Source organism: Pongo pygmaeus, chromosome 4 (genome assembly GCF_028885625.2).
Source record: "Pongo pygmaeus isolate AG05252 chromosome 4, NHGRI_mPonPyg2-v2.0_pri, whole genome shotgun sequence".
Lineage (NCBI taxonomy): Eukaryota > Metazoa > Chordata > Mammalia > Primates > Hominidae > Pongo > Pongo pygmaeus.
In genome coordinates this window covers 69,828,587-69,950,482 of record NC_072377.2, presented here as the reverse complement: position 1 = coordinate 69,950,482, position 121,896 = coordinate 69,828,587, and the positions used below count along the sequence as shown (strand labels likewise).

The 121,896-nt window shown below is 38.9% G+C and overlaps 1 protein-coding gene and 1 non-coding gene across 3 annotated transcripts; both read right to left on the bottom strand.

Annotated features, from left to right (window-relative positions):
- Positions 1 to 1,384: 1,384 nt before the first annotated feature.
- Positions 1,385 to 108,769, bottom strand: RGS7BP (regulator of G protein signaling 7 binding protein). Of its 2 annotated transcripts, XM_054489191.2 has the most exons (6): positions 107,874 to 108,769; positions 106,787 to 106,953; positions 40,029 to 40,159; positions 21,104 to 21,251; positions 17,530 to 17,600; positions 1,385 to 6,880 (listed from the first exon to the last, which is right to left on the bottom strand). In XM_054489191.2, exons 1-6 carry the CDS (start codon positions 108,036 to 108,038, stop codon positions 6,789 to 6,791), a joined length of 774 nt encoding a protein of 257 aa, XP_054345166.1. In that variant the 5' UTR covers positions 108,039 to 108,769; the 3' UTR covers positions 1,385 to 6,788. The 2 variants fall into 2 exon arrangements, with proteins under 2 accessions (XP_054345166.1, XP_054345167.1); XM_054489192.1 differs by lacking the exon at positions 1,385 to 6,880 and having other exon boundaries at positions 17,526 to 17,598.
- Positions 42,259 to 42,360, bottom strand: LOC129037630 (U6 spliceosomal RNA). The gene has a single exon (XR_008502872.1). It is a non-coding gene; the product is annotated as a U6 spliceosomal RNA (small nuclear RNA).
- Positions 108,770 to 121,896: the final 13,127 nt, after the last annotated feature.

Sequence of the window (121,896 nt, the reverse complement as noted above, 5' to 3'; positions counted from 1 at the left end):
GTTTATAGATTAACTCGCTTTCTTATTTTTCTAGTTCAGTTCAATGGCTAGAGAGAATTAAACATCAGGAACAAAACCTCCTGCCTTCTTAATTAATGACTCTTATAATAGATTAATTTCTCCTTTGTTGTCCTGCTTTGCCTAGACCAGATGACAGAAAACCCATTGTTATTACACCCTCTGTAAGAATGTGTTAAGTGTACCCTTCCCAGAAAGAAGCACTGCCTATAAGCAAATTGCTATGTGTGCCAACCTTGTATGAATAATGTAATTCTGCTAAAATCTTCTCTGTCTCTGCCTATAGAAATGAAATCTTAATTTCCTTACTTTCGAACACTGACTCTATTCCTTTGGAGATGGTGTTTCTGGGTGGTCCATCTTCCCACTTGGGCTTCAAGAAACTCTCTTTAAGTTAGATTTTGATTATTTTAGGTTGACATAGGGAACTTCTGCCATCTTCAGTTGGTGTCCATTTCTGCATCCAGCATGGTTGCTTCACTTCCCACGCTCATGTTCTCATTGCAGAGGGAAGAAAAGAAGATCACGAAAATGCATGCCCTTTATTTAATGAATGTTACCTGGAAATTGCGCACTTCTACTCATACACTTTTGGCCAAATTCAGTTATACAGCCACACTCACATGCAGAGGAGCCTGGGAAATGGGAGTCTTACTTTAGGTGACTAGTGATGTCTTTGGGTTCTCTATTACTAAAGAAGAAAAGGAGAGAATGGATACTGGAACTGCTAGCCACAGGCATGTACTTGGTTGCAGCACATCTGAGATTCACATGAAAGTCTGTGAACTCCAAGCTGTACTGTACAGCCCTTGGCACCCAGCTGGACCACAACAGTTTGCCCCTTGAAAACCTTCTTGGGATACATTCCTGTCAGAATTTCATTTCTAGATATCTCTCCAGGATATCTAGATATCATTTCTAGATATCTCTCCAGGAATGTAGGGGTGTGTGTGTGTGCGTGTGTGTGTGTGTCCTTTTATTGGAAAACAAAATTATTTAACTTAATGTATTTCTTTTTCTTGCTGTAGCTATCAGAAACCCCGAGTTAAATTTAAAGACATTGCTCTTGTTAGTGAAAAAATTGCTAAATCTGTTTTACTCCTTCCTCTACTGACTTCACTTACCAGTTTCTTTCTTTCTCTCTTGCCTTCTTTTCCAGGCCCTTCCTTCCTTTCTCTCTCTTTCCTTCTCACCCATCTTTGTGTCTCTCTGTCTCTTCTATTCTCAAAAGCTCTGGTGCCCTGTTGTTTCCTCTGCATATCCCCACTGCCCATATTTTGACAAAGAATAAGCCAAGGAGGGGATGGGAATGGGGTGGGGAAGAGGATGAAGACAAGTAGTGAGTCAAAAATGTCCCTCTCACATATTAAATTTTTAAAACTTTTATTATTAGTTTTTATTACACAAGTAATACATGTTCATTGTAGAAAAATTAGAAAACACAGAAAAGCAAAAAGAAAAAATAATCACCCATAATCCCACTACCCATAACTACTATTAACATTTTAGTGTTATGTCCTCCTAGCTTTCTTATGCATATATATACATACATAGATATATTTATATATAATTTTCTTTTTTACAAATATTGTGTCATACTATACATACTGTTTTATAACATATGTTTTTCATTTAATATATATTGTGAACATCATTGTTTATTCCCTGAAAAATTATACAGATACTACATGCTCATTGTGGAAAAATTAGAAGTTACAGATATGCAAAAAGAAAATATAATTGCTCCAAATCTCACCTCCCAGAGATAAATGCTGTTACACTTTGGCAAGTATCCTTTCAGACTCTTTAATGCACACATGCATACATATATTTTTAAAAAGGGATCATACTATAAATATTCCTTTATTACTTCCTTTTTCATCTAACAATATAGCTTGTACATTTCAATAAATACACATATGTTGCTTATTCTTAATTGGTATACAGTATTCCATTGAAAGGATGTACCATATTTAACCAACCCTATAAAGTAGGCTTATTTACATTTTCTGTTTATCCAAATAATGCTGCTATAAACATCCTTTCTTGCATATACTTTTTGAATAATGAATAAATGCATCTTAGCTCATTTTATTTTCTGACCCATTTAAAGGAGAATTTCCCTAAAGTGGAATTACTAGGCATGCAGGAAAAATATATTACCAAAATATTTTTTCAGAAAGGTGGAATGAATTTACATTCCTGTTGACTCTGTAAGATGTTTATTTCTATACTTCCTTTTTGTCCCTGGGAATTTTAATTCTTTATACCCTTTGCCTTTCTGACATATAAAAAGGAGTATATCATATTAACTTGCATTTTTATTACTAGTATATTAAAACACTTTCATATTTATTATTAATAGGTTATTTTAGTTTATTGTGCATTGCCAGTTTGTGTTCTTGGTCCAATTTTCTGTTGGAAAGTTTGATTCTCCTTGAATTATAAAATGTCATTTATTCATTCATTATTCACTCATTCAATAAGTATGTTTTCAGCATTTGCTTTGTGTAGCATTGTGTTAGGTGTTATGGATACAACAATAAGCAAAATAGACATGGTTGCTACCTTCTTATACTTCCAATTTAATAGGGATAAACAGGCAATTAAACAAGCAATAATGAGAACGTTCAATAAGGAAAGAATGAAATGGAAACACTTGGTTGAGAAGGGGGTTGTAGATCATGGAAATGTCCCAAAAGTAGTGATGTTTAAGCTCTTAATATGTATTCGAGATCTATACTTTTTGTTGCGTATATTGTTTTCTCAATTTGGTTTGTTATTTTTTACTGTATAGGAGGTTAGCATTTTTAATCAGTCAAATTCCATCCATGCTTTCTTTCTGTTTTTTCCTTTGGTGTCACTCAAAGAAAGGCTTCTTTCACACTAAAATTATATAAATATCCACTCACATTGCCTGCTAGTCTTGTTGTATGCTTATTTATGTGCTTGAATATGTAAATCTTTATTTCATCTGGAATTTATTTTGATAAAAATTATGAGGTATAGATCTAATATTTCTCTTAAGAAATAGCTAACCAGTTATCCCAAATTAATAATCCAAACTTTTCTGATCGCTCTGAAATGTCAGTTTTATAATATACTCAATTCTTTTATATTCTTAGGTCTATTATGGTCTGTATATTTAATTCTAATAATTTATCCTGAGGCCAATAGTATCACAGCTTTTTCTCATCCTACCTATGGTTACTGAAAGTTGAGCATTTTGTATTTGGTGACATTCCTAAGACAAAGAAATGATAGACGTTGCTTGGGTATGTGGGTAGGGTAGGAAGTTTGACCGGATGATATCCTTAATCCTTTCACTGATGACACTTTCAGAGTTTTGAATTCCAGATGAGATCATTGTTAATCTGGTCCATTTGCTTGCTGTTTAAACCAAAGTAGATGCTTTTACATTCTGTCTTTATTTCACCTCACTCTGAAGCTCAGCTTTCAGTAGGTGGCAGTATTGCCAAACACTCAGTATCCCGACTGGTTTCGTAGGAGCACAGAGAAACAAAATGGTCTGGCAATTTTAGAATTTCCCCCAAGAGCTTTAATTCATTAGAGGAGGCATCAGGACTATGCTACTTCTAAAGCTTTCTTTGTACCCCTGAATAATGGCATAACCAGAGGTTTGCAGTGAGTCTGCTCCTAGATGCGTGCAAAACATTAGTGGACAGATTTTTTTTTTTTTTTCTGGCTTGTTTTTTTTTGTTTGTTTTTTTAAGTGACACCTTGGCCTTGTGGGCATTTCTTCACTTATCTTACCCAAAAGTGCCTTTGGGCCCAGCCACTGACTGATTTAAAACCCAGAATTGTGGTTTTAAACAATGTGGTCATGGTAGAACTCAGGTGATTTTTATCTTCTATTTGGTAGTATTTTTCAGATTTCCCACAAAGAACATATATTGTCTTTGTAATCTGAAAAAAAATCAACACAGGATATTAAAGATATGGTGGGAAAATGGGTGAATGTATGCCACAGAAGTTTACATCTTTTTCTGTTTCAAGCCTGTGGGTACATGCGACAAAATGAGTTCAATGTTCTCTTCTTAACCCTAGAGATCAGCTCAGTGTTATTGCTAATCTGAAAGTGAATTACCAGCAGGAAGCCGAGACAGTAGAACTTTATCGCTTGGAACCACACCTGAGAAAATCCTTTGGTAGGTGAGAGGAGAGCGGGGCAGCTCCTAAGGGATGCATTGGCCTGTCTAATGTGAGACGGTGAATTACCTACTGTAACCATGGGCCAGTGTAGGTTACCAGGATTTTGAGCACTAAACTTAATTTTAGGATATGCTACTGAAAGAGGATCTTTAGATCTTGGAGTTTATCCACGGGAACTACAAAACTGATCAAAGGCTGGAAAACAGGCACTATGAATAAAAGATATGGTAGCTGAATATATTACCTTAAATATGCAAAGTCTGGCTAGGTAATTAGACAAATTCCCATCTCCATGAATAGGTACTACAGCCTTTTCAGACATGGAGGTGAGACCTGAATTTATTAACAGTCTTCAGCTGTACAAAGGACAATTGCACAGAAGGTAAGTGTTACTTTCACACTGAGGCTAAGGCAAGAATGAATACAAGTTAACCAAGCAGAAGTTATTTAGGTCAGGCATTTAGAAGAACGTGCTGAACAAGATTGGGCTTATCAGTTAATAACTTTGCATGGATTAGTAGGAAGTAGATTGAAGCTAGAGTTCAATATAGTTGAAGTATAGGAGAGGGCAGAGGCAGGTGCTGAGAGCTGCCAAACTGGGCTACTTCAAAATTTCAAAAACAATGGATCTTAAATGAAATGACCTTAGGGGGCGAAAATGAATTAGATTCAGGAAAGGATATTAAGCTTAAATCAAGGTTTGCAGACCAGGTAAGTCTGGATTGCTTGCTTTTCCAGGGAGTATTCACCCTAAGAGTCTTTAAATAGCCAAATTGTTTTACAAATATTTGATTCAGAAAATTGTGATTTTCTCATATAGCTTTCCATGGCTACTTCTTTTTTTTGAAGCCAGGTATAGCTATAACCATGCATTAATTACTGGTTCATTGGAACACAACTCTAGATTCAAAGAATAAAGCCAAAAACCAGCTGGTATGATCTAATTAGAGACCTGTATAACGTTCTCTTCCAACCCTTTAATTCTTTCACTTTCAATCAAAAGAGCTAGAAGACAGTTCCAAGTATAATTTCCACATCGGATATTAGGGTGAACTATATGAAATTGCCATTTTGTAGGTCAAAACAGTCAAATATAGGAAATTTCATATAATTCAACCTAATACAATAATTATTACAGTAGTTCATCTTCACTAAAGCAAAAGGCCTTAATATATTTAGTTTTTAGGTAAAAATGTTGGTATACACATAAATGCCTGTGCACATAAGTATTGGGAAAGAACAGGGTTGGGACTAAAGATGTGTCTTGGATAAACCACTTACTGGCGTCTAGCTCATCCTTCTATTGTACTAGACACTGGTGCCTCCTGTCTGACTTGAAGGTTTTTCAGACTATGGAAAACAAGAAAAAAAGTGCAAAGACTTGATCTCTCAACCCATGGGAAATTCTGTCTGGGAAATGGGCCAAAGGAAGAACAGGAGACGGTATAACAAAATTTGTACCATGTTACAAGTTTAGTAAAGGAAGATCACAACAAAGCTGTGAGCAGAAAAACAAAGCATGTGGCTTCCTCCTTTCTAAAATATAGTATTGCTTAATGTGTCCTGCTTTCAAGAGTCTAAGCGTAAGACAAGACACCAAGTACACATTGGAAAAGTCTTATCTGCATAGTCATCTAAAATGAGACAAGCTTAGCTTAACTAAAAAACTTTATTAACAATGTAAAATGTTAAATATTTTTATGATCTGAGCTAATTCCAGCATGCCCTATAAGATTTAACACTATGCTGATGTGCAGACACCATGCTTCAGATTTCAATTAGAACAAAATGTAATAATATTTGATTTTACATTTGAGGGTAATTGTATATGTTACTACACCATTTCCTAACTGGATTACTTCATTCTCCAAGAAGCTGAAAAAGACATCATTGGATCAAAAAGAAGTTAGTTGCCCATATGCATTTGTACGAAGGTATTAGGATTATTGTGTATTTACAAAATTTTAGTACTTTTCATATGTGGTTTTTGTTGCATTATCAATTAAGATACTTTTATGTTGAAGCTCTTAGATTCTGACAGAATGGAAGACTAAATGTAAATGAGTGCAGAGAAAGCAATAGGTGAGGTGGTATATGTTTGCTTATAATATTATTTCTAATGATATTGATAGATTGGATTTTTGAACACAGTTTTTTAGTTTTAAATAGATTTCTATGTTTAAAGACTTCTTTCATATACGATAAATTTTAACATGAGATCAGCAAGAGCTATAGATATACTATTTTATGTGAAATATTTTTCCTCTGTATAATACATTTAAAAAAACCTTTAAATAATTTAAAAATCATAATTCTTGCATCTGTCATGGCGTGGTTTGGAGCAGACATGCACAATGTCAGCTTTAAAATTTCCTTTTAAAAACAGCCTGGTTTTTGAATCTGTTCTTTTTTTTCTTGACGGCAGCTGCTTTCAAGTGTAAAATCATTTAAAAGGGCAGGGGGAGGCAGATAAAAGTAATAAGGAAGCATAGAAAACATAGTCAAAAACCAATAACTGTGTGGTTCAGCTGTCTGGAGGTCCTCGGGTTTTGTGATTTTTTTTCAGATGTTCTCAGTGGGTTTCCAGGAGGAGCCACCTAGCTTGAGACAAGACAACACAGCCCAAAGAACCTTCTCTTCCGTCTTCTCACCAGTGGGTAGGGAGTTAGATTCAGAAGGCTGCTGTCATCTGTGATGGGACATAATGTGCACATAAGTGAGGTATAGTCACAACAACCTGCTTTTTAGGAAGTGGCTTTAAAAATCCACCATCCTCCTAATCAGGATTTCTCAACCTCAGCACTGTTGGCATTTGGACCAGATGATTCTTGGTTGTGGGGTACTGTCCTGAGCACTGTGGAATGTTTAGCAGCATCCCTCAATTCATCAGATGCCAGTAGCACTCTATGACAATTTGTGACAATCAAAAATATCCCCAGCTATGACTAAGTGTTCCCTGGGGTGGGAGGCAAAATAGTTCGAGGCTGAGAACTACTGCTTAAAATTGAATTGAAACTGCTTAGAGGCAATCTTTCAGTTGGGAAACATATATACCTTATTTGAAAGAACTCATGCTTATGAGTAAGGTTGGCTTCTTTTCTAAACCTGCCTCTGCTATTTGCCAGTTCTGTGACTTTGAACATGTAACTGAAGTTTGCTAAGCTGTCTGTAAAATAGAGTTTAATAAAACTTAGCCCAGGTGAGGATTACATGAAATAATCTATGAAAAACATTTAGCTATGGTGAGTAGCTTACTGTCTAGCATAGAGGAAGCATTTAGTTAAAATAGCTATTATTAACTATTTTCCTTTACATTGGATCATTATCACGCCTTCATTCATCGACTTCATGTCTCTTCATTTCAACTATTTCCTATTGAGTCTTTCCCCAGCACTTTCTATAGATTTCTGTACACAAGGGCATTCAGAGAAGACTGCCAGCTGTTGAATTAATAAGTTTTGGTTTGAAATTTTTAGGATGATGACAAGTAGAGGAAGAAATAAACCAGTAAATCTAATCTGGTTTAAAGAGTTGTGTTTTTTAAAAAAGTGCAAACCAAAAGAGAAGGTGGGTAGAAATATCCTGTTGAAGCAGAACTCGTCAATGTGGGTCCCAGAGGCAAAGGACTATGAGGGGATAATCTAGAATTTTCCAACTGGGGCAGTGCTAGGACATGGTCAGACTGGAGCTAAGGGCAACAAAATGGTTGATTGGCATTGGTGACTGTTATGTACCTAAGCTCCGCCAAGACTAGTTGCACTTTCCTTCCAGAGTGGGGCTAAGGAGTTCCCTCCTTTCCCTGTCCTAACCTTAAAGGGGATGGAAGCTTGGCAAAGGGCACAGAAGCAGAAGTTAGATGAAGAGATAGCTAACGTGAAGAATGTGCCCCACCTCAATCGAACTGATTCGTGGAAGAGGGCTTGTTTTTCTTGATTACTGAGCCTAGATGCTGTAAACCAAAAATAAAATTGTAAGCCCCCCAACCACCTGAATGGCCCCCTCCTCTCAGCCAACTGCATTCCACAGTTAACTTGAAAAGCTAGTTCAGGCCATGTTGGGAAGAGGCGGTTGAACATTCTTCATTATATCCTCCTCCCTTTTGGAATTCAGACAAAGTTGACTGGAGTTAACATCAACACAGAGACCTTAAGACTGATAGAACAGAGTCCTTCAGTCCGATAAGAAACATTTATAATCTATTTTGGCTGAAGCCTGCTACCTGGAGGCTTCATCTACGTGATAAAACCTTGGTCTCCACAACCCCCTATCATAATAACCCAGACGTTTCTTTCTGTTGATTCCAGATCTTTAGATAATAACTCAAGCAACTGCCAATCAGAAAATGTTTGAATCTGCCTATGACTTAGAAGCCCTGCTTCCAGTTGTCCTGCTTTTCCAGACCAAACCGATATACATCTTATGTGTATCGATTAATGTCTTATGTCTTCCTAAACATATAAAACCAAGTTGTAGCCTGACCACCTTGGGCACATGTTCTCAGGACCTCCTGAGGCTGTGTCATGGGCATGTACTTAATCTTGGCAAAATAAATTTCTACATTGACTGAGATGTGTCTCAGATACTTTTTGGTTTACAATGCTCAGGAAACTGTTGAGAGCAAAAATAGACTCTGGCTTTCCAGTCCTCTTACATAAAGTGTCATCTAAGTGCCTGGGCTTCTCCTCCCCTTCCCAAAGGCTCTAATGTGTCATACTTATTTGTAAATTAGTATCACCCACCAAGGTTGACAGTGTTCCTTGGAATGTTGCACTATGTTATATATTTAGATAGAGCTAGAGTAGCAAGTCCAAGCCAGAGAAGAAAACAGGCGCCTCCGCTGGGCATATCAAATGAATCAAACACAGTCCACCCTCCCAGTCTCCAGAGATTAAAATCCTCTCTTAAAGCTCATATTCTGTTAACATGGAGAAAAACAGGACTATAATTGTCCTTTCCATAGTGAAAAATAATTTACTATAATCTGGATGTCAGCATTATGAGAGTTAAAAAGAGGATATCTTTCTTTTAAAGTTAACTTGCTCCCAAATAGTTAAGAAACTGAAAACAGTGTTAGATACTAAACATTAGCCTCAGTTTTCAGGAGAACATCTCAGACATAAACCATGAAATATTTGGAGCAGAAAGAAATAACTAATTTTCTTGTCATTTTTAGGACTCTTACTTCTTTAACCATGAATTGATCAATGTACTTAACCTAGTTGGATATGGCAAAGATATAGCAAATTCTGAGGGGTAAAGAATTTTACCTTTCAGTGTCTCTTTGGACTCTGAATACACTTTCTGAAACTCAAATTCACCTGGAATTCAATGCTTCCCTAAAACAGAGTCACCAAAACTATGAAGATATTTATGGGAAAGAAAGATCTTCATAGTGTTCTTTATTTAAGACTTGGAAGATCTATTTTCTAAATTCTGGTATCTCCTTCCCTTTCCCCAAAGACTTATCTAACTTGGGGAGGGACTGAAGTGGTCTTTATATGTTATAGAATGCAACTCTGATGTGTTTTGCTCCTCTTACATGAGGAAATATCTACCACAATGTTGTATTTACAAAGGAAAATGTGTATGTGTATGTTGTGGTCATATATTTAGTTCCACTGTCTTGTTTTTGTATATATTAAAAGCAAGTAGGTATTATACACAGATATTATGAAATTTGTATCAAGATTGACCCTTATATCTGTGATGCATTCACTACAGTGGATTAAAAAAAACCTAAAAACCTTTCAATAGCACAGCCTTTTGAGCTATTGAAATTCTTCTCGCTCAGCCTTCTCTCTCTCTCTCTCTCTATATATATATATGTATCCAGATATACATATATATAGCATATATATATACACATTATGTACACATAATACCCACATATACACATATATTTATATGTACTATATATCTCTCTCACAAGTGAATAAATTGTTAGGATTGATGAGAAAGTGCTCAGACATGAAGCAAAGGGCAGGCTGCCTATTAAGGACAACTGCTGGTTTGGGGTATCTTTGCTGCACATTTGTGAGACCTTTGCCTTGCTTAGAGCTTGTCTGACTATCACCTAAGGCTGAGGTAATAGAAAAGCTAAAAAATTATTGGCAGAAATTCAGAGCAGCTTTCTACACCATAGGGAGCTGACACCTGCAGTAAATGCTGAAATTTACCAAGCAGTAAGTATTCCTGGGATGGTTTGAAGTGAATTCAGCTCCAAGGAAATGTGTCTCTCCACATTGATTGAAATCCTGTCTCTGAAAGCCTATCTCAGCAGCTCTGGGGTGGGGCCAGAGAATCAGCATTTCTTACAAGTTCCCAGACATTGCTGCTAGTCCTAAAACCACCCTTTGAGAACCACTGAATAAACAGAAGGACTGCAAGAATGTAAGCAAAAGGGAATGTTTCCCCACTCATTCTAAATTTTCTGGAATAATCCACTTGAACTTATTGGAAAATCTTTGCTTTTTATTGCAAATTTTTGTTTAGATGTGGCTTCTAATTAAGACTTTTATAGCATCTTTTCTCCAAAGTACTCACTCTCAGAAAACTGTAACCTAAGACAGTTTTAAATGTGAAAATGAAAGGTGGAAAGGGAAGCAGAGTAAGTAAAGCATAGGAGAAAGTAAAAAAAAAGAGGGAGAGTAGGAAATTTGGCCACCAGTAAGTTCAAACCTCAGTCATTCAATGTTTAATTCTTTTAGATTTTTAAAAAAATTTTATTTATTTTTGGAGAGACAGGGTTTCATTATGTTGCCCAGACTGGTCTCGAACTCTTGGCCTCAAGCAATACTCCCACCTCAGCCTCCCAAAGTGCTGGGATTATAGGAATAAGCCACCATGCCTAGCCTCAACATTTAATTCTTGAATGCTACTAAAGCCAGGGACACTGCAATTCCCCCAAACCACTTCTCTATTGCTCAAATTTATTTTGCTAATAAAAGATTTCTTATATAGGTGATGAGAAATGCTTCTACTACAGTGCAGTTACAAATTTCTATTCCAGGGAAAAAAAGAGAGAGACCCTCAGCTAAGCCAGTGGTTCTCAAACATTAGCTGCATCAGCATCATCTCAGGTCTTGCTAAAGCACAAATTGCTGACCCCACCTCCAGAGTTTCTCTGTCAGTAGCTCTGGGGTGGGGCCAGAGGATCAGCATTTCTTACAAGTTCCCAGACATTGCTGCTGGTCCTAAGAGCACACTTTGAGAACCACTGGATTAACAGAAGGCCTGCTAAGTCCAAGGCTCTACATTGGGTACTGAGGATAATACCAAGATGGATCCTAATAGAAAGATAGTCCCTGGCCTCAAGGATCTTTCCATGAGTAACTATGAGGCTTCATGAAAAATGCCGTAAGAAAGATCTGAATACATGGAGAATGCCAGGAAGAAGGGGGGAGATTCCTCCCATTTGGAGGAGAAGGAAAAAGATGTTTATGGAAGATTCACGGAGGCCCTGGAGTTCATGCTGGGCCACGAGGAATGAGAACTTGGACATTTGGTGAAGGTGGCAGGGGATAGGCCTTCAGAATGGAGGGAACAGTGTGAATAAAGAGAAGTGATCAAAGGCAGCCTGAATTTGCGTCCAAGTGAATAGGCCAGTCTGGCTGGAATGAAGGGCTTATGAAGGAGGAGATAGTCCAAAACAGAGTTACTTAGAATTCTCTAACGATGCCTATACTTTCTTTTGCCTGCTGCCTTTGCACTTGCCACCTCTCTTTTCAGAAAAGTCCTCCCTCCTGAAACAAATGGCAAGCCCTCCTTCAAAGATTAGCTTAAACATTTTTTTTCCTGCAGTCTTTTCTGACTGCTCCATGCTTCTGCATTCCTTCACGTTCCCATTGCTTCTATAAACAATTGCTACAGCTCTTGGCACATCATCTGCATCCAATCCCACCTTCCCACCGCTCTGTAAGCAACTCTTTATAAAAGTCTTAATGAATTTACCCCGGCTGCCCCAGCTCATTATCTGCCATTCACTTCCCCTCCTCCTTAAACAAGCTTCCATGCCCAAAATTCCAAGAAACCTGCTTTTGCCAACACCACAAGAGACTACCTTGTTGTTAAATCCTGTGGACACTTCCAATTCATATTTAGCTTCACCACTGGCCATTCCTTCTTTGCAACCTTCTTTGATTTATTTAATAATGCTCTTGTGATTTTCATCTCAGTCTCCTTTGTAAACTGATCTTTTTTCCTCTCAAACCTTCCATTTTGGTATTCCAGGACTCTTGTCTGTGCACACTGTTGGTAGGGCTTCAATTCCCACTATGCTGATGATGCTCAGATCTGTGTTTCAGTCCTCTCAGATCACATGTCTCACTTCAGCACTATTAACCACTGAGCACTGCTCCAGAAGGTTTCCCCCATGTCCAAAAGTTGCTGTTCTCTGCCTTTACTACTGCTCCTCTGTTCTCTCTAACCTGGTGACCAACATCGTTATTTACTCCGTTTTCCAAGTCTGAACTTGGGTTTCTTCCTTGATTCTGCTTCTCCTTATGCACCACATCCAATTGTCCCTGCCCTCCTCTCCAATCCCCTGACTTTAGGTGAGATCTTAAGCATTTCTCACCTGGATGACTGCACCTGCCTCCTCATGGAATCCTTCCAGTGGCTCCCAAACCTCTTAACATGGCCTAAGGGGCCTTAATGATACAGCTCTTGTCTCTCTCTTGTCTCTCTCTTAAGCCTTTTGTCTAGAGACTTTCCCAACTACTTAAGTCCTTGTAGTTATCAAAATCCCCTCCTATTTCATCTCCCCATATGCCTTCACACATTCAGAACCTTCTGCCTAGACTATCTTTTTTCTATTTCTTTGGCTAAGTGCTATTCATCCTAAAAATTCTCAGCACAGATACCTTCTAAAAAGCAATCCCTAATAATCCCCCATTTTCAATTCAAGCCTGGGCTAGGTGAGAATCTAATATACCTTGTAGCAACCCATGTCTAACTGTTATGACATTATTATATTGTGAGCACTAATTTCTGTGTCTTTCCAATTGTGTGTGTATGTGTGTGTGTGTGTGTGTGTGTGTGTGTGTGTAGGTCTGCATATGTAATAGTTGTTTTCAGCCCAACCCTGAAGGCTCTACCAGAATCTGTGAGAGAGGAGGCATAAGGCACTTGGAAAAGTTTCCTAGGTGATTCCCATCCAATTTTTCCCTGTTGAAAGGGACAGGTTTTGGTGGAGGAGAGACCTCCTCAGCACCTGGCACAGAATTTGACACATCATTGGTGACCATTATATGTTGGATGAGGATGGGGACAAAGGCTGCTGGGGTTAGAGGTCTGTTCTTCCTTCAGTAGATAGTGAGTAGACATTTCACATTTGTGAGTGGAGCTCAACATAATAGAGTAATGCATTAAGAAATTAGATTGGTTTACATATGTCACACTGAATCTTGGACAAGAGATTGCAGAAATTGCAAAGGATATGGGGCTACTGGTAAAACTGCCCAGGATAATTTTCAGACAGCAGCTAGAAACATAGAAAGTCTTTATGAGGCCCTTGGGGGAAGGACCTAGAAGGTCATCTCTACACTAGATGGTAGCATAACTGCCCAGTGTTCTTCAGCCAGATATCTGAGAACTCTTCTGCCTCACACAGCCAGGTTCGGTTCTGGATGTGGGGGTCCTGATTGGAGCAGGATGCTATGAGTTTGGGAGAACTATCTCTAGGCCCACATTAGTCTGGAGTAGTATTGTTCACAGGAAGGGACTCATTCTAGCCCAGGTCAATTCCTGACTTACCTACTTCCAGACTGATTCTCGTGCATGGCATCAACGACCAAATTCTATGCAAGAATGAACATACCGACGCCTCCCACAGCATTCACTAAGTCAGAATTTTGGAAAAAGCGAAACTGTCTTTCAGGCTTAATTTATTTCTGATTTGTTTTGTTTGATAACAGCATGCATTTAGAAGATGCTTGTCCTTCACTTTCCAATCTCCTTTTAGCCTCTGTCAGTAACCTTGCAGGCTCCCCACAGGTGGTTCCATTTGTAATCCATTTGACACAGCGAGACTATCATAATTAATGAAGCTCCCTATAGCACTGCCAGTGTCCTAGAATGTAGGACAGGAGGGGTGCTGAAGCAGTGGAAAGAACAGCGGGCTGAGAGCCAGGAGACCTGGCCCTTGTCTGCAGCCCGTGGTGGAACTCAGCAGTGCAAGGGTGGCTTGCTGTTCTTTTGTGCATCTCTAGGCTTGCAGTCTTAAACTGGATGGACGGGAAAGAAAAGGCTGTCTGAAAATGAAGGCATAATCACTAACCATTAAAATTCCCGCCCTTGGCCACCTTCCTTTCTTCTCCACTGAAAGTTGATTTAAAGTAAACCATTGGTGGAGCCGAGTTTTGACTGTAGTAGAAAGGGGAGAAGATATGATTAAGTCTTTAAATGCTGAAATAAACGTGGAACGGTTTTGGAGTTGAGGGCCGAGTTAGAGCCTGGAGAATAGCGGACTCAGTCGGCAGCATTTTCACGTGGTCAGGGGTTGAGATAGGAAAAATGGGGACCAGGAGTGGTATCTTTTCCCTTTTTTTCTGATTTAAAGACCCATGAAATGGAATAAAAAGAGAAAGGAAATAAGAAGGCAGAAAGAAAACAGATGGCTTTCTATAATGGTTTTCATCCCGTTAGAATCATGTTTTGACAATAAGGTCCTACAGAAAAGAAATGGAATACTTTTTTCCACATTTTACCCTGTACCATTTCCTGTACATATTAGACCTGTATAATAAATAAACCACCTGAAAAGAATTCCGGAAAGGAATTGGGGAAGCCTCTATGGTCTATCTCAGTCTATGTAGCAAGAGGAATCTATATGAGTTGTTCATTAAAATGGTGCCATCTGCATCTGTCAAAATGTTCCCAGAGAGACTCTTCAGGTTCCCTCTGGATCGTCCAGTTCAGACACAGTCCCCTTCCCCACTGGTCAGCTCAGTAGGCTGTGAGGTCATGTTAAACACATAGAGAACAGAGATGTATTGTCACATGCTAAGGGTTCCCATTTCTCCCCTCAGTGAAGAAACTCAAATTCCTCACAATCCTTTACATTAGTTATTTTTGATTATTAAAATCCTACTGCACCAATTCCTTCTGAATAAGTCCTTATATCTCCTTTCTAGTTTTTTCCTTTTTGTTCCCCAGATAGATCCAAGGTTCAAGTCCTGAGTATAATTTATTTTGATGACTACTCCCTTTTCACTCACGTTTTCACTCACAGTATCAACCTTCGATTATTATTATTACATTTAAAAATGTAATTAAAATTCTAATTTTTTTTTCTGTGTATAAAGATGACACAAAGTCACATAAAATATTTATATTATATTCTTTATGATTATAAATGACCAAATAAAACAAAATTTCTGTCTTTCTATTAACACACAGTCAAAAACTGCTGGATGAATGATCACTAAATGGGGAGGGAATGTTTAGGATGATGTGACTTAAAATATAGGTGACATGGCACCCATGAAATTCAGACTGGGGGACCCTGGGCAGCCATCCTCTTGGAAAGCTGAATGTGAGGGAGGACGAGAGGCCAGGGTGCTACTGATGAAGAAGGCTTGCCAAACCTATTAAGACACTGAGGACAGTTTCAGATATGAGCTGTGGATCTAAAGTCCTGGGGCCAATGCTTTGAATTGCAGGCTCAAGACCAGCCTGACATATACACTACACATGGTCTTTTGCAGAGTGAGTGGTAGCAGGGATTCCTCTATTTGATGGTGATTTGAGCAAAGCTGGGTTGGCCAACTTGTAAATAATAATAATAACAGTGACAACAATAATAATAACAAAGTGTTTGTCAAGTGTTTCCTCTCTAAGTTTGGTGGTAGGCATATGATACATTGCTTCATTTAATCCCCACAACAGACTTCTAAAGTAGGTGATACTATTATCCCGTTTGCAGGATGAGGAAATACATTTGCAGAAGTTAAACAACTTGTTCCAGGGTGCAAAGCTGGTAGGTGGCAGAGCCAGCATTTGAACCCAAGGCTATCCTTAATTCAAAGCCCTTGTTCTAAACACTGTGCTTATTTCTGGCAACAATCTTCCACGTGGTGGTCAGAGCAGTCTCTCATCACTACAGCATGTTTTCTACTTTCTTAAAACACAACGCCTGTGGCTCAAGCCAGTTGGCCTTTGTGACCAGGCCCCTTCAGGGGATGTTCTGGGCTATCTGATGTGCTGTAGCCCCTGCTTCTTATTTTCTGACCTCCACCCCTGTGTAGCTCAGGCCACACCACTCCTCAGCCTCTTCATCTGGTGTTCTCACTTCCACCCCTCCACCTTCTGCTGAGCTGCTCCTGGAGCCAAGAGGAGCCTCCAGCTCCACTGCCAAATCCTCCTCCTCCTCTTCCTCCTCCTCACTTCAAGGCAAGTGGCACCCTGTCTTCCCTCCCATCAGGCTTTGCTCACTGAAAACAAGAAGAGTTTCTTTCTTGCCTCCTAGAAGCCTTTCTCCACCTCTATGTACCATCCTCTGAAGTTGGTACTTTACCTGTGGCTGCTCCAGCCATGTATACTTAATGTAAGCACTTATTATTGGTCCTTTGTACACATCGTCAGTCTCTGGGGCTGCAAAGGTAGGTGCAGATTTAACAAACATCGATTGTGACAGGTGTTATTCTACTATGTCCCAGGCTCCAGATACTGAGGATACGATAGTTTAAAAGGCGTGCAGAGGACTTTCCCTCATTCTAGTGAACATCTCCCTCTCATTTCTGCATTAGGGCATATACTCCCATAGGATAGACCTGGAGACACACTGCCTGATTTCACATCCCAGTTTTTCTACTTGCAGTCTGTGTGACCTTGGCCAAGTTAGCTAACCTCTCTGTGCGCCAGTTTCTAGTAAATTGGGAAACACTAATAGCGTTTCCCTCAAAGTTGTTTAGAATGAAATAAGTTAATACAGTTAATACATGCAAAGTATTTTGAATAGTGGCATGCTGTGAGTTCTCAATATATGTTAATTTTTTGGATTACTTTTTAAAGATAATTACACAAGTGGATGGCAGAGATCTTCCTTTGTAGGTGTTCTTAAGTCTCTTGCTGTGCCTGGCATAGTGCTTTCCACAGTGAGTAATAGGGCCAGTGGAGGAGGAGTTCGTTTTAAGGTCAGAATGTACCTTGGGCCCCCTCAGAGCATGCTGTGTTCACCAGAGAGTTTCTAGTCTCATTTTGATATCTTCTTGAAGACTAATGAATGCTCAATGCCTTCTGCTGTTTGTGTGAGACACATGCTTTAATTTCCAAGAAACAACTCCCAAGGTTATCCCATTAAAAACATCCTCTGCCTCAAAGAGAAGTGACAAGACTCACCTTGATTTTTCAATGGTAAAGGCATAGTTTCCCTGAGTTTGCTTAAAAGGTTTTTCATTTCTCTCATGTCTCTGTAAAATTGATAAAAACACAGAATAATCAGCTGTAAATTTTCAAAACGAAATCTCAAACAATCTGTTATATGAGACAACTGAAGGATGAGAGTCTGTGTCTAATTGCACTAGCTCTAGTTTCCAGTAGGCAAATATTGAATTTATTTTGTTTTTACAAGAAAAAAAATCTGAGACGGGTTGGCTCAGGAAAAAGTGAGAGCTATTCTGCCAAACATTTCTACAGGGCATTCTCCTGCAGGAGCCCTCATCTCTGCCTGCAGTCGAACCTGGCTGAGATCAGAGAAGAGCCATTGGTCATGAGGACAGTGCTTTAGATTTGCACAGAGACGCCAAGGAAGTACAACTGGAGCAACAGGGCTACCCAGGGCAAACTTGAGGCTGGGTGATGGTGCTGTCAAGGCTTTACGGTCAGAGGACTATAGTGGCTATGTACGTTCACTTGCTGTTATTTGCTCGTTTGTTAAAATTTGTATAAATTTAAGGAGTACAAGTGTAGTTTTGTTACTTTGATATATTGCATAGTGGTGAAGTCTGTGGTTTTAGGGCATCCATCACCCCAATAATGTACATTTTACCCACTGAGCATTTTCTCATCCCCCACACCTTCCCACCCTTCTGAGTCTCTGATGTCTATCATTCCACACCCCATGTCCATGTGTACCCACCATTTAGCTCCCACTTACAAGTGAGAACATGCGCTATTTTGTTTTCTAAGTTGTTTCACTGAAGACAATGGCCTCCAATTCCATCTTCTACTTGGTTTTAATAGTCTCTTGTTACCATGATTGGAATTCAGCATAACTCAGGTATTAAGCATTTACCAGGACCAACACTTATTACATTGACTTGGAATAATCAAAGAGTAACAAATTCTAAAACTTCCAGAGAAGAGCTCCTTACAATAGATGAAACAGAAAGGGGCGCAGTATGGGAACAAGCGGGAAAACAACCCCACCCGGGGACAGCTGGGCCTTCCTCTAGCATGGACCGTCCTTCCACACTTCCTGACTTCAGCACACAGCATGCAATGCCACTGCACACATCCAATATCTTCCCTCATCTCAGAACATGCATGGTCATGAAACCCCAGAATTGTAAAGCAGGAAGCCATTTCAGGAGGCTTCTAGTCTAAGGTAGGGGAGAACTCATCTTTTGAAACCCTTGGGCCAATGGTCCCTACACACGTCCAGGTGGTTGTGCATTGGAGAAAGTGCTCTTGAAACCCCAGGACATAGGGGCAGATTTCATTTAAAATAGCCAGGAACATAATCTGGTACAAAAAGCAGATGCATCTTTTAATTAACTGAGGATAGGCAAGCTTTGGCAGGCACCATGGGTTTAGGAAAGTTTTGTGAGGAAGATCACCTTAAAGTTGAAGAAATTCTATCCACTTATTTTTTCTTCTGTTATTTGAGGAAAGACCGTCACCATTTAATTTTAGGTATGAAACCTCTCAGTCCATTTCACAAAACACCACTGTTCTGTTGAGCACGGTTTGAGGACCGTTTTCTTAGGGTAATTCTGGAGACCTCATGGGAGCTCCTTTTCAAGTATTGACTGATATGTGAAGAGGAACTCAAGTCTCAGTAATAATTGATTGGAAAAGGAAGGGAAAGCAGCCTTGAGGATCTGCAGAAATATACCTGTAAAAACTTTCCAAATCCACTCCCATGGGTGCGAGGTATGAGGATGTATCTGTGGGCTGCATGCTGATCAAGTAAGAAAGGAGGGCAGGAGAAAGGAAGCAGGGCCCCACCTCCACAAGTGCAAGGCACGGTCTGTTTTCATGTAAGATCTCAAGGACAGATGGAATGGGTGATAAAGGGCTAGGAATGCAACATGGGGGATTGAGGCAAGGTCTCCTCTAATAAAGCACCGATTCTCAACCTTGGCTGCTGCACAGGAGAATCACCTTAAGCCCAGGTCTCACACCAAGAGAGCCTGATTTAGTTGGCTTATAGTGGGGTCCAGCCATCAGTGTTTTAAAAATTCCCTCCTGATGACTTAACTGTGCAGTCCAGTTTGAGACCCATGATCTCTCAAGGCAGACAGCCAGGGAGAACGGAGTTAGCCACATCCTGGACCAGGTCCACTGTGCCCACCTCCATCTCCTTTGACCAGAATCTGGGCTTTCAGGCTGAACCAAAACATTGCCAAAGTTGTGGGCCTTAACTATCCTACTCTTACTGCTAACCCTTCTTAAAAGCTTATAAGGCGTGAATATAGCTGCTGTCTAAGGTCTGCAAAGTAAAATGGCCTCACTGATGTTTATGCCCTGATATGGCATTTCAGCAGATATTTTTTTCCCTGGGAACAGAGCTAAGAATTTTCTATTTTATAAATTAAGATAAATCACTCCCTCATCATTTGTCTATAGTGCCATCAAACGGTGCCAAACAGCTTTATTGTTTGAATTGTTGCATTTCCAAGCTTATACAAAATCCAAGTTTTATTAATAGCACATAATTACCACATGCTCCAATTTTCTATAAACACAGAAATTCGGTAATTAGCTTTAGAATTATATCACAATCTGAAAGTAGAACCACAATGGCTATAAATGCCATTGTGTGTTACATTTCTAAAAATAAAAAAAAATAAAATGTTCATTATGTTGTCAGTGACTCAACCTCATACACACAGAACACTCAGTGGAATTGCCCAGTATTCATTCAGCTGCTTGGTGCCAGCTCTGGGGACATTAGTAGCAAAGGGCACAGATATCAGTGTAAAGGCAAATAAACAAGAGGCTTATCTTTCTGCTTCACAGAATGTCATTTTTAGCATCTAGATGGGACATAGTATTTATTATAATATTATTATTATTACTCCCTTTTCCTAAATAAAATAAAATCACTGTAGAGTCTCTTCAAGAAAGAACCTGCCTCTCTAGAAGTGAGCTACTGAAGTTAAGAAAATGCATTAACTTGCTTTGACCACTGAGGGGCCATCAGCCACCTTATGGACAGTAAGAGAAGGGGGCCCTGGGAGAAGCCCTCTGTGGACTGGACAGAATGCTCAGACCCCGAATGGCAGCTAAGCAGGCTGTTCCATATACCTGAAACCCGAGACTTTACTGGAGGCATCTTTGTGTAATTTTGGATTTTCTCCCTTAAACAAATGGGAATTTTGGGTACCAGCCCAGTAGGTGAACTGTGACAGCATGTAGACTTTCTCCCCTCCAAGGCAGCACACTGTTCTCATTTTCCATGGAGATGCAATGTGTTGGAGTGGGAGAAGCGGAGGACTGGGAGCCTGTGCCTACTGTGGGTGCTGCTAGTGTTCCTCTGCAGGATTTGGACTGCTTACCCTCTCTTGTCTCAGTTTTCTTATCCGCAGATTAGGCAGTCTCCAGGGTCCCTGACAACACTATGCTCCTCTGGCATACCAAAGAAAGCTTTGTTTCTGAATCTGAACTAGAAAACCTCGTCTCTCTGTGGCCCCTAAGAACATTAACGGGAGGAGGATTGGCAGTCTATTCAGGGTAACTTCCCACTTACCTTTCAGTGTTCTCAATGTCTGTGGAAACCTGCCAGGAATGTTGCTGACTATCTACGGGGGATGATGAGGAGTCTTCTAGGGCAGGTGTTTCAGCACTCTCCTCAATTTTGCAATCCAAACTCTTGGTTCCCCCGCCAGGTTCCTTTCCTAAGGGAGGGAGGGTGTTGGTAAAGAGAAGAGGAATAAGAAATCATAAAGGCAGTTTCCATATGCAGGATGTCAGTGCAAAGGTTGGCTCTGCTTTGAGTCAAATGTTGCATTAACCCTAATAGCTTTCTGAGTAATAAAATAATTAGATATATACATGTATGAGTGTGTGTGTTTGTGTGTATAGCATGTTTTCACAACATTCCGGAAAAGACAGCTTGAGGTCAATGCAACCTAAAGATCAAGATAATATTAAAGTCCCCATCTTTGATAGAGTATTGGTGTTTTATAACCCATTCTTAGTGAATTAGATTAAGTTAGCTCAGGAGGGGGGATTTAGCTTGTGACACCTACTGGCTTTTGGTGCTTAGATGCAGGAGCAGGTGAAAGGGCCAGGAGCAGGTGACACCCAGCAGAGAGAATGAGAGCTCCTGCTGTTTTCTCTGATTCTAGACACTGGCCCTCTCAGCATGCAGCAGGGATCATGCAGCTGCCTTCCAATTCCTTGGCTCTCCAACCTCCTTCAACACATCCTTCTATGAGGAGAGAGCCCAACCTTGATCCAGCCTTACACTGCTGAGACCATAAAACACCATCAACTCAAATGTGAATGCCACGTAGTAGGTAGCCGTCCACAGCAGTGCACAGCCTACCCACTAAGACTTGTATTCACCATGATTGATCTCAAGTGAATAAATCAGTACTTTCTGGAAACAAATCTCCAAACTGGTTCAGCCATAAATTTGTATGAAATGAAGTGGGAGGGTATGGTGTACGGCCTAGGCATAAGCTCTTAATGTCTTTTATTCTTTCTTGAAAATCTGTGCATCCGTAGGGGGGTATCCTAGTACCATGGAAATGGTCAATGAGGCCTGAGAACTGGGTTTTAAACCTGGCTTAGTCATTTGTTCATTCATTCACTCACTCATTCATTCATTCATTTACAAATATATCTTGAGTGTCAGCTACCAGCACTGGGATTGATGCTGGAGATATGGAGGTGAAAGAAAGTCTCTGTCTCATGGAGCTTACAGCGCTGGAGTTAAACAATAAAAACATTATACAAATAATTACAAAGCTGTTGTATAACATTATGTAGTCCGGAAAAAAGGGTAGCTATTTTATATAGTGTTTTTGCCTCCTTTTTCCAGTTTTATTTTTGTCATATAGATATAACTCCAGACTAGTTGTTAAGTAATTGTTACAGCCCATATCACTGAATATTCATGAGGTAGTGGCTATATCACCTTACCTTTTAGCTCAGTTTCCTTAATCCTGCTGTGATTGTTTTGCATTAACAAGAAAACTGGTAAAAAACAAAACCTACAAACTTGTGAAGACGATGGCTGCTCATGGTAAAATCTAACAGGAAGTTTTTTCATTGGATTCCTGCTGGAGGGAAGTAGCAAAAATCTCATCCCTGAAGTTTCTAACCCATGTGGTAACAACACAAGGAGAAAGAGCGAAGCAATTTAATTGGTTGTATGTCTTTCACCAACCTATAGTAGAAATCGACCTCAGAATATTCAGCCAGAGCACATGCACACATTTACTGATGAGAAACTTTGATCCTTTCCTGTGTACTTTATGCACATTGATCCTGGGTGACGGGACTTGCCTGAGGAATTGTTTTTCCAATTTTATGGTATGCTCTTGGGGGGAAATTAATTAAGCACATAATTTAGCACATTACCATTTCACAGTTGGAGGGCATTGACCTCTTAAAAGCATTTGCATTTTGCCCCTTGGCAGAGTGTGGCAAGTGCAGTCAGTCTACCAGCTATGTATCTCTAGGCAGGGTCAGCCTTAGGATGTGAGTCTGAGCAGGGGTAGCTGAGATGAGGGGAAGCGGCAAAATGAGGACTCCCCCAAAACAGTCCTCTGCTTTTCAAAACCTGAAGGCTTCTGTTACACTCCTGCCTTGGTGAATGGAGTGTGGTTTGGGCATCAAAGAGGATGAGGGGAAGAAGATTCACCAGAATTCTCTAGTTTATGGGCTTTGTCTAGCTTTGGGGCCATATTATTCCTTGTCCTGAGGTCCAGACTATAGAGCCTGAAGCTTTTATTCCAATGGGGACAAGGGGGGACAAGGGAGGACACCAGGAAATGTGATGTTCCTTGTTGGAGTCCTCTCTCCACCTCCCCCATATCACACCTTTTACATGCAAAGCCATAAATGGGATCTAGTTGACAACACCTTTGATTATACTTAATACCTGTGATTATTCTGCTACTTACAAGACAAATGCCCTTCCATAACTTTTGCAAAGTAAAACATCATTTTAAAGATTTCAAAGATCCTGAAACAGCCCTATGGGCTTGTAAAGGCAGGTAGTAAGCTACTTTTCCTATTTTTGGTGACTTTTAGATCTAACTCTGCTAATGTAGCTGAACCAGGATGGAAACCACGAATGTTGGCCCTCAGTTTAGGGCTTTCTGTCAGCTCAAAAAATCCCTGCAGAAGTTTGATATGGTATCTTCTTTAGCTAACATGTCTTAAAAGACAGAAAAGATCAATATGAATTTAAGGGGTTTTCAATTCCAGAATGTATGTGGTGTCAAGTTTACATATTAATTGTCAGATTTTAATTAATTGTTTGGATTGTAATTGCTCTCATTTACCGATAGTACTGACTTTATGCTAGGATTCTTCTCCACCACATTACATGTTTATGGCCTTCATAGAAAGGTCCACTATCAGAAATGATCTTGCTTATGTATTTGCTTACTAGTTTATTGTTTGCTGTTCCCGGCCCCACACTCATCTCTCATCTCCAAACTTCATAGGTAAACTCTGTAAGGCCAATAATTTTATTTGTTTTCTTCAATTCTATAAGCTTACTACCAAAGACCAAGGCTTACACACAGTAGTATCTCAATAGATATACAGCATTAAAAAATGTAATTATACTATATATGTTGTTATACAACTTACTTTGCTACTGTAGTCCAGCTTAGAGATATTTTCCTGTTAGTGCATTTTAATTTATGGAATGCTTTCTAATGGATGGGCAGTATTCCATAATAAAGAATTTAGGTTTTAATTGTTCTCTTTTTCCACAATATGCCAATATTTATGTAAAACAGATCCTTTGAGGCAGAATACTGAGACAAAGTATATGTATGCACATTTTAAATTTTAATATATATTGCCAAATTGGCTTCTGAAAAGGCTATGCTAATTTACACTGTACGTCCACCAGTGGTAAACCAGTGGGCCCATTTCCCCACCCCTTTCCCAGCACTTTATATTATCAACATTAATTTTTGCTAATCTAATGGGGAGAAATAGAATCTCATTGCACTTTTATTTTTATTTTTCATTTCCTTTATTACTACTGAGGTTAAACTTCTTTTCTTTTTTTGTTTTTTACTTTCTTTTTAAAAAAACTTTTAAGTTCTGGGTATAGGTGCAGGTTTGTTACATAGGTAAACATTTATTTTCCTGTTTAATTGACCACTTGTGTTTCTTCTTTACATTTTCTATTTGTATAATGTGCCCATTTAAACAATGGGTTGGGTTTCTTATTGATTTGTAGGGGTTCTCTCCATATAATGGATACTGATCATTTGCTATACATACTGCTTATATCTCTTACTCTATTATGTCTTTTAATTTTGTTTGTAATGTATTTTGTCAAAAGTTAAATTTGTATAGTCAAAGCTGTTCATCTTTTGTGTCTTTTGGTATTATGCCTTGCCTATATTTTCTTCTAATACTTGCACAGTTTTGAAATGTTCAGTTCTATAATTCATCTGTAATTTACTTTTGTATATGGTATGGTATAATAATCTAAATTTTTAGTTCAAATGAAGAGCCTATTGCCCTAACAGCATTTAATGACTTTTCTATTGACTTTGCTCTTTCTAATATATTAAGTTCCTACATAAATGTGGGTTTATTTCTGGATATACTGTTTTATTTTATATTTATTTGTTTATCTTTGTGGCAATTCCACGATATTTTAATTATTATGTTTTTAGTATTCAGTACAGAAAGGTCTCCTTCACTGTACTTTTTCCACTGACATTTTTGAATTTTGAAATTTCGAATCCACTGCGAATGAAACTATAAATTACTATCATGTAAGACTTTGACTTTTATTAAAGCATGAATCATTGATTATTTTTTAAGTATTGTCTAGGTTTAATGGTTTATTTAAAATGTTTTCTCTTCTTACATTAATTTTGATAATTCATTCGTTCTAGAAAACAATCCACCAAATACATTTTTAATAGTATAAAGTTGAATGCGGTTTTCTCTTGGAACTGTTTCATACCCTAATGCTGTTTATTTATGGCTCCTGATTTCTTTGTATACCACTTTTTCTTGGATTTCAAACATATCTTCTTCTTTTTTGAATTCAGTTTTCATTTTTGGGAGCATACCCTTGACTAATTATTTCAGAGGAGATCTGTGGAATGCAAAATTTGTTAGTTTTTACATGACCGAAAATAGATTTTCTTCTCTCTCTCTCCCTCTTGGTGCTCACACTTAGATTCTAATTGGCTGGATATACAAATTCATGTTCAAACTAAGTTTTTCTAATAACTGGTATGACACTGTTCTCTTTTATCTATACCTAGGGATGCACCATTTTTTTTTAACTTTGATTAAATATGATTCAATACAATTTGATTCTATACTATTATTTAATATATAGTCTATATTTAAATTTTCCCAATGGTTTCAATAAAATACTTTATCATTTCTTTTTAAATTGAGGGATCCATTTAAGGACTATGCACTGCATTTACTTGTTGTGGCTTTTTTTTTTTTTTGAGTCAGGGTCTCGCTCTGTTGCACAGGCTAGAGTGCAGTGATGATAATAGCTCACTGCAGCCTTGAACTCCTGGGCTTATGTGATCCTCTCTCCTTAGCCTCCCAATAGCTGGGACTATAGGAATACAAGACCATGCCTGGCTAATTTGTTTTTATTTTTTGTAGAGATGGGGTCTTACTATGTTGCCCAAACTGATCCTGGCCTCAGGCAGTTCTCCCATCTCAGCCTCCCAAAGTGCTGGAATTACAGGCATGAGCCACTGTGCATGGCCTGTCATGTTTCTTTATGTTCTTTTAATGTAGAACAGCATCTTTGCCTTTTTCACTTTTAATGTCATGAATATTTTTGAATGAAGAGTTCAGGTCAGTTGTTCTATATAATAATGTCCTTCCATTTGGATTTGTCTGATGGGTCCCACATGCCTAGATTCAGAATAAACATTTTTTTGGCAAGAATATTATAGGGGTGATACTGTGTCCTTAGTGCATCACACCAGAAAGAATGTGAGTCAGTTTGTCTTATTCATGATGCTAAGTATTATCAATCATTTGTTTAATGTGGTTTCTGCCAGCTTGTACCATTGTAGATGCACCCTTTTCCCCTCTGTAACTTTTTTTTTTTTTTTTTTGAGACAGAGTCTGTCTCTGTTGCCCAGTCTGGAGTGCAATGTTGTGATCTCAGCTCACTGCAACCTCTGTGTCCCAGGTTCAAGCAATTCTTGTGTCTCACCTACCTGAGTAGCTGGGATTACAGGTGTGTACCACCATGCCCGGAATTTTTTTTGTATTTTTAGTAGAAACATGATTTGGCCATATTGGCCATGCTGGTCTGAACTCCTGGCCCTAAGTGATCCACCCACCTTGGCCTCCCAAAGTGCTGGGATTACAGGCATGAGCCACCGTACCTACCCATCCCTCATAACTATTAAGTAATCTACAAAGTGATTCATTGAGATAGTCTAATATTTTAACTTTAGATATTTATTTGTTTTTTTAGGGTTGGGGAATTGTTTTCTATTTTTCTTGATTATCAGTTTCTCTCAATTCTCTCTGTTGTTTCCGAATTGCTATTTTATATTGGAGTCTCTGGCTCAATCTTTCACATTTTTAAAGTATTCTCCATACTCAAATGATCTTTTGGGCTGAATTCTGGGAGAATACCTTGACTTCATCTTTCAGTCCACCATTTTGGGCTCTCAGTATTTCCATTATGATAATGTTAAGAACTGTGAAAAGTTTGAGATTTTACCTTACTTGCAAATTAGCCTATTGTAGTTTCATGGATACTGGAAGAAGACATGAGAGTTCTCGGTCAGATACAAAGGTAGTTTATTACTCACAGAATAGCAGTAGCAAGAGGATTAGCATTTGTGCTAGTTTTTTTGAGTCCTAATTCCCACAGTGAGGAGCAAAAGGGCCAAACACTACCTGTACACACAGTGGGCTGCGTGACAGGAGGGGAGAACCCTGAGCTTAGGGATTCTGTGTCTTTTATAAGCATGTCTGCCCTTTGCTGAAGAGGGAAATATTTTCATTATACTGAATAGTAAGCATGTCTTGCTCTGGAAGAAACACTGTCTCTGTTTTCCAAGGCATTTCCTAAATAAACATCCTTGAGAAGATAGGGTAAAACAAAGGGCAGTCAGTGCCCCATTTTGCAAGATGTGCCGAATGTGAGAGTCCAGTGGAGAATTGTCTCCCAACACGAATTAACCCATCTATTTTTATTTGATTGGTAACATTTTTACTTCCAACAAATCTGGCTGCTTCCTTTATGTTGCAGACAAAAATTGTTTTATGAATATGCAGACTCATAAATCTCTTTGCATATATTGATCACATATATTTTAAAATTTTTATCACTTTTAACATTTGTTCTTCAAGTATTAGTCATTTGTTATATTTGGTATCTCCTTTTTATAGTGTTTGTTTTTCTTAAAAATCTTGTCATTCCTGAATGTCTATTCAAATTTGTTTTTCAGGACCTCTGTCTATCCATTAATAACAGTGTCCTCCTTCTGGTGATGATGGAGAAGGGGGTGTGTCAAAAGGGGCTGGACAATATGTGTCAAAAGCATTTCTTCTAGGTGTGAGAGTTTGCCATCTCCAGTGGGTACCTGGGTACCCTGCCTGTTTTTGGCCCTGTGCCTGCTCTAAGTTTCCTGTTTACAACTCCTATTCCAGAGAGATATACTGAGCAATTTAGTCTAGAAAAAGCACTGTAGTCATGTGCTTACTTTCTTTTTCTTCTGCAGCTGTCCTTGTGGAGGCTCAGATTTATTTTATACTCTTTTCTGCTTTGCTGCTCAGTCCTGACACTTACACAAGGTGTCCTCCTGGGGCAAGCACTGATAGTCTCTGCTGCTCAGTGTGGGGTAGCCCAGCTTTTCCTTAATGCAATTTTGAACATTAATTTTCCTGACAGCAGTTCCAGCAGTCTTTCCCATGATTTATATTTGGGGACTCTGAGTTTGAAGAATCTCTGGAATTGACCTCATTTTCACAGAAAATTTCTCCTGCTTGAATTTCTTCTCGAGTTTCTTATCTGCTAGGGTTTCCTCTATTTTATTTTCACCAGTCTAATCCCAATTGCTTTTTAGCTTTGACAGATTTCTCAGAATTTCTAGTTTGTTGAAGTCATCATTCCTTGTTTTTCAAGGTTGTGGGAGACTGTTTTGTGTTTGTCATCCTCTATTTTCTTTTCCTCTTACTATTAGAAATGGCTGTGTGACAGAGCTATGGCCAACGGACTCTGATCAGGAGTGATGTACGCCTCTTCCAGACTGGCCCCTAAAAGTCCTCCTATATGATCCCTCAGGTTTTCCTTGTTTTCCCCCTGATGATTTGATGAATGCAGAGAATGGAAAGAGCAACACTGCCCACTCTACCCAGCTCTGGCATTGGACTATGCCATCGGTGAATAATGAACTTTTATTGTTCTAATCCACTGAGATTTGGCATTATCTCATACAGTAGTTACCCTACCCTGACAAATACAGGAACTAGTATGGATTTATTCCTTTCATTACATGTTTTTCCATTATTTCAGTGGATTTTCACCAGGAAGGAAAATATATGCGTAAGTTCAGTCCAACATCTCTGGATAAACTTTTCCTCTAATTATACTCTCTTTCTTTTGACAACAGATACAGAACTAAAGCAATTTATTCACTTATTCAATAACCATTAATTGAAACTTTACTCTGCCTGAGGCACTCTGCTAGGTGCTAGGAATACAACGGTGAACATACTCATGGTGATCAAAGTCTAGAGAGGACAATAGGTAAGAAACCAGGCAACCACCTCTCAATGTAACATGTGCCATTATTAGTGTCATGGAAATGCTTGAGGGACACATTGAGTGGGCATTGGCTCAGGCTTGGAGGGTCAGGAAAATCTTTCTGAAGAAAGTTATGACCTTCATAAGTTGTCTAAGTTATGACCCAAAGTAAGTATAGGGATGGGCCAAGTGAAAGGGACAGGGGTAGGGTGAGTTAGGATGGGTCATATGTCCAAGGCAGAGGAAAAAACTGGAAGGAACTTGCAAGCTAATGTTCCTCAAAGTAGTTCAAGATGATTCAAGTGGGGTAGGGCAGGGTATAAGGGCAGGCGAGGTGGGGATTACTGGTGAGATAGGAGACTGGAGAGGTTTTTAGAGTCAGTTCATAGATATTCTTCTGAGCCACATTAAGGAGTCAGCAGAGCCATCCAAACCTGGAAAGTGGCCAATTTGAGTTCTTCATCCCCAGCATCACCCCCTTTGACAGGTTATCCTCAGAATTCAGTACTTGTTTTCACATATCAGGTGGGCTCCTTGCCTTCTTCTTGGAAAAGAGGCCAACATGTGCTTCCAAATGGTGACTTCAAGTCAATGTTTTGCTTTGCCCAAGGGAGTTGCTGTACATTTAAAATCATTTCTTATTATGAAATGAAAAACTCTGTCCCCTGAAAAATCAATTTCAGGCATCAGTGAACAAATATTTGCTCAGGAGGGGATGGGGTAGGGGAGGAAGAGAACCCTTAGAGCACCTTAAAATCATACCATGCTGGTTGCATCACTGTTTAGAACTAGGACATCAAAAACTTGGCCACTTTCCTTAGAGTCTTGCAAAGCTTTTAGCCTTCAGCTCCTTGGGGATTTCTATGTATTTTTAGCTTGTTTATGGATAATATAATAGGCATGTTTGAGGAAAATTTAAGGGAAACCACCCATGAAGCACATAACAAATTGAAAGTCTGGTTATTCTTATATTCGTGAGAAATTGCTGGTCATTCACGAGAAATAAAAACACATCTGATTGTGGGGCAGTCTCAGGGGTGCAATAGAGCACTCTCAGCTTTAGGAGTCTTTGGCACAGGCACCAGAGGAGTGGGCTGGGAGTCCTTTATCACACCCACTCTAGAGACCTCTTTCCTTCTCATCTCTTATTTCTCCCATCCTTTTTCCTCCACTCGTGTTTTCCCCATTCCTCTTTTCTTTGCCCCTTCCATTCCTTCTTGCTTTCCTGCCTGTCTTCAGCTTGCCAGTGACAATGGGAGGCACTGCCATAGATAATATCTTTTTGGATGTCCTTAGTTTGGTCACTGTTGTCCAGTAAAGTCAATTTATCCATTTGAGTAAATTTCTCCAGGAATCAAAACAGAATAAACCAATCTTCTCTGGGATAATACTGTATCAGTGCCCTATCACTTCCTTGGTGGCAGGGGTAAATTTCCTACATCCTTTGTACTTCTGACACATTACCTGCTATGACACTATGCACTGAACAGGCTTGCAGGGCAGTTTGCATACTGACTGAATGCGAACACAAAATGAACTTGGCTTACATTAGATTCACGGATGCTTATGAATCCAAACAGTTATACTAACTCTCATGCATTTTCATAACTGCTAGGTGCTTTTTAACTCCATGCACTGTGAAAAGGACTGGGGAAATATAGGCTGTTTTTAAAAGTAATCCACTTTTACTCTCTTGTGTTTCTAAAAAGCATGTAACTTAAATAGAAATAAATTATATTAATTCAGTTAGTCATTTACCCATATTAAAAAGCAGTTTCAAAGGTTTGTCCACACTATGGTAAGAAGATATTCTTAGGGCCATAAAACACATGGCAAAACATAATAATTATGCCATACCCGGAGCTCCATTCTTCCCATGTACTGGGAGATAAACATTTTTCAATTCAGAAAAGATACAAAACCATCCCCTTCTCCTACTGCCCTTTGGCCTCCTCTGTGCTCCTTGTGGCACTGCCACAGCCCCCAGAGTAGCAGCCTTCGTGGTAGTGCCAAGTAGCTGTGTAAGAAGCACAGAGCCCCCTTGGAACACAGGAGAAGAGCAAACAATAGAAGATACATTCAAAGGATGTCCTTATGGGGCTCTGACTGCTCCCTTTCCAGCCCCTAACATAGAGCAGCACAGTGTCTAAGATGTATTCACTCTATAGTTAATTAATTCAGACTTTTCCATACTGGGTGTCAGGGCTAACTCCTATGCCTTTTGGATCACATGAATGTTTCATTTTATTTATTTACTTTTACTGTATATAATAGTTTCTTAGAATTAAACTTTTTCACCCATTTTATATGTTTTGTAAATAAGATGATATATGGAGTTAAAATTCTCTCCACCCTTGAAAGTACTTCTCCGAACTTAGTGTTATTTTGGTAAGAAACTAAATACACAAGGGATTTTAGCTATTAAGCATGGTTTTGAAATATGCTCACTAATCATTAAATAAGATAAAATTCAGCTAACTGTGCTACTATCCTTTATTTCTCCATTTGATATGTCCTCCTGCCCTTCTCCAATGTAGCTTAGTAAGAATGGTCTAGTGCAGTGGAACAACCACAAACTTTGTAGTGAGATAAATGTGCTATGTGACTTCGGGCAACTTACCTCATTGAGCTTTGAGTTCCTCATGTGTAAAATGGGGAAAATATACTTGAGGATAAAATGAGATAATGTGTATAATGCACCTGGCAAATAGAAGGTACACAGTAAGTGGAAGCTATTGTCATTGCTATTATCCTATTCTTCAGCCAACATCTACATTGACTAAAGGTGACAAATCGTGTCCTACTCACTGGTATATGAAGACATGGAGATAGAGTAGAAGAAGGCTTTAGATTATCTTTGGATTTCAGAAGTTAGTTATGTTTATATTCTTCAAACACTACATGCCTGTTCTGGTCATTGGTAAAATGAATGTTCATGAAATTGTTTCCTTCTTGTCATTCAAGTCTCAGGTTAAATTTTATCTCCTTAGAGAACTTTGACCGCCCCTTCCAAAGTAGCCACCCAGTCACTTTCTATTACATCATCATGCATTCTATTTCAATTATTTTCATTGCACTTATTAGTATTTGGAACTTTTAGAAAAGTTGTTTTTTTCTGTTCTTTCTTTCCCCCTCCTCTTTTTCTTCTCCCTCCCCCTACCTGTGCTCTGTCTGTCTCTCTTTTTCCTCTCTCCCTTTGCCTTAGAATATATATTTCACAAGAAACAGAAACCTCTTCAGTCTTTTTCATTTCTGGGGAGATGGAGTCTTTCTCTGTTGCCCAGGCTGGAGTGCAGTGGCGTCATCTCGGCTCACTGCAACCTCTGCCTCCTGGGCTCAAGCAATTCTCCTGCCACATTATCCTGAGTAGCTCGGATTACCTGGCTAATTTTCGTATTTTTACTAGAGATGGGGGTTTCACCATGTCGGCCAGGCTGGTCTGGAACTCCTGACCTCAAGCGATCTGCCTGCCTCGGCCTCCCAAAGTACTGGGATTACAGGAGTGAGTCACTGAGCCTGGCCTACCTCTTCAGTCTTAATCATTGCAGTCTCTCACCACCCAGAACAGTGCCTTACATATGATAGATAACAAATATTTCTTCAAAGAATGAATGTTTCCACTTAGAATTTGAATCATGTCTAAGATTTATTCTGCTTTATTTCTTCTAATCTATTGTTCTATTTTAGTATCAATTGCCTCATTCCATTAGGAAATAAGGCAGCTATATTCTATTTCTGTCTTTATTTTGCTGGCTTCTTTTATTGATGTGGATCACCTCCTTTACATTTCTTAATATGATGCTGAAGACACTGGAGTTTTTACTGCTCATATTTTATTCTTTGTCTTGAGTTCATCCTGTATTTTGCTGGAAGATGGTTCATTAATTTCTCATTAGTGCATCTTGAGCTCTTAGCTCCCAGCAGATTCTGAATTAAGATTTTTCAACTTTTAACATTTGTCTATTCTTTCCCTTTTGTGATTACATCTCCTCTGCATATTTTATCTCTGCATTTACCATGGTAGCACATTTTAGGGGAAAGAACCCATCTTATCTTTGGGAGAGGAAGGGAGGATGGTGTACCCTCAAAGGACCTGGGGACAATTTTGCTGTAAGCTATGGCAGAGAGGACAAGCAGAGTCAGAGGGGACCACTGACAGAGCAAGGTAAAATGAGAACAAAGATAGAAAGGGCAGGTTCACATGTGAAGGGGAGCTGGACTGGAGTGTTCTGTCATCTCTGCTCTTTTCAGAATGGGGCTGTTGCCACAACTAATTGAATGGGGAAAAGAAAGCAAGAGAGAGGAAAGCCATGGTCAAAATGGAAGGATCATTCAATTCCCTTAGAAACCTGGCCCCACTTTCTGCCAACGAAGTGAATGAAACCTGCAATCTCTTTTCATCTGGTGGCAGAAAACAGGCATTAATGATCAATGTGATACATGGACTCAGTAATGGGAAAAGATTTCCTACCTAACTAACTGTGAAGAAGTGAGAACAACTATTTTTCACCATAAACATAGAAATTAGACTTTGTCAAGTAATGCTTCAATCTACAACTTAAAGTGTTAGAATATGAAACTACAAGATAACTAAAATTATTCCCATCTGTCACCTTTTTAACACAAAGTTTTTCAGAGCCACTCTCTACCTGATATAACTCAGTAGCCCTTATTATATGTAGATTTTACCTCACATTACTGTACTGTACTTTCATTTTGTTGGCCATAAAAAAAGAAAATCACTTTAGTAATGTTTTTCTTCATTTCTTTGGCAATAGGATCATCTTGCAAAGTAAAAAAGATTTCCAAGTAGATTGTACCAATCAGACTTATGAGACAGCAAAAATTCAGAAGCATGGTGCGTGAAATAAACATGAAAATCCATTGACGATATTGTTAAGGACTAGAAAGATAGTTAGAAGTTGCTTAATTGGGAGAGAAGGAAAATCTTCATTACTAAATTCAAGTTCACTGCAGGAGATTTAAAGTTATTTGTGGCTTGTTTTTCCCAGAAAGAAACTATATTCTTAACCCCTGCAGTGGCCTTGTGTGCCCCTTCTCTCCAAAGAGTAGACTCATGTCATGACTACTCAATACAATAGTACAACTAAGTGAGGTACATAATTCTATCTGAACTTCTGGTGGCAGCCAGGGAGGTAGATAGACCAAAAAAAAAAAACCAAATTAAATGTATAGATAAATGTGAAACAGTTTGGTTTCAGTATCTCATCCTAATGAAAAATTGACTAGAGACTCTTGTATAGACCAAATCTAGTTACTCAGTTGCAATCCCTTTTTTTTTTCCTTGATGGAAAAGAAAAGCTGAAGAAGAGGGGGATGGCAAACCTTTAGCACTCACACAGAGGGAAAAGAGTTTGGCTTGCATAATGGATTAAAATAGCAGTTTTTATTTTATGTATATTTTGAGATGGGGTCTTGCTGTGTCACCCAGGCTGGTGTGCAGTGGTGTGATCTTGGCTCGCTACAGTCTGTGCATCCCACCTCAAGCAATCCTCCCACTTCAGCCTCCCAAGTAGCTGGGACTACAGGTACGCACCACCACAGCTGGCTAATTTTTGTGTTTTTTGTAGAGACAGGGTCTCACCATGTTGCCCAGGCTGGTCTCAAATTCCTGGGCTCAAGTGATCCTCCTGCCTTAGCCTCCCAAAGTGCTAGGATTGCAGGTATGATCCACCACACCTGGCCTCCAGTTTTTATTATAGCATTAAAAGAAACAAACCAGATAGAGATTCTATGCAGAAAGAGATTTCAAGTGTTACAGATTGGAATGTGAGCCAAAATTCCCCTAAACTCTGGGGACTGTTTTATTTCTCAAAGGAAGGCATTTAGTGAGTTCATCCAGACAGGCTCAATACTTAACCTGAGGCCACACCAGTGGTACCACTGTTTGGTTACGAGTATATTATCTTGTAAAAACTAGTCTGGCATCTTAAATCTCAGTAAACAGACTTCTTTCCATTGGGTAAATGGTCGTTTTTGCTAAGATATGACATATAAAATTAAATAAATATATTTATATACCTATATATTTATATGGATTTATATCAGTTCTGGGGGGAAGGAGACTAATTTCTTGATTCATGCTTTCTCCTGCTACCTCCACCACCTTGCCTGAAATTTGGAATCACCTACATTTCAATTCTTAATCCACTGCTCATTTTGCATCTATACATACTTTTCCTTAATCATGCATTTTGACTCAGGGCCTTAAGTCACATTAGCATAGCCTTCCCCCCCATTCCTTCCCCACTTCTTATTTTTATGAAGATGAAACATTTGTCTGCCTTTCTCTCCAATGGTAGTAAGGTTTCTCACTTCTTATAGGTAGTAAGGCTTCCTGACTCCTCTCTGTCTACTTTTATGAGTAGGTGCTCCAAGCTTCAAGGGTTCTAAGACACATGTTATGTCTCTTAATTTGTCTAACTCTTCTGTTATAGTTTAATACTCTTGGGTTGTGGTCTATGGACCTATCTCTTCCTCAACTCATTTCTGGCTATTCATGGTCACTGGAACCAAGTATTCTTATTCTTTTAACCACAGCCTCCCAAAGAGTCATATACTTGTGTATTAACTATAGGTTCCTGGGCAGACAGGTTGCTCTACAGTTTCCAATGGTATCAAAGAAAGAACAAAACCTAGTGGCACCAGCTGACATTTTCTATGCTATCTTGATGGTGGGAATATGAATTAGCACACAATACAAACAAGCCAGGATTCCAAAGTATTAATATAGTGTTAATCCCTTAGGTGTAATAAAGAAATTAATGGTGAGAATAAATAGAAAGGATGTATCATACAAATGTGTAACTAAAAAATTAAAAAATGATTTCTTTAATGTAATCACCCATCCCCAAAAGCTAATATTTTATTTGTCGTTCCACAAATTTTCAGGAAATTTGTCTAGTATATATTTTCATGCATATGTTTGCTAGTGCTTTATTTTCTCTGGTTTAATGATATCTTCTTTCATGCTTACCACTAGTGGCTTATCTCCACCTTCAATAATATATTTCTCTTCTTTTCTTTCCTTTTTTTTTTTTTTTTTTTTTTTTTTGAGGTGGAGTCTTGCTCTGTTGCCCAGGCTGGAGTGCAGTGCTGCGATCTCGGCTCACTGCAACCTCTGCCTCCTGGGTTCAAGTGATGCTCCTGCTTCAGCCTCCTGAGTAGCTGGGATTACAGGCACATGCCGCCACACCCAGCTAATTTTTGTATTTTTCGTAGAGATGGGGTTTCACCATGTTGGTCAGGCTGGTCTTGAACTCCTGACCTCGTGATCTGCCCACTTCAGCCTCCCATAGTGCTGGGATTACATACATGAGCCACTGCGCCCAGCCTTCAATATATTTCTTAAGCCTACATGTTACTATTTTCTTTACTCCTAAATTAATTGAGAATTTCTCACCGATAAAGCAGTCTCCTCCCCCTCATTGCCTTAACTCTACTGGTACCAAGAGAAAAGTAACGGTCTATAGGACAGCTAGTTCTTGGACTTGCATTCTGGAAACACAAGAGACTTGCCAGGAGTGTAGGGTACATGCATACTTCCAAAAAGAGTAAAGAATTATGGTTTGCTGGCTACAGATGGTGATCAGGGGTTATACATATATTCAGTTGAAGAAATATCTCAATGACTTGTTGTTTTATTTTTTTCCAGCAGTAAAAAAAGTAACTTTAGAGGCATTTCTGATTTGGTGTGTCTGGGGTGAGGACTAAGAATTTGCAATTCTAACAAATGATTTGGACATCAATGCTGTTAGTTCAGGGACTGCACTTTGAGAACCACTGCCTATTTCAGTGGTCACATCCCCAGTTCCTGGAGACAATGCACTGTATGAGCCATTACAGAGATCACACTCATCAGAGGCCCCTACTCCTTTTGTATTTGCTTTTCATCAGCATGGGGGAGAAAGAACGCATAAAGCCACATTGAAAGTGTACACTTAGGGGAGTAGACAGTAGCAAAGCACAATGGCATGGTAAGGGCTTGGAAGTTTTTCCTTTCATTCATACGGAGGGTGGGGTGTGATTTACATTTTTTTGGTCTCAAAGGGTAGAGGAGCAGTTCTTAATCCTCAATGTGTTTCAGAATCACCTGGAGTGCCCTCAGAGATTTGAATTCAGTAGGTCCTTGGATAGGATCCAGGCATCTGCATGTTTATCCAGCATCCTGGATAATTGTGAAGCAGGTTTTCTAAGGATTACACTTTAACTAATAATGATTTTAGAAGATAGAAATCCAAGTGGACACTTAATCCTACATGGGGGAGAAATCAAAGGTACTATCAGGTATTTTCTTTTTACGAGTTGTACACGGAAGTTTAGGTACCAGAGCAGGGGACAGCAGTTTTTTTGATTATTTTTTAAAAATAGGCAGAGAAGGAAGCAGAGCAGAAACTGACAGTGAAGACAGGAGGCAGTGAAGACCAAACGAGCTGCTCAGTTAAGAGGTGACTGCATTTCATTTGTATGAAATGACCAAATGCAACAAGAAAGCCGTCTGGATGGGGAAATCCCCTTTATTTATAAACAGAGAGCTAGCAGAGAAGAGTTGTTGTTGCCTTTTCAAAAATCAGTTCTGAAAAGACAAAAAGTAGGAGTGGATGGCAGAAGGAGACCAGGTGGCAAATCGAGGAGCTACAGCAGGAGTGGGAGTACAGATCACCAGGTGTTCAGGACATGCCATCAGCAAGGAAGATTCCAGTGGCAACAAGGCGTGAAATCCTGCAGGTGCAGCCATTGCAGACCTGGGAATAAAACTACCTATCCCTTGTCTACTCAGTCATTAAAAAGAATGAAAATACTACTCTGTATGTGTGTTTATGTGTGAGTGCATGTACATGTTTGTGTGTGTGTATGTGTCAGAGAGAGACAGAGAGAGAAAGACATCAGGCCAATGACATCAGTTTGGATGTCATAAGTATTCAATTTCCTGATCAGGCATTAGGACTATCAAGGAGCTAATCTCTCTTATATTAATAACAGAAGTAAAGATGGAAACCCTTGCAAAATCAGCCTTCAGAAGGCAAAAGGAGAAAGACATAATATTCACATACTGGGAAAAATGTTCTCCTGTCTCTGGAGCAATGTAGTAGGATCTTGTTTTTAGTTCACCTGTGTGCGTATGTATATGTGTACACGAGATTTGTTTGTTTGTTTGTTTTTTGAGATGGAGTCTCACTGTTGCCCAGGCTGGAGTGCAGTGGTCGGATCTCGGCTCACTGCAAGCTCCGCCTCCCAGGTTCATGCCATTCTCTTGCCTCAGCCTCCTGAGTAGCTGGGATTACAGGTGGCCGCCACCAAGCCCGGCTAATTTTGTTTTTGTATTTTTAGTAGAGACCGGGTTTCACCGTGTTAGCCAGGATGGTCTCAATCTCCTGACCTCGTGATCTGCCCGCCTCGGCCTCCCAAAGTGCTGGGATTACAGGCGTGAGCCACCGCGCCTGGCCAAGATTTGGTTTTTACAAGTACTTCATCATGTCCTTTAGTTTCCTCCAGATTGCAATGCTTATTCGATTTTAAATCTTTCCTTTAATTGCTTCTTCATATGAAATATCTTTCTTTTTCCTTCCCTAACTCAACCCTACCTTCAGAACCCTAAACTTTTCCCTGAGTATTTCTAAGTTCTCTGGCCTTTTCTATTTCTGAATTTAAATCACAGGCAAGGATTACCTTCTATGCACAGCCTATGCTCTACCATTCTTCTGAGCCCAAGCACAAAAACACTGTATTCTAGAAGTTCCCAATAAATTATTGTTCAATGAATTAATGAAGAAAATACAGGTTGAATCTTCTGGTGATGGATACTTTTGGCTTCCTCTGTGGCATCCTTCCCATTCCACCCTCTCCCATCACAGAATATCCACTGGTTGGGTGGGGCTGACTCCACCCCCTAGCTCCAGGAATGGGCCTTGATTGCCCTTAACCAGTCAATGGAATTCCTCCCTGCTATCTACAGTGATTGGTTTAGGCATAAACCTGGTCCAAACAGAATGAAGTTCACAACTTTTTCTCTGTAGCTGGGAGAAGTTCTCTATCTTAGAGGACAGTGCGGTGTGCAGATGTGATGACTGCAACTGCTGCAGTTTGCTAATGTGAGGGGAGCCAGCTCGAGGGTAAAGCCAACACCCAGAAGGCAGAGCATCATTCAGAATGGGAGCTGGAAGTCTGATGAAATCATGCTGAAGCCATGACTAACCTCTGGAGGGTACAGTCCTTTGAGTCAATTTATTCCCTTTATGGTTTAAGCCAGAAAATGAGGTTATCTATTACTAACCTCCCTGTTATTTATGGAGTTCCCTCTATTTTTAAATCTTTGGGACACTATGTAATTTGTCTTCTTGCAACTTAATTCATTTAGGAAAATGGCACTCTTGGATAGCATTTACTCCCCTAGTAAAATCACTACATACCTTGCTGTTTATGCTGAATCTAACAAAAGTCATATTCACAACAGCTAAAATAATACATTTGAGAACTGTTGCTGCCCTAATTTCTGTTCAAAACAATCAGTGTTAGTACACACTTAATAGTACTGATATAGACTTCTTATTAATTTATATAGCAAACATTTCCTGAAACTTTAAATTCATTGTAATTGCATATAGATAGGCGTATGGTACATATGGACACTTTGCCAAAGATTAGATTTTGTTCAACATTCCTCAGTGTTTCCGGCAATATTAAATGTAGATACCTTTTCGATGAAACTGAAGAGACCCCAGCAGACATATGGATTTTAGCATCTCTGTGGTATACATTTCTAAGCAGCACTGCAGCTGGATGTAAAGCCGACAGATTTCTGGATGGATCTCACCATCTTCCGGGCTGCAACAGAATGAAAGAGAAAAGCTGTGAACATTCTCAAGATTTCACTCATCAGCCATTTGTCTCAGCTTCGAGAGGGAAAAATGCTCAATAAAGATTCCTTAAAGCCTTGATCCTAAAATATAGGACTTCCTGCTTTTAAACCAATGACCAATGTGACAGTTCTTATGTAAGTCTCTTTCTGACTAACGGTTCTTAATTTTTTTCCCCTTCAGCAGCAGAGTTCTGCCGGGAGCTTAAAATCATAAATGCTTTACATAATTGAAAATATCAGACATCTTCAATTGAGCGGTTGGAACAAATTTCCAAAATATATTCAAACCATAAGAATCTCCTAGCCTGCAAGAAGAGATTAAAAACCCTTGTTTTTAGAGAAACTGACAAGAGTAATTCAATTACCAGTTGTAAGACAGCTTTTTAATATTAGGGCCCTAGTATAATGTGATTAGAGAGCAATTTACAAATTATTTTTATCAAGGTTTTTTTGTCTCAGTCTAAAGGTTCTTCCTTTATTGTTTGCTATGGCTAATTTATGAGAGACCAAATGTTTTTAATGAAAAAATTAAAATTTAATGGAAAAAAGTAATAAAATTCTAATAATTATGCTTAACAATCTAAAGCTAAATAAACACTGAACTTATGCTCTAAAATTTATTCTAAAGTCCTGTGTATTTCTCTATTAAATATGATAAAACATATATAAATGATAAAACATGGAGCGATCACTTGTTTTTGATTAAGGGGAGAAAAATTAGTTGATAAAATAATACTTTATTTTATATGCAACTAAAATAGTATGTGTTGAATAAAACAAATCAAATAAAAGGGATAAAGTTTAGAGATAGATTAGAAACAAAAGAAAGCCTAAAAGTGAACTCTATCAAATGTCTTAATGAGTTAACTTTACTTCCATCCCCATCAATTTAAAATGCAATGAAATCTGATTTTTAAATATAGCATTTGGATTTGGTTTCTTTGTAATGTGGGTCAGTGGCAATATATCAGGAGGTAATTATCAGATAAAAATAATGGCTTCAAGTTCTGGAATCACAGTAAAGAGAATTTGTGTGTACACAGCACATTACAATGATAATTAGTTTTCATTTTCAATACTTATTTAGTCGATGAGCAAGAGTTGATCTAACCATATGGCTTATGTAACACAAGAAAATGCAAAATTCTTAGCCTCAGCATCAGTGATGCCTGCACATGTTCTTAACTGTGTCAGACAGAATAAAGTACCTCAAAAGAGCCTGCACACAAAATTTGGCTCTATCTGAAAATTAAAAGGTGTTATTTTCTCATTTGTGTCTCGTGGGTGCCGCCTTAGGCCAACATAGGAAGCAAGTGTATCTCTGGGGAAAATATCGGGGTTTTTTTCAGAGCATCCTCCCATAGGTGCCTTCCACTCTCAAGCTGTTCTCCGTTTCTCCCATCCCACACCACTCAGACATACCCAGACATACACACACCCAGACACACACACCCAGACACACACACACACCCCTCTGATTATTTCATGTCATCTTCAGCCTTCACAGTCTCTGACTGTGTCCTATTCCGTCATGGACCTGCTAGATTCTGAACAGATAATGGGCATTAATGGTTCATGTAATAAAAATTGATCCTTGTATATTATCTACTAATACATTTATTTTCAGAGCAAAATCTGAAGATAATGTCTTAATCTAAAAGGAGGGTAAAGGGAAAATATTTTAAGGCAGACAGGTCTTTTCTATGCTGGTTCATCGTCTCAACATCAGCTGCCTATTTTCACCTATATACAACATTGGCCCTGGTGGCTCATAGGCAGATATTTTTTAAAATTTTATTTTATTTTTAATGGACACATAATAATTGTACATATTATGGTATTTAGTGTGATGTTTTGATACATGTATATATTGTATAATGATTAAATCAGAGTAGTTGGCAGATCTATTACCTCAAATATCTATCATTTCTTTGTGGTGAGAACGTTCAGAATACTCTGTTCTAGCTATTTTGAAATATAAAATACATTATGGTTAACTATAGTCATGCTACTTACTGTGCAATAGAACACCAGAACTTATTCCTTCTATCTAACTGTAACTTTGAACAATATAAAATGCTTCACAAATTTGCATGTCATCCTTGCTTAGGGGCCATGCTAATCTTTTCTGTATCATTTCAATGTTAGTGTATGTGATGCTGAACACTCATATGCAGATTTTTTTTAAAAAAACCTTTAAAACATTTTAAAAATCTGTTGTATGTATTGTACATTTTATGAGTGGGACAATTAGCCAGTACAGTAGCATCCAAGCCATGGAACATTCTTATTTTCAGAAGTACAAAATATGTGCCTAGTGGGGCTTAGCTCCAAAAATATGCAAACTTCATATATGGATGACATTTTATGTAATTTAAACAAATGACTACCATATTAACATATTTTAAGAACCAGTATATTTAGTTTATTATTTTACAGCTTGAAAAAGAGAGGTAAAGCAATGTATTAGATGCTTCTGAGAAAAGGCAAGTCAAAACAGATTAAAATGCCTAATTCAAAACATTGCTTTGGGTGCTATCTCCCAAATGCCTCTGTAACCTACAGAGATTCTCAAACTTGTTACAAGAAGAACTGAATAGGTCACCAGAAATCCCATCTGCCTAATAAAAATTAACTGATGCTAAGGTTGCATCATAAATTTTCTGGTTAACAAAGTCACATATACACTCATATATTGTCCTTTAATGTCTTGGGAAATTGAAATATAGAGAAAGAAAGGAACTATTTAAAGAAAAGTGGAAAAGCTAAGGTATCTTTTATGTTAGAGTTTCATGATGCCTAGACTAAGTTACATTAACTTCAGGCCTTGTACAATTTATTTCTCCCTCTTTAGAGCTTTAAGATTTATTACCGTTAGTGATTACTGAAAGTTCATTGAAATGCAAGTTGTCAAATGAGTTATAATATGTCTGATGTTATAAGCAGTGAACTGAAATACACTTTTGGGAAACATTAAGAGCATCTGCATTATTTTCATAACAAATGAGTAAGAGCTGAAACATGGAGAATGAAAGAAGAGCTAAGAAAACAGCAATTTAAAAGCTGGAAACTTCCTAGGGATAAATTACAAAACCTTAGGAAACATTGATATTAAAATGAAATTGGACCTGTGTAATTCCTACAGGAACTGGAAGTAACTTAACTTAGAGGTAACTTTACCACACGTTACTTATGTTTAGTCTAACATGTTTCACTCTAATTAATCAGAGTTTAGGTCTATGAGAGTCACCCCTAGGGGTGATTCATTTAATTCAGTCAAATATGTTTTATGAGTTAGTGACTAGATTGTGATTATTTATTTTTTCTATTGAGTGTAAGTCAAGAGCTTAACCATTTTGATTAATTTCAAAGGCTTAGTATTGATAGAAAAAACCCTAAGAATTAACTTCTACAAAATTTCAGTGCTTTAGAGTTCAAGTTGAATCCAAAAACATTTAAAATAATGACCAAATTATAAATCTGCTCTCAACTAACTCCTTACAGATCAGGATTTAATGACTAAATCATATAGCTTAGGAAAACTGAACTGCTGTAGGAGGAGGATGACATGAATACAGATTTTGCCTAAGTTGCCTCTTGATAATGGAAACTCACTCTATTGTGAATATTCTTATTTTGTGGTTCAAAAAGTAATATGACAAAGGCTTGCCAGAATGGCTAACTGTAAAAAGACTCATAATGCCCAATGTTGGTGGTGATGTGGAGCAATAGAAATGCTCATACATTGTTCGTGGGAATTAAGTCTACAACTTAATTCGTGGGAATTAAGTGGTCAAAAAAGTTCTGGAAGTTTCTTATAAAGCTAAACATATACCCATCCTATGACCTGGATTCCATTTCTAGGTATTTGGCCAAGAGAAATAAAAACATATGCACGAATAGAGTTCTACAAGAATATTCATGGTATTTTATTTAGATTAACCCCAAAGTGGGAACAGCCCAGGTGTCTGTCAAGAGAAAAATGGTTAAAGAAATTAGTACACTTCTACAATAGAATAATACTCAACAATTAAAAGAAGCTAACTCCTATCCTCAAAACAACATAGATAAATCACAAAAGCCTTATCTTGAATGAGAAAATCCTTACACAAAAGAATAAATACTGTATGATTTCATTCATATGAGGCTCTAGAACAGGTAAAACTGATGGTAAATATTAGAACAGAGGTGGGGAATTGACTGAGAAGGGGCATAAGTGAACTTTCTGGGGTGAGGATGATATTCTATATCTAGATGGAGGTTTAGTTACACGGGTGTATACATTTGGCAAAACGTATTGAATGGTGTATTTAAGATTTGCATTTGATTACATGCAAATTTTACTTAAAAAAAAACCCAAAAGCAAATATTGAACTAAGTTAATGCTGTGTATGCTGAATTGTTTACGAGTAAAGTTTACTGATGTCTGCAGGTTCAGAAAAATAATATGGATTGCTGGTTGGACAGAGGGATAAACAGACAGGTAGATATGTAATAAAGCAAATATTGTAAAATGTTAATTGTAGAGTCTAGGGAGTGGGTATTTATTTGATGACTGAGGATTTACATTTCCCTAAATAATTACATGGGATAAATTAATCAAAACCACTGGGAGGCTTTATAATTGGTAGGGTCAAGTTGAGGAGTTAACACACTGGGGATTTTAGTTACAAAATGTCTTGGCCCTGCATCTGTCTGCTCTTTTGCTGAGGTTGCCAGACTTTGGAGACCTGTGTAGCTGCTAATAGCTTTTTAAAAAAACAGCAAAATGTTTGTTATTTTAATGGTCTGTCCCTAATGTAATGATTTATGTATTTAGTTGAACGGAGTGAGACATAATGAAAGGAAAATTGAATCTTGGAGTCAGATAACTTAGATTTAAATATAGGTTTGCCCCTTAGAATTGCAATCTTAGGAAAACTAACTTCTCCGAGACTCAGTTTCCTCAGCTGTAAAATTGGAATAACACCTATATGAAGTATCTCAAGGTTGCTGCAAGGATCAAATGAAATCATGTGTGGGAAAACAAGTATAAAAGGCAAAGGATGGTAAGAAGTTGGCTGCAATCCCTTTTAGCACATCAAACTTGTGTTTACTTAGCCTTCTGCTTGAATATAGTCTTTACTTATAAAAATTATCTGCTATTCTATAAAAGTCTGTTATTTGCTTTACAGTTCCCTAATATGGACTTTGCTTAAATAAATATGCCATTAGGCTGAGGAAAAAAAAGTGTGACCTCATTGACAATCACTCAGCATTTTACATAATTTAGTGATGACAGATAAACACTCGGGGTTTGTCAGCTAGCAGAAATGGAAACAGAACTCCTGTGACAACAAATATATCTAAGTTTCTCTTTTTGGAATCAATTCTGTTGTTGGCTATTATGCCAAGTGGCAAGGAAAGACCCAGGAAGCCAAAACAGGATGAGGGAAGGGGATGGTATCACTTGCTTTATTTTTTAGAGCAAATAGGAAGGAAAGGGATTAAATGACTTCTCCAAGGAGAGTGAGCTCCAGGATCTCTCTTCAAATATCCCCACTGGTTCCTATCAAATGGATTCCATTTACAAGGATACACCCTAATTCAGTGCCAACTTCAGTGACAGCTTCAGAGCTTAGTCTTCATATGACTTCAGTAAGGGAGCTTTCTCAAGGTGGTCCCATACATCTAGGTAATCATTGGATAGTTGGGGGCAGGGAAGATACAAATGTGTGTGTAAACCCAGTTATTAATTTTGGTTTCAAATTCTTAAAGGTAATTACAGACTCTCATAAATACAGAACAGACGCCAGATACCTACTGAACAACTACACTATTTCATACCAAAATGAGTACTACAATGAAAAGAAAAAGAAGCCCAGTTAATCAGAAAAATAGAAATAAGACATTTTTCAAGGCACCTATACATATTATAGTTGAGTCTTGTCTCCATTTTTCTCATGGAGAAAAATGCTCCAGTGAGTTTTTATGAAACTTGCTCCAGTGAGTTTTATGAAACTTGTGCTTTAGGTGGAAACGTGTGTGTGTGTTTTTTTTGTTCACAGAGAGCCTTAGCAAGTGTGATTCCACCAGGAGCCTTTGAAGAATAATTGCAGTAATTCCCCTCTCTTCACAGCATGTTGTTTCATGGGAACATATGGCTGGCTCTGTGACTTCCTCACCATTGAACATGAGCTGAGATCAAACTCTGCCCTGGAGCTATTCAGGTTCAGTCAGAAATAAAACTTGACTTTTAAAAGTAAAGGGGAACCTGAAGTGCAATGGAATTTTCTTTTGGTGGCTACTTTGGGGACCTATATATAAAGCAACAGGCCTCAGAGGGGGCCAGCACCTTTTACAGTTTCTAGCGATATTCTGGTGACCATCTCCGTGTTGTCCCTTGCGTCCCTTGCTTGCCCTCGGCCAGCACCTTTGCGATTTCCCCATGACCCGGTTGGGAGAGTTGATAAATAATGGGTAGCATTACTAAGCACTTTATTCACTTTTTTTTTCATTTAAAAAGTAAAAACTATATTTAAACATTTAGACACTAAAAAAAAAAAAATCAATAACCATCAGTTCCCTGACCTTCGATGCTTATAATGAAATAAGACTAAAAATATTACTATTAAATTGTAAGTCATCTTTTATTCATCTTAAATGTAACTGTTTAATGCAATACTGGGGAAAGTTGGGAATAAGCGGTGACATTTGGGGCAATTCTGAAGGGGTGGTCTAAGCATTTCTCAGGGCATTGGTGGTTGAAGGAGTTAATGGCCGATAACATCATGACTTTGTGTTTTCATGACAGGAGTTATCACTCCAAAAACTCATGCTTATTGGCAAGGAGAAAACTAACATGTACAAGGCACCATTTCTTAAATCTTTAAAATAAAATGTCTTTATTATTCTGTCTTGGCCTCTTTTTCCACCTTCCGACGCTTTTTGGCTTGAGAGTCTCTTGGCCTCTCCATTTTTCCCTTTGATTCTCTTAACGTTGTCCTCTTTATGGTTTCCGGTTGGGGAAACAGCTCTTTAGGTCTTAGTCTTATAAGGTCTTGTGATTCTCAGAGCTAGCAGAGACAGGCCTGCGACTGATAGAGTCTGAGTGCTGAATTCTTCAATCTGCTGGAATGAAAATCAGTACCATGGATTACATGGCTAGAACACAGCCCTTTCCCACTGAATATAGCTAGGATTAGTTTATTTTTAAAGGTATTTATTTAAATATATTTGCATGTAAAGATACATATATATTTTAAAAATATTTGTATCTATATATTATTTTAAAAGAGAGCTACATATACTTGAATTAAAGAAACATACAGGTTTCCACATTTTAATCTGCAAACTATTTTTGCATCTAAAATCAAGATTTTCAACCTCTGATGCTTACTATTTTCACCTGATATCAATGCTCTTCAAAGGTCAATTATCATTCAATTATCATTCAATTATCATGTGTTATACTGGAAAGAAATCAACTTGTTAATTTTCTTTATATCCAAAGTATGGGTCATTCATTGCAGTATGCAGTTAATTCCTGCATTTACCCACTGGAATTTTAGGGGTCAATACATTAAACTGTTGGCTTATTTAAATAGTATTTAGCTTTTCATTCTTAATTATGTCATTAAGTTAGTGAGGCTGTATTTCTCTTCAGTAAAGCTACAGGTTTTATGGAATCAATATTGCCAAAAACAATGACACAGCTTTAAAACAACCTGAGGTAACTGGGCTGACTATGTTTAAATTATTCAATTAATCCCGATGTCTGAAACTTGAGAAAAATAATATGGATTGCTGGTTGGACAGAGGGATAAACAGACAGGTAGATATGTAATAAAGCAAGTATCGTAAAATGTTAATTGTAGAATCTAGGGAGTGGGTATTTGCTCGATGACTGAGGATTTACAAAAGAGAGATTTCAATTTAAAGAAGACATTATTCTATCATCTAATTTAACTGTAACAGCACAAAATGTTGATCAATACTTTAATAATTAATTATGACAAATAAGTTGTATAGTTATAGAATACCCGATTGTTGAATCCATGTGTTTTCCAGTTCCAAACGGACTCCTCTTCCATGTGAGAGGCTGTTTATCTAAAGTGATTGCCCACAGGGTGACAGAAAGACCATAAGGGCCCCCAAACATGGACCACATTAGTGGTCCACACTACATACTAGTAAGAATGTTCTGGGTGGTCTTCTGGGTGCACATGCGCAGTAGCTGTGCATGCTTGTTCATACGTTGCATGTCTCATTAGCATCTTAAATCTCCACCCAGGGGAGGTTTATTTTTACTATGAAAATGAGCAAAAGGTCCGTTTGAGGACAGGTAAAATTAAAGTGTATCTGTTCTCAGTAGGGGAAATTCCCTACTGAAGATAGCTTTGCTTGAGACTGTTTATCTAAAGCGATGGGCCACAGGGTGACAGAAAGACCATAAGGGCCCCCAAACATGGACCACACAGGCCTGAAATCCCAGTTTTTAGACTCACAAAGGGATTGGACTTGAAAGGCTCTGAAGCAGGATAGGTAGCAAAGGAAGTGACCATGTTCTCAGAAGCCAGCAACCGTGGTGACCATACAGTCTACACAATAAACCCCAGCATTTCCACTGTGATTGAGCTCATTCAAGCAAAGCTATCTTGAGTAGGGAATTTCCCCTACTGAGAGCATGTACACTTCAATTTTACTTGTGCTCAAACTGACCTTTTGCTCATTTTAATAGTAAAGAAAACCTCCGCTGAGTGGAGATTTAAGATGCTAATGAGACATGCAATGTATGAACAAGCATGTACAGCTGCTGCACATGTGCACCCAGAGGACCACCCAGAACATGCTTACTAGTAACATCTCATCCTATCTCCTAATGAATAATCATGTAAGACTCCTGTAAAGCAGTCTCCCTAGTGCCAGTCTTTGCTGTCTCGCTTTTACAAGCAGCCTGCCCTGAATTCTGTCTCTCTCAGGGTGTACTGTCTATTCTGCACCTAACTTACAAGATATTCTTTTTCTTTTGCAATAAATTACTCTATGCTGCATTTCCCTTGCTGTGTGCCCGTTGTTTAGATTATTTTAAACTAAGAAAACAAGAACCAGGGTATCACATCAGCTGTCAACAGCTCTTTGAGGAGGGTTTAGGAAGAGGGTAGGAAGTTGGCATCTGTTTATCATACTAATAATAATAATAGCAAAAACAGAGAGCTTCTACTATGTGCCAGAGACCCAGGGCTGCCAGCTTAGCTCTCTGTTTCATGCTTTAGTTGACATGGTGAATTTAGAGGATAGTTAGAGCTTTCTTCCCCAGCATTTTGCAGTCTTTTTCAGCTTCAGACTCCTACCCAACACTAGGGATTCTGTACACATTATATCTAATTGGATCCTGGAGTGTTATTGTCTTTTCATTGGCATGCAATGATAATTTCCATTTTTTTGCATAATTGTCAAAAATGACACTTCATACCAATATGAAATGTATATATCTAGACAGATGTAAAAGCTATTTTCTACAAAAAGTCACATGCTTTATGCAAACAGAAGAGGCCAGTATCTATATACGTGGAAAATATCATCTTCCACCATGAGTTTCTTCACTGGACTGTAAACTCTTTGAGTCAAAAAAAAGTTTATCTTATGTATCTCTGTAATCCCCAACCCTTAACATGTTGTCTGGTACATATGGAATAAAACAATTCCATGGTGGCTTAAAAAGTAGTGCCTATGTGGTGTGAGAAGTTGGAAGGCTGGGGTTACAGTGCTGGTTCTACCTCATCAGTTCCATTTCATCACTAGAGATTGGCTTCTTGAGGGTTTATTTTCCTGAAGCCTTGTTTTTTGTTTTTTTTTTAAAAAAAACTTTTATAAAAAATAATGCATATAAAGAGAACTTTTATGCAGATAAGTAGAAAGAGAAAAAGATGATTTATGCCAGAAGTAAACATCCTAACATTTTTGTATATTTCCTTGCAGATTAAAAAAATAAGTATATAAATATACATATACACAGGCAAATATATATGTGTATACAGAGAGAGAAAGAGAGAGAAAGAGAGAGCAAGTAAGCAGCATATAATATATATATTACACTGGAATTCACTTTTTTACCTAACAACATACCACCTATTAGCTTACCCTTTCTAAGTGAATTAGCCTCCTGAGTCTTAGTTTTCTTATCTATAAATTGAGGATAACAGTGCCTATCTGATAGTGTTGTTGTGATGAGTGAAGTTATTCATAATAAAGTCTCCAGTATGGTTATGCATGGAAAAAGATTAATGCATTCAGATGCTTGTCCAAGTTTCTTCTTTACTTGTAATAGTTTGATGCAGAGATTGCATACTGGTGGCATGTGGTCCAAATGTGGCCAGAAACTTGTTTCATTTGGCTTGCAGTGGTCAATCTTTTGTTCATGAATTCACACAACAATCTGGATTTCCTGTGTTTCTTAATGTCAGAAGATGATGGCAACAGGCCTGCTCTGGAATGGCAGCACTTAACTGCTTCTGAGGAATAGCCACCCTTTTAGACAAGCAGAAGCTCCCCAGTTCTCCAGAAACCCCTGCCCAGACTGCTTCACATATTGACTGTATCAGTGTGGCTTCTGCTGTATCTAGATTTGCTAGTGCTGGTTTGCAGCGCAAGGAATTAGGATATATAACAGTCTGCAAAGTGAGCTTACCAAACAACCACATTTTAGGAGGTAAGTCTGCAGGCAGCAAATGCTTGCATCAATTTCAGTGGAGTAGAATTTCCTCAATAAAAATGCTTTCTTTGATATGAAACATAAAATTGGAGATTAAGACTTGGTAATTACTTAAGGGTATATAAAAAGTTCATCACAATCTGTACCCTTCTCATAAATCGTGAATTATAACTGAAAATAATTATTAAAAAGCTTCAAAATTTCTTCAACAAACAAGAGCCCAAATCATGAAATAAGTCACATATTTGAAATATAGCAAAATAAGCCTTCTGATCTTATTCCAAGAAGCAAAAATTCAGTTTATCACTTAACCAAGAAGCATATTAAAGAAAACCAGCAAAGATCCTTGAAACTGTATAGTTGGCTTCAGTTGCTCTAAAAATAGAACTTTGGAAATACTTCCCCAATAGCAGTTACTGAATTACCTGCAGTGTTTGTGGGCAGAGTGAGGCAGAACATGACCAGTGGCAGGGTGGTATATGGAACTGTATTAAAAGAATGGTAGCATTGTAGACTAGATGACTGAAGTTTTTTCTAGGTCATTCGCTTTAAAATAACCACTTCAATCTTGGCTAACTTAATTCTCCTACTCAATGTTAAGAGATAGGGAGTTAACTCTTTTGACTAGAGAGTGATGCTAACACTAACACAATGGTGAAGTTGATGTTTAATACCCTTCAGGTGAAGTGCATTGATGGACTTCTCTGTGAAGGAAAAAATGGGAGAAAAACACACAATTACAAATAAAAGAAGTGCAGAAATGTTTAGACTAAAAAGACACAGGCTGTGAAGCCCTAAAATCCAAGTTAATATTATCTTGAAGGATGTCAAAGAAACACGACAGACTTATTTTTGAAACTCCAAGAATTCCTTTTAGGTTCAAAATAAACACACTTAGAAGAAAGTAAACGTATTGTGTATTAGCTTGCTAGGGCTGCCACAACAAATTACCGCAAACTAGGTGGCTTAATCAGAAATATACTGTCTCACAGCTCTGGAGGCTGGAAGTTCAAGATGAAGGTGTCAGCAGGGTTGGCTCCTATTGAGGGCTGTGAGGAAGAAACTGCTCTGTGCTTCTACCTAGCATCTGTTAGTTTTCTGGCAATCACTGAAGTTCTCTGGCTTATAAAAGCATCATCCTAACCTCTGCTTTCACCTACACAGAGCTTCCTCTGTGTATGCATGTCCACATTTCTCTTTTTGATAAGGATATCAGTCATGATGGATTAGAGGCCCACTCTACTCCAGTAAGATTTCATCTTAACAAATTATATCAGCAATGACCTTATTTCCAAATAAGGTCACATTCCAAATAAGGGTTAAGACTTCAACATATGAATTTGGGGGACATACAATTCAATTCATAACATTGCTATTTGAAAAAGCAGTTGATGAATTTAAGAAACCGTACCAGATTGTCCAGGCTCAAAGTATAAATGGGTTCAAGGATTAATTCATAAATGAGAGATCTTTATATATAATACACTAGGGTTTTGAGTAGTTAACCCTACTTTACCTTTCTACCCTTTAAAGTAATCAAGGAATGTATCATCCTAGATTTAAAATCACAGGTGTGCCAATGCTAGACTTCCAAAGTGACTTTTCATCAGGATCCAGGGAGAGGGTGCAAGCAGGAAAAAGGAGCAGCTGGGGAGACAGGAAGGGAGTGTGAGAGGGAGGGGCAACATTCTTAGAAAATGTGTTTTCTATCAGATACAGATCCTTAGATTACAATATCCCTAGGAACAGGAAGTTTTACTCATTATCTGGGTTTCCCTAGCACCTAGCTTACTGCCTGGCTCATTAAAGGCTCTCCATCCATGTTTGTTGAAATGGATCAAACTGAACTTTCAAGGCTGATGTTGTGGAAGATGCCCAGTCCTGCTCACCTACCAGCTCATCTGGTTTCACTGTTGGAAACGGTGTTGTTTCCATGGATGAACCATGGATTTGGGTCCGTGTGGTACAGGTACTGTTTTAAAAGGGACAAGGCTAGTAACTTCAGAGTGTTCACACTGGTGAAGGAAAGCAACAACAGTCCTGGGGGAGGAGAGTCCACTTGACTGTGTGAGTTCACACTTCCTCAAAAAGAGGAAAGAATATTGACATGAAGGCCACCTTCTAGCCTCCACATGAAGCATAAATGCTCCAGAGTCAGAAAGCCCTCCCTGGGTTTCTATCTTAATTTCATTACTTACAAGCGTGTGATTTTGGGCAAGTTTCTTAATCTCTCAGTGCCTCAAATCAGTATAATAACACTTCATAGCATTGTCAAAAAGGTTTAAGTGAAATAATATATGGAAAATATAAGGTCATAACAAGCAGAAATGAATGGAGGATGTGTTCCAGGGAGGCAATTCTGTACATTATGCCTAGAGAACCTTATATCTTTGTTACAGGCTTTCTTCTTACTGATTCAAATATTATTTATTGAGTCCCTGCTATTCAAAAAAGGATGAAATTGGGGAAAAAAAGAAAAGCATTACATTTTCTGGAGACCTTTCCTAAGAGTTCATGAAGACTCCCATTATTATCCTATGTTGTTTTTATTTGATGATAACCTATTGTAAACTCTCCTCTAACACAAATTGATTTTTCTGAATAGTGATAGAAAACTTGCAGTCCTTTATTTCCTTCCTTGATGTAGTATCATTTTATTGCCAACAAGTTTTCAACTAAATAGCTCCACTGTGGAGACCTACATATAATTTTTTCTTTCTTTCTTAATGATGAAGTATAATGCACCATTAGGTAAAACAGAATGAAAGGACTCTGCACCACTGCCAATGGTTAGCTCAAGAACAGAAATAGCTCTTCAGGCAGACAGACGTATGGGCAGGAGGAGATAGTGATTAGCAAACGTTTAGGTCAGTGTCTCCAATAGAGACATTACTTTTGATTTTCAAAGTGGCATAAATTATGTAAGATCATTTAGTGAGGGAAAAAAGCTTGGTGAACTTCACTGACAAAGAACTTGAGGTTAGGAACATGCTTTTATTATTTCTTGGCATTCAATTCAGCACTAGCAAAATATAATAATGTTTATTGGGAGTTTACTGTGTGCCAGACACCATGCTAAGCACTTACATCCCATTTAATTCTCACAATGAGTCTATGAGGTAGTTGCTATCCCTATCTTCAATTTACAGATTGAGGGAAATGAGGCTTGAGAGAGGTTGTGAAAGTTGCTGAAGGTCACCGAAAGAGTAAACACAGTATAGAACTCAAACCCACATTTATGATTTTAGCTGGTACATACCATTACCAGGACAGAGTGCTCAGGAATGGAACTATATTTATATGTTTGTTTATTCATCCCAGGCATAGTTATTGAGAGCATACATTTTATAAAATATTGTGCTAGGAATGAAATAATCATTTTATATTTTTTCTTTGTTGAGCCCCTAAATTATTGTGGCTTAAAAGTTGGCCCTACTCCTAGTTCTTCAACTTTTCCTATAATAAGTGTACAATGTTATTTTCTGCCTAGCTCAGAGGAACACATAACACAAAGGAGGCATACATGTCTAGCACAGGAGGACCATCAGGCTAGTGTAAGCTAGTGTATGTGGGGGTATGGGGAAAACTGCAAACAAGAACAGGGTGCTCCTGCCCCCCAGGGGTCCCAGCATCTAAGCAGAGCAATGAGAATGGGAAAAGGATATGGCAAGAACTGGGCATAGAACCCTCTCTAACTTTTTGTGCTTTTTTCTGCACACACAAAAATGAATGCATTAAGGGAAAAATGGGAAGGTGGCATCAGTGCTGTTCATGGACTGTCATTATTCTCTCTTTTTCCCAAGGAGAGACAAGAGTCAGGATGCAATGCAATGGCCTCTTCTTATCATTTTACTGGGAATGTGAGACTTCTCTGCATAAGGGTGGAAATGAGTACTGAAAATTATTTGCAAAGCATTTTAGAAGTGAGAAGATTATTAATGCAAATATATGACATTGTTAATGACTAATGGCTCAGTTGGATTTACAAAATAAGAGCTTTCAAATATTATGCTGAGATAAGTGGTCTTCAAACTTTGTATATCATGCATTTCTATAAATAAAAAATTAAGCATACACTTCTAGTGTACAATATGTACTTGTTGATAAATTATATATATATACAATGATATTAACTATTAGACATATTTTTAAATACAAAAAATAGAAATTAGGAAAGGAGTATGTAATAAGAAAGTTACGATATTTTCTTTCAGGTCATCTTGCACAACATCACTTTGAAGCCCACAGACTCAGCTTAGAGGTTCTCAAACTTTAATGTGCATCAGAATCACTTGGAGGGTTTAAACTACAGAATGCAGGGCTCTATCCCTAGAGTTTCCAATTCAGTGGGTCAGGGGTGGGGCCTGATCATTTGATTTGTATTAAGTTCCCAGCTGATCCAGGAACCATACCTTGAAAACCACTGGGTTAGTCTGTTACAACCATACCTCTGTAAACACATTAAAACAAAATTGTTTTAAAATGCTAGATATAGAGAAAGTACCGTAAGGTTAAAATTTGATGTTATAAGTAGGCATTTCATGGTTTGAGTTATTTGCATGAAACAGCCAGTGTGACATATGTAAGGCCTTATTAAATGATAAACATGCTATGTGATATGGCTTAATTTAGACAGATTAGAATTCAGGTATCCCAAATAATGATTTCTGAAACATGACAGTTACTTCCAGTAAACCTTTATCCATTCAGTGCTTCTCTAAAATGAGTGTTTTTCCAGGATTTTGACCAACTAGTTTGAGGAGGGCCTTTCATTACATTTTTAGTGGACAAGTTATTTTTTTTAAATCCCACTTGTATGTTTGATTTTGTAAATACCAAATAAATGCACATATATGTCAATGGAACAACACAGTATTAAAATAAAATGTAACTATTGGAAGGATGCTCAGCACCTGGCAAATGTACTGCATTAGTAAAGCTTGTTTTGCCTTTTTTCATTTCTTCCACTAGAACTTCCTCTTTCCCTTTTCTTCCTAATTTTCTTATAGTCCTCCTCCTTCCTCTCATCACTTCCATTATTCCTGGGTCCTGTTCTGCTTTTATTTTCTGTCTATAACATCAGCTAAGGTGTTAGTCTGAAATAATACAGCATGCCAGCAGAGATATTTACATTTAAGAAAATGCTGAAGATGAGAAGGCACCTAGCACCCCAACATCCAAAGGAAATAAGTAATAATGTTGACATGCCAGTGGTAAGGTTGATATTTAAAGCAGGCAACCCGATAGGGTTCCCCCAAATATAACATACAGCCATAGAGCTAATTTGATGAACCAAAAGAGTAGTGTCAGTAAACATCCAACCACTATCGGGGGAACCAGTTCCCAATATTTCAACATAGGTTCTTTTCTATTTTCCCTAAGTGTCGGCCAGTCTGAGAAATAAAGGGAAAGAGTACAAAAGAGAGAAATTTTAAAGCTGGGTGTCCGGGGGAGACATCATATGTCGGCAGGTTCCGTGATGCCCCCTGAGTCGTAAAACTGGCAAGTTTTTATCAGCAATTTTCAAACGGGAGGGAGTGTACGAATAGGGTGTGGCTCACAGAGATCACACGCTTCAAGGGCAACAAAAGATCCAAGGCAGAAGGTCAGGGCAAGATTACAAGGTCAGGGCAAAACTAGAATTACTAATGAAGTTCCATGTCCCGCTGTGCACGCATTGTCATTGATAAACATCTTAACAGGGTTCAAGAGCAGAGAACCGGTCTGACTAGAATTCTCCAGGCTGGAATTTCCTAATCCTAGCAAGCCTGGGGGCACTGCAGGAGGCCAGGGTGTGTTTCATCCCTTATCTGCAACTGCATAAGGCAGACACCCCCAGAGTGGCCATTTTAGAGGCCTCCCCTGGGAATGCATTCTTTTCCCAGGGCTGTTAATTATTAATATTCGTCACTGGGGAAAGAATTCAGTGATATTTCTCTTACCCATTTTCAGTAATACGGGAAATATGGCTGTGTCCTGCCTAGCTCCCAGGCAGTCAGACCTAATGGTTATCTCCCTTGTTCCCTGAACATTGCTGTTATCCTGTTCTTTTTTCAAGGTGCCCAGATTTCATATTGTTCAAACACACAGGCTTTACGAAAAGTTTGTGCAGGGTTTTGAGGTGACATACATCCTCAGCTTATGAAGATGATGGGATTAAGAGATTAAAGTAAAGACAGGCGTAGGAAATCATAAGGGTATTGATTGGGGAAATGATAAATATCCATGAAATCTTCATAATTTATGTTCAGAGATTGCAGTAAGGACAGGTGTAAGAAATTATAAAAGTATTAATTTGGAGAACTAACAAATGTCCACGAAATCTTCACAATTTATGTTCTTCTGTCACAGCTTCAGCAGGTCCCTCTGTTCAGGGTCCCTGACTTCCTGCAACAAACCACATTCCAAGACAACACATGGAGAGAAAAATGTTTTCAGATGCCATTCAGGATACACACGAGAAAAATCTGAGTAAGCAGATCCAAACACACACCTTAGCTCAAAGTTAAGCAGATGGAAGACCATGGGAGGCTCCAGGCCCACAGTGATGTGGCATCCCACATGACAGGCACCCCTGAGAAGCCAAGCATTGCTTGGCAGATTATTCCAGGAGGCCTCCTGGAGGGTGTGCATTCAGATTGCAAATCCTATTTGGTTTGCACTCCAGGTTTTACTGTGCAAGGTTTTATCCTAATTTTAAAAGTGTCTTGTTTAAAAAGTTTTGCTTCATTTTGGCCTTCTTTCATTTCTTGTCCTTGAACTCATGTCACAGCAGTCTTAATATGAACTGACATCTTATTACGAATCAAAGAAAAGGCAGCAACACCTACTTTACAAATTAGCATATGAGTTAACAAAGAGTCCCAAACGGTGAGATTACCAGAAAGGGGCAATGTTCTAGGCAAGGGCAAGGGCAAAGTCAAAAGTGATAAACTCAGAGGCTTTCTGCCTCCTGTCCTAAATACATCACTTACAGTGGTGTTCATTTAAAAGCAACTGGGAAAGGCAGGAGATACACAAAGTCACGTTCCTTCTCACACCACTAAAATTCCAGAGATCCATAACAGATATCCAATATGCCTACAGCTGATAAAAAGTGCTTGAAAGATGTCAGGCTGCAGCCTCCGCTGGGACCTGAAGTCTCAGCAAAAAAGTAGAAAGACAGCTCCTGTCTGTCTTGGTTATCCTGGCTGTGCTGTCTGAACCTGCTGCAAAGAGCACTTGTATCGGGATGGAAAACATCGTTCATTAGAGAGTAGGAGGGAAATTAGGGAAGTTGGTCCAGGAAGAAAATGAAAGAGTAATACCAGGAAAACTGGCTGACAATATGACAGAAGGAAAGGACCCATCAGGAGAAATCTGCTTGGGTATGTTGGGGAGCTTAACTACATTTCTCCAGTGGAAGTTTACACATGCTGGCTGCTAGCGCTGTAGTGAAACATCTTACAGAATACAGCCCATTCTTTCCCAAGAATTTAGGTGAGCAGGAAGTATTTTCTTTTTAGTTTTTACACTACAGTTTCTGTTTTGTTTGTTGTTTTAAGCAGTGCAGTTCCACTTTTTAAGAATGTCATTTATTTTCCAAGTTGACTGCTTAGAAATACAAGTACCAGTGTAGACTTAAGTTACATTTCCAAAATATGAATAAGTGAAGTCTCCAAGTGATGTGCACTAATTCATTTCCCTCTACTAAGAATTATGAAAAGCAGTCTCCTTTACAATTTAAACATGTTGTCTAATTAAAGATACAAATCTTGAAATGTCTTTCTTCTCTCAGCACTGTATTCTTTCTTTTACACACACAGAGGCACACACACATGGAGTTTTTTGTTTTTTTGTTTTTTTTTTTTTAGGTCAAGCACACAGTGTTCTACCAGAAAGGAATAATGTCAAATAAAAATAATAGCAGGGATAAAGAAAAATAATCACCCAGTCTACATGGAGCCAGGAGAAAGACTTAAAAAACAAAGACTAAGAAGTGGCAGGGCAATTTTCCCAAACCTCAAACAAAACTATATATTTTTTTGCTCTTTGAAGATGAGAAAACAGTATTATGGCAACATTAAAGTCATTTTTAGATAAAAAGTAAAATTCCCCAAATATCACTATCTTAATGTATCTAAGTTAACAATTGTAACAAATTTTCCAAACTAACCATCTGGACATTTTCTTTTACTCTGTTAAAATCATGGAAAGCCAATTTTGTGTGTCTGTGTGTGGGTGTGTGTGTGTGTGTGTGGCTGGGGAAGATTGTTTTTTGTTTTGTTGTTTTTTTTTTTACTTATCACTATATCATAAACATTTTCCACTTTAAATCATTTCCACTTTAAATCATTTCAACTACTGTGGAAAAACATAAATAGGAAACTCACAGAAAAGGAAATATGAAAGGTTAATAACGACATAAAAATACTCAGCCTCATTAGTAATCAGGAAAGTGCAAATTTAATTCAGTGAGATATATCATTTGATACCCATTAGATTAGAAAAATAAAAACACAAAAATAGCAAGTGTTTAAGAGGAGGTGAAGCAATGTACCAATTGATGGAAGAGTAAATTGATACAACCATTGAGGAACAATTTAAAGTATCAAGTAGAATGGAAGCTGTGCATATCAACAACCCATCAACTCTACTCCTACACCTATTCTCTAGAGCAGCACAAATCAACAGAATTTCCTGTGATGATGGAAATATTTTCCTCTGCTGAGCAGTATGGTAGCCACTAGCTTCATGTGCCTAAGGAATACTTAAAATGGGCTGGTGGACTAAGAAACTGAATTTCAAATTTAAATTATGTAAATTTAAACTTCAATGTTTCTAGCATTGTGTAGCATATGTGTACCAATTTTACCACAGAATTACCAGAACTGAATGTTTTTAAATTTTGACATTTTGTTAATTTACAATGTGTGAAATTCAATTTCTTGTTTTACCATGTGCTTTTTCAACTATTAACACAGTTGAATATTTTTCCTTGTGTTTGTTTATTTCAATTGTCTGTTCATACCCTTTGTCCATTTTCAGCTCAAGTCCTTGCTATAAATCCCAGGTAATCATTTTCTTTTTCTCTGGCAATAGTTCCTACTAATTTTATATACTCCTTAATTTCTTTCTAATTTATATCCCCTAGAATTTCAGTGCAGTTTTCCCCATTGTATTTTTCATAAGCATTAAAACATTTTTGCATTTTTACTGAAGGTTTCTTGTTTGAAGGTTAAAATAACTTTAGTTAAGATCAAAAGGTTCAACTATGTAAAAAATAAACTACTATTGAAACAAAACAAATATGCATTGAGTAAAACAGACAAATATGTTTGTCTAAAATGTGATGAGCTCCTTTAGTTCATAAGAAAACAGCCAATTGTGAAGTGTGGCAAGGTGTTCATTGCCTGTAATCTGCTAAACATTTTATTCTGTTGTCATCTGGCTTCTATTTTTGTTGTGGAGAGACTCACTTCAAGCTTAATTGTATTGTAGTTCCTCTGTAGGAAATGTCTTTTCTCTCCTGTTGCTTTTAAAAACTTCCTTTGTCCTTAGTATTTTGTGGTATCATTCCATTGTCTATTTTCCTGTTCTGAAACTCTTATTGGAAATATGTTGGATCTTCTCATTCTGGTCTTCATGTCTTCTTAATCCCTTTTTATATTTTCTTTATCTTTACATTTCTCTGTTGCATTTTCTTCAGATCCATCTTCCAGTTTACCTTTTTTAGCTGTATATAATATACCCATTAGGTTTTAATTTTAATAATCATATATTTTGTATATTATATATATTCATTTTTAGAATTTATTTATTTTCCAAGTATGCTTGGTCTTTTTACATACTCTTTTGTCTCATATTTTCAATTCTTCTCTTGTGTCTTTAATAATTTGACATATTTATTCTAAATCATTAATAGGTAATGGTATTAACTAAAGCACTTGAAGGATTAAATCCTGCTGTTGACTTTGCATGTTCACTTTCACCTTTGCTAGATTCTTTCCTTGTGTGTTTTACAATTTAACTTGTGATCTCATATTCAGCAGACTTTATCTGTAGATTCCTGAGATGTATTGCTTTCGGACTATAACAACAAGATAGTCATGATTCTTAGGATGCCAAGTCAAGCAAACATCCTAGTTATCTTCTTGGGCTGGTGGTACATTTTCCCTACCTCTTCACTAAGCATGTAGCCCTTTGAAAATCCTGGCTTGAATCAGAATTGTAACAGGAAACAAATGGATGATTTGAAGAGCATCTCTTTACACAGGGAGTAATTATAAAGGTATAGGTGGCAAACAGAAACCCCAAGGAATTTGAGGTTGGCTGTATGGTGCTGTCACCACTAAGGATGAGAGGAGGAAGAGGTTCCTGGCACCTGAAAGGAGAAACAGTTGTATAGTGCAGGCCTCCTTGTGTAGAACAGTGACCTGAAGTTATGGGAGACAGTTCAAAATAACCTTATAGAGAGGGAAACAGGAGAATAAATACCCTGGCTTAACTCTTCTCCTTCCTTCCAGTGTCCTGCCAGAGTTCCTGATTGACCAAGCCAAACTGAAATCCAGAGGATAAGGGAGTGGGATGATATAGGGTGGAGAAGGGCAAAGAGCAGATTTGGAGGGTCAAAGAGCAGACATCCAGCAAATGACTTTATGTGTATATCTCAATTCTAATTCCTGCTCCCAAATGATCTTCCAACTAAAAGCCCCTTTTTAATGGAGTCAACGAACTCCCTCAGGGAAGCCATAGTATCAGACCGTGCTGCCTTTCAACTCACTTTTTATTCCCTATTCATTTTTGACCCTGAAGATTTCTCTTACTTTCCTGTGAGCTTAGTTATACATTTAAAAGTGTGTTTGTATACATTGTACAACTTAACTATCTTGTTTGTTTTAGGGTTATCTAACCAGTGTCTTGCCAGAAATAGATACATTATCTCACTCAATCTTACACAGACCTTAGGACGTATAGATATTATTAATATTTTAAAGACGAGGAAACTGAGACTTGGTTAATTCTCAGGGGTCATAGAACTATGAAGCCTAGGATTGGTACTCTAACCCCAAAGCCTAGGCTCTTTCTACTACACTAAACATTGGGTGCAAGCATGCTATCAGAATGTTGGCTGACATTTTGAAAAAAAAAAAAATGTCATTTTGAAAGAAAAGAAAGAAAGAAGGTAGAAAAGAATAAAGGAAGAAAGGAAGCGGCTGGGCATGGTGTCTCACGCCTGTAATCCTAGCACTTTAGGAGGCCAAGGCAGGTGGATCACGTGAGATCAGGCGTTGAAGACCAGCCTGGCCAATGTTGTGAAATCCCATCTTTACAAAAATACAAAAATTAGCTGGGTGTAGTGGCACATGCCTGTAATCCCAGCTACTCGGGAGGCTGAGGCAGGAGAATTGTTTGAACTTGGGAGACAGAGGTTGCAGTGAGCCAAGATCATGCCACTGCACTCTAGCCTGGGTGACAGAGCGAGACTCCGTTTCAAAAAAAAAGAAAGAAAGGAAGGAAGTCCTACAGATTCAAGTTATACTAAGTCAACTGAAAGATTAACTATAAAGCTCCAAAAATAAAAGACAAACAGGCTAAAAAACAAGAATACTAGAGATTCATTAATAAGGACTGACATTTAAGTATTATAGGTTGTAGGTGCAAATCTGACATTGATTCTCCCACGGAAGCCATTATTAAGGGAGGAAGAAAAGAAGTAAGTCCTGATAATTTATTTTCTTTTGGACAGCACAAGACTGTGAAACAAAAACATCCTGATTTCAAATTATCTGGGCTTTTGCAACTGTCCCATGTTACTTCAAAACAGAATCAACTACTTGGGAGGCTGAGGCAGGAGGGTCACTTGAACCCAGGAGTTTGAGACCAGCCTGGGCAACATAGCAAGACCCTGTCTCAAACAAAACAAAACAGAATCAAAAGCCTCTAAATTGACAAAATAGTCAACAGACACCATGGAAAGAAAATAGCAACACTTACAAGTCCAGAAAGCCACAATCTAAATTCAGACCCAGGTGATAAAAGTTGATGATGCAGAGTGGAAATTCTCATTCCAGATTATGTCAAATCAGGACAAACACTTATTTCATGTACAGAGGTAATTCAAAATGAAGATATGTTAGGTATGTCGAGTCAGTTCTAATTCTCCTTTGTTGAGAAATTAGTACAAAGATGAAAGAAAACAAGAAAAAGAAAAGAGTATTCCCTTAAATTCAATAAGATAACATTCTACTTCATAAGTTAAATAATTAAGAAAATGTGAGAAGTAGTTAAGACAGTCTAAAAACTGACTAAGTTTTAGAAAGCTATTTAGAAAATATTACTGACTTTGGAAAAAATAATCAGATTTGGGAGAAGAAAAAAGAGTAACCATTTCTGAAAATAAGAACAAAAATTTTTTCTAATAGATACAGTTTAAAATACCATTTTAGGAAATGTTATTTAGGGGATAAATTTTTCTAGACTGTTTACACTAGACCACATTATCACCATTTGTGATCATCAAAAAGACATATTTTATTGAGTGTTGAATACACTTTAAAATATACCTTGAAAATAAGGAAAATTAGTTACGCAGATAAAAAGTGAAGAGATGCCTTATTTTTTCAAAAATTTTGATAAAGGCACGTATCCAGCTTCTAATACAAATTCTAATCCAATTTATAAGGTATCAAACATGCAGTTGTCAAGCTAACCTGGTTCTGTTTTTAGTATACTGATGAACTTACTGTAAGGATGTCAGCTGAACAAATATATTTTTAGAAGAAACTATATATGAACCAGATGATATGTAATTGGAACAATTGAAAAATGATCTTAAAATTTAAAAAGTAAAAGATTTTAGATTAGCTATAAAGAATAGAATACTAATATATAATGGACAAAGTAATTATTAATAACTGCTTAACATATAATAAAAGGAAAGAAAGAAATTTCAACAAAATGCAGAAAAACATACTGTATTTTCCGGACCTAAAAACGACCAGAAGCTCTTTAGAATAATCCCTGTGGTCTTAATAGTCAAGTGCTGATTTGAAATATTTTTTCTGAATACTTGATGTCTAAAGATGAATTGAAGCACACTCTATAGACTTAAAATAGGGTGACTCTCATAAAAATCCTTAAGACACAGAATTTGGGAGGCTAAGGCAGGCTGATGGCTTGAGGTTAGGAGTTTGAGACCAGCCTGGCCAACATGGTGAAACCCTGTCTCTACTAAAAATACAAAAATTAACCGGGCATCATGGCACACACCTGTAATCCCAGCCACTCGGGAGGCTGAGGCAGGAGAATTGCTTGAATTGGGGAGGCAGAGGTTGCAGTGAGCCAAGACTGTGCCACTGCACTCCAGGCTGGGAGACAGAGCAAGACTCCATCTCAAAAAAAAAAAAAAATCCTTAAGACACAGGATGCTTCTATAGACAGTAATCTTTGTCTGTTTTAATATTGTGTTGGCAGAAGGGGGAACACTCTTGAATATGGGTGACAAATATGCAGAAAACCCAATACAGAGAGTAGGTAGAAATGACTTGTGTTTCAAGGAAATGAAACCTTAGTTGAGCCAGCATTCAATATGTGTAATTGCTGCTATGACTGTATTCTGGTTTAAAAGCTTTAGAAAATAATATTTATATAATTTTGAACACTTCATTTTTAATATATTAAGAAAATGTGGCACATATACACCATGGAATACTATGCAGCCATAAAAATTGATGAGTTCATGTCCTTTGTAGGGACATGGATGAAACTGGAAACCATCATTCTTAGCAAACTATTGCAAGGACAAAAAACCAAACACTGCATGTTCTCACTCATAGGTGGGAATTGAACAATGAGAACACATGGACACAGGAAGGGGAACATCACACTCTGAGGACTGTTGTGGGGTAGGGGGAGGGGGGAGGGATAACATTAGGAGATATACCTAATGCTAAATGACGAGTTAATGGGTGCAGCACACCAACATGGCACATGTATACATATGTAACAAACCTGAACGTTGTGCACATGTACCCTAAAACTTAAAGTATAATAATAATAAAATTAAAAAAAATGCATTTGTTTTACAAAGTGAGAAATATTCTACATTATGGCCTGAATGTATCTCCCCTCACCAAATTCATATGTTAAAGCTGTAACCGTCAATGTGATGATGGTATTTGGAGATGGGGTATTTAGATGAGGGTTAGATGAGGTCATAAGGGTGGGGCGCTAGTCTGAGGGGTTAGTGCCTTTAGAAAAAGAGACACCAGAAAGCTTGTTCTCTCTTTTGCTCTGCCAAGTGAGAATACAGTGAGAAGGTGGCCATCTGCAAGCCAGGAAAAGAGCCCTGGCTCTCAACTATGCTGGCATCCTGATCTTGAATGTTCAGCTTTCATAACTGTGAGAAAATCAGTGTCTGTTGTTTAAGCCACCTGGTCTGTGGTATTTTGTTATGGCAGTCAGAGCAGACTGCTATAACAAATACCTAAACATGTGGAAGTGGCTTTGGAACTGGGTAATGGGTAGAGGCTGGAAGAGTTTCAACGTACATGCCAGAAATATGGAGGTTAAGGGTGATTCTGGTAAGGTATCAGACAGAAATGAGGAACATATTTTGGAAACTGCAGGAAAGATGATCCTTGTTATAAAGTAACAAAAAACTTGGCTGAACTGTTTTCTCGTGTTTTGTGGAAGGTAGAACTACCAAGCGATGACATTGGGTATTTAGCTGAGAAGATTTCTAAGTGTTGAAGGAGTGACTTGGCTCCTCTGAGTGCTTACAGTAAAATGTAAAAGAAGAGAGATGAATTGAAGAAGGAATTGTTTAGCAAAAAGAAACCAGAACTTGAGGATTCGGAAAATTCTCAGCCTACCTATATTATAAAAAATAATGAGAAAGCTTGTTCTGAAGAGAACACCAAGGGTGTGGCTGGACCATCACTTGATAAAGTAAAGAGCTTATGGGATTATATGAGCAGAAGCACTGCCAGTTTGAACAGAAGGGGATGGAGATAGGACAAAATGAAAGAAAGCTGTCAGACTTTTCAGACTTGACAGGAGGGAATGATAAAGCTATTCAGCCATGTGTGATATTCTTCAAGAAGAAGAAAAAATGACCCTGAAGGTGATTCAGAAATTTCAAGGCCACTGCCTCAGTATCAACAGGCCAGATGGCCTGTGCCTGAAGCCTTGAGGGCAGAACTGCTATGGGGGCAGGACCCCCACCTGGAGCCATGAGGCTGACTCTGCCACCCAGTTGACCTGGAGGACAGAGCATTGAACCAGAGAGGATTATTCCCAAGCCTTAACATCTAATGGAATTTGTTTTGCTAAAGTTTGGACTTGATTGGGACCTGTCACCCGTTCCTTTTTTCCTATCTATTTCTCCCTTTTGCAACGGGAATGTCTAGCCTGTGTCTGCCCCATCATTGTATTTTGGAAGTACATAACTTGTCTGTTTTCACAGACATATAGCTAGCGAGGAATTCTGCCTCAGAATGAATTATACCTCAACTCTCATTCATATCTGATTTAGGTGTTATTTAGATGAGACCTTGGACTTTAAAATTTAGAGGTGATGCTGGAATGAGTTAAGACTTTCAGAGCTATTGGGATGGAATGTATTTTGCGTGAGAGAAGCATACAAATTTTGGAAGGCCAAAAATGGAATGTGTGTGACTGAAAGCTTGGGTCCCCCGACAAATTTATATGTTGAAGTCCTAACCCACAATGTGATGGTATTTAGTGATGAGGTCTTTGGGAAGTAATTAGGGTACTTAGTGATAAAAAAAAAAAAAAAAGGAAAGGGCTTTCGACTTTGCCTTTTTTTAGAAAAACAAGAACAAGGCCAGGAGTGGTGGCTCACGCTTATAATCCCAGCACCTTGGGAGGCCGAGGTGGGCAGATCACTTGAGGTCAGAAGTTCGAGACCAGCCTGGCCAACATGATGAAACCCCGTCTCTACTAAAAATACAAAAATTAGCCACATGTAGTGGTGGGTGCCTGTAATCCCAGCTGCTCACGAGATTGAGGCAGAATTGCTTGAAACCCGGAGGCGGAGGTTGCAGTGAGCCAAGATCATGCCACTGCACTCCAGCCTAGGCGACAGAGCCAGACTCCATCTCAAAAACTAAAAAATAAAAAAGAGAACAGGTCGGTTGTCCAGTAAAATATTTCAAATCTTGAATTTATGTTTCTATGTGGTGTAATTTAACTTGCGTACAGAAATTTTAAATTATTATATAGGCAAATGTGTCAAACATTTTCGTTAAGTTCACTGGTTTCAGTGTCACTTTTATAAAGGCCTTTCTGACTCAATTGTATAAATATGTGTCTCTATTATTTTCTAGTACTTTTATTACTTCAGAATTTATACTTAAATCTGTAACCTATCTTATTTTGGTGAAATGTTTAAACAGATTTCTAAATATATTTACCATGATACTTGTGAGAATTGAATAAATTATTTGATGATATTGACAATATTGTATATAATATTAACACAAATATTTATTTACTGCAACAATAAGTTATATTGTTAGATAATAAGTTATATTGCTGTGGTAAATAATTATGGATAATGTTATCTGAATTGTCATATATTTATTTCCTATGTCAGGTTTTAGATATTGCATCAAACAGAAACTGCATCAAAGAGGAAAAGACCGTGATTCAAAATATAGAAGAATCAGTATTCAGTTTTATGTCAATAGTTGATTTTATTATTTTTCCCCAAAAGACCTATTAGCATTCTTCAAAATAAGTCTATACTTCTGATTATAGTGAATGATAACTTCAAATATAGCATTCAAATAAAAATGAGAAGAGGAAAGGGAACCATTACCTCTAAACTTACTACTTTATACAAAATGTAAATTGGAATAGATGCATCAATGAGAAACTTCCATCATCATAGAAGCTATTTGCTTCTTTCTAATATATTAGATGATAATATTTCCTACCTATTCAAATTACGGGTGAGACTATTTCTGACAGAATTTTTCTGATCATTATGTTATAGTTAGATAACTTTAATGGATAATTAAATTACTTATTTCTCATAAAACATCCTGAATTATGTTTGCATGTTTTTAATATTAGGTTTGTTTTACTGGAAAGGTGGTAGCCAATGATGGGAAATACTTAAGGTAGGAAACTTTGAAATTGTTATAAGTACCAGCTGAGAAGCTGTGGTTTATAATGTCAGAAAACCTGAATTTCAAAATGTCTGCCCACCAGAAAGCTAAAATTAAAAAGACAGACAACACCAAGCTTTGGTGAGAAGAATTTCCATACACTGCTTTAGGGAGTGCAATTGATTCTACCCCTTTAAAAACTGTTCAGCTTTATTTATTCGAGCTAAATATATATCAGCCCTATGCTCCAGAATTTTGTTTCTAGATATTTACCTAAGAGAACTGAAAATCTTTGTCCATCAAAAGATATATACAAGAATATTCATAGCAGTTTATTTCACAACAGCTCCAAACTGGAAACAACTCAAATGTCATTCAACAGAAAAATGGATAAATTGTAACACATATATACAATGAAATATAGTAATAAAGAAAAAAAACTACTGCTACTTGCAACACATGGATGAATCTCACAGATATGCTGAAAGATTTCCTTTACATGAAGTTTAAGAACTGGCAAAAGTATGGTGATGGAAATCAGAATTCTGATTGGGGTTGAGGTTGAATTCCTCTTGGGGTTGAGGTGGATGAGAAGGGGCATGAGGGAACCTTCTGGGGTGCTGGAAATGCCCTACATTTTGGTCTGAATGGTGGTTACACAGGTGTATACATATGTAGGAAATAAATGAACTATATACATAGATTAGTTCATTGACTTGCTTTACTGTACATATATCCTGCTAATTTCATAGGAGACAATAAATTCTACTGCTGATGATTTTAACTGCATGAAAGTTGGAATAAATATATTCAAGTTTCTCCCATGTTAAAAAAAAATTCTTAATCTGTGTCCCTTCTCAGTATCTGCCTATCTTTCCTTCCCTTTACAGACAAAGTTCTTTCAAAGATGTCTGAGTTCACCTTCTTTGATTCTCACCTCCACATCTTGTTTCAACCACTGTCCTCTTCCCTTCCCTGAAATGGTCATTTTCAGGGTCCCATATCCTTGCTATTAAATGTAAGGGACTATTTTCAGCTATTTTATCACCTGTTGGGAGCATTTCACACTGTTGACCTCTCTTGCTCCTCCTTGAAAGTCCCTAGTCCTTGCTTCTGTGACGCTGTCTTTTGTGGTTTTACTCCTACCTCTCAGGGTGCTGCTTCTTGGTCTCCAGGGTTTTATCTCTGTCTGTTCATTAATCTTGGTGGTCTTCAGGGTTCTGCCCTAGCACTCTTCATCTCACATTACACACTCTCCCTGACCACCTCATCCATTCCCAGCTAATTTGTGTATTTTTAGTAGAGACGGGGTTTCACCTTATTGGTCAGACTTTTGTTTTGTTTTGTTTTGTTTTTGAGAAGAGTCTTGTTCTGTCGCCCAGGCTGGAGTGCAGTGGCGTGATCTTGGCTCACCGCAACCTCGCCCTCCAGGGTTCAAGCAATTCTGTCTCAGCCTCCTGAGTAGCTGGGACTACAGGTGCACACCACCATGCCTGGCTAATTTTTGTGTTTTTAGTAGAGACGGGGTTTCGCCATATTAGTCAGGCTGGTCTCAAACCCCGTTACTTTCATTAATACTTGTAACATTTATTTCCGGCCCAGAGCACTTTACCAAGGTCCAGATCCATTTATCTAGCAGCCTATTAGGCATTTCCACTTTGATTTCTCACAAGTTCCCCAAATTCCATATTATTCCCTCACCCCCAAACCTCCTTTCATATGCCCTAGCTCAATGAATCGCATTCCCATTTACTCAGGTGACCAAGCTGGAATTTTATGAGTTATCCTGTTATCCTTAATTTATTCCCTTCTTTTCTTAGATGCAGTTAACCACTTTGAATCTACCAGTTGAATTATACTTAATTTCCTGCGCTTCTTTCTATTCTCACTAATGAAGTTCAGGTTCACATCACTGCCCACATAAATTATGCAGGCATCCTCCCAAGTTTTGCCCCCTTTCCACTTATTCTCTACAGTATAGCTAGAGTAAACTTTCTAAGATGCAAATTTAATTATATTATTGCTTTGCTTAAAACTCTTCAATGGTTCTCTATTGCCCTCAGGATAAAAGCCAACTCTTTTTTTTTTTCTGTTTTTTTTTTTAAATTATACTTTAAGTTTTAGGGTACATGTGCACAACGTGCAGGTTTGTTACATATGTATACATGTGCCATGTTGGTGTGCTGCACCCATTAACTCGTCATTTAACATCAGGTATACCTCCTAATGCTATCCCTCCCTCCTCCCCCCACCCCACAACAGGCCCCAGTGTGTGATGTTCCCCTTCCTGTGTCCATGTGTTCTCATTGTTCAATTCCCACCTATGAGTTTGTTTGTTTGTTTTTTTTTAAAGAAATTGTCTCGCTCTGTCACCCAGGCTGGAGTGCAGTGGCACGATTTCAGCTCACTGCGACCTCCTCTTCCTGGGTTCAAGCTATTCTCCTGCCTCAGCCTCCTGAGTAGCTGGGACTACAGGTGCACACCACCACACCCAGCTAACTTTTGTATTTTTAGTAGAGACGAGGTTTTCACCATGTTGGCCAGTACGGTCTCAATCTCCTGACCTTGTGATTTACCTGCCTTGGTCTCCCAAAGTGCTGGGATTACACGCATGAGCCACCACACCCGGCCAAAAGCCAACTCTTTAATGTGTTTTACAACATGGTTCCTGCTTACCCCTTCAGCCTAGTCATTTTCTTCTGCTCATTGATTACTACGGCCTTAGATTCAAACTACTTAAAGTTCTAGAATATACCATGATTTATTGCATCCCAGAGCCTTTGTATATGTTCTTCTTCTAGTCATCACACTTTTTTCAACTCCTTTTCCCTTACCAACTTGTATATGGTCTTTTTTTCTTCTTCTTCTTAAGAGACAGGGTCTCGCTTGGTTGCCCCGGCTGGAGTGCAGTTACATGATCAAAACTTACTGCAACCTTGAACTCCTGGGCTCAAGTGACCCTCCTGCCTCAGCTTCCCAGGTGGCTAGGACTATAGGCATGCACCACTACCCTTGGCTAATTTCTTTTGTTTTTTCAAAGACAGGGTCTCACTACGTTGCCCAGGCTGGTCTCAAACTCCTGGTCTCAAGCAATCCTCCTGCCTCAGCCTCCCAACATGCTGGGATTATAGACAGGAACCACAATGCCTGTCCTTCTATACATCTTCAAGTCTCATCTTAGATATCTATATCACTTTCTTTGGGAAATCCTCCCTAAAATCTCTAACCAGCATTAAGTACCATCCCTGGAGATCCCAGTACATCTTTTAGGATGATACTCATCAGACTGTATTTTCACCACCTGTTTGCTTCTTTTGCTCCCACTGCAGCGTAAGCTTTATGAAGGCAAGAACTGTGTCTTGCTCACTTTTGTGCCCCAGCGCTTAATACAATGCCTGACACATTGGCTCAGTATTTGTTGAATGAATGAAGAGTAAGTTAACCATTTCTAAAGTACTATATATCAAATATCATTAGTTCACTTACACATGTAACTCTGCTATTAACAGAGATCGGTAAATCCAAAGGTGTCTAAAGCATCATCTTTTTGGCATTTCTGGAAAGGGAACAATTCAAAAGTTTTAAAAAAATGCTGAAAGTCGACCTGTTGTATAGAGATGCCAGGGATTTTATTTTGGCCACAGAAACTAGACCTCAGGCTCTAAAGTTAGTGATTGAAGTCTACAGTTTAATGGCCTCTGCCTTTCCCTTTTCTTTTCATTATTTACAGGGAAGATAGAGTGGACACCCTTGCTCCTGCCCTACTCAACCTTCACTTTTGTTGGGGCACAGCAGCCCCTGGGAACATGACTCTCCCTGCTCCACTTATGTAGCTCCTGCAACCTGTCATTTTCTTGCATGACCCTGACACCCTATCCACAGGTGATTGGTTATACCAGGACACTGGACTTAAGCTGTGTTAATCATAATATCTGTCCCCTGCCCCTAACGGATTAGTCCAGAGATGAGCACAAAGCTGTTTCTTTTCTGGGATTTTGTTTTTAAACTTTTTTCTCCAGGTAGAGGGAGCTGTCTTGAGTGAGAGATAATGAACTGTCACAGAAATGAGAAACAGAGAATCCTCATGGTGTTTAAGTTCTGGATTCAGTTAGTTGTGAAAGTTACCCATATGCCTGTCCTTCCCACATTTAGTTTCAACACTTTCATGGAGTTTTTGCACGAATTAATTCTCTTTTTGGCCTAAGCCGGTTCAGCATTAGTTTCTGTCACTTGCAACTAAAAGAATCTTCTCTACTTTAGAGTGAAATGTTCTACTTTTGATTCTGTCTTTGCTGACATTGATAAAAGTAAGCTCCCAACATTCAACAGTCTGGCTCAATACACAAAATATAGATAACATATTTTACCAGTAGAGGTCTTTTCTAACATAAGTCTCCTATGAGTGTCCTCAGAGTGATTACTCCACCATTTTTCTTTTGTAGATAGATTCCTGCATATATCATATATACTCTAAGCACTTACTTTTAAATATGAACTATCAATGTTGTGCCATTTTCAAGATGGAGATATGCCTCCTTGTGTGGTTCAAAAAGATCATAAATGTGACATTAATGAGTCTACTTCAACAAGAAAGAAAATATCTGGAACAGGGTAAAGGAGTTTTCCCCAAACATTGACTTCACAGAGTTATATGGGGCCAAAAGGAGACAGTGCATATAAAAGAGACAAGCATCATGTACTTAATAACTTTGTATTTACTTATTTGCCCATTCTTGTGATGAAAATGCTGTGCTATAAAATGCTGATGAATTCTAGACATAGAGCTCAGATTATTCAATTCATTGTGCTGGATGAGATGTAAAATGTTTCCTTTTACTGGTAAATCAAGCCATGTCCACATGGAAAACAAAGGGTTAACAGCAGACCTGAGATTCCTTCCTCCCTACTTGGGGAAAATGGTTGACCTCAACCAGGGCTCCTTGTAAACATGCTATGGCTTTTAAACTAGTGGAAAGATACCAGAGAGTCCCTATCTAAAATAATGTTTTTGGGCAGCATAGACTTGATCTGTCTAGACTACGTATTATAAATAAAGTGGTAGTTTATGGATTTATGGGTCATGGCTGGCTAGAGATTGGGAGGTAGTCCTGTAAGCATTTTTAAATTAACTGAAGGAATATAAAACTGGGAACCCCCAAACCAAAATGGCATTTTTTAAAAAACAGCATGTTCACATATTGTTCAGAACTCAGCTGTTACTCTGAACCAAAGCATGTCCTAATGCAGGAGAAGGGGAAGTTCTGGGGAGCTGCATCTGGTAGACTCAGGCACCTTCAGTAACTCATCCATGTTGGTTCTTGCCAGTACCTTTGTATCATTAGTAAAGTCTGGTGTTGGGTAAGACGTATGATACTGACAAGTCTACTCTAAACTTTCAACTCTTTCGTTAACATGAAGTATATATAAGGAATAAGAAGACGGCAAATGCAGCATGTCAGAACAGACAGAGAGAGGATAGATTATTTTAAAAAATAGTGCTGTGGAAATTGGTTAATATCTAGAAATACATGGATTCCTACATCAGATTATATACTAGAACAAAAAATAAGATGGAAAAATTGTAAAAAAAAAAACTAGAATAGAAAAATATATGAAATGATTTCTGATTTTTACTTAGGGAAGCTCCTTCTAAGCAAATTAATTAATTTAAAAAAACCAAAAGAAGAATCAGCAGAGATAGGAATGGTAGACAAAGAACAAACTGGGGGAATGTATTTGCAATGTATTTGACAGAGGTGGATTTAGTACACTGAGTAAAAAAAACACTGAAAAAAAATAATGCTACTGTAGGAAAATGGCAAAGGTGATAAACAAGTAATTGTCAGATGGAGAAATACAAAGTGTAAATAACTGTAAGTACAACTACATTCTAATTAAGAAAACTCAGTGAAAAAATGAGATACAATTTTCTGTGTATTACATTGGCCACACTTAAGAATGATGAGAATACCCTATGGTGATGACCAGGATCCTGGAATGCAGTTGCTCTCATCTGCACTGCTGGTAGGAAGTGAATGTGGCAGACATGGAAGAGAGAACCTGCTGTGCAGGGTACGTGAGTTCACCACTTACAGCTGCTGCGTTTTGGGGACCCACTGATATGGCTTGGCTTGGATATTAGTCCCTCCAGATCTCAAGTTGAAATGTGATTCCCAGTATTGGAGGTGGGATCTGGTGGGAGGTGATTGGATCATAGGAGTGGATCCCTCATGAATGGTTTAGCACCATCCCCTTGGTAATGAGTGAGTTCTCCCTCAGTTAGTTCCCATGAGATCTGGTTGTTGAAGAGCATCTGGGACCTCCCCCTGCTCTGTCTCTTGTTCCCACTCTTATCATGTGGCATGCTGGCTCTCCTTTGCCTTCTACCATGATTGTAAGCTTCCTGAGGCCGTCACTAGCAGAAGCAGAGGCTGGCACTATGCTTTGTATATGGCTTGCAGAACTATGAGCCGATTAAACCTCTTTATAAATTATCCAGTCTCAGGTATTTCTTTATAGCAATGCACGAATGGACTAACACACCCACCAAAGTGTTCATGCCAACACCAAGCTCTCCAGAATCACTGGCCACTGACTATGCATGGTGATATCACTAGAACTGGGTCACTCTGTTCAATGCAGGTCTCCTTTAGCAGGTCTTCTTTGCTCAGGGGCTTCCCCTTGGCCTGGTTGAGGCTTTTTTTGTGCTGCACAGCTCTTTGTAGCCCTCCCTCCTTTCTTCCTCCTGTTCTTTCTCAAGTGTCAGTCCTGATGAAAGCCATCCTGTCTTCCCACTGCTTTCTCTCCCCTTCATCCTTCACAAGAGTTCCCCCAATAATAATCTTGCATTTCTAATTTCATCTCAGTGTCTGGTTCCCAGAGGACTTGAACTGAAGAAAACAAATTAGTATAATCTTTTTGGAGGTCAATACAGTAATACTCTCTGACTTGTATTTTACTTTTATAAATTTACACCAAGGAAAAAAGCAGATATATTTATAAAGTTTTATGTAGGATTATTTGACACATATTTATAATTGAAAAAAGTGAAAATTAATGATAAATGATTGGAGATTTTATTATAGTCCGTAAAACACTACACATGGCCTATCAAGTTTAAAGATATGGGAAGTTCACTGTTGCTTGTTTGGTTGGTTAAAAAAAGAAAACAAATAAAGTTATGGCAAATTACTTATTATACTGTTAAATGAAAAAAGATTATAAGTGGTATATACAATATGAGTTCAATCTTATTAAAATATGTATGTAGACAAAACAACAAATTATATACTTGAGGATGTAATTTTAATTTTATTCTTTGCATTTTCCCTGTAATTTCTAAACTTTCTGCAATAAACACATTATTTTTACAGTAAAAATGCATATTATTTAACTATAAAGGAATTTAAAAATCAACTATAGAAAATATCAAAATATAATCAATGATTATTCTTTGGGAGATAATATTATAAGTAATATTTTTCTGTTTTCCTCTCTTTAATTTTTAAAATTTTCTAAAATCAAAAAGAATCTTCATTAAAACTAGATTTTACTGATTTTTTAAAAAAATTATGCAAATCAGTTGAACAAAGAACAGATAACCTCAACAACCAGTAATACTGAAACATTGGGCATTCATATTTTAAAATATGAACTTAACCTACACATCTTACTTAGTTCAAAAATTAGCTCAAAAGGGTTCACAAACCCAAATGTAAAACATACAACAAAAAACTTTAAATTTTTTTTTAAACAGGGTTTCACTATGTTGCCCAGAGTGGAATGCAGTGGCTATTCACAGGTGCGATTCCACTAATGATCAGCGTGGGAGTTCTGACCTGCTCCACTTACAGCCTAGGCTGTTTCACCCCTCCTTAGGCAACCTGGTGGTCAGGTCCTGGGAGGTCACCATATTGATGCCAAACTTAGTACAGACACCTGATAGGCATAGTTAACTACAACCCAGAAATGGGCTCAAGCAATCTTTCTGCCTCAGCCTCCTGGGTAGCTGGAACTATAGGCCAGCACCACTGCACCTGGAAAAACTATAAAACATCTAAAAGAAAACATAAGAGAAAATCTTTGTAGCCTTAGATTAGACAAACAGGTCTTAAATAAGACACCAGCAGCACAATCCATAATAGACAAAAATTGGTAAATTTTAGTTTATCAAAATTTTTAAAAATTTGCTCTGTGAAAAACACTGTTAAGAAAATGAAAATACAAACCTCAAACTGGGAAAAAATATGAAATTACATATCTGACAAAGGACTCATATCCAGAATATATAAAGAACTCTCAAAACTCAATAGTAAGACAACAAACAAACCAATGAAAAATAAGCCAAAGACTTAAACAGACACTTCACTAAGAAAGTTGTATGAGTGCTAAATAGCACATAAGCAGATTCTTCATATCTCGAGTCATTAGGGGAATGCAAATTAAAAACACAAGATATCTCTCTACACTTTTAAAATGGGCAAAGCCAACAAAAGCTAACAATATGTAGTACTGAAGATGTCATTAAAACCGGAAACAACTGAAAGTGAATAGATAAAGAAACTGGGGCACAGCTGCACAACAGAATGCTACAGAACATATAAAAAGGAATGTGCATTCAACAATGTGGATGAATCTCAAGTAGAACTGAGTGGAATCTCAAATGAATTAGGCTAGTGGAAGAAGCTAGACTCAAAGGCTACACGTTGCCTGTAATTCCAGCACTTTGGGAGGCCAAGAAAGGTGGGCGGATCACTTGAGGTCAGGAGTTCAAGACCAGCCTGGCCAACCTGGCGAAACCTCATCTCTGCTAAAAATGCAAAAATTAGTTGGGCATGGTGAGGGTGCCTGTAATCCCGGCTACTCAGGAGGCTGAGGTAGGAGAATCTCTTGAACCCAGGAGACAGAAGTTGCAGTGAGCTGAGATCATGCCACTGCACTCCAGCCTGGGTGACAGAGCAGGAGTCTGTCTCAAAAAAAAAAAAAAGAAAAGAAAAGAAAAAAAGAAAAATGGCTACATGCTTATGATTTAGCTTAGATGATATTTTGACAAAGACAAAACAAAGGCAAAACAAAGACAAAACAGTAGGAACAAAATACAGATCAGAGTTTGCCAGGGGCTGTGAAAAGGGGAAGGGATTGACTATGAAGCGGCAACATGAGAGAATGTTTTGGGGGTGATGGAACTCTTCTGTATCTTGATGTTGGTAGTGGTTATACAACTCTACACATTTGTCAAAACTCATAGAAATGTACAACAAAAAATGAATTTTATTGTGTGTAAGACAATTTTAAAAGATTTAAAAAATTAGAGAGACAGAAAAATGTTAAAAATTAAGTTTTATAAAAGCATTCATATCTTTGATAATAATATTAATTAAAATTAGCTATGTATATGGTTTCGGCTAAGTAGGTAAAATAATGCATACTTCTTAGGTTTATCAACTTTAAAATTCATAAATCCATAAGAAAACAAGTTAAAGAAGAGGTTGAAAAAAAGAGTTTTCTATTTACTTGGTTGAAACATTAATTCTGTCTAGGGTTATGAGTTCTTTTCTCTTTCTTTCCTGTCTTTTCCACTCTTACCAGTGTTCCCATGTGGCTGCCTGCAGATTTTTAGCACTGAGAAGTTTGTCATATGGATCTTCATTTATCAGGCTTTGAATAGCATAATGGAATGCTTTCAGCAGCATAGCAGAGCAGGCAGAGATATTCTTCATATGACAGACTCTTCCCCACATCGTCAATGAAAGTCCAGAGTCTAACACTAAAATCATGTCTCTGTGAAGGAATTTCTATCATAATCTAAAGCAAAATGGTCCATGATGTAGCTCTCTGGGGCTCTGTCTTGATCCAGGGATAGAACTTAGAGAAACTCACATTCCTAGGCTCTTTCTCTTGAATACCATGATTTTAGCCAAGCTTCTGGGGAGAGGTAAAGCTTGGAGAGCCCAAAGTGAACATCCCTAGCAGGTACAGTAAAAACTCTCCTATCCAGTTTACCAAGACAGGTAATTGGGTGGTTAAAAAGTCAACGCTAACTATATATCTTAAACTTATTTTAAATTGAGACACATAATTATACACTGACCTACTAGTCTTCTGGTGATAGCCTAAATCAAGCTTGTAACCCGTGGACAAGGGCTACAAGTGGCCCAAGAAGGCTTTGAATGTGGCCCAACGCAAATTCGTAAACTTTCTTAAAACATTATGAGATTTATTTTTGCGATTTTTATTTTTAGCTCATCAGCTATCATTAGTGTTAACATTTTGTGTGTGGCCCAAGACAATTCTTCTTTCAACATGGCCCAGGGAAGCCAAAAGATTGGACACCCCTGGACTAAGGTCTTCTCTTTGAGTATGAATCCATTGATTGGAGTTCTTCATCTGGCAAGAACCATACTCATTATACATCATCTCCACTTGATCTTAGCCAAAAGGCTGAGAAGCGACACATAAAACATCATCTCCAATTTCCAGTTTCAATTTCTTTAAAGTCTACAAGAAACTTGAAGATACTTGCACACCCAGTGCAGAATCATTCTGGAATTTTATGATTATTTGTCACAGTCTTTTATAGTTACCTTGGCCACACCAAATTTGATAGCATTTTTTTTTTACTAGCTCATCAAATTAATTTTTATGTTAACAGCTCTTTTTTCCCTCTTATTTCATCAAATCACCTAATCAAAATGTGGCAAAAACAGGTTTGGAAACCAGCATAGCTGACTCTTGGTAAGCATACAACTCAATGGGTGGGTCAGAAGTCCATATCTGGTACTAGAAATAGCTTGCTAACCAAGGCATTAGTCAATAGGTTTCACAGAGGGAATGGAAAGTTTCCCTTAATCCAGTGATTCAGGTAAATGAAGGTCAGTTAAAAGAATACCTATAGCACCTGAAATGTAGGTATTCTATGTTATTGATACATTTTGTTTTGAAAGTAAAGTCTGTGATTTGCACACTGAATTGTAGGCATACATGTAAACAGGATGAAGATTTTCCTCCTATAAGAACAACTACTACTGTTACTAAAGGTATTTGGATTTTTTATTGTGAATGTGTGTGACAATAAACACCATAAGGAACATAATCACCCTAGTTAACATAATTTCTTTTTCTTTATGCTCCCTGACCTATCTGATGCTCGTTGGATTTCTCACATAGTCCCTCTAAGAATTTCCCATATAATCTCCACTTCCTCACTGTACTCACAAGCTCTTGCTCCCAATTGAAGTTCGTCTACAGAAATCAGAAATATCTTCCCTTTACTGGTACGGCTATGGGCTTCTGTCTTCAAACTCAGCCCTGCCCCAATATCATGAGCTACTTTTTGGCTGTTCCTTGATGTTTAATGAGGATATTACCTACCCAAAGAGACTTCTGGACTTCAGTTCTGAAAGCCCTGCTACACAGGGCAAGACTACTGTATTTTGACTTTGAGAGTTACAAATTATCCTTCTCTGCAAAATACAGACTTAAATTGGCACCTGTAGAGTAATTTATTTCCATCACAATTGTACCCCCAAGGGCTTGTCTACATAGACACCCCCAGACAACTAAGTCTTTTCAAGACTTTCTGTGTTACCCATTTTGATTCCCAAGACTCTCTTCCAATAAAGTAGATTTTTACCTTTTTCAAAGCTGATATTAAGCTGCTCCTTTGACAATAACTGGCCAAATATTCCATTGCTTCTTGAGGTCATAATCTAAAAGATATTGGCAGGACCATTTAATCTCCATAAAGGAGGATGTATGTCTTCCTGTCTGCTACGGAAGGAGAGTGAAAATCTAGTTCAGCTAAAAGCTATTTGAATTTAGTCAGGTTTTAAGTTGAATAGGAATGTGAGAAAGTCTTACTTTGTGCTACTTAAAATTGAAGCTCTCTATGTTGGATAACCTGTCATTTGATAATCAACCTTTCTTTCTTTCTTTATAGGCATTTTAAGGGGATCATATATTTTTCTCTTTGATTATGATGGTTAGCTGAAGAGGTGGGGCTGGGAGGGAGCATCTTTCCAGAAGTTATTCCTGCATGGGGTGAGAGCAGAGCTAATCCTCTCCTTAGCATTCATTCACATTTCAAGTTTCTTGTAGCCATTATGTCAAACAGGGGATGCACTGAGTATATTTAAGCTGAGATCAGGCATCTAGTGTATGCACATCTCACTTTCTCTTCAGCCCTCCAATCCAGACTTCTATTCCCAGTGCTCCTCTGGCTGCTCACGTCAAGGTCACCAAGAACCTCTCTCGCAAAATTCACTGGTCCCTCTGTCCTTATCTTATTGGACATTTCAGCAGCATTGGCAAAACTGTCTCACCTTCCATCTGAGACAGTTTTTCTCTTGACACCCAGGGCCCTATCACCGTAAATCCCTGGCCCCTACTCAGTCGCCTTTGCTGGACCTTCCTTTTCTTCCTAGGTTTTAAGAGCACCTCAGTGCCCAGCCCCTAGCTCTCCTTTGTTTTCTATCTACATCATCTCCCTACATGAACTCATCCAGTCCCAAAGTTTTAAATACCACCTCCATGCCAGTGCCTTCCAGATTTAAATTTATAGCCCTGACCTTTCTTTTGAGCTCCAGATTTGTCCTAATGGACATTATCTTTTAATGGGTATTAATGGATGCTGAAAGGAATCACCAAGTTATTATGTTCAAACACAGCTTTTGATTTTTTGCTCTCTCATCTGCCAAAGGGTACCTCACCTAGACCTCCCTGTTTCATGGCACAGCACCACCATCAAATCAGTTACTCAGACCGACTTGTTTCTGATTCTCCCCTTTCCCTCATCCTCATCACTGCCCCTCCAAGCAGCAACCCTTCTGCAAATTCTGCTGGTCTTACCTCTAAACAGTTACTTACCTCTAAAATAAGCAACTATTACCCAAGGGACAAATTCCTCTATTGCCCTGTACAGTCTTTTCTTACATATCTTAAAAACATACATCTCATCCTCCAGTGGCTTTTCACTGCATTTTAAATCAAATCCACTCTTTCTTGTGACCTAGCGAGGCCCTGCCAGGCTGGTCGCTAACTCCTTCCTGACCTTGTCTTGTCCTGCTTTCCTGCCTCTCACCACACTCCAGTCTGTCAGGTTCTGGAACTAGCCAAGTTCGTTCCTGCCTCAGGGTCTTCGCATTCACTCCTCCTTCTGCCTGGCATGCTCTGCCCCAGATCTTTGCATGGCTGGCTCCTTTACCATTCAGATCTCACCTCAAATGTCATCTTCCCAAAAAGGGCTTTCCTGGGTACCTGAATCAGCTGCTCTTTTCCTCCACCCACAGATGCAGCACACTTGCTCTCATATTATCCTTTTTCTATTACTGTCCTTATACACATCCCACTTTTGTAATAATCTTGTTTATTTATTTGCTTTCTTATTTATCATACGTCCCCTCTAGCAGATAGAAATTTCACAAGTGTAAGTCATGTCCGCTTTATTTCCTGGGTTATCCCCAGTGCCTGGTACACAGTAGGTGCTCAATACATCTTTGTTGAAGCAATAATTGTAGAATAAATAGTTGTAGCTTAGAAATGGACATGAGGTGGGGAGGGAGAAGTTGGCATAACATTTAAACTTCTAACAGAGTTTTACTTCACTGTATCAAAATGCAAAGAGGCATAAAGCTTTGAATGTATGTGAAATTGTTGTTAAAATCTGAGTCTCTTGTACATACTTTATTTATGGAAGAAAAATATGAGCTGATGATCTTTATGTTTAATTCCTCATCCTGCCACTTTCTAGGGCAGGGGTTCACAACTTTTTTTGTCCATTGGGATCACCTCAGGGGCAGGGCTTGGGTCCCACCCCCCAGGTGGTCCCAATTGATGTGGGTCGTGGCCTGAGCATACGGAGTTTTAAAGCTTTACAGGTGATTTTAATATGCAGCCAAACTTAAGAACTCCTGTTCTAGGAGATATTTATGGAACTCATGAAATATGCTTTCCAAAGCTCATGTAGTCTGGGAAATAGAGCCATTTACCTGAAAATCTAGTATTAGAGTCTTCAAAGCTTCTTATTCATTAATATAGACAGGGTTGACAGGGCCTAACTCATTCTGGCTGAGTTTGAGTATCACCAACCACATCAGTCTCTCTCAGCTCTAGACGTTTCAGGAGCAATGAGAAGAGAATTTCTGAATGCAGGTGGAGGATGAAGTTCCACTTAAGAGGAAGGAAATGAAGGGATTACCTAGGTGGTCCAACTGAGAAGCTGGTATGGTCATCACCTGGGCCATAGCAAGAGGGAAGAGTTCTCAGGGGTGGCATCCAGGAGTTGTTTGGCAGAAAGGGAGATGGACTGGTAACAACAGCCTGGTGTGAGCAATGCCCCGGGAAATGAAGGCACAGAGTGGCAGTCCAGATTCCAATCAGTGTGTGTATATTGATGAGGCTGTGAGGTAAGTGGGCCAGAGACAAAGAGCTGCAAACAATACTGAAGGGGCAGTGTGGTAATGCTAGGGATTCAGGCTGCAGCATGGGCTGACTCAGCAGTGAATGTGGGACAGGCCCTCCGCTACCCAAATACACTAGAGAAGAATGGCCTGAAAAGGGGGTTGAGGGTGTGTGGGGGCAAAAGACTCCACAAATAATATGAGAGGTGGGGGCTCAAGTCATTTTACTTGGGTACTAAATGTAAGGGTAGCTTCCGGGAACTGAAGAATTTAGAGAAACTTTTGTTTCATTATTTATAGAGGTTTTTAGCAGCTGATGCTTTTACTTTCACTGGGAAGTAGAAAACTAGATCATCATTCTTTTTACTTATTGTCTTTAAATGGAAATGGCTTTCCAAATACCTAAAAAAGCAAACATAGGTGCTCCTACATTCAACTTCCAGAAACAAAAGGTTATTATTTTGACACTTGAAACGGTATTTACACAATTTCTCCTAAGAATAAATGCTCTTTCTAAAGCCCATTCTGCCTCTCTATGTTTTGCAGATTAAGCCTCATTGTTCTACGGGGCTCTTCTGTTTGGGTTTATGAAAACAGACACTGGGTTGATACAACCCAGGTACAGCTCCAGGAAAAAAAAAAAAAAAAGGATATTACAACAAATTGTGGTGGTGCTTGCACTATTTAGAAAAAGATTTAAGCAATGATAACATCAAGTCATTGTTTAGCTTTTCCCATATACGGCTCCAGTTCAGTTTTTATCATCCAAATTAGTCCAACTTTAAGTATAAATCTGTCTTTGGTGAGCACCTTCTTTTTCATTTTCTGAAAGACAGTAAGCATGCCAAAAAGACTTATGAAACGAAATCTTTCAAGACCTAAGATTCTGTCTAAAAATAGCACTTCCCGATAAGCAATGAGCAATTTTTATTCTTTACTTGTGCTTGTATGCACATAGCAAAAGAGACAGGGGGGAAAAAAAACTAGCAGGTAGGAAACTAAAGGATAGAGCAGGAGGGGAATTTCCAAGATGATGAAAAATTTTAACATTGTTTAAACATATTAGTAAATATGCTACTCCAATGTTATTAATAAAGGAGTTCTCTAAATTACCTAAATACCCTGTGTTTGAAAAATTTTCTGTAATTCTTGCATAGCAACATACGCTCAAAATCATGTGAGAACAAGCCTACCATACATGTGCACAAACAAGATTTTTTTTCAGGATCTATGAATTTTTATCTTCATTTTCCCAGAAGCAGGTGCTGGAAACCTCAGTGCCTAGGACAGAGGAAAGTGCATAATAAATGTAGGCTGAACCAACAAATGAATGAATGAATGAACAAACGAATAAGGAGCATATTTCCACACTCTGCCCTAGAATGGCTGTGACCTTATTGCATGGGGTGACTTCTTCACGGACTGCAGCTAGATTAGAAAACGAATGAGTGTAATCCCACAGACCTCCTAATTTGGAAGATGTCGAATAACAAACTCCCCAGGTGCAAGTTTTGTGTTTTTTTTCTCAGTGTGAAAATTGATTGTGTCTCCAATGACTTTGTTATTTACCACAGATTTTAAAATTAAGAGTGAATAAAGGATTCTTTTTTAAATAGCTTGTAATTTCCTTGGAAGCCTCTCTTACAAGATTTTCTAATACTGCAGAAAAATAGAAGGATACGGACATGTAGTTTTGAACCACTGTTCTGCAGGAGACATTTTTTTGGTTGTCTTACGTTCAATCCTTCTTCCTATTGAGGGACTCCCCATTATTGATGGTATTGAGAGTGTACAATGTCCACTATAGAAGTGTCTTTCCATGGGGAGAATATTTCCTCTCGTACTCCCTGCAACCAGGAAGCTGCACATGACCAGGGCATGTGTTCGTACCAGAGCTTTGAAGCTGGAGTGTTTGACCCAAGAGGAAGGGATAATTAGGTTTCATTTAGGGCAGCAGCATCCATCAGTGGTGTTGGCTAGGGCAACATCCTGGCCAGCCTGTCTCAGCTGTGTAGACTGTGCATTCTCCTTGGTTTGTGTCCATTTTCCAATCCCTTTTCTCTCATTTCCTCATGTGATTGTAATGATTCCCTTTGCATTATTTGGAATAATAATTTCAATAAATTATTCTACTTAATAAATATATCTGGAGCCACCTGCTCTTGCTTGCAAAAAAAAAAAAAAACCCTATTGACACATCTCCTCAATTACTGATTAATAATAGAGCTAAGTCTATTCTTGGCAGTTAAAAGTAAAATGAAGGGAAAAGCAAAAATTATAAATAACCTAATAAACTTGAACCACATTTAGACATGATTTGCACTTCCAGTCATGGCACAGTGGAAAGTATAGTGGCCTTTGAATCAGGAGGATATAAGTTCAAGCACTGACACTAGCATTTATTGCCTATGTGACCTTGAGCAAGACACTTAATCTTTGTGAGCCTTCATTTCCTCGTCTATTACACAAGAATAAAAATATCACACAGGTATGTTCCAAGGACAACGTGAGATTATTTTTATCATGAAAGCACTTTTAAATCTTGAAGCTATTTTTGTCATTCTAGGCCAATAATATCTCTTCTGTATAATCTCATTTTGTATGCAATCTACATTCATTAAATATTTCCTAGATTCTTTTTCAGATGAACCTGGGAGATGAAATACTTCTGGCTTCAAATTCTAGTTTTTAAAAGGCCCCTATGTCATTACTTCCAATGTGAGCAATACAGTTAAAGTATGTTGTAAAGATGAGTAGATAAGTTTTTTTTCTCAATTTGAAAGCTAAGTTTACATTTGACCCGACTATCTCACTCTCCTAATGACAGGTGCATGCGCACAGAGCAGTTCAGACCACAGCTCCTGGCCTGGTGATCCTTCAAAGATACCATCTGAACACTTTGGCTTCCACTAAAAAATAATGTGGTTGAAACATATTTTCCTGGTTTATTGATGTCACCTGATATAGAAATGGTATAGAAGTCCTGAAGTATAGAAGTGTAGGATTGGCATAAAAGTCCAGTCCATGGAGGTTCTTAATTAGCCATAAACGGAAGTTTTCTGGCCATGTGATGCAGGAACTAAAGGAAGGTTGTGAAAACTGAAGCAGAAATACAGAGAATGGGAGAGGACATGAAGCTAGAACAGCAAGGATCCAGAATCTGGTCACTTGTCTTTGTGAAAGAGAAAGGGAGACAGCTCTTCTTGGAGGCTATACTTGTTCAAATAGATCCCTTGTCTATGCCAGTGGTTCTCAAATTTGTCTGCATATCAGAAACACCTGGAGGTATTTTAAAAATTCTGGAACCCAGGCCATGCCCCAGACCAAGTAAATCAGAATCTCTGAGGGTAGGACCCAGACACTGGCATTTTTTTAGGCTCCCCAGGCAATTCCAATGAGCATCACGAGCTTGGTAACCACTGGTTTATATTGTTCTCATAACCTTTTTATTTCAGTAAAGCCTGTGATCTGAAACCAACAATATCTTAGAGTTTCTTTTCCCCCATTCCTGTACCCAGTCCTGGTTCTCTTGAATCTTGAGCATGACAAAAAGCCAAGATACATTCATTATATGAGGTGAATATTCTATATCATTTTGAAAACATTTCTAAAGGCCTAATCACTTTTATAACAGAAAAATACTTGCCTTAAACCCAAAGTCATTTCTAGTGTAATTTCCTTTATCGGCAGCTCATCGTTTCTCTAAGGCATTCTTTCTGAAATGAAATATTCTATTTTTGGTGTCAGACCTTAAAGGGACTATTTTTAAACACTTGAAATAATTCTCTTTTTTTGGTATTAAAATGGCAAAAAAGTACATTTTTCTAATCAAAATATAACCTCCCAAACTATTTTTATTCTATCCCAGATTGTTAAAGCTAAAATCCATAAGTTTTTATAATTCTCTTTTTCTGGATTACAATAAAAGTGTTATCAATGCTGCAAGTATTTTTGGTTAAGGAATACTGGAATACGTTGTAATAATAATAATAGCTGGCCTGTATTGAATACTTCTTATGTGTTCTATGTTTTGCTTAGTGCTTTACCTATATCACATCATTTAATTCTCATGGCAACCCAGTGAAATTGGTGCCATTATTATCCTCCCTCCCACTTTTTTTTTTTTTTTTCGAGATGGAGTCTTGCTCTATTGCCCAGGCTGGAGTGCAATAGTACAATCTTGGCTCACTGCAACTTCTGCCTCCCGGGTTCAAGCGATTCTCCTGCCACAGCCTCCTGAGTAGCTGGGATTACAGGCTCGCATCACCACACCCAGCTAACTTTTGTATTTTTAATAAAGACGGGGTTTCACCATGTTGGCCAGGCTGGTCTCGAACACCTGACCTCAGGTGATCTGCCCACCTCGGCCTCCCAAAGTGCTGGGATTACAGGCCTGAGCCACCGCACCCGGCCTATCCTCCCTTTTTCAGGGGTGGAAACTCAGGCTCACAGGGGATAATTCTCTGAAGTCACATGTTTGTTAAGTAGCTGTTATGGCATGTGTGAGTGAATGAAAATTTATTGAACAATTGTGTGCTTAAATGTGACCTAATCTTTTTCACTGATGTCTCTTATTTTATCTTCATAACCACCAATACACCAGGCAAAAAATATCACAGGATGCTCTAGGGAAGAAAAACAGATCGAGAGCCTTCTCTCCTGGCTCCCTGGCCTCCTGACTTTCTCACTTCTGCTTCCTCTCTCATTATTCTCTCCAATGAAATGAGGGCAGCCCCGCCAGGACCCAGAACAAATACTGCAGGAGAAATGCCTTCTCCATCTTCTCCCTAGATCTTCGGTCTTCAAATCAGGAAGATGAACACGTCTAAGGTTAGTACATTTTTGTAGGTAACCTAGAGGACAAGCGAAGCAGCCAGTTTTTGCATATATCTTCCTAATAAATATAAAAGCTAAAGCTCTACCTATAGAGATATAATTATTTTTGAGATTTTCTACAACTATATTTCAGACTGATATTCAAGCTTTGACATGTGTGGATAGATTTTTTCTCTCTCTTAGTATTTACCACAGAATATTTAGAAAACAGACATGTAAAAAGAAAAAAATGAAAGTCATTCATCAGGAAAGGAAAAACTAAAGATTTTGGTGTATATCCTTGCAACTATATACATATCTATATAGTTTTTTCATTTGGCTTCAAAAATGAGGTCATAGAGTAAAACTATTTTATAATCTGCTGTTTCACTTAATGTCGCTTTTTATGTTTGCACTGTATTCTAGCACCTGGGTATGCGTTATTTATTTAATTAGTCCTCTATTGGATATTTAGAACATTCCTCTTTTTTTTTTTTTTTTACTGTTATAAGCAACGCTTTAATGTACATACAAATTTTTGTGCCTAAAAGAAACTTAGAAATGATATGAAAACCACAACCAAGAGTGGTCAGGGAATTGACCAAAATTACCCAGCTGAAATCTTGGCAGAAACTCTAAGTGGGGTCTTCTGATGATCAATCCTGGCCTCTTTCCTCCATACCAGTAGTTCTCAATCCCTATTGCAGATTCTCAAATCACCTGCTGAGATTTAAAAATATATCATGTCCTCGCTTCACCTCCAGACATTCTGAATTAATTGATCTGGGGTGAAGCCCAGGTAGCAGGATTTTTAAAAAACTCCCTGGAGGCTCTAATGTGCTGCAGGATTAGGAGCCACACTGCTCTATACCAGGCAGCTGCTGGAATCAAGACTTCACAGAGAGCTGTCCTAGAACCCTCTCAGCATTAGCTTCTGCAAGTTAAACAGGGAATGGTATAATAGAGCCTCTCAAAACATCCTATAATTATTCTTTCTTGAGCTAACTGGACCCAAGTATGTTACTCTGGTAACTTCTTGGTCCATTTTCATGGGGTATTTGGTCTTGAAAGAGAAATTTCAAGTGTGTATTCAGGAGAATACATTGGAAGAGAAGTGCTTCTTCATGTAACTGCTCAGGTTTTAAGAGAGCTTTGAATATTTGCTTTACAGGTGGTAGAGGGGAAGGGCTGGAGAGCAAATGAGGAGCTGCAGCTTGAGTATCTCAGGCTTTTCCCATTTGTACTCACAGCCACAGAGCCCTTTAGCATTAGCTCGCACACAGATCTCCATGGCTCTGAGCCCCTCCTGCTTGGGGGCAGCATCTCTTGAGGCATCTCCAGGAACCCCAGGGTTGAATTTCTGTAAAATACTGGTAGGTGTCTAAATGGTTCCACTAGTTGCTCACTGCTGTGGTAAGCTGGCCTGATCATCTGTAGCCTCAGGCCCTAACTGTCCTACAGAGGTATCAATCGGACTGGGACTTGGCCATCACTGCCATTCATTGTGCCTTTTTGGTTGCAGGGAAGTTGGAAATAGGTTGTAAGCTGAGGCTAGGGAAAATGGTGCTCACCTACCATATTTTCAGGCCAGAGATTGCAAATTAGGAAAAGACTGCCTTCTGTGTTTTCCAGCTATTTAGACAAGTGTCTGGAGGCAAAGTTAATTGGCCCACAAAGCTCTAGGATTTAGTGATTCAGCAGTTCAATTCATACCCACAGGTTCCCACTCCAGGGCCTGAGCTGAGCAGAGTTTGGGGCCATGATATACCCAGAGTACCACTCTCTCAGTGAAACTGGCCCAATTTTCCAACAAGCCAGATGCCAATAGAATTGAAGCAAACTTACATTTGTACAATGAAACACACCTGCTGCCTGCTGACCAACTCCTTTTCCTTGCCCCTCCTGTTTTCCTTTCCGGCTATATAAACCCGTAAGTTTAGTCAGGAAGAAGGAATGGATTTGAGATCTGGCTCTCGTCTCTCTGGCTGACATCACCCGTAATACAATAAAGCCTTCTTCCCTTGTCAATACTCATCGTCCCAGTGATTGGCTTTCTGTGTAAGTTGTAAAGTTGAAGTCTAAAACAACAACAACGAAAACCCTGTAAGGGACTTCATAAGACACCTAGGAAGGAATACAGTCCCAATAGCTGTTCTTTCTGTTATTCCTTGGCTTAGATTGCTGAGCTAGGGTGGAGATGCTCCTACATCAAGAACACCTCCCTCCTTTATCACTTGCTCTGTTCCTATCTCTACCTCCATCACCAGTATTTGCATACGCCGATCTGCTTGGGGGCTTCTATTTCATCCCCAGAGGAGGGAGGAAGTTGAAATGGGTGGGAAACAGACCTAGAAAAAGGCAGAGGATGATGGTGGGTTGAGTGGTATGTTTACCACCTGGACCCTAGAATAAACTCAAACCTTGATGAGATGGAGTAGAGGCAGAAGAGACAAGAAATACATGAAGTTTATGAGTGGCACTTTCTCAAGCCCCAGGCCACCAAGTATGGCATAGAATTGGTGGAGAGGCCAACTCACATTTCAGTATATAACCCACCCACTCCGGGGACTGCAAGCTTTCAGAGCACCTCAAGACAAGCCCCGTGCCTGGATTTTTCAGAATGATGGCAAGGAAGTTGTGCTAAGGGGCCTCGTGGGCAGTGGGCATGGACAAGGGACAGCTGAAGCAGGAGAGAGGAGGGCTGAAGTTGCCATGTGATGCCTGTGGTTGCAGACTGATTGGTGGGCTCATGTGCACTATCTCTTTGGGGGCTAATGCAATAATAAAAGTAAAATTTTTAAAGGACATGAAAGTTTAGGAGTTAGGGATTCAAATGTCCTCAAAAGCCCCAGAAAAATGCAGTTGCATCAGCAATATAATAGTGATGTTTAAAATGTTGATGTTGAATCTATAATTAGAAGAAATTATTGAGGAAAAGATTAAATTATCATAGAAATCACAGATCTTAGAGTTTTAATGAACCTCTGTGTTAGTCATATGATCCAGTTTCCCTTCAAATGCACACATTTCTTCCCTAGACATCACTCCGCGGTAATACCCACATTTCTCGATCCCTAATCTCCTTCACCTTAGTTCCCTTTCACTTGACTACTTTATTGGAGGAGGGAAACGAAAGGGCAGGAGGAAAACGGATGGGGTACATTAAATCTTGAGTCTTAGAATAGGGACAAATTAACTTTTGGAAAGGAAATGTTTGATGTAGTTTCCACACTTGTAAGCAGAAAAAGCTGATCATAGAATGAACACTGTGCTGGGAATTCAGAAATAGTTGTCTAGAAATGGCCATAACTCTGTTGTGTAGATTGACATCTGTCAATATTTTGTATACAGTGTTCTCTTACAGTTAAATCCTACCAGCTACTAAATCATATAAATAACATGAAAGTAGGTTAAGAAGTTTTTTTCCCCTTAGGGTCTCACTTAGGTAAAGTGAAATATGTATGCCCAGTATTTAGCATGCATGCAGACCTCAGACTCTGTTATATACCTGACAGGCTATTTGTCTTGATCCTAATTGTGATAAGATTGATGGTTCCTGTTTGATGCAAGAGAGTAATATGTGAGCCATATGATAATTTGCATTTGTCTTCTTGGCAAAAGAGAGGGTCTTTCAAGCAATTTGACTTCAGAACAAATGAACAAATATGATAATTTCTTTATGTTCAATTCCAGAAAGGTTTAACATGTTCCTAAGGCTAATTAAAAAGATTTGATCTTCATGAATAATTCAAAGCCAAAATATATTTCCTTTTTTCTCAATATTTGGTGTATTCTTTTTATTTTAATTATGTGACAGGTATTGAGAAGTTTTAACACTCAACAATGTGCCATTCTGAAAGCAGCAGAGAAAGAAGGTGATAAAGGTCACAGTTACTAATATAAACTCAAAGTGATAAAACACTCAGGCATTTCTTTAATTGTTCACATCCAACAATCTACAAATATTCTGAACAAACAAGCAGGTGGTAATTAACAGAGGTAGACACTAATGACTGAGAGCCACTTTTAGTCAGCAAACTTTTTCTATGGGCCAACATATAAAAATCGTGGTATTTCACACGTAAACTTGAATTCATAGATTCTCTTAAGAAAAAGCCATACCAAAAAAAAAAATGGCACATTTGGCCAATATTTCCCCATGTGAATCAGCAAACAGTGAAGCCTGGGTGGCAGCTGCCTGCTTCAGATCCAGGGGCACGTGCTCACCCCAACAGCACCGCCGCACCACGTCCACTTTACTTTTTCACTTCACCTACCCAGGGCCCTGCTGGACCTGGGCTTTGAGACCTTGAATTGCCCAGTCCCTCCAATCACCAACTCTGCGACTGGATAGTCCCTTTTATTTTCCTTCAACTACATTCCTTTATGTCCTGGCAGTACCCACTCCTTAGTCAGCATAGTTCCCAAAGAACTGGTTCGGCCCTCCTTCCCCATTTTCTCTTTTCTTTTCCAGCTGAATCATTCTCCTTCCCTGCCTCTTTCCCCCTCACATCCCACAGAATTTCCTTCTCAGAAGATGGAGAATGCCTTTATAATGCTGACACGTGAAGCAAGACTTTCCTGGAATGAACTGTGTGATCACATATCTCTTTTGGAAAGATTACACCTAAATAGATATCTGAACTCGCTTCACATTTTCACACTAGATCTACAATGGCGCTGTGCAATAACCTAATACTAAAATTTAAAGAAGAATTTAAACCACTCTGAGCCCGAACAGATTTGGTAGCTTAAAACATATTTCATCCTCAGAAAACAAAAGATTGAATCTATGAATATAGAAACAGTTGATATGGCTTGTTTTATGGAAGGAACATTTGCCAAGTGATTTTGCATTATGGTGCATGCTGAGGTCTAAAATAATCCTCATTATTCAATGATGGTACAGTACTCAAACAGATGCAGCCATTTGAGCTCAAACTTCAGATAGTAAGAAAATGTGACTTATGGTGGAAAGACATGCATGGGAGTCACCCAGTTTGGAGGAGACAGCAATCTCCTTCAAATCATGTTCTTCCCTATATAGAGAGTCTTTAGTGAGGTCTGAATCATGTTCTGGTTCCTGACTGTGTGCACACAGATAAGGCTTCTCAAATGTCCACTGGTGACTGCCCCACAGCTATACTCTTTCAAAATGATGAAAACTGAGGTCTTTGGCCATCTGCTGTGGTCAAGGGAACTGACCCAACTTGGGGAGAGACCTTCCATTCAGCCTTCCATTCAGTAGGGTGAGTATTTCTCTCTTCCAGGCAGAGGATAGCTGTACTCATTGGAACTAGACATTGCCAAATTATGGTCACAAAAAGATTCTGACCGTTTATATTTGCCTCACCTAGCTCACTTGAGGATAGAGAATCTGTTGTAGTCCTCATAGGGGAGGTCTTTCTACACTGGCCACTATTTTTGAGCAGGACCTAGATAAGGATTTTCACAACACCAAAACAAATAGATTTTTGTAAAAGTTAATAAAGTGCTTGTAAGAACAGGAACAAGAGTCTGAAGGTGATTGGTCTTTGACTTGCTTTCCAGTTACTTTTTGCTCTGTGGAAATGTATCCATTTCTTCCCACCCACATTTTGTTACAGCAGCATAGAACAGAATGGAGTAGAATCATTTATTAGAAAAAAAATTACACAAACGCAAAATGTTTCTGATGCACAATTCAAGAAACATCAAGTGCTTATTATATATCAGGGAATATTTTAGCAATAAATTTCTATTGCTACCTAAATTTTTCCTACCTCAGCAATATTTCGGTGAGGGTAAGGGAAAATGATTTATTCTTTAATTCTAAGATAAATAGGACTGTTCATGGTAATGGAAAAATAGGAATATAGTATAAAAGATGAAAAATCAGAAAATATCTGTTTACTGACAATATGTAAAAGACACAAAAGGCCGAGCGCGGTGGCTCACGCCTGTAATCCCAGCACTTTGGGAGGCCGAGATGGGCAGATCACCCGAGGTCAGGAGTTTGAGACCAGCTTGGCCAACATGGTGAAACCCCGTCTCTACTAAAAATACAAAAATTAGCTGGGTGTGGTGGCACATGCCTGTAGTCCCAGCTACTTGGGAGGCTGAGGCAGGAGAATCCTTGAACCCGGGAGACGGAGGTTGCAGTGAGCCAAGGCCATGGCGCTGCACTCCAGACTGGGTGACAGAGCAAGACTCCATCTCAAAAAATAAATAAAAAAGAATTAAAAAAACCCATCAAGTTCACAGATTTCCTCAGCTTAATGAGTGGATGGCAAGACTGGAAATAAGAATTCCATGCCAAAATGGAACACTTCAAAATTAGACCCACTAAGGGAATAAAAGAGTCTAAAACTCAGAGCCTGAAGCCCTAACAATCAGTCATTTTAGCTGGAAACTAGAAATCTCATGAGGGAGGCAATTTAGATAATTACTGTGATGATTTTAAACACCATTTGTGGGAGAACAGGAACTCTTCCGGATTTATTGACAAGGGATTTCAGTATTTTAAGAAGTAGTGTTTTTGAGATTGGTCTGATAATCTCTCCCGGATCTCATTTCCTATGACTTCTTCCCATCTTTTCTCCCAGCCTCAATGTTACTTCCTTACGAGTGTCCCTGTCAGCCCAGGGGGAGGCTGTGTGTCCTTCAAACCCTTCCAGCACTTCCTACCATTCCCCACCCTCACCCCCTGTGCTCATTGGGGTCCTGAAAGGGAGCAGGTGGCCAACGCCATTGTGGTGATGGGGAGTTCTGCCCCTGCTAACATGTCCTCCCCTGGGAAAAGGTAGGTCGATTCTTGAAACACCCAGAATTCAGCCCACCCAGACCTGGGTCAGAGTCTGATTCCATAGGGTCATGTCTAGGACTTGCATAGTTAAACAACCAGGAAAGAAGGTGCCCCCAAATGAAGCAATGTGAGTAAATATGGTATAGGGAAAGAAAGACTGAAAAATTCGGGGTCCAGAGAAAAGTGCTGAGGCCTCAAGAATGCAGAGCCAAGATCCATTTACATTCCACTGGCAGCTTCAGTAAGGCCATAATTTTGTTATTTTTTTCCTTCCTGCCTGTTTTCCTCCTCTTAGTAGCTGAGGAAACCTTAAAAACCCTCAAATCGGCCGTGTGCTGGCTGAAGAGATCCTTGTTCTGAAGTGTGTCCAGGGGAAAGGAGACTCTGAGTGGAAATAATAGTTTGTGGCAGTAGAAAAGAAGGAAAGCAATCCTGTGGCCAGTCCAAGAAAGAAGGGTCTGTCGGGAAACAGCCCAATATGGTAGCAAGAATAAAGACTCTGGCACCAGAGAGACCAGTGTTCAAACTCCAGCTCCACCAAACATCTTGACCAAGTATCTCAACTTTTCAGAACCTCAGTTCACTATAAAATGGAGATTTTAAAAATACCTAACATTTTGGGTTCTCTAGAAAGTTTCCAAGTGAGCTTCACCTAAAATCCAGAGACAGCTCTGGAGCCTGTTTGCTCTGGACAGGACCAACGTCTTGGAACCATAGGGAAAAGGCCAAAGAATCATGAGGCTCTCAGTCCTGACATTCTTGAGTTGGTGAAATAATCTCAGCTCCCACCCACCTACACAGTTGGCTCTATGATGAGGCCACTCTGTGAACAGGTTGGTCTCTGTTATTTGCAGGTAAATGTGCTTCCCAGTCAACATACCAGCCTTTAAAAACAGTATCTTCCCAGGTTGTAGGTAAACGTTATTTCAGATGAATCATATTCATTTCATCATGAATATGATTTAATCAGGAATTATATGTGCAAAGGGAACAGCACATAGTAGGCTCTTGGCACATTTAAACTCCTAGTTCTGTTTCCTCGTGGTTCAAAACAGACAAATAGTGTCTCCTGAGGCTTACCTATGGCAGGAGGCTATGACTGCATAACTAAAAGAGAAAGGACATTGCTATTTGCGCTTCAAAGTTCAGCCCAGGTGACATCAATCCCTTTATGAAGTCATTTTCCCAGGCTACACCCAGTCAGGCAGAGCTGATTACTCTTCCTCTACTGTATCCTCTGCCTATTTCTATTGCAGAGTTGACTCCGTTGTTCTGCAATGATTTGTTTAATGTCTATCTCTATACAGATGTTGGGTGATAAGCTCCTCAGGGGCAAGGGCCATGTTGATTCATCTTTATGCTTCTGGAGGCTCGCACAATGTCTGGCCCATAATACGTGTTCAACGTTTAATGAAAGGAGCAAACGAACTAAGAGGGAAATGAGGAGGAAGGAGAGGTTGATGCTGAGGGATCTACCTTTACTTCTTTCTCCCAGTCCAGCACCCCTTTCCTCACTCCTCACATCCAAGCTCCATACTCTTCCGGTCTCCCCAGTCTTGCTAGAGATCCTGTCCTAGGCCTCAAGAAGCATGACTTTTGCTTATAGATTAGGAAATTTGTGTTCTCAGCAGACAGCTGGTATGGAGAGAGATGTATGCAAATCAGATCATGAAACTTGCAGTCAGGGAAGTTGCATGACACTGCCCTGGCTGCTGGGACATTCAGGAAGTTGCTGTGTGAGGCTTCTGAGAAACTCTTTTAAGAAGGGCCACATTTAATGGGCTTATGTCTGTGCTCTCTGCCCTTTCTACTTGCCTGGAACATGGGTACAATTTCTGGAGCTGCAACATCAATATTGAGACCTTGAGGAAAAGCCCCAGAGAACTACAGAAATCTCAGTCATGATGTTCTTCAATCATGAACCAATGTTTGCCATCCCTACCCCTTTGGGTGTTTAATTATGTGAGAAAAAGCCACCTTTATATGTTTAAGTCATTGATGTCTGGCCTATGTTACTGGCAGCTGAAGATAATTCCAAACCGATAATGCAGTCTTCAAGGAACTTTACCTTGCTGTTGCTGCTGCCTCAAATGCTTTTCTCTAAAATTATCATAGGACTGGTCCCTTCTCAGAGTCAGATATTCAGTTCGAATGTTACCTTCTCAGAGGTGCCTTTTTGACCACCCTATCAGAAGATAACTTCCCACGCTGCATATGTCATTCCTTAATAATATCATCTTGTTTTATTTTCCTCACTGCATTTTTCACTATCTGAAATACTCTCTTTTGTTTGTTTCTTCTCAGTCACCAGCCCCACCCCCGCCACCACCACCACACACACCATGAATACAAGGACTTTATTTTGTTCAAAGCTGTTGTATCTACCGCACCTAGAAGAGCACTATGAATATGTTCCCAGAAATAAAGATGACTTCTGGAGTTGGGCATGAATCTATTTTCCCATAGAAAATACTGTTATATATGATGAAAAGGTTTATAATTTTGGAAATTATGGGTTAAATACTGTTTATGACCTAAGTACTATGTATAACATTGTTTATATGGGATAATGAGTTCCAAGTCCAATTTCCCTTAATGAGCTCATTATGATCTTGACCATAGATCATGTTGCAGTTTATCCCCATCTCCAGAAAACCCTTCCTGCTTCCTTGAGTTTTCTAGCTGCTTCCCACCTTTTATTCATAACAGTTTATAAGATTTTAACTCCTTGATGAAATTTTTTCTTTGATTTATTTACAGGAGGTTTAAAAAAATTTTCTAAAGAGTCTCAATCTCAAGCAGATTTTTTAAAACATTAATTTCTTGAGTGCCACTACCTATACTCCTTGCAGGCTCTATCCCATTTCACATCCTGTCTTGTGAAAATTATACTTAAGTCCTTTCGAAGCCAACTCGCCTAACTTCCTGCCCTCCCAGTGGTTTCTAAACTTCATATCTTTTCCATGAGTTCATTTAAAAGCAGCAAAGTCTTTTTCTCAATCCTTTCTGGACCCTTTCCCCTGTTCTGCTTTTCAGTGTGAGGAGCACGGTGGATTATAATGAGGTGCAGGTAAGACCTTGACATGCGGAGGAGTGAAGTTTTTCTTTTACTGGTTAGAGTATGGATTTACGTATAGAAACCATATATGTAGATGAATAGGATAGGGTCACTTTGTTACACACACTTAAGGAATCAAAAGTATACCAGTTTGAGGAAGTGGAGTGTTTAAAAGTTAAGTGGTAAAAAATCCAGGAATATAGGTTGGGTACTGTGACAGAGATCGTTAGTTGTTTCCCAATATGCATTCTTTCCCTTTTCCTTAGTAATGAAGTCCTTTTTATTTAAGGTGGCAATGAAAAAAGACTGTATTCCCAAGTCTTGCTTGCAATTAGGTGTGACCATATGGTACAGTTCTGGAAGTTTTGTTTGAAACTGATTAAGGAGAGCTGACCCATCTGGACACGGTGGCCTTTTGCCCTTCCTCTTTTCTTCCTCCTTCTATGCTGGAACGTGGACTGATGGCTGAGCTTCTGTGCTCATCTTGCCTCATAAAGTGAGGTTGAGGATAGAAGCCGTAAACAAAGAATGGGTGCAGAACCATCTGGTTTCATGGAGCCACTGTACCAGTTCCGAATTGCCCAACCTAGGACTTTTTTTTTTTTTTTTTTTTCTGGGCGAGAATAAACCCTGGTGTCTTTAGCAATTGCTACTTTGAATTTTCTGTTAAATATAGCCAAGTATAATCTTTTCTGATACAGATGCACACTTGGGAAGCTTTTAAAAATACCCCAATGCCCAGGCAGCATCCCAGACCAATTAAATCAGAAACTCTAGGGATGGAACTCAAGCATCAGCAAATTTTTAAAGCTTCCCAGGTGATTTCCATGTGCAGCCCAGGTTGAGAATCGCTATTCTAGGCAGGTAGGCCTCACGTGTTGCATGTTCAACAATCTCCTGGGAGATGCAGTGGTGCTTGTTAAAAATTTGGATTTCCTATCCTTACCTCCCCAGGGGTTTTGGTTCTTCGGGTACGAGGACATCCCACCCACATGATTCTGATACAGGAAATCTAGTTTCAAATTTGAAGAAACACTGCTTTAGGCAATAGGAAATCTTTAGAAGTTTTAAAGCAAAGAAGTGACAAGATCAGAGGAGTGTTTTAGGAGGAGGATTAGCCTGTGTCTAGAGAATAAAATGAAGAGAAGAGGTGAGAGATTGAACTCAAGGAGACCCATCAGGACGTACTACAACAGCTGATGGCCTGAGGGGATACATCTGTGAACTAACAGGTGGACACAGAAATGGGGAAAAAAGAAGGGACACAATAGACACTGAAAAAGATAAAACACTACAGGACTTGGTACCTTATGGGATGGGGTAGGGGCACTTCAAGATATTCTCAGTGACTGAAGAATACATGAGGGCTTTGGCTTATTCCGGGTTAGTATATATTTCCCCTTGTGCTGAAACTCAGATTGGTGTAGTTTATTTGTTTGCTGTGTATCTACAGCTGCAAATGTTAAATTGACTTTTGTTGACCTGATTGTATCTAGAGTCTTCTATTAGGTTGAAAACATTTATTTAGGTCGAGAGCGGTGAGTCACACCTATAATCCTGGCACTTTGGGAGGCTTAACTGGGAGTGTTGCTTGAGGCCAGAAGTTCAGGACTAGCTTTGGCAACATAGCAAGACCCAAGTCTCTATAATAAGTTTTTAAAAAATTAGCTGTGTCTGGTGGTGCATGCCTGTAGTCCCAGCTACTGAAGAGGCTGATGCACAATGATTACTTGAGCCTAAGAGTTCAAGATCAGCAGAGTGAGACCTCATCTCTAAAAATAAATAATAATAATAATTATTATTTGCTAAATCAGTTCTATTTAAAGGTTCAGATACTTTATCCTAACCAGAGTCAGTCTCACAAATAAGTTTACCCTGTGTGTGTGCATTATATGTGTGTGTGTGTGTATATGCATGTAGGCAAGTAATTAAATGTTTTTCATGAAGTTTTACCTTTTTTAAAGTCATGTCTTGTAAAGCAAAGGAAATAAACAGGCAGTATAGATACTGCTCTGGAGCTGTGCTTTGTGTAGTTGTCTTTCTGGGATAAGACACAACCAAACTCTCAGGGCCTAGAAGTTTAAAGAACAGTTTGAAAAGGTGATCTCAATGGTAACTGATTAATTAACTATTCAATAATGTAAAGCCCCTAAGCAGAGAGATGTTATGGTACTATTTTATCAAATAACATAAATTAAATATAATTACTTTATGAGTAATCCTAAGATACACACTGCCCGCTGATTTGTTTTAGTAATGAACACCTATGCCTCAGAAATTGCTCTTAGGTATATAAGCTCTTCAAGTCCTCTGTTATTTAAAAACCAACATATTGGTTTTAGAGTTAAAAACAGAAAATAATAATAGCTAAATGTAATAAGATGTAAACCAATCAAATCTCTCAATTCTTACTAAAGTCGGTATCAAGACACGGCTTCTTTTAAGAATAGATTTTAAAATACCAAGTAAACTTAATGAACAGAGAAGACAAATGTATCATCATTGAGCTTACCACTCAGGGTGCAAAGATGAATGAAACAGCCTTGGTCTCTTGCACTTCAGAGTATACATAATAAAGTGACGGGGAATTTTTCCAAAGTTAGTTTTAGATTTAATTTTCTCTCTAATTGGAACATCTATTAAGAAGACTCTAACAAGGTGAAAGTCATTAAATCTGTTCAAAACATAAAATGGCTAAATTTCAATAGGCAATGGGAGAACACTTGTCTAGATGCCATATCACATTTACTCAAGTTGCTAATAATAGCACTCTTCTTTAATCTGGTGTGAGTCAGAACCTTGTCCTTGCTCCAGAGTATGCTTATGGTCCTTAAGCAACAGTATTAGCACCACTGAGAGGCCACTACCTGCTCAATTCTCTCATGCGCACCAGGGAAAGTGAACACCCCGGGTGTGGATTGTTAGATGCCTCACCAGCTCTCCCCAGTATTCCCTCTTGTAGCTGGGTTTTGGTTTACCTTTCTAATATAATTAAATTGGTTAAAGAAAAGTGCTAGCTGTATTAGAGACTCAGTATCTTTGTGAACAATCCATTTCATACAGAAAACATTCTATTCCATGGTCACAAACTCTACCCTTACATGAGTTACGATCCTGCAGATGATTAAACACTGGGCCCTGGGATGGCTTTCTATGAAAGTGTAGGCAGAGTATACAGAAAGCCCTAGGCAAAACCTCACCTCTAGTTGGGGCAAAACAACCCAAAGTGTGTATTTAGCTGCAGATAAGTCAAGGAAATTTATCATGGGTTAAATTATGCCCCCTTTCCCCCAACCAAATTCATATGTTTAAGGCCTAACCACCCAGTACCTCAGAATGTGACCTTTGTTTTGGAAAAAGGGTCATTGCAGGTGTAAATAATTAAGCTAGGATGAGGTCATACTGGAGTAGAATTGGCCTCTAATTCAATATGACTGTGTCCTTGTAAAAAAGGGGAATTTGAACATGGATGCACACACGAGGAAAAGGCCATGTGAAGCTGAAGGCAGAGATGCTTCACCAAACCGAAGAATGTGAAAGATGGTCAGCAAGCCGCCAGAAGCTAGAGGGGGAAGCCTGGAGCAGATACTTCCTCACAGCCCTCAGAGGTAACCAACCCTGCTGACACCTTGACCTTAGACTTCCAGCCTCCAGAACTGTGAGACAATAAATTTCTTTTGTTTAAGCCACTCTGTTTGTGGCACTTTGTTATGGCAGCCTTAGCAAACTAATACTGAATTGTTCTTCCATCGTTATCTTTATGGATAGTATATTCTTTTGGTATAGACATAACTTGCCTTTCACTATTTGACCAGTGAGAGCTAAACATTTTAAAGCAAAACACCTTTAATAGGAAGAGAAAAGAAAAGACAGAGTGGGTGGCCTGGCATGCCTGCCAACCACAGGTCCCTTTTACTAACGGCAGAGGCTGTCGCTGCCCACATAAGGCCTCCTCCACCGTGTGGATCAAAGAAGGCTGAGAGCTGCTTCCATGGTCACTGAGCTCTTCTTCCATACTCTATCACCATACATCATTGCTGCTGGCTCAGCCAAAGTGTTGAAAGGACTATTACTAAGCTGCAATTCTTTATTCTTCCTTATCTCACTCTCTTACCTCCTAACTTCCTAGCAAACAGGACAAGGGTAGGAACAAGAAACCAACTAGAAGTGGGACTGAAAAAATCAGGGCAAAAAAATTAAACACAAATCAAAACCAAAACAGACTCCACCCCAACCCCCGCAAAAAAAGGCAGGAGGAGGAGAAGGAAGAGAAGGAAAGAACATGAAGAAAGAGAAGGGGAAAAGGAGAGAAACAGGTCTGGTTGGTCAGGGAAATCATTGCTGGAGGGAAAAAACTGAAATCTGTGCTTTTGGACCTCTAGGATGTTCATTACATTGCTCTAGAAAGCCAACAGGAAACTAAGATTCTTCTTGTGAATGTACTATGTTTGGATCTCACCAAATTATTTCTGGAATTCAATCATCAAACTTCTTGCATGATATTTATTTTTTCGTAGCTCAGTTCTGTAAACAAGGTCCATGTGATTCTCTATGAATTAATGTAGAATAATGGAATGAGGAAGCCAGGAGATTCAGAAGTCGTTCAATATAACACTGTCATTTTGGCATGCAGGGAATTTAACAGACTTGTCCAATGACATATAGCCTATACCAGAACTAGGCCAAAAGATTTTATAAATATTATTTGATATATGAAGAATCCAGGCTGATTTATATAAAAAATTTCTAAACTTAACTACTTTTGAATCTTCACATCTCCATATAATTTTTATGGTATCTCAGAACAGGCTTTTTGATAGCCGTCTGGGAAACTTCCACCTAGAAAATGTCTCAGAATGTAATATAAGAAACTAAGGTAAACAAAGATTTATTCCAGCTAAAGTATTTATTTGGAAAATATTTGATGGATTAACTTTTTATATAAATGTATCTCAACAATCTGAATTTTTAAATGTCTTATTACATCACCACTAACTTGCACTTAATAGCATTTACTATATGCCCGCAGTCTCGTAAGTACTTGATCCTCACAATGCCGCATACTCTGGTCCGATTATTCATTAACTCCGTTTTGCTGTTGAGGAAACTGAAGCAGAGAGGGAGCGACAATATCTTTGCCCGACTTCATACTACATGTGAATAGCAGCACAGCCAGACTGCCAGTCTGGTCCCAAAGTCTATGTACTTAACCACGACACCAGACTACCACTAACCACTCTGTGAATCAATCTGCATACAAATTCACTCATGTCCTTAGCAAGTGGTAAAGCCTGGTCTAATCTGATTTAGAATCAGTGCTCTTTCCCATCACACTCTACTGTCTCTCATGTTGTCATACTTAAACTTAAGATCTGGAGTAAATCTTTCTACATTTAGATTCTCTTGAGAGCCATTAACCAAAAGCAGCAGTGTGAGAAAGATTCAGTCCAACACAGACACCACAGAAGCACAGCAGCAAAAAGAGAATCCTGACCACCAGCCCCCCAGCCATAGCAGTAACTCCCGAGGTGTGCTGGAGGATGCTGGCTCCTGGGGCCACTCCTACCTTGTATGCTGTGCTCATCTCTCCTCATTCTCAGGTGTGGTTGATGGAACAGGTACAAGACCAGGGAGCACGAGATCCAAGTCCCAGTCTTAGAGCAGCCTCTGACTGGCAGTGCCATTGACAGGCTGGACATGTGGTCCCTGCTTCACATACCCAGCTCACTTAACTCTCTCAACTACCCCATGAATGGGCATGAAGGACTTCATCCTTACAGATGAAGGAATTGTGACTTAGAGAGCTAAGCATTCCATCAAGGTCATAAAAGATGATACTCATTCCAGGTCTGCCTGACTCCAAAATCTTCACGTATTCTTTGTCAAGTTGCCTCAAAAGTCACTTAAATCCTCTGAATCTTAGACTCCTCAAATATAAAGTGCCATGGAGCCCTAGGGATTCTATGAAGTGTCTCAGAAGTCACTTTGGGAAGGAAGTCCAAAAGGCAGGACCCGGCCTACTCCTGATATGCACATGGACACATACACACACACCCCAAGCAGTGCAGAGTAATGCCACTGTGACCGTCTTTATAAATGTGGCTTTCTACATTTAGATTGAAGGGAGGATTTGCTGCTAAAAAAGTTTGAGGCCCATTCTTGCAAGTGATCTTTAAGGCCCCTCTTAGCTTTAATGTCTGGGACAGGGTCAGAGTTGTAAAGATATAACTTTAGTAAATCAAGACAGTCAGAGGATACTTTGTATTCACCTGGCTGGGTCTGTCCAGAATGCAGATATCCGATGCCTTTGAAAGAAAAGGCTGTGCGTGCACTCTGTAGATCTAAACACAATTTGAGAAAGTGTGTTGATTGTATTTGTGGAGATGGCCTTCCTATACAGGACCAGTTAGAAAAAACATAGTCTGAGTTTTCTTCTCCCGTGAGCTCCACCATTCCTTGAGGGTTTCAGTTGGTCCGGGATGAAAGGTATGTAGCATTAGTGGCTTGTTTAATGCTAACTCCTTGTTTTTCCTCTTCCTCTCTCTCTTGCCTCATCTTCTTTTTACCCTGTCCACCTTCAATCCTGTCTACCTCCTGTGGCCCCAAAGCCAGCTGGCAGACCAGGAAGTGGGGGTCTGTATTGGTAGAAAATGAATAAATTCACTTACTCCTTCAAGTCCTGCCTTTCCCACATTCGTATTCCTACACAGAGCAAATAATTGGTGCTTAAGCAATAGCCACGAGGCAGGTGTCTTGAAGAATGCGTGCGGAGCCAAGTGTTACTTTTCCTCCACCCTATAGCTCATACCCCTTCATTAAAAGCTACATATGTAGAAAATAATAAAGTTGACAAAAAACCAAGTGTTAATCATGGTGATGATGATAATACCTTTCTAAAAAACAATTATTGAGGTATACTTTATATGCCATAAAATTAACTCATTATTAGTTACAATTCAATGACTTTTAGTAAATATACAGTATTGTACAACCATCACCATAGTCCAATTCTGGAACATTTCCATCATCCCAAAAAGATTCCTCGAGCTCATCTGTAGTCTCTACCTGCTCTTGCCTCCAGTCCTAGGTAACCACTAATCTACTTTCTGTCTCTATAGATTTGCTTTTCCTGGGCATTTCACATGAACGGAATCATATGATGTGTGATATTTTGTGGCTGGCTTCTTTCAGTTAGCATACTCTTTTTGAGGTTAATTTATGTTTTATCATGTATCCTTTATACATAACACCTTTTTGAATGGCAGCATTATATAGAGGAAAAAGCATGAATATCAGAAGCATGCAAACATGGGGCTGAATCAAAGCTGTGTCACTTCTTAGCTGTGTAACTTTGGGCAAGTTCCTCAATCTCTCTAGACCTATTTGTGGAATAAGAATAATAATCCCTCCCTCAGCTGAAAGGAAATAGCTGGGTTGTGATGACAAATAGTGGGCGCCCAAGAAATCCAGTTCTTCTCTCTAAATTTCGCCAAAAACCTTTGCTTTTCTCACCCCTGCTTCAAACTTTAAAGTGACTCCTACAGCCTCCCTAACAGCCTTCACATCAAGCTTGAAACAAGAACCCACATAACAAGTGATATCAGAAACGGAATTCCGCCAAAGGGAATCACATCCTTCATTAATGGAGCCCAGATGGTGAGGAACTAAAGGGATTTCCTTCAATTATATTGCTGTCATTTTTTTATAACGAATGTTAAATTGCATTTAATTATTATTGTAAGGGGGGAAATGTGTCAAATTCTATCCTAGAATATTTTATGGAGTTGGTTTTCCTTTGGCAAGGCTCTAAGAACAACTTATTTTCCCACTAATTCTTATAAAACTGCCCCCATTAACATCAACACACAGATAACAAGCAAACAAGTAGCAAACAGCTAAAAACACCAGAGTAAATAAAATCCACCTCAAGCCAGGTACCATGGTGCATTCTTGTATTCCCAGCTACTCTGGAGCCTGAGGCGGGAGGATTACTTGAGTGCAGGAGTTTAAGACCAGCCGGGGTAACATAGCTATAATACCTCTCAAAGAAAAAAAAAATCCACCTGAAATCCTCCAAACTCAACTTTTAGCCAATAGTTTCAGACCTTTTCTTTCCTGAACCTTTAGAAGACCCTGAATTTCGTGTGTGTAGCAAAATAGCCTGAATCGAACTCCTTGTTTATTCCTCCAGCCCACCTTCTCTGATTGGAACACGTTCTCATTTTGAGTTCCAACTCAAAGGGATCCTAAATGCAATCCCATCCTATAATCTAGGACACAAAGTTTACAGAGTTGCTACTCCTTAGCCCTGAGAGAAAATTTCCTGTCCTAAATCTGCTTTTCCTTTTGAATTATTGTTTATCTGTACTTCCAAATTTACCAGTGCTCCTTCACATTTCTGATTCTTTTTCTCTCTCTCTCCTTGTCTGGGATTTATCACAACTGCATTTCTTCCCCAAACTCCTGAACCACTTAATTCCCCTCCATTTCCCAGATTTACTTCTTGTTAAGAATAGTATAAGAGTTAAAACAGTAAAGGATAAGGCTTCTCAATATTTTTACTAAATAAAATATGGTTATAACATTTTGTTTATCTCTCTCTTCAAGGAGATGAGTACAGCATATCATTTTTCATGATATAAAATGCCTGTGGTCAAATGTAAAGTAATTATTAACAGAGGTAATATATGGCTTTCCAATCTTTATAAACTTTATAATCACTATACATATTATTGGAATTAAGGATGGCAAACTGATCCTTTCAAATAGGTAAAGTAGATATAATTCCTACAAGTGATCAGCTTGTAACATTATCAGGTGAGTCTAATTTGAACTTCTGCTGTGATAAAGCTATACTCACATAGATAAACAGATAAATACTATATCCAGACAGAACCAAGCACTTAAATTAATGTATTGATGTATTTGTATAAGGATTCCTGTGTTTCCTTGCTCTAAGTACTTATCTTGAAAATAGGAACTGTTAACAAAATCCATGGCTAACTTTTTTCCCAATATTAAGAGATGAAAGAAAGTATAGGTAGGATCCCAAGAGAGAAGTTTTCACATACTGAATTATCTCCTAATACAGGCTTGAAAAACGATAAATCTGATGAAAATAAATAAAAATTTGGAGGACAAAGTCATGTTAGGTTTACTGAGATGTGTGAATTTCCCCAATCTTTAAAAACTGTTCTTATGCTAAAACTTACCCCTTCATATCACCACAGTGAAGAGAGTAATTTATATCTAAGACCTTATTTTAGGGATTTTATTTTAGGCGGTATCATAGGAATTTATCTCATGGTATAAATAGTTTAGTAAATCTGGGATTTGGGAAAGATTTTTTCTCTACAGCACAGGCCTTTTGTTCAGCAGCAGATGACAAAATAATTTTGAGGCAAGATGATTTAACTTCAGTTTGATGTCCAACCATCCACCCCAAATCTTATGCTCCAAATTCCAGAATGTGGCCAGAGTATTGAAAATTAAGTTTTTAAAAAATCACTTGATCCAAATCTTCTAAATATATATACATATATGCAAGAATGACACAGCCTTCAAATTATGGTTTGGCCTATAGTTTGTGTATAGCTCTCTAGAGAATTTCGATCTTAAGGTTAAAATCTCAAATATGTGGAGATCATCTCTGAGGACTTGACTACCATAAAATTCTGTCAGCATCCATTTATCGTGTATACGAATTACCAAATAATGCCGAGTCTCCTACCCTGAGATGGCAGCCAATTTTTGGTGTGCCTGACGGGCCATTTCACAGCCTTTGGTTCTTGTCTTGTGCATTTCCGCCCGGAGTGAGGGGCAGCTGACTGAGACATCCCCAATAGAAATGACCAGCTCTCGGTACAGGGCCACTTGTGTGTTGAACTCTTGGACAAGCTGGAAAAGAAGTGAGTTTTTTTTTTTACCAAACATTTCTCATCAGAAAGTTTCCTGTTTCGGAGTACATAAACAAGGGCCTTCACTGACCCCTGAGTCAGCTCCCCAGATCTCCAGCTAAGGAACCTAGGAATTGTTTAAAGCAGAAGGCACCAAAATGGCAAGTCTCTTTGTCCAAGGCAAGTGTTTATTTTCATAGGCAAGCCTGGCCATGGAAGCTCTATTTCCAGACCTACTTCCCCTCACCCTTTCAGACTCAGTTTCTGAAGAGCAAGAGAGCATGTTTGGAGTGCTACCATGCCACTCCCAGGCCAACAGAGAATGATGCTGGAGACTCCTACATAGACGCTCCCCTCTGCTACTGCTAGGACATGGCTTTTAAGTTGCACGGCGGGAGGGGCGAGGGAGGCGACAGGTAGGGTGTAATAGGCAAACCATTCACCTTTCGCTGGGCCACTGAACCTCTCGGCCTGACGGCCTGACGGGAAGACCAGCTACAGCCTCTGCGCTGGAACCTTCGACCCCTCCGCAGCGCCCCGTGCGCTGTATTTGGGTTTGTTTGCTACTCTCTCCCCAGAAAGCAGCATCCCCACCTCCTCATCCCTCCCTCCTCCATGAGCGAGCCAGTTCACTGTGTCTTTCGCATCCACCATTCTTCGAGGGGGTACAGGCACAACCTACAGCCGCTGATCCCCAAGACCCTTGCTGTGACACTTCTTCTGCAGGGCTATTACGACCGGGGTGTCACCCTGAATTTGGGGGACTGCAGATTTAAAAATAGTGCATGTGCCACGTGATCGGCATTGAGGATCTGAGGGTGGGGGAGTGGCTGGCACTCAGGCAAATGATTAACATACACGACTCCCCCCACCCCCTCTCAATTAAAAAAAAAAAAAAAAAGAGGCACAGTTTTCACCCACCATCTTGCAGTCGTCCAGGGCTCGTTGGGTTTTGTGGGCGCTCTCGGAGCCGCTGCCCCTGCGCTCCCAATCTCCGCTCTGCAGAGGGGGCTTGCTGATCTGGAAGATCGAGGAGCGGGTGGACCGGCTGGGGCGCTTTTTGCGCCCATTCGGTGCAGAACTCATGCATACACATCCACCAAGCCGAAGCCGCTGGTGCAGTGCGCCCCGGCGCGGGCGGCCCGGTTGTTGCCCTGGGCGCCGCCGCCAAGCAGCCGGAGCCCGGACCTGAGGCGCGCAGCTCACAGTGCTGGGGCTGGCTGCGCGGGTCGGTAACCTTCAGCTTGAAGGAGAGCCGGGGAAGCGCTAGCTGTGCCGTGCAGCATCGCTTCCACTAGCAGCGAGGAAGGGGCGCGATCAAGTTCTGCTCAGCAGCATTGCCGACCCTGTCCCGGGAGCTGGGCGCTGGCGCGGGCTCGCACTGCCTTCCTCTCGGCATGGATTGCAAGGCTGGGCGAGAAGGAACGCGCCGCCCGGCGGTTCCGAGTTTCCATTCAGGTGGGGGAGCAGCTTTCAAAGCCTGCGCTGCAAGGTGGGGGGCGGAAAGGGGTGTCGCTCTTGCTTCAGTGTCTTCCCGCAGCGGCACTCGGTTCGTCTTTCCCCTCCCTCCACTGTCGCCAGGCCTGGAAGGACTGGCGGTCCCCAAAGCAAGCAATTGGCTCTAATCGGCTGCCTCGATCCCTCGTCTCTAAGGGCTTGTCTGTTTGAAGATCCCAGATGAATCTGTGGCGGGACTGGCAGACGCAGAGAATCGGTCCGGCTGACGTTGTTCGCGGGCCCGCACATTGATAGGACGGGAATACTAATGTGATCTGTCCATGCAACCCCCTTCCCCCTCCACAGTTTATGCACTTATCCAATCAAATCCCCGGGAACATCAATTGCAATATTACTTCATCTGCTCTATTATTAGAAACGAAAAGTGTCATCAGAGTGGAGCACATGCCACATGCTGGGACCTAAACATGGATTTCAAATAAGCCCGTGTGGGCTTGAGGCCCTCACCATCTGAGACTGAGACTGGGGCCACAGGAGGGAGTGAGGTTTTGCTCCAAATGGAAGAACTCTTGATAACCTAAAAGGAAAGCTTTGTTTCCCTGAGTTGTTTTGTTTTTATTTTGTCTTTGTTCATGGAGGGGGAAAGAGGAGAGCCAGTGAGGCAGAATGCACAGAGGCATTCACTCAGATTGGGCCTCATCCCCACCCCATTTCAAGTAGTAAAGCTCTTGGTCTTGCATTCCAGGGTCTCAGGACCCAGCTCCTAGAGTTCCCTTCTGGAGACTTGAACAAATAAGAGCCAAGAGATCTCTCTGGACACTCAAAATGACCTTCTTCTCACTTATGGGATATCAGTAACCCAGAGGCCAACAGAGGTGGCCCAGAAAAGCAGGGATGATTCCTGCGTGAAAAGGAGTGTGGGTGAGGCCCTCAGCCATTTAAGTTCACCCTTCCCACTGACATCTTCCTAAGGTTCTTCTGGGAGGAAGAGCGAGTGTTGTGGGCATTCAACTCTAAGGCTCTAAGAATGCTTGTTCTCCTGAATGATTTGTTTGGAGAGGGAGATAAAGGGGTCTGCCACAGGAAAACTAGTTATGTATTAGTAATCCTAATAAGAACAGATCAGAGGTACCTGGTCAGTCTGTTAAAGGGATATGGAGAGTACATAGAAAGAGAAAGCCAGAAATAGCCAGGAAGGTTAATATCCTAAGGAGGGTGGCTTTACAATATTTTTTACAAGACAAGTAAATATAATGGGGTACTATAATAAGAGAGTTATTTGGTCTTTGTCCCCAGTTCCTGGTGCACAACTCCTAAAACTCTTGGAAATTGCCTGAGTTATTATGATAAGCCATCTTGTCACCAGAAAGACCAAGCCTTGGTTAGATGCTTGCAACTTTTAGCCTCATCCCCCAATCTCAGGGGAAAGGAGAGGAGCTAGTGACTGAGTTCCTCACCAATGACCAATTATTTAATCAATCATGCCTACATAAAGAAACCTCTGTACAACTCCTAAACAACAATAGAGTGTGGGGAGCTTCTGGGTTATGGAAGACATCTAGGTGCTGGAAGGATGGTACACCAGGAAAGAGCATGGAAGTTCCATGTCCTTTTCCCATACTTTGCCCTATGTTTTTCTTCCAGTTGGCTGCTCCTGAGTTGTATCCTTTAGAATAGACTGTTAATAGTAAGTAAAGCTCTTTCCTGAGTGCTGTGAGTCATTCTAGTGAATTACCAAATCTGAGAAGGCGGTTATAGGAACCCCTGAATTTGTGGCCAAGATGAAGAGAAGAGTTGGTAACCTGTGGATCCCATACTTGTGACTGGCCTCTGAGATGAGGGCAGTCTTGTGGGACTGAGCCCTTAAACCTGTAAATCTGATGTTAACTCTGGGTAGTTAGTGCCAGAAATGAATTGTAGGCCACCTAATTGGTGTTAGAGAGTTGGAGAAGTGCTATTGGAAAATACATCATGTATTTGGGTGGGAAGGAAATAAAACCTAACAGATAGATAACTGAGTGGATATTTGGCTGCATTTTTTTTTTTCTGAGTCAGAGTCTTGCTCCGTCACCAAGATTGGAATTTAGTGGCACCATGAGAGCTCACTTCAGCCTCAACTTCCTGGGCTCAGGTGATCCTCCCACTTCAGCCTCCCAAGTAGTTGAGACTACAGGCACATGCCGCCTAATATTTTGTAAAGACAGAGTTTTGCCATGTTGCCCAGGCTGGTCTTGAACTCCTGAGCTCAAGTGATCCACACACCACCTTCACCTGCCAAAGTGCTGGGATTACAGGTGTGAGCCACCGCGCCTGACCAGAACTTCACACAAGCTTGAGAGTCAGTTTTCCCTATCAAAGACTAGAGAAAGGAGGCATCAGCCCTCATGCCCAGACCTTGGTGTGCTGCTATCCTCCAGGTGTTTAGATGTCCCAGAGACTGAGAGAAAGGGCTCTTCTACTGGTTGAATCTCCCCAAATATAAGAAGATAACAGGTTAGTGGTTAGTCATCTCCCTGACCCTTTCTCTTTCCTGCAATCTCAATTACCTCCCCTCGCTCCCTCCCTCCCTCCTTCCTTTCCTTCCTTCTTTCCTTCCTTCCTTTCTTCCTTCCTTCCTTTCTTCCTTCCTTCCTTCCTTCCTTCCTTCCTCTCTCTCTTCCTTCTCTCTTTCTTTCATTCTTTTGTTCATTCGTTCGTTCTATGGAGTCTCACTCTGTTTCCCAGGCTGTAGTGCAGACTTCTGAGTAGTTCCACAGACATGCCTGAGTTGGCTGCTCCTGAGTTGTATTCTTTAGAATAGACTGGTAATAGTAAGAAAAGCTCTTTCCTGAGTGCTGTATCATTCTAGTGAATTATCAAATCTGAGAAGGAGGTTCCTACAACCTGAGCTGAGTGGACCACAGGCACATGCCACCACACCCGGCTAACTTTTGGATTTTTAGTAGAGACAAGGTTTCACAATGTTGGCCAGGCTGGTCTCAAACTCCTGACCTCAGGTGATCTGCCTGCCTCAGCCTCCCAAAGTGCTGGGATTACAGGCATGAGGCTCTGTGCCCAGCCCCAATTTTCTTTCTACTTAATGCGTGTAAAGAGAGAAGCAGAAAAACGCATCAGGTACCTGGGGTTTTGTGAGGGGTGAGGATGCTTGGGATGATGAGGAGGAAGATAACAGAGAGACTGAGGGGTTTTAAAGAAGGATGGATAATATTCATTTGTAGATGGTTTAAGTCCTGTGTTATAAACCCCTTTCACTGTCACTAGCTTACCCCTGCACCCTCCACCCAACTTTCAGGAAAAGTCTGCTATAACCCATTGTTGGTGGTGCTTTGGAGAACTAAGGGAAAAGGGGCTACCTTTTACATGTGTGTGCACATGGGTTGGAGAGGATAGGACACTGGAGATCAGTCTGCTGGAAATCTTTTTCCATGGCTCTGTTGCTTCATCCCCTTTTCCTGTGAGGAAATAGCCACTTCTACCAGATTTGAGCATCTTAAACCTACTCAGTAGTAGGTTTCTACTCCAGTTACAACCATCTGGTTTCTAACCCCCACCTCCCTTCTTCTGCCTAGAGACAATTTCAACAAATTAAAAGAAAAAAAGGCAATATAATTGCACTGCCCTGTTTCTATGCCATATTTCTTGCAGGAGCTTGGGGGGCAGGGGTTGGGGATGGAATAAATAGGTCAATTGCAATGCCACATCTGAAAGACTACTGACTTGGGAACCTGCTGGGGGATTAAGCGGAAATTTCACTTGTAGGTGCCCCTTGGCCTTCCCTGATACACAGCCCAAGCCATTTTCCTGAGAAGGGAGAAAAATAGCATCAATCTCAGAGCTGTCTCTCCCAGCCAGCGACAAATGCTGTAATCAGAATAGCAGCAGGCAGGCTTAGTTTCCTAACCTTCCCCCACATTCAAAACTGCATGAATTTACATTCCTGAGGCTGTCTGACGGCCAAGTAGAAGGGTAAAGTGTAGTTGGAAATCTCAACAACAGGCACATTTTTTGATTACCCAGACCCGATTTTGGCACATGCCTGATCATTGGTCACCTATAGGTATATGGCTTTGACAAGAGTGACATCCTAGATTCACTCCAATATAAGATATACCTTACATTTTGTGTTCTCTCTGTGATAGTTTTGAGAATCATTTTGATTTGAAATTTCAAAGAACATCAGAGAACATCAGTTTAGAATTAATATGAGCAATTGCTGAGTTTCTTCAAATTGGTTCTGTAGGGAACCATAGTGGGACCCAGAAATGAACACTTCATAATGGATTGGCCTCTCATGACAGGTGATAGTAGGAGGCAGGTTTCATCTGGGAATAAAGTTCAGAGAAGTGAAAAAAAAAAGGGGGGGGGCCTTACATGAGTGGGTCTCTGATAGAGGCAGAGAAAAATACATTAAGATTCTGAATTCCAGAAGCTAGGGAGATCTGAAGGACATGATCAAGTTATTTTTTTGTTAGTGTCAAAAGATAAGAGATAAAGTTATTGTGAAGAACTTAGTGAATAAACTATCTAACAGATGGTTTCTTTCTGCTAAAAGCAGAAGAGGGTGCAATATGTTGGGAACATTTATTTATTAATTTCACAAATATTTTTGAGTATTCTTATTAGGGGCAGATCTAGGTTTTGTTGGTCTTGAAGCTTATACAATTTGGGAGCCCCTCTTAAAGAAAAAGAACACAAAAATTTAAATACAAGATGAGATACATTGTCTTAGAAGGAGCTTATGCAAGTGAGGTTCCCTGAAGTTTAGGCTTCATTACATTCATGGTAAATTTCAACCTTGGAGTGTTTCTTGTGTGCATAATGGGCATCTAGTGTTTTGCTTGTTCAATTTTTATTCTCCCTTTTCTGATGATAGCACCTTAAATTTCCTATGAGAAATCAGTCCTCTCTCACTTTTTGTCCACATGGCTCTGTGCATGGGCATATGATTCAGGACTGACCAATACAAATACTGTATCTCAGTGGCCACATTGAATGGTTTAATAATGGTTATGAAATCTAAGTTGGACCAATGAACTTTAGCATTGGGACTTTTTCTGGAACTATTAGGTTGAAAGATATGAAATTGCCATTATTCAACCATTTTGACCTACATAAATAGCAATTTTATATATTTCAACCTAATATTTAGTTTTTTGTTCTTTCCATTGGGTTGGTAAACTGGTAAGATGAAAGCTGGAATTTCTGGTGGCCATTTTTGCCATTCATGGTCAAGAGACTCCCTGAGATCTAACCCAGAGGATCAGAATGGAGAGATGGAGAGATATTGATTCTTAATTATATTATTTGAGTTTGTAGATCCATCTCTGCCTTAAGTCAAACTATACCTGCAATTTCATTTAGGTGGACCAAAAAATTTCCTTTCAAATTAAGTCAGTTTTATTTGGATTACTACCACTTGCCACCAAAAGAGTCTTGATTAATATAATATGTAAAGAATAATTGTGAAAAAGTATAGGATACATCAAATCAATCCATCTAATACTTATTGAATGTTTACTATGAGCAAGGTACTACATTAATGACAAAGAGAAGATATAATAAGAGTAAAGATATAATTCTTTTTAAGGCACTTGTACTTGGGAGATAAAATATACAGACAAGAAACCACTAAGAACAATAAAATATGTAATAGTGTTACTTTCTGCTACACATAAATACTGCAGGAATTTAGAGATGGGATCAATCTCTGTATGCTGAGGTTACTAGAAAAGGCTACATGATAGAGATGGAACCTGAGATAGGTATTAATGTATATGTATGCAGGATTGGGATGGATGGAGGAGTGTGGGACAGCTTTTCAGTGACTGGCTAAGAGCAGGAGTAAGGGAGTAAATAATGGAGGGCATCAAGAGTCAGACCTGAATTGAAGATAAAGAGGAGAGGCCATTGTGAAAGTGTTGTGGGTGAGGTCACAAAAGTAGGACAAATGATCTGGTTCCTTTGGTTTAGGAAAGGAAGAAGGACAGTACGTTAGCAGCAGAGAAAACCTAACAATTTTCTTTGGATGGCAATAATGTACATGATTTGAGGCTGCATTGGGAATAGATACACCCAAAGGACTTATCTCATGTCTACTATTGACTTACTACAGCTTTGCAGAAGTGAATCTGGAGGCTGAACTCCAGTGTTTTGAGAAAATGTTGATGGAAGTTATGGGTAGGGTGGAAGTTAATGGTAACTAAGAATGGCATGGTTAACATTACTTAGAGCCTTTAGAGTAAAACAGAGGAGTTTGATTCTGATGCTGGTTTGAGATAGACCATTGGCAAAAGAGGACCACTGCCATTTCTCAAGTGAACTAATGAGGCATGTGATGTTTTAAGAAAACTGATTTGGCAGTGATATGTAGAATGCATTGGAATGAAGAGACAGTGAATCCATCTACTGAGCTGTTATAATAATCCAAGTGGAAGAGGAATGTGACTGCTGGGAGGAGAGTCAGAATCGGAGAAATTTCAGAGGGTTTTAGGGTCAGAGCATTATCTCAACACAGGACTGACTAGAAAAAAATCTGAACTAGCTAAGGTAAAAGGCAACAGGTATTTTAATTTCCCATGGAAATAACAAAACTCATTGACAATTGTCCCTGAAATTTGCATTTAGCCCTGACTCTATAGACTCCTTCCTACCTGATATGTACCCAGGACATATACCCATTAGTCAAGCCCTCCAGCCTACTTTGTCTATGAATTCTACTGAGACCTCTTACCTATTTGACTAGAATTCTTTCTAGCCAACCACAGCTCTGGCCTAAATCTAACCTGCACTATCCAGACACTAGTCAGCCCGTGCTTTACTCACCCTGTTTCCTTCTGCTGGCCTTACCAACTCTGTCTGCAGTGGCTACTCTTCCAATAAAACTTGGTTCCTTTAAGGACACTTCTGGGCCTGCCAAATATGCTGAAACACACGCTGAAGGAACACTGCAGTGGACAGGATGTGTCTGCAGAACCAGTTCCTTAACTGTCCTTTGACCCATCTGTGCCCTGGTTCATTTCTGGCCTTCCATTTTCTACCTTTGCTTCATTATCCGAGTCCTCTTTGTGCTTTTCTCTCTCTCTCTCATAACCACACAATTAATGCATATATATATATTTTCCTTATTTTAAAACAACTGAATTGCAGATAAGGATAAAGTCCTTTTTGAGCACCATTCCAGCCTCAGTACTCTCCTGGCTCCCCCAAAATAATCTTTCTGGAAGGTTTTATATGTAGATTTTCTGTTACACAATTGTATACTTATATCTTCCTGAAAAAACATGTAGTGCTTTGGTATTGTTTATTTATGTGTATGTTTTTATAGAAATCATACATTGTATGTCATTCTACAACGTGCTTTTTTTTTTTTTTTTTGAGACAGAGTCTCACTCTGTCACCCAGGCTGGAATGCAGTGGTGTGATCATGGCTCACCACAACCTTCATCTCCGGGGCTCAAGCAATTCTCCCACCTCAGCCTTTTGAGTAGCTGGGACCATGGTACTTGCCACCATGCTTGGCTAATTTTTTGTATTTTTAGTAGAGATGGGGTTTCATCATGTTGCCCAAGCTGGTCTCGAATTCCTGAGCTCAAGCAATCTGCCTGCCTCAGTCTCCCAAAGTGCTGGATTATAGGTGTAAGCCGGACACACAGCCGCTGGACATTGTTTCTTTCTACTTAACACTAAGTCTTTGGAGAGGCTTCTATATTAACAGACATCTACCTCAATCTTGTACTTTTGCATAATATTCTAGAATAATAGATATCATAACTTACTAAACCATTCTCCAGTTGGGACATTTAGATTTCCAATGTTTTAATATTATTAACAAGACTGAAATGAAATGCTTAAGCATGCTCTTTTCTTCATATGAGAGTATATATAGTATTTCATAAGTGTATATAAAGAAGTGAAATTGCTGGGTCATAGAGTATGTGCATTTACATTTTTAAGAGATTCTGAAATTTCTTTCCAATATGGTTGTATCAAATTACATTCATGCTGGCTATTTATGAAAGTTTCCCTGTTTCCCTATATACTGGCCAGTTGAAAGACCAGTTTAACATCATTAAGCTTTTGAATTTGTTCCAACTTGATTTTTTTTAATTTCAATGCTATATTTTTATCTCTCAGCCTTCTAGTTCCTCTTCACAGGCTTTCACTGATTTTGATTTAGCAGAGAATCTCTATGGGATCACACTTGGTAATGCTTCCATCCATCCCCCTCACCCTACTCCCCACACTCATATGCTACCCTCCCACCCACTATGACTCTCAAACTCCTACTCACATCAGTAGCCCTGAGTGGATGCAGCCCACCTTTGAAAGAGTGGGTTTATAAATTGCACCAATTAGGAAACATAGGCAGAACAGGGATGAGATAAAAGAGTAAAAGATGAATTTAAATTTCCTAATCTGAGAAATTATAAAAATGGAGCTTTCCCTGACAGAATTGGAAAACTGAAAATATTAGACTAGGTGACAGGTTGGGTCTAGAGATGTAAATTGTGAAGTCACAAACAAAAAGTGTTCAATGACATCTTGAGCATGAATGTGTTTCCAGGAAGGAGTAGTACAGAGAGGAAAAAAGACAGAGGGTGAGTATTAAGTCCTGAGGCATGTCAACAGATAAGAGGTGGAATGCGATAATGAGTCAGTGGAGATGGAGAGGGGACTGCCTGAGGAAGACAGGAAGAATCCACTGAATACAGTGACCCAGAAGCAAAGGGCAGTCACTTTCAAGGAGTGGGCTGTATTTGCCCCAGAGCTATCAAGGAGAAGAGGATTTAGAAAAATATCTTTTGCCAAGAAGAGGTCATTGTGGAAAGTTGTATATTTATAATAATAAAAGAAGCTAAACCCAAATTAGAAGTGAGCAATAAGGATGCAAAGTGGAAGAAGCAGGCGGAGATCACAAGTACAGGGGCAAGAAGGCGACAGAGTGATACCCACAGAATGGCAGGTTGTGATCTGTGTGTGCAAAAGGACATGTTTGAAAAAAAAGGAACCAGTAGATAAGCAAAGATAGACATTGCTTTAATAAGGCATAATTATAGGAAAAACAATGTCAGCTGAGAGAAGAAAGAAGTGGTCCAATGTACAAATGAATGGAAGTTTACTGATTTTTTTTTTTTTGCAAATGAGGAGTTGTGGACAGTCTTCCCAGAAGACCCTAACAGGAATTCAGTGCTATTGGTCTCAGTTTAACACTGATAATAAAATCTAGGTCTAAAGTGTCTACGCCCTTAGGATATGTTAATAAAATAATCAATTGAACAAACAAAGGAGTACAAAATAACACCATCAGCTGGCATTGGGGATTGAGGCATTAGAACTCTTGAGTTTTCTATCTAATTTTTGAAATTCTGATGCATCAGAGGGTGATGAGGGAAATTCAGTCTTCTGCTAGGGAGTTTGTGTTTTTTTCTGAGGTTGGTTCTGAAAGAACATTCTACAATTCCTCTCAATAACCTGTTCTAGCATCCAACAAGTCAGGACATTCTTATTTATATATATTTCAAATTTCTCTTTGGAGCAATTTCATTCCACTTTCTTAGTGAATATGGGTAATAAATAGCATGTGTTGCCAGGCTTAAAGTAGACAGATGACTAAAAATAAAATCTGTGCTTTCAAAACAATGGTGTAGGTAAGTCTTTTACCCCTGATAGAAATGGGGAGAGAACTAGGTTGGAAAGAGAATAACTCCAAGGTGTGGGGAATCAAGAGTTTCTCCTCCCAAAGGGAATTGAGGAATAAGAGGGCTCTTCTAAGGGACTGAGAGATGGAAGTTTTAGCATCAGATTAGGATGGATACCAGTCCCTTCTCTTTGGCTCATTCTGTCCTATCTCCATTTCTGTGGAAGTTGGAAGGACTTATCTGATGTTCTGGTAGTCTGGCAGAAGTAGAGTGTGTCTGAATTCCAGTTTGGCTACAAATGCAGCTGCAGTACCCTGGCTCTTTCAAAACTGCCAATGCAGAGTACACCACAGCCTCTACTGATTTGTTACATGACCATAGGTAAAATGAGGCCACTATCCTCTTTATGTTAACTCTTGTATCCTTACAGATTCATATCCAGGTCACCTTTCAGGTTTTTTCCTTCCAGGCAAAAGTAAGTTAATTCCTTCACCTTTCTTGAAAGATGTACGCAATCATTTTTGTTATTTCAAAATAACTGAAACTAACCTGTAAAATATGATCTCTAGTAATAACCTCATTGAAATAAATAACTTTGTTGTATCATATTATTATGTCTAACTAATACATTAGGGCTCCAACTAGTATTTCTAAAGTTAAACAACCAGGCTAATAATCTATGTTAACTTTGCGGTTTAAATGACAGATATAATTCCTTATATGACAGCATCAGCAAAAGAAATGATTTAAAATAAGCTTTTATTTTTATATATTTTTATTTTTTAACTTTTACACAAAGGTTTATGGCAGAATTGTTCATGGTATACAAAAGATAAAAAAGACCCAAACATAAATCATCTGATGATAAATAGATAATATGTGGTATATTCATACAATGGAATAAAATTCAGCCACAAAAAAGAATGAAATATTGATATATGCTACAACATGGATGAATGTTGAAAACATTAAGGTAAGTGAAAGAAGCCAGCCACAAAATATCACATATTATATAATTCTATTTAAATGTAATGACCAGAATAGGCAAATCTGTAGAGACAGAAAGTAGATTAGTGTTTACTTAGGGCTGGGGAAGACGGGGGGATAGGGGAGTGATAGCCAAATGGGACAGAGTTTCCTTATGAGGTGAAGAATATGTTCTAAAATTGACTATGAAGACGGCTGAACATATCTGTGAATATACTAAAAACCACTGAATTGTACATTTTAAATGCGTGAATTGTATGATGTGTAAATTATATCTCAATGAAGTTGTTTTAATAAGTGTATGAGTATCAAATATATGCCAGGCACTATAGCAGGTGCTGACATAAAATCCAGGTCAAATCTGTAAACCTAGTGTCTCTTGTTTTGTAAATGATTCTTCAACTCTTAGAAAATTAAGAAAAATTATAAAGAAGAAAAGAGACATCATCTATAATCATATCATGCAGTTGATAGTCACTGTGTATATTTTTCATGCATTTTCTGTTTTTTTTGCATTCAGAAAACTTTTAATGTATTCAATATGATTTTTGACATCTTAAAAGATATTTATGTAACAAACTGTTACATGTTTACCCACCAACATAAGGAATAAAACATCATCAATAGAAGAAAACACTGTCAATGTGAATAATTATCCTGAGAAAATAATCAGAGGATATGCAAGATGTATGAGGATGCTCACCACAGCATCACCCTTAATGGCAAAACAAGAGAAACATGTTTAACGAAACTATCTCAGAGAAGGTGTTTTTAAAAATCTTTGTGAATATAAACAGAAAAAGTATAAAAAAGTAAGTTTTTTTCTTTTGAGATGGGATCTCATTCCATCGCCCAGTCTGGAGTGCAATGGCACCATCATGGCTCAATGCAGCCTTGATCTTCCATGTTCAAGCGACCCTCCCACCTCAGGCTTCCGAGTAGCTGGGACTACAGGTGCAGGCTACCATGCCCTGCTATTTTTGTGCTTTTTTGCAGCAATGTGGTTTCGCCATGTTGCCCAGGCTGGTCTCGAACTCCTGGGCTCAAGTGATCTGACTGCCTTGGTCTCTCGAAGTGCTGGAATTATAGACGTGAGCCACCACCCCCAGCCGTATCTCATTTTTAGTGTAAAGTTTTCCATGGTAATGAGAGAGAAATTTTTATGAGTTTATTGTCTTTTGATGCTTTCACAACTTACATGTGGAAGTCTTATGGACTTTTGCTTTGGTTTTCTGATTTAAAAGATCTCTGCCTTTATTAAAGATAGTAACCCTTCTGCCAGATATATTGTAAGTATTTTTCCAACTTTGATATTTTTCCTTTCCGTTGTTGATAACACTTTTGAAGACATAGAAATTTGCTTTTTTCCAGTGGCCAAATATACTATTCTTATCCTTTAGATTTCTTTGATTGCTCTTAGTAGAATGGTTTTCATCATCTGAAAATAAATTAACTATTTATTATACATTATTCTAGTTTTTCATACTGGCATTCTTAACTTTTCACAATGCTGTGTTAAGTAAAAGCTGTGTATATCATAACTGCCTAAAGCAGTAACTGCCTCTATTTTAAAAAATAAACTCTTTAACCCATTTATAATTTAATTTGGGAGATGATGTGAGGTAAAGTTCTTATTTGATTTTATTCTAATATTCATTTAAAAATCTATCCTTCTCCAAAGAATTAGCATTTCTTTTATCTTTTATTAAGCTCATAGATATTCTAGCATGTAAATTAAGATTATCTTTTCTATTCCATGATATTTTAATTGCTACCTAATGCCATAATGTTTTAACTATAGTACTATATATGTCAAATACATCATAATGACATACTTCTGCTGTGATGGGGTTAATACTTGATTTCTCAAATGAAATTCAGAATCACTTTTAAAATCAAAATTCCAAACTGTGTAAAATGTATGAATTAATGTGGGACTAATTAAAATCTTGGCAATATACAATCTTTCCAACAGATATGTAGTTATCTTTCTACTCGTTCTTTTAAAAATATTTCTCAGTGAAAGTTTGCTAATATGATTTTAGTTTCTTTCTAATATGTCATAAGAAAACGTTTTTAGGTATATAAAAAAGTTGAAAAAATTTTATAATAAGTACTTGTACAGATTCTATCATTAATACTTTAGTTCCTTTATCACATACCTATCCATCTATCCGTCCATCAATCCATCTTGAGTTGTTTTATATACACTTTAAATTGCATATGTATATCAGTACATATCCCCTTAAATATTTCAGAATGCATATTATTAACTAGAGTTCAGTATTTGTTATTTTTATTTAAATTTTTATTGTAGTAAAATGTACATAACAAAATTTACCATCGTAGCCATTGTTAGGTGTACAATTCAGTGGTGTTAAGTACATTCACAATGTTGTGCAGCCATCACCACTAACCATTTCCAGAACATTTTCTATCATTCCGAGTAGACACTCTGTACCCATTAAATAACTCCTCATTTTCCTCTCCCCTGGCCCTGGTAACTTTGTGTTATTACGAATTTGCCCCCTATAGGTACTTCATATAAGTGGAATCATATAATATTACTCAATGTTGGTTTTTATTAAGTTTTTGCTCATTTAAAAAGTTGTGGTGGGTGCAGTGGCTCACACCTGTAATTCCAGCACTTTGGGAGGCCAAGGCGGGCAGATCATGAGGTCAGGAGATTGAGACCATCCTGGCTAACACGGTGAAACCCTGTCTCTACTAAAAATACAAAAAATTAGCCTGCGTGGTGGCCAATGCCTGTAGTCCCAGCTACTTGGGAGGCTGAGGCAGGAGAATTGCTGGAACCCGGGAGGTGGAGGTTGCAGTGAGCCAAGATTGCACCACTGCACTCC

Excerpts from the sequence above, each read along its gene's own strand:
- RGS7BP (XM_054489191.2), bottom strand. The coding sequence starts at position 108,038 with ATGAGTTCTGCACCGAATGGGCGCAAAAAGCGCCCCAGCCGGTCCACC. Across the intron at positions 40,160-106,786 it reads AAATTGGCTGCCATCTCAGG|CCCGGAAGATGGTGAGATCC; the intron begins GTAGGAGACTCG and ends ATTCTGTTGCAG. Across the intron at positions 6,881-17,529 it reads TTTACCATTGAAAAATCAAG|ATGACAGCAGCCTTCTGAAT; the intron begins GTGAGTCTTGTC and ends GTCCCATCACAG.